The sequence below is a fragment of the Mercenaria mercenaria genome, chromosome 10 (genome assembly GCF_021730395.1).
Source record: "Mercenaria mercenaria strain notata chromosome 10, MADL_Memer_1, whole genome shotgun sequence".
Classification (NCBI taxonomy): domain Eukaryota; kingdom Metazoa; phylum Mollusca; class Bivalvia; order Venerida; family Veneridae; genus Mercenaria; species Mercenaria mercenaria.
Window position 1 is genome coordinate 33,301,613 of NC_069370.1, and position 144,179 is coordinate 33,445,791.

General features: G+C 33.6%; 4 protein-coding genes across 9 annotated transcripts; 3 read left to right on the top strand and 1 right to left on the bottom strand.

The window, feature by feature from the left end:
- Positions 1-3,895: 3,895 nt before the first annotated feature.
- LOC128559864 (uncharacterized) lies at positions 3,896-48,752 on the top strand. Of its 2 annotated transcripts, none has more exons than XM_053552662.1 (9): positions 3,896-4,091; positions 5,659-5,759; positions 30,175-30,287; positions 32,090-32,216; positions 32,973-33,149; positions 33,914-34,048; positions 34,420-34,461; positions 47,253-47,349; positions 47,949-48,752. In XM_053552662.1, the coding sequence occupies exons 2-9, from the start codon at positions 5,696-5,698 to the stop codon at positions 48,193-48,195; spliced, it is 1,002 nt and encodes a 333-aa protein (XP_053408637.1). In that variant the 5' UTR covers positions 3,896-4,091; positions 5,659-5,695; the 3' UTR covers positions 48,196-48,752. The 2 variants fall into 2 exon arrangements, with proteins under 2 accessions (XP_053408637.1, XP_053408636.1); XM_053552661.1 differs by having other exon boundaries at positions 3,898-4,091; positions 5,659-5,838.
- A 9,880-nt stretch (positions 48,753-58,632) lies between these two features.
- Positions 58,633-69,655, top strand: LOC123559457 (uncharacterized). The gene is made up of 9 exons (XM_053552663.1): positions 58,633-58,755; positions 59,785-59,964; positions 62,724-62,836; positions 63,579-63,705; positions 64,461-64,637; positions 65,401-65,535; positions 65,892-65,933; positions 66,875-66,953; positions 67,131-69,655. The coding sequence occupies exons 1-9, from the start codon at positions 58,689-58,691 to the stop codon at positions 68,065-68,067; spliced, it is 1,857 nt and encodes a 618-aa protein (XP_053408638.1). The 5' UTR covers positions 58,633-58,688; the 3' UTR covers positions 68,068-69,655.
- A 6,521-nt stretch (positions 69,656-76,176) lies between these two features.
- On the top strand, positions 76,177-92,764 carry LOC123559456 (uncharacterized). Of its 4 annotated transcripts, none has more exons than XM_045351301.2 (11): positions 76,177-76,512; positions 77,828-78,025; positions 78,665-78,789; positions 79,576-79,726; positions 80,394-80,528; positions 80,903-81,106; positions 81,857-81,964; positions 83,707-83,772; positions 87,070-87,135; positions 87,636-87,735; positions 89,879-92,764. In XM_045351301.2, the coding sequence occupies exons 1-11, from the start codon at positions 76,461-76,463 to the stop codon at positions 90,390-90,392; spliced, it is 1,719 nt and encodes a 572-aa protein (XP_045207236.2). In that variant the 5' UTR covers positions 76,177-76,460; the 3' UTR covers positions 90,393-92,764. The 4 variants fall into 4 exon arrangements, with proteins under 4 accessions (XP_045207236.2, XP_045207239.2, XP_045207237.2 ...); XM_045351303.2 differs by lacking the exon at positions 76,177-76,512 and adding an exon at positions 77,293-77,431; XM_045351304.2 differs by lacking the exon at positions 80,394-80,528.
- Positions 92,765-121,223: 28,459 nt separating this feature from the next.
- Positions 121,224-135,591, bottom strand: LOC123559455 (uncharacterized). Of its 2 annotated transcripts, none has more exons than XM_053552665.1 (11): positions 135,434-135,591; positions 134,568-134,599; positions 132,767-132,932; positions 132,145-132,252; positions 130,313-130,460; positions 128,986-129,117; positions 128,276-128,476; positions 127,236-127,349; positions 126,414-126,530; positions 124,707-124,794; positions 121,224-124,286 (listed from the first exon to the last, which is right to left on the bottom strand). In XM_053552665.1, the coding sequence occupies exons 3-11, from the start codon at positions 132,818-132,820 to the stop codon at positions 123,692-123,694; spliced, it is 1,557 nt and encodes a 518-aa protein (XP_053408640.1). In that variant the 5' UTR covers positions 132,821-132,932; positions 134,568-134,599; positions 135,434-135,591; the 3' UTR covers positions 121,224-123,691. The 2 variants fall into 2 exon arrangements, with proteins under 2 accessions (XP_053408640.1, XP_053408639.1); XM_053552664.1 differs by having other exon boundaries at positions 132,145-132,266.
- Positions 135,592-144,179: the final 8,588 nt, after the last annotated feature.

Consider the following 144,179-nt stretch of genomic DNA (forward strand, 5'->3'; position numbering starts at 1 on the left):
ATTCTATTCCACTTTACTCACAAAATCACAGGAAACAAAACGAGGCTATTTAACTGAATTAAATCTTGCTATAATTGGTGTTATAATTAATACGTGCAATATATGTGCATTTCGTATCAATAACATTTTCTACTTCTGATATCTATTAAATGATATACAGTTTAACAAACTGAATATTAAAGAGGAATAAGTAGCTTAAAAGTGCAGAAAAAAAAGTGAATTATTGTTAAAGCTCTTAAAACATTTATACGATGCATAAATATTTGTCAGTAATTTAAAAGTATCAAACAATTAACTGAATTTTCCATACGATCAAATTAACATAGGAGGACATGTTAATATGCTAATACGTTGTTACATAAACTATATATTTGATTACACTCCAAATATTTTATTTGCAGTTCTTTATAAGTGTTCTTTTGCCGGTAAACGATTATGTAATTGGTTATAAATGCCCTCAAGATTCTTGTATCTTGTATGGTTGTACGGGACATTGAAGCTTTTAATCAATTAGGGGCCAACCATTTGATATTCTGTTGGAGGTGGTGGGCCGGGGATATATTTGAAAACAAGTTTCCAAATTTTGTTTGACTTGAAACGAAATATTTTTGCTTCAGCATGTTAAAAATTGTCTTCGTTATTATAAGAACGAGCAGCATTTCCATTAACGTTTAAATATTGAACACTGCTGAAGATTAGCGCGATATTGATTTGTGAGTATTAATGCTGTGTGGAAATATGTTATAATGATAATTTCAGTATATGAAACGTAATCTATACTGTATTTATAGGCGTAAGAGCAGAGAGGTTGGGGAGCGCTATATTTTGAATAAATAAATATAATATATTATCTTCCTATTTATAAGACCATACTGATAATTTTATCCTAAAGCTCACTATAACTCTGCATTTGGCTTTTAAAATTTTCAAAAACATTCACAATACCACTTTCTACAATCATCTTGCATCCTAATAAAGGTTTCTTCTCAAAGGCTTGTTCACATTATATAACTTAATTCTAAAGTAATTGACAACCATAATTTTCGGTATGAAATCCTCTTAGAATTCATGATTTGGCATGCAAAAATTTACGAGCGAGGACCCGCAACAGTTTTAAAGCATAGAATTCAGATCTCAGATCCTTTTAAAATAGAGTTTATGATCGCAACGCTCGCAAGCGTGCGTGGTATCAGAAGTATTATATGAAGCTGAACTCCAGGTGAGCAGAAAACGCCGGATACCAGGTGAGCAGAAAACAGACCCATTGTCTTCTAGTTATACAAGATATTTTGCTTTTTCTGCCTTTCTCTACCCAGCAGACTGCTTGTACCTTGTATTAGGTCAAGACACCTTTGTTTTACCTAAAAGGACTTATTATTCAAACATAATATTATGGGTGAACTTTATCAGACATTTCTGTTTGCATTTACATTAGATAAGCCACACAGATCCAGATGTCAGGGCATGCTCACGATGTTCACAGGTATAAGTATTACATAAAAGTGTTCCAAAAGTGTTGAGAGATATACTCCAAATATACCATGAAAATACACCGGATATGTTCTGCAATTAAAATTTCCTTCCCTGGGAGCATTCCCCCAATAGTACCCCCCCCCCCCCCCCACCCCCACCCCACACACACACCACCACCACCACAACCACCATCAACATCCAGTCTACTACTGGGATCAAAATAAAGAACTGGGATTTAGATAAAATTGTTTCTTATTTAAAACATTATCACATCAACTTGCGTTTAACTAAGTATATCATGTGTACTTTGGCAAATTATCCAATACAGAATGTCTATATCGCTATTTATATTGTCAGTTTTAAATAACATAAGTATAACAAAAATATTTTGAGGAAAAAATGAAATTATCTTTCGTTTAGTCTGAAAGAAATAAATTCTGGCTTTCAAGCTATGAAAAAAAATCTGACTTTCATAGAAGGCAAATAAAGTTCTTGGCTCCAAGTAAAAACCCACACCCCCAACCTCCTAAAGTTCAAATGGTTCGCCCTTTAACACATTTATAGCAGAAATGATAAAGTGCATGCAGTTGTTTAAATATAACATAGTTTTCATTTTTTGTTTTAGCTCTGTACTGTTTCTGTAGGTCTCACAACGTGTATGTTATAAATCTTATTCTAATATGCTTGTTTCTTTTAAAACACTCTTACGCTGAAATGACGTCACGTTATCGTGCGATGACGTCAATATTTTTGTTGCAACCATGAAAGGACGCTTCTATAAGCAATAGTTATAGTATGTGAGAGAGTGTGTTACCAGGATATATCAGAGCTAGGGGTACATCTCGGTATTTTTCTCTGCACATATCGTCGAGGCCGGTAGGCCTCGACGATATGTGCAGAGAAAAATACCGAGATGTACCCCTAGCTCTGATATATCCTCGTAACACACGAGCATTACATATTATAACTGTTTTATCGCATAGTTTTATCATTAAAATTTATGTATTATTTTTATTTAAATTTGTTTATTATTATTTTTACTCTTTTGATTCCCTTTCTGCGCCTCGCTGACTGAAACACTAAAACTTCTGTTTTAGAAAATGTGTTCCGCAGATAAAGGTATCTAACAGATTTCTGCACTGGCTTTAAATCTTTGCATTTCATTGGCCAAACATATTGTAAAACATGTTGTTTTGTTTGTAAAAAAAGAAAAAAAATCAAAGAAAAAGAAACATATGAGAAATCTCAGAATTTCATATATTTCATGTATTTCTGTATTTGGCGATAACTATCGAGTTTTTTGTAATATTCTAGTTTATTTATTCTTTTACTTTATAAATGTAGGTGTTTGTGATAATTCTCTCTCTGTGAACTGTAAACTGGAACTAAAATCATCTTTTTTTTTTTAAAGGAAAAAAATTATACTCCCTCAATAGGACCTCGATAGAGAAAAAGTGTTGCGATTTATATCGGAACAGTTTTACTGTGCTGATATATATAAAAACAGTTTTTTTTTTCTAATGAAACTCTATACAGTAGAGATTTCTGTGTTGATATATATCGTAACAGTTTTTGTAAAATATCAGCACAGATTTTGTAGTATTAATGTGTGTTACCATGTTTAACATAGTGCAAAGATCAAAGGAAAACTGCCGCACTATGCGATAATATTATTTTGTCTTTGTTTTATCTACTGTCTAATCTTCTTACAGAGTTAATTTACTATCACAAAAGCAATCTTTAAGTGCCATGTGGCGGCCATAAAATGTCTCCTCGTACTTGGATTCAGTGCTGTTATATTTTCTGGTCCTTTGGGATCATGGAGTCCACTCAATGTTTATGGGTAATAGAGTTCCGCTTAAGCCGATGCTAAGGGGCGTGAGGGGCGTTGCACTTACCATTACCTTTTATGAACAGACTCAGTCAAACCGAATCTGCTATTATTTTGCTTCGTTGCGTTATATGCTTTCAGAGGATCTTCTTACATGTTTTAGTTATATTATTATATATAAGAGCATATTAGAATCGAAATAATGTATAGCAATATCGTGTTTTACTTGAGTTGATACACTCAAATCGGTTATACGTCCCTAGAATAATTCACTCGAGCTATACCCTAGTGAAATTATTCCGCGGACGTGTAACCTATTTTGCATTAATAACATTAAAACGTTGTTCTGCACGTTATTTCCAAAATAATACCGTATAAATAATCGTATGTAAGTTAAAACAACAGACGTGCAGTATCGCTTTGATTTAACAAACTTTTTGAATGTTTATCAAAGTCAACTGATATTTTTATCTATAAAGGAAGAATATTTCACCAATATTCGAAACCATGCATGCATATTATATTTAAAATCTCACAAATTTAACCTCAGTTTATCGATACGGATAGTGATATATATTCAAAATGTTCTTATCCGAGATTCAAGTATTTTAGGATATTTACTTCCGTTTGTAAACGTGCAATTTAATAAACTAAGATTTATATTCGAACGGTTTCAACTTGTTATCAGTTCTAAATGATATTAAATACAGAAGGTCAAGTATGATTCTTCTAATTTGGGATATTTTGTCGATTTTTTGCCAGTTTCAAGAGCTAAAAGGCTTGCAAGGTAGGCCATTGTTTCTTTAGAATTCAAAACTACTTTGAGTCCAGATATGAAAAGAGCTAGTGTATTTTCCTTTGCCTAAATCATTTTCATTTAGGTTGCCTCCGTATTAAAGGATCACACTGAGTTGTCCTTATTGCTATTGGCGGTTATATTTGATTTTGCTTATTTGATAGAATGATATTTAAACAAGAAAGAGATCAAACATACAAGAATTCATCGCATTATATAATTACTTTAATTACGAAAACATTTTTATGTGAAAAGTATATAAAGATAAAGGCAAGTATTGAAATATATCCAACAGAAGTACTTTAGGGAGGGATATCAATATAATTTTCTTAAAAATAACACCGAACCTGTAATTTGATAAAATAACGCATGATTCAAGTTTATGCGTGGCTTCACCTATACATTATATATATTATTTTGTTTCGTATCAACAATTACATCTACAGACATCATTTTCAATTTTATCAAGTATTTCAATGATGGGAAAATCAGACATAGCAAGTTAGCCAATATGTCTACTTAGGAAATAAAATGATATCTTCAGGCCTTGATCCAGGGCCGGGCCAAAGGTGCTCGTACCCCTTCCAGACCCACCCCTTCCCACCCCACAGCTCGCAATTTCAAAATATTAGAAGAGGAGACATCCCCCCGCCCCCCATTTACATCAGCGGGTGGTCGCCTCGCCGTTGACGCCTTCGTTCTTAACTAGTGCCCTAACCTTCCTGCACAATCAAATAATTCTGGATTCGGGCGTGACGATTACAAATCAAATAGGATAAATAGGATTTCGGCTACATTTACGTTCTCAAAATGTGAGTTTCTAGTTATGTTTTTGTACAGGAAATAAATATATTAATTGTATTTGATGTGCTCGTGGTACCGACTTTATATTAGTTCTCATAGTACAAGTAGTGAAAGATCTATTATACAATTTTCAGTCAACCCTTGCCTTTGTCTAGCCACCTTATGCAATAGAAGAGACACTTCTTCGTTTTGAAATAATTTAATTAAGTGGATTTTAAAGAGAGAAATTCTCTTATTCTAAATCAAATTGTTTCCTACGGTGTCCCGTTAGGGTCATCGCCAAGTAAAATTACACCAAAAGCACAAAAGCACAGTACTACGATGATGAAATGTCAAAACAACGATACCACGATGATGAAAACTCGAAACTGCGATTGTGAAAACTCGAAACAACGAAACTACGAAACTACAAAATGCGATACGAGATGCTCATTCTTGAATTCTAGCTAAATTAAATCTATTTTTTCGGCTTAACGGTAAAGAATTATTAAACACATTTGGCAGTATAATTTTGAAAAGCACCTCCTACACGTTAAAGCAATTATGTAATAACAGCCTCAGTTATTCATAAAGCCTTGATAAACCCTTTTCCATGAATCAATTTTACATCTTCTATAAGAATTCAAAAATCAGCCTCAAAATTCCTTCAATTCTTAAAATTTGAATCAGACAGGATTTCTGTATCGTCTCACTTAAGACTGCGTGAGTGGATTCACAAAATTTATTCTAGATATCCTTACACATTCTGTTTCAGCTACATCACCATACTACACATCACAAAACAGCTTAACATGGATAAATGCGGCGAACAGGTGCACCCTTTGGACGCCATCAGTAGAGTTTTCAACACTCAAAGTAAATATCGCAAAGGAATATATAACTGAAGATTTGTGGGTAGGGTATCACTTAGCGGACGCAACATTTGATTTCCTAGGTATGATAACTGATGTTAAAATTAAAACCTGTCTTTATAGAAAACATTATCGATGTAGTTTATACATTGCATGTTATTGAATCCATTTATTTTGTTAAAAGCACTGATCTCTGGATTTTGGCTTAAACCGTTCTTTCTTTATAATTGAAGTTTGGTAATATTATAAACATTAGTTTTTTGTTTCTGAACTAACTTAACAATGCAAAATCAAGAAAAAAGAAGCTCATGCCTTGCATGGCTATTTAGTTGTGCTCCGGACACGAAATATGATGGCCAATTTTGACCTTTTAGCTGAATTTGTGACGGATGTTCCTTCTTATGTGGCTACTCTTTTGCTCTCTCTATTTTCTTTTGGCCACGTAAAAGAAAACTAGCCACATAAAAGCCTACGGAGTAAATGATATTAAATAAATTGTACAGTTGCCTAATGTTCCTATAGCTACCTGATTATGCAAATGTAAGCTCGGACAGACGCACGCGTTATCACATTATACGTCGAGTATTTTTTTTTCAAAACGGGCGTATAAAAAGCATGTCAGCTTTTCTCGTTTTGAGTTCTGCTCAACCCGGGGAGAGAGGGCGTGAACAGTAGCATGCATTTCCACTACCGTCCATGAACAGGCTCAATCAAACCGAGCCTTCAACATTTTTGTTTTTGTCGTGTTGAGCGACCTGTGGAGTTTCCACTTTTCTATTTTGGTAGGTTTAAGTACAATTGCTCTTTATTACGGATAGTATGTTATTTCTGACCCTCAGCTGTTTAGTGTATTCATTTTAACGTCAATACATGTTACATACATTTTGTTAGATTGAATATGTATCTTCGCTGTGTGTCAGTACATGCGTTACTTCGTTTTGGGCATCTTTGTCTGATGTCCAGTCATATATGGCCCGGCATGCATGGAGCGGTATGTTGTTTAATTTTCGCACTTGATAAAGCCATTGAAATGCTGATAACACATAATACTCTCGGTATTGTTACCAATTTGGCATCAAAATTCTGTTTTCACACTTTTTTCATTTTGTTTGTTCTATTTGGGATGTCAATTTGAGATCATTGCTTGAAAAACGTATCATACATCTAACGTATGTCTTTCATTATTACGCTTCCACACTAAAAAGTACTATTGTATTAAATCCTGTATATATGGATAGTCAGTAGTCCGTGCTATAGATCGATCTATATTCAACACAAGTTTACTTGGCTAATAAGTCAAAATTTGTAACATAAAGCTGTAATTTGAAGTAATGTTATTAAAATACGTATTAAAGGACTTACCGATCAATAGTCAAAACTCAGCTCTCGGTTTTTTGTTAGTTTTTACTGTTGACAGTCATGCTATTCAAATACTGATCTACAAAATTTCTTAATGTTCTCAATATAAGTCTTTAACTGTACATGTAAAAGATATGAAAGAATATTGAAATTAAAATATCGATTATAGCTCTGTTATCGGTGATCCTAATCGTTGTGTTATTATTGTCCTAGATTCGAAGGATGGTCGCATGAGGTCGCATTAATTATAACAAGTATGGTATTGATATCTCACATCTCCGAGCGATCAGTATAGGCAGAAGTTTGTAAGGAGAAATTGAAACTCGATATCTCGTACTCGCTTACTTCGAAATTCCGTTCATATGAAATTCTTTTTCAAAGCTGTTTATAAGAAAGATATGGAGCAAATATGGAAACAATCGAACATACTTTAACAACCGAACATACTTTACTTAAAGGCTCAAATTGCCTTTGTTTAAAATGCGGATGCCACATTTTCTGTTTTGAACATACTATACAGTTATTTCTTGTTAAATCCTATTTCTGATAATTACAGTGGCGCCTGCGAGTTTGTTCCTCGAGTTTGCATGAAAACGCGAGCAACACGCGTGTTGATGGCGAAACGTGTCAAAGTGTTGCACGGTTAAAAACGCGTGCATAAACGTGAAATACTTATTGCGCATGCTCATCGTGCAGCGTGAGCTGCCGCGCAAATAAATGTTCTCCTGCGCATGCCCAGCGTGCCAAACCGTGAAGGTTAAATGCGCATGCTCAGCGTGCGAAACCGAGCATTAAATGCGCATGCTCAGCGTGCAATTGATTTCTGTAAAAAGTATACATGTACTCATCGGTTCTAGTTTGAAAGGCGATATTTCTTGCTAACTGGTATTATTGATTTGAAAATTTACTCTTTCATCATTTAAGTATTTTAAAAGATTTTTTTTTGTAAACGGTATACCCGGAAAGTACCGTGTACTGGGACAGGATCTACGTCAATGTTGTTTACGTCATAAATAAAATGGCGGCAGTTCCACTGCATATCAAAGCGGCGATACTGAAATTACATCGCCAAGGATTGGATTCGCCTTCAATCAGTGAAGTTTTGAAATGTAATTACAGTTACGTGGTTACCGCACGAGGTATCAGGAAATTGATTAAAAAGTGTGCTTCCAGGAATTTACAACAGCCACAGGCGTCAGGATTTCAGCGGGCAACGCGTGTGAAGAAACTGAAAGTGGAAGAGGTTCACTTACAATATATTAACTTTGCACTACAGAAAAATTCAAATTTGACAGCGCCAGAAATAAAGAGGAAACTTTTAGATGTTTTCGGGTTAGACCTGTCAGTTAGTAGGATTAAATTCTACAGAAGAAAATTAGGATGGAGTGCCAATATGACAGGGTACTGTCAAATGATCTCGGACAAAAACAAAAAGTTTCGGAAAAGATGGTCATTGTACATGCTATCGACAAAGGAAGACTTCACTGATGTTATTTTCACTGACGAGTCAACAATTGAAATGTGTTCAGCAGGCAGCTTAACTTTTCACTGTAAAGGTTCAGCTATGGACAAGATTCCCTCAAAGGCTCCAAAACCAAAACATTCATATAAGGTAACATGCAAGTTGTTTTTCTTTAATAAAATTGTAGTCGAATTAATCCGACATATGGTTTGTTTTGTATCGTGATGGTCAAACTTAAACTGCAGTGGCTGCAAAAGTCAAACATTAAACAGGCTGGTAACATTGCCCGATCCGGCTTTCGACATAAAACTAATATTTCTTGAAAAATAGTAAAGATATTTCTTTCAAACTTGGTCCATTTATTAAGCATTTCATATGATACAAATTAAAATAAAAAATAACTTGGTTGCCTTCAGTTTTGGTACAAGTATTTCACCTTTTCAGATTTTTATGACGTATAATATTTGAAGTAAAAAATAATATGTTCTAACGTTAAGTTTAAAACAAAAAAGGGTTCAATGGCTTTCTAATGCTGTAAATTATTGCGCTAGTACATGAATGTATACATTTTACTGTGCTTTCACTAACAACATTATAGAAAAATGTAAGTTGTAAAAAAATGTTTATACATCTGCACTAGAAACAAAGTTTTAACCGTAAATACAAGTATAGAATAAAGGTTTTGGCGCACAAGTTTTGAGCAATAGAAACCCATTGAACCATTTTCTGTTTTAAACATTGCATTAAAACATAATTTTTTGGGACCTCAAAATTTATGCATCATAAAAACCTGAAAAAGGGAAGTAATTCTAACAAAACTGAAGGCAACAAAGTTATTTCTACCTTAGTATGTTATGCTTAATTAATGGACCAAGTTTGAAAGAAATATCTTCATTCTTTTTCAAGAAACATTAGTTTTTATGTCTAAAGCCCTATCGGGCAATGTTACCAGCCTGTTAAAAGCAGCCACACAGCGACATTATGCTTGGCTAAGATAATAATACAGTGGGTAGGCTCTTTATCACAGGAGTCTGAAATTCTGTCAGTCTATCTTTATAAAAATACCCCCTGTACTGGTAAAAAAAACTATGAATATATATAAGTAGTTGATAAACCAGGGATTTTTTAAGGCTGATTTTGGGGCCAAATATGGGCATATTTTCCCAATTCTGAGGTTTAAATTTCCCAAAATTTTACTGACCGTTGAGTGTCTGCGATTTTCTCACTGAAGAAATACCAGAAAATTTAGAAGACGCTTTCAAAAGACAAAAAGTATAATACAAAAGACTTGTAATATGATGACACCAAACGTAACAATGCTGAAATAAAGGTTGTATGATGGTTAAACTTATTTTTTAGCTCGACTTTACGAAGTATATGGAGAGCTATCCTACTCCCCCCGGCGTCGGCGTCTTTTCGCGTCCCCACCTTGGTTAAAGTTTTGGTGCACTTTCTCTTTTTTCAACTTATCTCCGTAATTACTTGATGGATTTGATTCATACTTGAAATACTTATTCCTCATCATCATCCACATCATCTGACATAAGGGCCATAACTCTGGCACCAATATTTCATGAATTATCCCCCCTTTTCACTTAGATTTTCAGGTTAAAGTTTTGATGCACTTTCACTCTATCTCTGTTATTACTGAATGGATTTGATTCAAACTTAAAATAGTTTTTCATATGTTGGCACTGAGTTAGGGTCGCTGAACAGAGTTAAGATTATCCGGGTACATAGTGTATTTTATTAGATATATAGGAAAGATCCTGTTTGTATACAAATCCCTTGTATTTTCTATTTTGAGAACTGTTACCATGGTTAAGATTGAGTGGGCAGACGCCGACTGTCCAAGTTTTTTGTAAACAATGATTTTTTCTAACGGCTTAATTAAGAAATAATAAATATGTGCCTATATTTTATCAGTTAATAGTTAATATTTTTGGATGCATAATAATTAAATCACAAGTGCGTAGCACGAGTGATTTAATATTCGCATCCGAACGACTGCCCATATTTTATTAACTGATTATAGTGATAAAATTATTGGAACCAGTGATTTTTTTACTTTTTTTGGCAACAGCCCATGCCTTTTCAATTGGGAATTTTTAGCGCGATAAACTTCAAAATTGGGAAAAATTAACAAACCAATAAAGAAATCAGTTTGAAAAGTTTTATTTTAAGGTAAATTTATTTCATTTAAATATGCACCGAGGTTGAACAGACAGGACAGACAGGTTATTTTTTAATGTCACAGGATCTGATGGCTCAGATAGCTTAGGGTCACCATGAGCTTCTGTTGATTTCTGAGGGTCATTTTGTGGGGACTAAGATTTCTTGGACAGATCACTTTGCTTTTCTGACATTTGATTTGAATTTAATTTCTCTTTAACTTTACCAAAAGATGTTCGAATGTCCGGAGTACCGAGGGCGTGTTTAAGTTTTATTTTCTTATTATAATATTTGGAATTATGCGACATTTTTCGATAATTTAGGTAATTTTCTAACAATTTTTTTCCGACTCATTTTGACGCATGAAAAAGCGTTTAGCGACCGTGATGAAAGTCATACTAAATGCCGTACTATGCCGTGACCCGTTTTATGTAAACAACGTGCTTCGAGTTGGCAACAAAATTCTGCGAATAAACCATAATTAGAGTCGGAATTTTTATGATTATTTGCATCGTTTTAGTTCAACTTTCACAAGATATCAATCTAATTGGGAAAAATCATCTCGTTTTGGGGAATTTTTAAGCATTTTTTGGGAATTTTGACCATTTTTGTCAGTTGGGAAGACGCCGAATTTCGGAGTCAAATCGGCGCAAAAAAAATCACTGGGAACATATTTATTATTTCGATTCTAACCACGCAAATTCGTCGCATTTAACAGCACTACATTTTAGCACGATATGTCATTCGGCTGGCCATATGCTATTATAGAAACCTCCCCACGAATGGAAAGCGTTGCATAAAACGGAATTTTCCGATATTCAGCTAATTTTAATTAAAGTATTAGGTAGTTACTGCTGTAAAAATGTTATTTTCAATAACATCTTAGGTCGGATATAGAGATCAGAAGTAAATACTTCATTCAAAGTTTATATATGCAGTTTCTAAAAATAGTGCACGTCACCTACATGATGGCACTGAAACATACACGCCAGAACATTGTGGCGGCATATAAACATGTAAACACTTGAGTCTGGAAGATTGGAACATGAATTATAATTTATTTACTGACAAAGTAGAATCTAGTTGACATTTGTGGTGCCTACAACGCAGAAATTGTAAACTACACACACGGCCAGACATAGATGCACTGGTTGTGAAGTTGAAACTTACAGGGCTGAAACATTTTCTTGCGGTAAAAATATAAACAGATAAATTCATCAGTTAGAAATTGTTTGTTTCAGAAAATTTGATGATTGTACTTTTTATTACTACCTCATAGAACTGAAAAAGTCGAGTATTTAGTCGGTATATAACAGAAGCAAAGTAGAATCTCACAGTCATGTTACAATTGTAGAGTGGAATGGAAGTGCTATATTTTATCGTAGATTCATGTATAGGCGATTTCGCCATATGTTTAGCAACTGCTGCGGATCGTGTTAGAAACTTCCTTAAAACACAAATGATATCAATAATTTTTTAATCAATGGAAAGGATATGAAGCAAGCAATTTATTAATTACTTTTAATGATTATTTCGAAATAAAATTGATTAATTATGAACGGTTAAATTGCTACGCCATTAATAAAATCATGTCATTCAAAATGGTTATTCATTTTAAAAAGAGATTTTAATGAGAAAATATGAAAATTGTAAGCATTTCAAAACTTTTTGAATTTCTAAAATCCATAAATGAGGGGATAAGTTGTTTCAATCCCCGGTGATTAACTTTAATGTTATTTTCATTGGCAAACTACTTTATGTTATTATTGTAGTTGATGTCTTCAACTTTAATAACCCCTTTTGATACTTGATTTGTGTTTTGACTAGAACGTGAGATCAGCGGTTCTAAAGTGAAGTCGTATTTATCTTATGTAAACCGCTTGAGCCAGGTCCAACTTGTCGTTGCGTATGAAAAAAAATGCTTTTAACTGGTCATTTCATGCTGGAAACAGTTTTAAAAACCGGCAAAAACACAGTTTTTCATAAAAATTGCTGTTTCACTGCAAAAACGAGCAGTTTTTTTTCCTAAGGGTGCCAATCATTCGTAATAAAGGCACCCATCCTATTACAAAATAAAAAATATATATATATTTAAATAGTCTTATTTGCTTACTACTCATTGGTGAGCATTAAATTTTACTAGCATAATAATAACTCTTGTTTGAAGTATCTCGAATACTTGGCAGGCAGTGTATAATGCTGACGTTTCTTTTCCCTTTCAGGTGCACATATGGGGAGGAATTTCATACCGAGGCAGGACAAACATCTGTGTCTTCACTGGGATCATGGATTCACTAACATACCAACAGATTCTGAATGACAACCTTCTTCCTTTTGCCAGAAAAAAATTTCCTGATGGCTATCTTCTGTATCAGGTATGCTCTATTATCTATAACAGATAGGTTTTTACCAAAGAAAAAAAAATAGAACAATGGAGATTCAGAGTAAGGCCACATTTAAAGCATGTATGTTTGCTGTCTCACGACCCTACTTTGTAGCTTGCTGTACGAAGTAAAATGACAGCTATCCTACTCGACTATCCTACTCGACCCTTCATCGTGTCTTTCCACATCCCCACCTTGGTTAAAGTTTTTTTTTACACTTCCTCTTTTTTCTGCTTTTCTCTGTTATTATTTGATGGATAATGCTTAAAATACTTTTTCCTCCTTATCACCCACATCACCTTGACATTTTAGGGCCATTAATTTGACACTAATATTTAATGATTTAGTTTAGTTTAATCATATTTTATTGTTATTATCACCCAAGACATTATGTTAAATGTACATCAAAACGATAATATACAGATACATATATAAATATATATATACAACAGCAATTTATTATTACATCAAGACATAATACTGCTGTACATTAAGATAAATTCGGTATCTTTCAGTTTGTACATGTTGTAAATGTGCGATAATACGAAAGGGTTGGACCACAAGTTTTCCAACATTAGAAATCGGTCTGTCCCTTGCTGTCAAATTCATGTTGGATTAATTTAAACTAAATGACGGATTTTTGTTTGGACTAGAATGGAAAAATATATATTTATATGCTTAACAGAAAATTAATATAATTTTCAGATTTAAATTTACTTACAATTGAGCCTTACCATGAGAAAACTTACATAGTGCGCTTGCGACCAGCATGGATCCAGGCTGCAATTAGAGAAACCATTAGCAAACAGCATGGATCCTGACCAGACTGCATGGACACGCGGGCCGGTCTTGATCCCACTTTGCTGGTTTTCTCATGGCGCGGCTCATACTGTATGAGAGTTAAAATAATAAACTAAATAGAAAAAATAATCAAAAAAGGATCACAAAACAAACATAGTCAAGCATAAAATTTATCAGTACACCTTCGTCGCACCTGCTGCCGAATCCCCATGCCCAGCCCTAGCAAGTTTTGAGATCAAATAATTAGTCAAACGATCAGGAAGCTCTGCTAGAGAAATGATGTGTATTTTTTTTTCATATATATATGTTTTTACTTCTCAGATTTTGTTCATTATTGCATGACTTGTCTCCAGTTTTCACTTTAAAGTTCAGGTCTGTTATTCCTTAATGGAGTTGATCATCAACCACATTTCATGACACAACGTGCATAACTCTAGCACATATTTTTAGCTCACCTGTCACAAAGTGACAAGGTGAGCTTTTGTGATCGCGCAGTGTCCGTCGTCCGTCCGTCCGTGCGTCCGTGCGTCCGTAAACTTTTTGCTTGTGACCACTCTAGAGGTCACATTTTTCATGGGATCTTTATGAAAATTGGTCAGAATGTTCATCTTGATGATATCTAGGTCAAGTTCGAAACTGGGTCACGTGCGGTCAAAAACTAGGTCAGTAGGTCTAAAAATAGAAAAACCTTGTGACCACTCTAGAGGTCACATTTTTCATGTGATCTTCATGAAAATTGGTCAGAATGTTCATCTTGATGATATCTAGGTCAAGTTCGAAACTGGGTCACGTGCAGTCAAAAACTAGGTCAGTAGGTCTAAAAATAGAAAAACCTTGTGACCACTCTAGAGGTCACATTTTTCATGGGATCTTTATGAAAGTTGGTCAGAATGTTCATCTTGATGATATCTAGGTCAAGTTCGAAACTGGGTCACGTGCAGTCAAAAACTAGGTCAGTAGGTCTAAAAATAGAAAAACCTTGTGACCACTCTAGAGGTCACATTTTTCATGGGATCTTCATGAAAGTTGGTCAGAATGTTCGTCTTGATGATATCTAGGTCAAATTCGAAACTGGGTCACGTGCGTTCAAAAACTAGGTCAGTAGGTCTAAAAATAGAAAAACCTTGTGACCACTCTAGAGGTCACATTTTTCATGGGATCTTCATGAAAGTTGGTCAGATTGTTCATCTTGATGATATCTAGGTCAAATTCGAAACTGGGTCACGTGTGGTCAAAAACTAGGTCAGTAGGTCTAAAAATAGAAAAACCTTGTGACCACTCTATAGGTCACATTTTTCATGGGATCTTCATGAAAGTTGGTCAGAATGTTCATCTTGATGATATCTAGGTCAAGTTCGAAACTGGGTCACGTGGATTAAAAAATAGGTCAGTAGGTCTAAAAATAGAAAAACCTTGTGACCACTCTAGAGGTCACATTTTTCATGGGATCTTTATGAAAGTTGGTCAGAATGTTCATCTTGATGATATCTAGGTCAAATTGGAAACTGGGTCACGTGCCTTCAAAAACTAGGTCAGTAGGTCTAAAAATAGAAAAACCTTGTGACCACTCTAGAGGTCACATTTTTCATGGGATCTTCATGAAAGTTGGTCAGAATGTTCATCTTGATGATATCTAGGTCAAGTTCGAAACTGGGTCACGTGCGGTCAAAAACTAGGTCAGTAGGTCTAAAAATAGAAAAACCTTGTGACCACTCTAGAGGTCACATTTTTCATGGGATCTTCATGAAAGTTGGTCAGAATGTTCATCTTGATGATATCTAGGTCAAGTTCGAAACTGGGTGACGTGCGGTCAAAAACTAGGTCAGTAGGTCTAAAAATAGAAAAACCTTGTGACCACTCTAGAGGTCACATTTTTCATGGGATCTTCATGAAAAATGGTCAGAATGTTCATCTTTATGATATCTAGGTCAAGTGCGAAACTGGGTTACGTGCCTTCAAAAACTAGGTCAGTAGGTCTAAAAATAGAAAAACCTTGTGACCACTCTAGAGGTCACATTTTTCATGGGATCTTCATGAAAGTTGGTCAGAATGTTCATCTTGATGATATCTAGGTCAAGTTCGAAACTGGGTGACGTGCGGTCAAAAACTAGGTCAGTAGGTCTAAAAATAGAAAAACCTTGTGACCACTCTAGAGGTCGCATTTTTCATGGGATCTTTATGAAAGTTGGTCAGAATGTTCATCTTGATGATATCTAGGTCAAGTTCGAAACTGGGTCACGTGCCTTCAAAAACTAGGTCAGTAGGTCTAAAAATAGAAAAACCTTGTGACCACTCTAGAGGTCGCATTTTTCATGGGATCTTTATGAAAGTTGGTCAGAATGTTCATCTTGATGATATCTAGGTCAAGTTCGAAACTGGGTCACGTGCCTTCAAAAACTAGGTCAGTAGGTCTAAAAATAGAAAAACCTTGTGACCACTCTAGAGGTCACATTTTTCATGGGATCTTCATGAAAGTTGGTCAAAAACGATGTCATACTCAAAACTGGGTCATGTGGGAAGAGGTGAGCGATTCAGGACCATCATGGTCCTCTTGTTATAAATTATTCCCCAGTTTGACTTAGTATTTCCGGTAAAAGGTTTAATGTACTTGCACTCTATCTCTGTTATTACAGAATGGATTTGATTCAAACTTGGAATAGTTGTTCCGCATCATCACCCACATGACACAATCTACATAACTCTGACACAATTTTTTTTTTCATTAATTATTCCCCCTTTTCCATCTTTTTACTAAGAATTTCATTTTAAAGTTTTGATGCAATTTCACTCTAAATCTGTTATTACTGAATGGATTTCATTGAAACTTATAATGGTTGTTCTACACCTACATCTGATAATCATGACACTCAGTGCATCCCCCACTGGCAAGTTTTTTTAGTGTTTTTTTCATGAATTATTCCCCCTTTTTATTTAGAAATTCAGGTTTAAATTTTAAACTCTATCTCTGTTTTTACCAAACAGATTTGAATCAAACTTAAAATAGTTGTTCAACTTGATCACCCACACTATATGCACACTAGTTGCATGACCTGGCACATCTTGTCATGAATTATTCCCCTTTTTTGCTCAGAGTTACAGGTTAATTTTTATGCATTTTCACTGAATCTCAGTTGTTTCTTTTTTAAACATTTCAGCATTAGACTCAAACTTTGAAGTAGTATTTCCACATCATATGACACAAGATGCATAACTCACCAATATTTTATGAATTTTGCTTTGGATATACTTATATTATGTTTTTATACACTATATCTTTACCTCTCTTATTACTTGATATTTTTGACACAGACTCAGTGCAGTATCTTCATCCACCACCATTGGAGTCATTAAACACTCCAGTGACAGCTCCAGTTTCCTCAGATGTTTTTTTTACAATCCAGCATCACAATAGTCGAGTATGCTGACTGCTGTAACAGCTCTTGTTAAAGTTTTTTTTTTTCTGGTGGTGGTTATGCTTTAACCAGTTGATACATGATCTTTAAGAATATTTCATTTTTAAAAATAAGATGAAATTGTATTCTTTGTATATTAAATAGATGAAATTGAATAATCCAGTTTAATCTTTCTTACTCATTATTTTGCTTACTTGAAATATGGCACTTGACATAATTATGGCAATTAAAAAAAAAATGACCTGCATTGTACATTTTGTACAATAAAAACTTTGGGCTCAGCATTTTAAGTGGGTAGAAAAGGAAGGCAGCAAACAAAAAATTTTAAATTGGCCTAACTCCCTCTGTGGTCTTAGACCATATTTTCTACCCAAGTAAATTCAAGTTCTACTTTAACACTTACCATGAAGGTCATGGTTAGTTCTGCCGTTGGGACCAGTGTATATCTTTATCAGCCTGCTCATCCGAACAGTCTGATATGATCTGTTTAGCAATATAGATCCTTTTAGCAACAACCTGTTCAAATTAGCAGTGAATTGTGCTTTCCAAACTGAAATATGGGCAAGTCTATTATAGAAATTAAGAGGGTAAGAATTAATAGTTACTGTTAGTATGTTTGTATTCTTGAAATCTAGGTTGGATTTTCAGTCTGATCTGGGATCGAAATATAGTTCACTGCCAGGGTTACGTTGAAGAAAACACATTTAAATAATTACTCTTAATTTCTGTCTGATCATGCTAATACTGTGAAACTAAGAGATCCTAGGAGAAGCCATTAGGAGGTAATATGGTCTGTGATTGTGTGTCTTTACAGAGTGGTTTCTCTTATTGTTTTAGTGCAACATGATGCTTATGTAATGCAAAGATTTTTACACAATGACTTGCAGTGTGCTGAAACACATTAATTGTATATAGAACAATATTTTAATCTAATGTGGCCAAGAATGGATTTCAGGATTTTACTTTAAAGCTTTTCCCAATTTCAGGACAATGATAGCAAACACAGAAGCAGGACAACCACTGAATGGCTAAACACTAACAATGTGGATACGTTTACAACGCCTGCCTCATCTCCTGACATCAATCCCATTGAGAATGTTTGGGCAGCATTGAAAGACTACCTAAAAAGAGTAGAAAAACCTAAAACAAAAGAGGGACTTGTTACTGGCATAAAGAACTTTTGGAAAACATTGACACCTGATAAGTGTGGCAAGTACATTGACCACATTCACAAAGTTCTACCAGTGGCAATACTGAACAATGGGTATGCAACCGGATATTGAAACTGAGCTCTGCAATTATTTGAGCAAGTTACTGGTTTCAGTGAATTATATTTGAAATCATTGTTTCAGCTTTAAATTACTTTGCAACCACCTTCTGTATTAAAAAAAAAATACATATTTCTTTATGCTGAAGTGTAATGTGTTGGTTACTGATTTAAGCAAAATTTTAGAAAATATTAATTAAATTATTCTTTGTCAGAGTCACAGAGGTCAAATGCTTAATTCGAGAATAACTTTTTCAGGAGCATTTCTTCTTTATGCATGGAGGGATTTTAATGTAACTTGGCACAAATGCTTACCACCATTAGGCACTCTTGTTTTTAGAATTGTGTCTTTTTGTTGTTACATGTACTATAAATAGCTTATAATAATTTGTAACTTATTTGTTACCGGCCTTAAGGAAAAATCGAGACATTTTCTGTGGTACAACTTGCATGTTACATCCAATTTTTAGCTCACCTGAGCACAAAGTGCTCAAAGGTGAGCTTTTGTGATCGCCCTGTGTCTGTCGTCATCAGTCGTCCGTCCGTTCGTCGTCAATAATTTGACTGTTAACACTCTAGTGGTCACAATTTTGGCCCAATCTTAATGAAATTTGGTCAGAATGTTACCCTCAATAAAATCTTGGACGAGTTCGATATTGGGTCATCTGGGGTCAAAAACTAGGTCACCAGGTCAAATCAAAGGAAAAGCTTATTGACACTCTAGAGGTCACAATTTTGGCCCAGTCTTAATGAAACTTGGTCAGAATATTACCCGCAATAAAATCTTGGGACGAGTTTGATATTGGATCATCTGGGGTCAGAAACTAGGTCACCAGGTCAAATCAAAGAAAAAGCTTGTTAACACTGTAGAGGTCACAATTTTGGCCCAATCTTAATGAAACTTGGTCAGAATGTTACCCTCTATAAAATCTTGGACAAGCTTGATATTGGGTCATCTGGGGACAAAAACTAGGTCACCAGGTCAAATCAAAGGAAAAGCTTGTTATTGTCCAATTTATTTGACCTGTCAAAAAATGGACCCGGCTTTCATTATATTCTGTTCGAGCCTATATAAGATTAACATGAAAGCCGGGAACATGTTTTGACAGGTCAATTAAATAGTACAATAACAGTCTAGAGGTCACAATTCTGGCCTAGTCTTAATGAAACTTTGTCAGAATGTTACTCACAATAAAATCTTGAAAAAATTCGATACTGGGTCATATGGGGTCAAAAAACTAGGTCACCAGGTCAAATCAAAGGAAAAGCTTATTAACGCTGTAGAGGTCACATTTATGACTGTATCCTCATGAATATTGGTCAGAATGCAGGCCTTTTTTTTTCATCAATTTGGGAATGCCACCGACACCAGTGGAATTGGGAAAATGCTCTCGGAAATGGTCTTAATTGGGAGTTTGCAAATTACCAAAATCTACATAAATGTGTTTTTGTGTGAAATATTAATGAACTGCATTTCAGTAATTGTTCAACAGTTTTATAATTTACCTAAATATACATACAAATTAGGAAAACTATCTTAAAACAGCAAAAACCCTAAAAGGTGTAATCATTTGGGAATTTTAAAATTAAATTCAACTTTGGGAAAAAACGTACTTTTTTGCATTGGGATTACCTCCTTTTACAGGAGGTAGATTTATAGGGGAAAAAGCCCTGGAATGTTAATCTTGATGATCTGTAGGTCAAGTTCAAATCTTGACCAGGTGGGGTCAAAAACTAGGTTACTAGGTCAAGTCAAAGAAAAAGCTTGTTAACACTCTTAGAGGCCACATTTATTACTGTATCTTCATGAAACTTGGTCAAAATGTTAATCTTGATGATCTCAAGGTCAAGTTCGAATCTTGGTCATGTAGGTTCAAAAACTAGGGCACTGGGTCAAACCAAAGGAAAAGCCAGTTAACACTTCAGAGATCACATTTATGACCATATCTTTATGAAACTTGGTCAGAATGTTAATCTTGATGATCTTTAGGTCAGTAGGTCAGGTGAGCGATACAGGGCCTTCATGGCCCTCTTGTTTGTGTATTTTGTCCTATCTGTATGTGGTAAAGAGTGTTATTTTGGACTTATACAGATTTTTATACATGTATAAATAACTACACCTTTTTGTTAATTGGCCAAAAAATGCTATGTCAAAACAACAATAGATTTTTTATACAAATTTTAATCCAAGTGTTTTGTTATAACATATTGTATATTTTTTTTTATAGTACAGTATTGTTTACACATTATTGACAAGTATCAGTTCATTATGTTATACTGCAGTACTTAGAAAAAATTAGGTGCCTTCCAGTTGGGGACTTTGTATTGCACGCAAAATTTCTTTCATTTCACTTGTTTCTTCATGCATAGTGGGATTTTCTTATTACTTTGCATGACTGTTCACATTTTCGAGACGGAGTGTCATGCACAAGAACCAAATCACTAGGTTAAAGGTCAAGGTCACACAGGCTAAAGGTCAGATACAAGAATGACATTGTCTGGAGCATGTTTCTTCATGCTTAAGGGGGATTTTGATGTAACTTGGCACATGTATTCAACACCATGAGGCAACTTTGTTTTCTAGAATTACTTCCCTTTGTTGTTACCTACTATAGGTAGCTTATATAGTATTTTTAGATCTTTTGTGATCGCCCTGTGTCCGTCATCCGTCTGTCATTGTCAAAAATTTGACTGTTAACACTCTAGGTCACAATTTTGGCCCAATCTGAATGAAACTTGGTCAGAATGTTACCCTCAATAAAATCTTGGACAAGCTTGATATTGGGTCATCTGGGTCACCAGGTCAAATCAAAGGAAAAGCTTTTTAACATTAGAAGTTTGAAACTCATGGGAATTTATCAGAATGTTTGTCCTGATGAGGTCTAGGTCAGGTTCTAATCTGGGTCATATGAGGTCCAAAACTAGGTCACCAGGTCAAATCAAAGGTAAAGCTTGTTAGCAATCTAGAGGTTAAATTAATGACTGTATCTTCATGAAACTTGGTCAGAATGTTAATCTTGATGATTTTAAGGTCAAATTGGAATCTGGGGTCGAACACTAGGTCACCAGGTCAATCAAAAGAAAAGCTAGTGAACACACTAGACCACATTCATTACCATACCTTTATGAAACTTGGTCAGAATGTTAATCTTAAATTGTGTAAGGTGAGGTCAAAATTAGGTCACCAGGTCAAATCAAAAGTAAAGCTTGTTAACAATCTAGAAGCCACATTTATGAGTGTATCTTCATGAAAGCTGGTCAGACTGTTAAATCTTGATGATCTTGGGGTCAAGTTCGAATCTAGGTCATGTGGGGTCAAAAACTAGGTCACTAAATCAAATTAAAGGAAAAAGGTAGTTAACACTCTAGAGAAAACATTTATGACCATATTTTAATGAAACTTTGTCAGAATGTTTATCTTGATGAATCTTTGGTTCAGTAGGTAAGGTGAGCGATACAGGACCTTCATGGCCCTCTTGTTTTTTATTACTGGCTGAGGGAAAAATGGAGACCACTTTTCTATGGTACAACATAAATTTTACATCCAATTTTTAAGTGTATTCTGACCTATTTCTACCTGGTAAGAATTTATTCGAGGAATTATATTCTATAGACTTTTTTTTAATTGGTCGAAAGAATTACATATGCAAATACAGATACTAGTATAGATCAGTTCTGACACTGCCAAATGGTAATAAATTTAACGTTTTTAGACAGCTGGCAGGCTCCATATTCTACCAGTGGGCATGCAGAAAGTATTTCTCCTTATTTTGTTGATACAAAGATGATGTCAGAATAGCTAGTTTTGTAAAGTTATGTAATGTATACTGTATTCCTTGTTCTGCAGTACAGAATGTATTAGTTTAGAAGTTCTGGTTTCCACATTTTCTCCTTATTCTGAACATAATTGTACCCCCCGACAACAAAGTTGTAAGGGGGGGTGTATACTGGTTTCAGGTTGTCTGTCTGTCTGTCTGTCCGTAGACGCAATCTTGTGCGCACCATCTCTCCTTATCCCCTTGACAGAATTTAATGAAACTTCACACAAGTGATCAGTACCAACAGTAGTTGAGCATGGGGCATGTTAGGTTCTTTTAGAAAAAAATTGCAGAGTTATGGGACTTCCTCATTGTCAAAAAAAAAAAAACCAACACAATTCACAAGTTATATCTTTGTTTTTTTTGTTACTATACTATATACATAGACACAATCTTGTGCACTTTGTTTTTTTTGTTACTATAATATGTACATAAACACAATCTTGTGCTCACCATCTCTCCTCATCCCTTTGACACAATTTACTGAAACTTCACACAAGTGATCAGTACCAACAGTAGTTGTGCATGGGGCATGTTAGGTTCTTTTAGAAAAAAAAAATTGCAGAGTTATGGGACTTCCTCATTGTCCAAAAAAAAAACCCAACACAATTCACTACATGTTGCTCTGAATTTGTCTAGTGTGGTTTATTTGGCTGACTTTATTACTTCCTCAATCAAAAGTTCTATATGTTCATTGACAATTATCTAAGGTACAGTAAAACATTTTTATACGCCCGTTTGAAAAACGGGACAAATTATGGGAACACCCAGCCGGCGGGCGGCGTCCGCAGACATTGTCCGGAGCATATCGTCTAAAGGCATGGAGGGATATTGATGAAACTTGGCACAATTGTTCAACATCATGAACGGAGTGTCATGCGCAAGAACCAGGTCCCTATGTCTAAGGTCAATGACACACTTCGAGGTTAAATGAGAACAAGAATTACTTTGTACCGAGCATATATCTTCTTCATGCATGAAGGGATTTTGATTTAACTTGGCACAAATGTTCACCATCATGAGATGGAGTGTCATGCGCAAGAACCAGGTCCTATGTCTAAGGTCAAGGTCACACTTGGAGGTCAAAGGATGCAAGAATGAAATATTTGTCCACAGCATTTCTTCTTTATGCATGGAGGGATTTTGATAAAACTTTGCACATCTGTTTACCATCATGTGACGGAGTGTCATGTGCAAGAACCAGGTCCCTAGATCTAAGGTCAAGGTCACACATTTAAAGAAGACAGTAATTTTAAGCTCACCTGAACCAAAGGTTCATGGTGAGCTTATGTGACCGCTCGATGTCCGCCGTTGGTTGTCCCCCTTATAAAATTGTTCAAAGAATCGAATTCTGAAAGGAAAAACTTTAAAAATCTTCTTGTTGGTCCAAAACCGCAAGGCATAGAACCTTGATATTTGGCATGTTATATTATCTAATGGTCATCTATGAAAAATGTTCAAATTATGTCCCTGGGGTAAAGGAGGCCCCAGCCCGGGGGTCAAGTTTTACAAATATAGGAAAAAACTTTAAAAATCTTCTTGTCTGAAATAACAAGAACTAGGCCTTTGATAATTCGCATGTAGCATTACCTTGCGGTTCTCTACCAAGATTGTTCAAATTATTACCCTGGGGTGAAGAGAGGTCCCACCCCGGGGGACAAGTTTTATTTAGACTTGCATGTATAGGAAAATCTTGCATGAAACTGCAAGGCTTAGGCTTTTGGTATGTAGCATTGCCTTGTGGTCCTCTACAGAATTGTTGAAATTATGCTCCTGGGGTGAAACGGCCCTGTGTTGGGTGTCCCCAGTTTTACATAGACTTATGAATTATGGGATTTTTAAAAAAAAAATCTTGTCTGAAAGTTCAAGGCCTAGGTCTTTGATATTTGGTATATAACATTGTGTGGTGGACCTCTAACAAGATTATTCAATTTATTCCCCTGGGATGAAAAAAGGCCCCGCCCTGGGGGATACTTGTTATATAGGAATAAGTACTTAAAAGATTTATCAGAATTCAACGGGTTATCAAACTTCAATTAACATTTGAACAATCTTAACAGAGGACCATTAGATGATGTCACATGTCAAATATCAAGGCCCTATCCCTTGGGGTTTTAAACAAGAATGATTTTAAAGCGTTTCCTTTTGGTAACCATGGTTCTGCATCTTATTCAATCGAACAATTTTAAAAGGTGATCACCTAAAGATCATTTCTGTAAAGTTTGTTGTAATTCTGCCCTGTTGTTTATAAGTTGTTCATGAATGCAAGTTTTCATCCATTAATATTAAATACTTTTTGAGCTAGGTGCGTCACAAGGTGAAAATGTGCAGTATTTCAAGGGCGTTAACTCTAAAACTAGGGGATGGACCCAAATGAAAAGTAGGAGGTGCTCAAGTTCATATCCTACTGACCTCAAAGTCAAACCTGACCTGTATTTCATGATGTTACACCTGTGTACCATTATGATCCTAAGCCCAAGCATTCTTAAGATATCATCCGGAAACCGTTTTACTGGTCAGTGTCACTGTGACCTTTGACCGACTGACCCCAAAATCGAACTTGACCTGTATTTTATCATGTTACACATGTGTACAAAAAATTATTATCCTAGACCCAAGCGTTCTCAAGTTATCATCCGGAAACCGTTTAAATATTTCGAGTAACTGTGACCTTGACCTCTGACCTATTGACTCCAAAGTCAAACTTGACCTGTATTTCCTGATGTTACACCTGTGTACCAAATATTATTTAAATTGGTCAAGCCTTTCATGAGGTATCATCCGGAAACCATGAAAACCAACGGACCAACATTAATCACATGAACAGAAATGTTATTTGACATGACTTTGTGCTGCATAAGGCATATACCAGAAGATAAACAGCTATCAAATATATGCATGAGCATACAGTACACTGACGAGATATAAAAAAACCCAACATACCCATGATAGTGCTCAAATTTAATTAGCACAACGGACCATAAAATGGACATAATGGATATAGAGTATCGAGATGTGTTTGTGTTGACAATTTCAAGGCGAAACTTTTTGTCTAAGAACAAAATATATTCAAGCCTTATGTTGATTGCGTTTTCATTTCTCCTCAGTGTACATGAACATACCGCAATTGTTCATAAAACTATATTCCAGGTGTTATTATTAATGAAGGAAAAAGCACACAAGAACATATCACCCAACCCGGATCTGTTTTGTTTTCAAATGATGTTACATATAATTCAACAATTTAACTTTAAAACCATGTAAATCTATAACTGATATTCAGCTTGTACATTTATTACGATTAGCCTGAGAGTCATTGTCCTCCCCATTATCTGCTATCCATTACCAGTACATAATCATTGATGGTGAAAGAAATGCGTTCATAGTGACATAATAAAGCTGTGTCGTAACTAATGGCTAAAAACAAATTATAAATATAGGTCAGTGGGTGATTTTTTTCAGGTACTGCGAAGTACTCATGACCCGAACTTCTTCCATGCAATTAATACTACAGACAACTGAGACAAGAAAAAGCTGAGGTGCAGTCTTTAGTGAAAAAATAAACATCATAGTTTGATGCCAATCTAAGAAATATTGAGATAATTTTTTCATATGGGTAATATCCCCACTCGCATCAAACACTGGAAAGTCCAAATTAGTTGAAGCAGTTTCTAATGAAATTTTCATTGCTGCCGACACTGGGTTTATGACCATTTGTCGAAAGATAAATGAAAAAATAAGACAATTAGTCAAATGGACAAACTAAAGAATGGAAGAATTGTCGAATACGACAAATGGTCGAAACATATTTTAAAATACGACACTTAACCAAATAATTGTTTGTGATATTTTCGATGTTGTGTCGCACTGCATCCTGATCTTTGGTCTATTTGATTACCTAAAACACATTCAAGAATATGTTACGCATGATTTGACCAATTAACTAGGTGAGCGAAAATCAGAATTACTCTGCGCGCATGTATACTAGCCTTCCAATATGTATATCCAGAAGCTACCGTAGAAGCCTGTTTCTTTCACCTGGCACAGGCTCATTGGGTAATGTTGGGGAGCTGGGCATGAGACAACAGTATCTGGAGGATAAGGAATTCACAATTTCATTGCGCATGTTTACGGCACTTGCATTTGTGCCACCTACGGAAGTCACAGACGTATTTTCAGAGCTATGCTAAATAAATAAATAGCACTACATACTACCTATTATGCAGTTACTCAGTCATAACTCTTTGCTTTTGATGTTTTGGACAAGTAATTCCGACAAATTTAAAAGACTTTTTGACGAAATAATTCGACACGTATATCATTTCTATCAAATATCCATTCTATCACTTGTCATATTTGATCACATGTCCATTCTACCAATTGTCTTATTCCATCATATGTCTTTCGACGTAATGTCGTGCACAGGCCGACATTGTACATGCTACAGGTTAATATGCCTATTATTTCAGGAATCACCAATATTTTAAATAAATCTTACATGTATCAAAAAGGAACTCAATTCCTCTTTGGTTTATGCAAACATATTCAAATAATATCAAAAATTACGAAATTTCTAGTGATTTAAACCTATGTTTGTACTGTAAATGATTAACGTTCACCATGTACACATGCAAATATGTGCAAGCAAGTAACTTTACACGACTGTGTACTCTGATTCATCCTCCACTATATTTGACGCGATCCTAGGAAATATTGAGATATTTTTTTCATATGGGAAATATTTCCCCACTCATGACAAACACTCAAAAGACCAAAATAGTTGAAGCAACTTCAGTGTTTTCCCTTGACTTTTGAAAATGAGGGTCATTGTGACCCCCAGTATTTCACATCTGGGGGTCATTTCTAAATTTTAGGGGTCATACAGATATACTTTTAGGATTTTGAATAAAACTTTGTTTTACTTATACTAGTGATTATACAGACTGAAGTGTTTCCTCATATTTGTCACTGTATAAAATGATAAAAACAGCTGATGTTTGACTTTTTATTTATATATGTGCTAAAATAGGTTTTAGTACTTTTAATTACCAGACAGTGTTATAGTAGAAACAGGTGATTTGAACGGCTGGGTCCTACTGTACTTGCTGCCGTCATAAACATCGTCAGCTTGCTTTGTTTTTGAGCCATTTTAATATTTTTAGTAAACAGCAGACTGATACTACTGGTACAAGTAGCGAGCAGCGATAACAACTGTTACAAAGTGTTAATCAGTCAAAGTATTGGACTGGGTATTAAATTTGTGAAATTTGAATTGACGCAAATAGACAAAATCAGTGACGCAGTCTGCATATAATTATGAAACTGAAAGTACTTTTTCAGAAAATCACTCTTTGTTTAGATTTTCAAGAAATTGCGTCCACTGTGACGCACAGAATTTACTTTTACGGGTCATTTTTCAGAAAAGTGCAACTATGACGCAGGATTTGTGCGTTAGGGAAAACCCTGCAACTTCTGATGAAATTTTAATTGCTGCCAACACTTTACATGATATTAGTTTTAATATCATTCATTTCACAAATTGATCATATATTAAAATAAAACATACATGTTTCCAAAGGCGATTCATTTCCTCATTAATCTGTGTAAAAATTATCAAATAATCGATATCCAAAATTTCGAATTTATTGGTTATTTATGTACTGTACACGATCAACGCTTACCGTGTGTTTACACAATATAAAACCAGTAACTTTACATGACTGCACATGTGTACTGTTATTAAACGTCCATTATTTTGGGATGTTTAGATTGCCAGTCCCAAATATAAACAATCTGAATGTTGAATTATTTTGACTAATATACATCAGTGACATATGCTTCTGAAAACAATACCTTAAATGTATTTATTCTGAAATTTCCATCAATATATACGGTATATATAAATTTAATGATCTAATATAAACCACTGCCTGGCCGGTGCCTCGTATCCGAAGACTACTGCACATTCAAACCATGTATTTGAAATAATACATTTACTAGAATGACGATTACACCTGATCTCCACAATCTGGTGTACTTTAAAAAGGTGAAAGTAAATGACATAACATTTATTATTTAATTATTAATAAACTTACCATGACCAAAACTTTTGCCAAATGTTGTTCTTTTTGCGCCTTTTGACTCGCGTACGAATTAATTGATATCACTGTCATCCTCTCTACTGCGGCCGTGTAGGCTACTCTTTACATGACAGGGAAGAGGCAACCATCAAACAAACATTTTTATTTTTCTGATAGATCTATTGGTAAGTCGCCTGGTGAAGTTGTCCGAATCCCTCAGACTGTTTTGATTGGATTCACGTTTAGTACACTGTTCTGATTGGCTACACGAAGACCAAAAACGGTTTTGCACGATACACGTTTCAGACGATTTTGATTGGCTGCACGTTTAGTCAATCGTGAAACGTGAAAACGTGAACCAGCCGAGCCACGAGCGAGCTTAAACGTGTACACGGGGAACAAACACGCAGGCGCCACTGTACTTTCATTAACATTTGTCAAATGTTTAAATATTAATGAATTTGAATCTATTTTCAATTACCTCCCTTAGTGGCTCTAACTATAACAGTATTAAAATTTGTTCTTTTCTTACATGTACCATGTAAATGCGCATAAGATCAATTTGAAAAGCTGTTTTATCTGTTTCAAGATAAAAAAATTAAAGCAATATGGACCTTTAACACATACATTAAGTCAGCATACATAAATTGTTCACATTGAATAACTTAGAATTATAAAGGCTATATTATTATTACTCTCTTTTTCACCGTCATGGCGATCGTTTTACTAAAGGTATATAGCACAATGTCATATTCAGTAGACAATAATTGATTTTGCTATTGAAAATTTTAATTTGCATATTTGCCCACGGATGAAAACATACAAACATTTACGGCAATTTTAGAACTACCGACTTGAAATAAGTGTTCTTTATCAATATATCATAAACCATTAATCAATATTTTATACGGTCTGAGACCACTAAACGTCACGTTACCAGGAAGGATTCACAAACGTGTTTTCGTTGCCAAGAGACAGGAAAATGTTGTTGCAATGTTATGAACTTGCCATCCACCTGGAACAAACGGAAACAATACATGCAAATAATGCAAGTTATATCAATTTATGCTATGTATTGAATGAACAACATAGTATTATATACACAAAACTTGCAAAGCACATAGATAATATATATTGTAATACCATTAGCGGAAGACATAAATCTCTGGTACATGTATCTATTAATAGCTTATTGTTTAAATTAAATTATATAAATATATACATGTAGTAGGTTATACAGCACAAAAAAAAGGAATATTTATGTACATGCATGATAATTTTCCGATACACATTCAATATTTAATATCAATACTTAATTTAATGCAATGTTTTAAAATGTAAGATTTGTTAAAATATCTTTGACAAAATTGATCTTTAGTCAAAGAAAACCATGCAGTCCATTGCGCTATTGTGTACTGGGAAAAAAATCTACTTTCTACAAGCATATACAGTTCGCTTAATACGTCAACAATTATTGTTAAAATCGTCAGCATTGTATATCCAGTTGCAGCTTTAAAGTAACTTAACTTCGTTTATGACACGACAATATAGACTCCACTTTGACAAGTTAGATTATTAAAATAGTACAGTCACGTGATTTATGACATTTTGAAAGGTTCTGATAAGAAAAATCAAAATGTTTTGGTGGTGAATCTTTTTGCAGGTTGCTGGTACATAGGAAAACACAAAGCAGTGCTTGCATACAACGTTAGTTTTCTTGGACGGTGCTATGCAGCATGTGGAAGTACTGTATACATTGGTTTAAGCAAATCAGGCGTAAGTAACGAATTGTATGAAAACTATGTTTTAGTTGCCATTTTATTATTGCTTTAGATTTCTACTTCAATTATACGAACTCTATCATATTAATGTAATTGCATAAAAGAAATTTAATAATTGAGGTTAGGATTCACGAGTCTAGAACATTGAACTGGTAGCATTTATTTGCTTCAACTTTCAAGCCGAATTTCATTATTTCATTAAATCTAAGTACATTCGATTTGATTCTAAATCCAATTTTACAGGTATGAAGGGCATCAGGCGCTGCATCAGAATAAAATTCACCATAATAACCTGAATAAATCAAGATGCAATATTCAGGGTTTCAGAAATCCCATGTCCGGAGCTCCGGGGGCTACCAAAAATTCAGTCGGGCTACTACCTTGAAACTCCGTATCGAGTAGCCCGGAAATCAATAATTTAGTCTTCAAATATAAATTTGATAGTTGTCTATAATCCCCTTGTTTATCAAGAGATACATGCCCGAGGCTTTAATTAACACCTTCTGTCACAATCTGCAAACAATAAACCATTTAATCGTACCCGCAGGCAAATGTTTGCAAAAACGTGTGCAAGATTGATTTTAGACTGATCCAATAATATCAAAGTCGCTGATAGGTATTGTTTAAAACATTATGTAAACCAGTCGTAAAATTACGTCATTTTAGCGCCACCTGCCAAAGTGAACTTTCAGTTTCGCTGACCTCAAAATTTATCAAGCGATCAGAAAGAACAGATATTTGATTTTGAGGCAGTTTAGTGCTTACAATGATTGTTTATGCTTTTCAATTTAAATACTTGCCTAACATGCAAAAAATCGACCATGATTTTGCAAAATATCAGAAAGTATACAGAATTTTGGACAAACATAAATTCGGATAAGTGAATACACAGTGTCAAGAAACTGAGAGACGTTATATACGCGGTTCATGTCTGTTTATTAAACCAGGCAGATGTTTAGAATCAGACAGGATCAACTTTAAATAATTTTTAGATAAATTACAATTCACAGAGCGCTAAGTTAGTAAGTTCTAAGGAATTTGCAAGTTTATAAAATTGATTTGCATTCCTTTTTTTTATTGTCATGTTGCAGTAACTATCCGGAGTACTCCTGATGATATTTCTCAGTTTAAAAACATGTAGTTTTATCTTTTAAAATGAGAAAAAGGATTAATGATAATTGCTATTTAAGAGAACAAAATTATCCACTGTAGTATTGAAGCACAGTAAATAAACCGAAATGGCCATTGCCAAATAAACTTAAATGTTCGGCCTACCAGATTAAAATTTTGGTAAATAAATTTGCAGATTTCTGAAACCCTGAATATTGCAAACTGTATTACAACAAAGAGCTTGTAATGTATAATGCATAATCAATGCCTATTTGACAGTTTAACATCCAGCTTAAAGGCTAAAACTGTGGCTGCCACTTTTTCCGTTTCTTGTTAAACCCTATTTAACATAATTGTTTTCTCTAGTATTTATCTAAACATTGAAAATTGATAGGCATATTAGAAAGTGTTATTGAACCTATTGCTTTTATTACCTCATTTAAAAGTTCCTGTGCAGTATCAAAAGTAGCGCTTTTCTAACCATATATATACGCATATAACTTCTACTTAGATAGCTGTTTCATCTGTTTTAACATAAAATTAAAAGCCTTATAGAACTTTAAATGTTTGATTCAACCCTTACCTTCTGTTGCAGTTAATCGTACTACTATGCCCTTAAAAACATTTGTGCACGATATATATGAAGTTTGAAATATAAATCATATGTAAATACGATTACAATTTCAGTGTTTTTGTACTGACACGATAACTACGAAAGGTAATCAAGTATCAAACTGTAAAGCACGTTGTGGTGAGCAGTATACACCGTGTGGAAGATATGACTACATGGCATTGTACAAAGTTCATTTGAATGGTGACAATATGCATTTTGCCTTGTTTTAATATTCTCTATTCAAGCATTTTGAAATATGCTATCAAAATAACAGCCATACAAACGAATGAGTGATTGAATAAAACACAGAAAGACTGAATCGGATGTTGATATAGCTTATTTTAAGTTTGTTGAACTAAAAACCATCAAACCGAGGGCACTGTTTCACATTTAGAGAAGAATAAACATAATGGAAATATTTTGTTGAGCACTGGGTAAACTAGCCTTGGAGGGCGTTTAAAATGATTACGTTGTCCAAGAAAAACATGTCTCTATTAAAAAACCCTCTTAATTGGAACTGATTAATACTTGGTCTAATGAAACTGGATGAATTTCTAATATTGACTATTTTCCAATTGAAAAGAAAGATAAACTTGTAAGACTGGTTGTCTGGACTACATGCAAACATCATATGACCATTTGGAATTCAAATATGTAAATATACTGGCTTGCATTCCGATTTGTATTTCTGGTCCTTTTTTACCATGGTGTCGGTGTTTTGTTATCTAATAATAATATTCCACTTGAGAATGTGCCAAACGGCAAGTGTAACCGAGTTTACTTTAAACTTGTTGGATTGCGTTCTGTGCTTCGAAAAGATCTTCTTGTAGAATTGTTTCTTTTGCATCATCATAATAATATTATTATTAAATCGTATAAATGAATCCTTTAATATTTCAAAGTCGTTACCAGCAACTGAAATGGGAAATAATATGTATATTAACCTTTTAATTAAAGATAATGGTATTGATCGGCTCGACGATGAGAACGAACTTCCATTGAACATATCTGTACATAAATGTCTGGGACGCAAAGGTCAAATTACATCTTCAGAAAAATTGATATCAACACGAAATGGTACTGCTCTTTGTTGGACATGGAACACTATACGCAGAGTCATTTTAAAATATAATGGTATGAATACTGTTATAACTAATGAGACAATGATCAGTTAGACCAGTAAAACGTAGTGTTCAGTCTATCTCTAAATGAATTATTTTTAACATGTGATTTACTTTTATTACTTACTAAATTGCCTGCAAAAATGTAGCATGAATACATATATCCCTTTTATACTATAACGTCCTATGGCGAACAGAGATTGATAGCAAGGCCCACGAAAGACAAACCGACTCCAACGTACGGCCTACTACCTCCTATCTACGATTTTATAACTCCTACTTAGATCATAGTAACTCATGCTTACGACCTAATCCTATGTAGGGCGTTATTACTTATAAATATACTTTCTATGACAGAAGCTATGACCGAATTTATGTAACAGAATTCCACTAAAGCCGGTGGTAGTGGGCATGTGAGATTTCGCAGTGCCAAATACCTCTCATGAACAGACTCGATCAAACCGAGTTTGCTATTATTTTGCTTATCTGCATTCTATGCTTCTTAAAGATTTTATTTACGAACTCCTGCGTACGACTAACTAACTCTTTTGTAGAATTGGTAAATTTATGCGGCTATCTGAAGTTCTTCACACCTCGTACTCGTAACAAATCAATGCACACATTGCTATACTCTTACACCTTGGCAGGAAATGCTCTCAGAATGTTGCTTATTGGATACTTGTTCTTTTTGTCTTAAAATATAGGTGAACATTTTGAATTATATGTATACATTTAGTTATTTAATTGTTATTAATATGTTGTCTTTTGTTTACACAGCATCTTCTTTTGACGCGAGAACCTTTAATAAACTAATACAGGTACCATTCGGATATATTTACAAAGTTACAGATGGTCAAGTACTGCTTAGATTCGCAACGAATGCGCAACGAAAGAGAGCACTATGCACGGGAGGTACGAGTTTTTATATTTCTTCAACAATTTTTAAGATATGCAGCAGAAAATTCTGAAGCTTTATATTCCAGTCAACGTCCGTATTTAGATAACAATAAAAGCTTATATTTAATGTTCTCAAATATTAAAATCAATGCTAGCAAAATATTACTTCTTACAAAGGACAAAACATTCGGGGCAAGTAAAACGTCATTTCACATGCCTTTTAAAATCGCTTTTAAATTAGGAGGTTCGTTCTACCTATGTCAAACTGCAATTCCAAATGAATGCATTTCAAACATCTATCTCTGAGTTGACTGTAAAACCAAAGGAATTTACTTTATTATTCATATAAAGCACATTGTCTCACTGAGTACTTAATCTTTCTACAGATCCATTTACGCCAACAGATCATTCTGCAGACGGGAACCCAGGTTCGACTTAGTTATTATTGCCTGAAACCATTAGTTGGCATGTGTTTTACAAATAAAATAGACAATGGTTTTCGATATTTTGTCTCGTGTTTAAGATTTTTCTGAAATGCCGTTTCTATATTTAAGGAACCTCTCGATAATTGCAAATATTACATATATCTTACAAAGAAATAAATCTTATTTGCTTCCGAATATGGCATATACAGTAACTTTAATTAAGTTGTCTTGATGCTTAATTTGTGCAAGTAATTATTTACTTCAGTAAATGACCATATGCTTTCGTCAATGCAAGAAGTATTCCCCAAATATAAACAAACTTATACAGCGAAAATGATTAGAATCTGTATCAATCCACTGTAAATAAAACCGAACAGCTCTTCACATATGTTATATCAATAGACGAATTTAAGTAATGAAAAAACACAATTTCTGTACAAATACGTGTCAGTATCAAAACAATTCAAACACGTGCCAATAGTAAACCAACTCAAATTAGGGTCCCGCCTATTCAGAGGTTATTAAAGTTTCCCGCAAGAACAAGGTCATCCTATCACCAAACTTAAACGAATATAATTAATTATACTAACTGCATGTTTATAGCAACAAAACGCAGTTCGACTAATGTATCAATTCGCACATTAGAGAGTTTGCTATTTCAACCTTCGCCTTCCCCTTCAACGTCTCTTGTGAAGTTAACGTATGATGTTGAAGTTCGATTAAAATTCCTTGAGATTTCAAACTTTAGAATGAGCCTTACTTCTTTTAATCCGCCCATTCAATTCATCCGTAATTATGAACGTTTTTTTTTCGTGCATTTTGGTATCAATTGTCCGAAAGGGCGGGAATTTTAAAAAGAAAATTAAATAAAACATTTCAATTAATATAATCATCGCATGGATATTAGTGCGATTACGATAAAAAAAACAACAACGAAACAATGTGAACAATGTAAAAACTCACTGGTGTTGGTTTTATGTAAAATGATGTCAGTATACAATGCACGATTGTAAACCATACATGAGAGGAAATGAAAATGACAAGAGCTGTCCGTAAGACAGCGCGCTAGACTTTTCTCAGTGCTTGACTGAATTAGAGCTTTGCCTGTAAAAAATCAAAGTTAGAATGGGACATAACTTTGTCAATATTCAAATCAGAGTTATGGGAATTTTGTCTCCTGGTGTAGACTTTGATAGTCAATAACTATTTATGAGTTTCAAGTCAAAAGCTTTAATAGAAACAGAGATATTTGACTTTATCAAAAAATTTAACAAAATATTCTAAGTTAATAAGGGGCATAATTCTGTCAAAATTCAAATCAGAGTTATGGAGATCATTTGATAGTTAATAACTATTTTAAGTTTCAAGTCAATAGCTTTGATAGTAACAGAGATATTTGACTTTATCAAAAACTTTAACCAACGGCGACGCCGACGCCGACGCCGACGCCGACGCCGACATAGGGGCGAGTGCAATAGCTCTCCTTTTTCTTCGAAAAATCGTGCTAATAATCATATCAACGTATTCTATTGTTGATGGTGTTCTTGAAAGATAATACAGTTAATATTTTTTAAACAAGAACAGAAAATATAAAAGGCAGATTCATCCGTCATGCTGTTGGCTAGTATTTCATAGTTTTTCTTAAAGGGATTTTTTTTTACTTTGAATTGGTACTTTGTACATCGAATTCCTTAAAAGACGCGTTTTACTTGTAGACTCTCATAAACAATGTACCTGATGAAAATCTAACCTTTTAAAATGTTTAAAAATGTTTATAACATGAGCCAATATAAACAATTTATTAATACATTTAACAAGCGATTTGAAACAAATGTAAGATACTCTCGGGATATCATACGTTTTGGCATCATGACACTGTATGACTCTGTATAATGCCAAACTCTCAGACAGCACAACATATTCGTGCCAAGTCACCAAATGTGTAGCGAAACAGTCAAGAAATAAATGTTAGGTGGAGACGAAAATTATCGCACAAAATAACATGGCATATGTGACACGTATTTGTCTGAATATACTATTTCATAAGTAAAGTATGTGCAGATCCAGGAATTTTGGTTGGAGGGACATCACATTTAAAGAGGAGATCACTCATTTCATGGATAGGGGTAGGGGGTGTCACACCGAGTTTCAAGACCGATTTTCTTTGTAAAATGTAAGAATCAAAGAGGGAATTGACCCACAATTCCTCTCTGCCAGGCTCTTGGTCCGTACATGTAAAGAATGGAGTTATCCCATACGGCTAACAGGAAACTTCTCGCATCATGATATCATAGATCTGAAATTGTCATACTTCTGGTGAATTTTCCGTCTTACTAATACCATTTTATGTTTATAAAATAATTAAAACGCAATTGTCGTATTAAGTGTCCGACAGAAAGGATTGATTTTATTTGAAAGTGAAATAAAATGTTCCGCCAGATGATAATCGCGCGGTATTATTCATTTTTCAAGTAAAATGACTGTCATGCCATGTGCCTCCAAGCAGAATTCAGTCTTTGATGGCGAGTATGTGGACAGAGTAGATGTAAAAAGACTGAAGTTTTGACTTTCGTGATATCACATCTTCGGACGTTCAAAACTTCACTTCATACGACAAAAAGGCCCATCTGGTATAATCGATACCGCCTGGAGACACAAATATGCCGTAGAAGTTACAGTTTGAACAAAATCTCAAAGTTTCTCAAAATCAGTTGATAACTTCATACTTCCAGGTTCAATTCAATGTATTTAGTTAAAATCATTAGCCATACAAAGCTTCATTATTCTTATACTTATTGATAGCGTTTCGCATCGAATTTAGTCTAATTATACATATGGATAATCGAATAACTTAATAAGCAGAAATCCTGAAACTAAGCTTTTTATTTCACATAGTAATATAGAGAAGTCTTAGGTTTACTTGATATTACATGGAAAACTTTAGTAGCAACGTCTGATATAAATAAAATACGCGCATATCGGTGACGTTTTACCCCAAATATATATGAGAGACGTTGAAGGGGAAGACGAAGGTTGAAATCTCAAACTCTCTATTGTCAGAAAAGTCATAAAACTGCATGCATGGATAAAGAGGAAACATACGAGGGTTGTCCCAATATAGCGTGACAAATTTTATTTGAATAATTTATCAACGTCCAAACTTAATGAATTTACAGAAATTGTTAATAATTTATTTTCAAAGATTTTGATCAAGAGCTTATGCGGAAAAACGCTATCTTTAAAAAGCATTGGACTTTTCTTATGGTCAAAGTGGTATAATGTAACCGGCGCAGCCCAAAAAATGGTCCGTTTTAATAGGCTGTCTTCCGTGATGCTTGTCTCAGTTTCCGAACAACCCGTTGCGTTAGGCACTAAAAGCCCGTACACATCAACGTCATATGTAAAAGTTTTAAAGATCTGACGTTGCGTATGCATGTGCAGTGACAGTTCTCACAGGTTAATCTGCTTCTAGATTTACGCGAAAACGGCGACGTCAACGGACAAGGCGGCGCACAGAACCGTCATAGAGTTTTGTGTCGGCCTCGGAATGACACCAGTTGAAACTTACAAGAAGATGAAGACTGTAGACAAGGATAAAAATGTGTCGAGAGCTTTAGTATACAAATAGCATCACAGATTTTCAGACGGGACGACCGATGATAAGGACAAAGTGAATGTTGGTAGACAGTTAGACTTTGTATATTTCCCGCAGTTAAAAGACCATTTACGGGGCCACAGATTTGATGATCTGCATGATCTTATGTTAGAGACACAGAGGTTCAACCATAGTTGAGTAGAGACTGGTATCAACGTGCGTATACGGCATGGGTAAAGAGTCACAGACTTTGACGGCGTTTTAACGTTATTTTGGCGCCGAGACCTGCGCCAGTCAGGGATATGTGATTGTGTTTGAAGTTCTCTGTATATCTCGTTTTTAGAGATACTGATATGAAAATATATGTATTAACTCATTAAAGGTTATATTATATGATGGTAAAATTTTGTTCATATAGTTTGTACAGTTTCCAAAACACGCAGTTTGTCACGTTATTTTAGGACAACCCTCATATATGGGCGAAGTCTACATACTCAGTCTTTATTTTGTCAAGGACTTAAATTTATTCCTTTGCGTCATCACTGATTTTTTGCTGCCTTTTTTATTAGTTTATGCATTAAAATCACAACCCTGCAATCACGTGAAGTGATTATAAGTATCAACGAAACTAGACCAAAAACAGTCATATGTTTTACTGATGATCTGAATACAGACAAAGGGCTTTAATATATATAGATAATATGTCGTGCGCTCGAGATAAGATGTCGTGCGCTCGAAATAAGATGTCATACGCACGAGATAAGATGTCGTGTGCACAAGATTAGATGTCGAGCGCTCGAGATAAGATGTGGTGCGCTCGAGATAAGATGTCGTGCGCACTATATAAGAAGTCGAGCACTCGAGAGAAGATGTCGTGCGCTCGAGATGATTTAATATTGAAAAAATAAATGCATGTCCTTAACATACCGCCGTACTTACTTGTATACAACGTTATCCCGTCGTTTATATGAATGAAAAATGGTTGAAAAAGACGTTAAAGCCGAACACACACACACAAGTTATCATAAAAATGACATTTTAAATCGTTTAGAATTGTAAATGCTAGTCAAATATGCTTAGCCGTTTGATAAAAAGAACAGAAAGAATTTAACACCTTTGGATTTATTTGTAAAATGTTCTACAATTGGCCTCTTGACAAAAAGCACAGCTAGCAATAACAGAGGATAAACTTAAATGCATTTTACAAAACATTAGATCCGGCGTTTTATTGTTTATGCAAAGTCCCCATACATCAAGGTTGTGCCACTGACATATGCTACTTTTTATAACTGATATTGATGTTGATTTAAATTTTAAAAAACGATGAAACTGACGTTAAAATTTGGCACTGTGACTTATTCAACAGACAATATGTACAAAAATAGATATGGCTAAAAAATGCAAAGGGTTGCTTTCGGTATTTCCATCGGTTTTCTCATTTGTTACCATGTAACTTTTTTTAAAGGCTGTAAAATATTGCAAAGTTTGAAAATCAAGTTCAAAGTCTGAGACTATTTGAAACATATTCAAGATGGTTTCTGTCATCGTGACCTTCACTTTTTCTTATTGCAAAATAAAAATGGATATAATTAAAAAGTGTTTAGATTGATTTATGGTCCATGTTCAATGCAAGTCAACTCTATGCCTCTTAAGGTATTGAACCCCTAATGGTAATGTTTAAAAAATGGCATTTGCTTGGTATATTCTTAAAGTTGACCATGTTTCGCACTGTGTTGTAAATTTTAAACAATTTTTACCGTGCCGCTTTTTGTAAATTTTGTATAATTTATGGTATTTCCTCAAGCTCAAGTAGAGACAAAGGACTTCGGACACTATCATATGCTTCTAGCCTACATTTTAAATGCAAATTTCTCCTTAAGTATTTAAAAAATACCCAAAGCGTTTCGAGTCAGTGATAAACCAATGTATTAGTTAATTTATTACAGCAGAAACTGATTTGTATCTGTTCCTATCAAGATGTTTTTCTTATTTTATCTGGGCCAGGGTATATTTTCTTGAAAAAATAAAATGTTTAATTTCCGTGAAAATATAATGTCATCAATTTACGGAAGTTTTAAATATTTGAATTCCAGTCGAAAAAAGTGACAAAATCTGTTTATTTAAGGAAAAAATAACATTTTAAGATTAAAATCCTATAAATAAATAAAAAAGGGAACGATATTTTAGCAAACAACCTGTACTTGATTTATCTATACACTGTTATAATGTAAAGTAATTGACGCATTACATGTGTGAATAGGTATACATGTATAAGTGACCGGTCAGTTTTATTACAGTGGTTCAGGTAGTTATTTAAGTACATGTACATGTCTGTATAGCTCTGTTTTAAGTGATGGCAGATATTTGTGTGATGTATAACATTAATACTAAGAAAAGGCAGTAATCTTATCAAGGCCGTAGGGTGGGTTCTTGCTTAGGATAAGTACCAGTGGCACACATCATAATTGAGCCGCGCCATGAGAAAACCAACATAGTGCAATTGCCACCGGCATGGATCCTGACCAGCCTGCACATCTCCGCAGTCTAGTCAGGATCCATGCCGATCGCTAACGGTTTGTCTTATTCCAATAGGCTTTGAAAGCAAACAGCATGGATCCTGACCATACTGCGCAGATGCTCAGGCTGGTCTGGATCCATGCTGGTCGCAAAGCCACTATGTTGGTTTTCTCATAGCACGGCTCATTTCGCTTAAACATGAAATAAAAATGTATCCGAAATGACAGTTCTTTCTGAGGCTTGCCTAAGGAAGTTGGATCGGAAAAAGTTAAATCGGAATAAGTCTGACAACAACCAATCTATAGATAATGTTGTCTATTCAGGGCTGAAGTTGTGGGCAAACATATTCGAAATGTGTCATTTGTAGGGCTAAAGTTGAAGCAGGTCGTTGTATAAAAATTCCACCTGAAACTCGGCTGGACCGTTTAGTTCGTTTTCGCGTCTAGCCGTATTTGTATATGCCATCTGAATGGAAAGCGACTTGACACATCACTTTCGTGGCATCACAATGAATGTGAAACCGTCACTGATATGACCTGCCAAGAAGCTACTGTTCTTGACCTATGCATCACAGGCATAGCAATGCCAAGCTTTATTTCTGTTGGATAGACTAAAGTCAGAATCAGATTAACTGCTGTGCACATATTGCACCCTTTTTGTTGTGTTTAGGCCTAGTCCGCCGCAAAGAACAATCTTCAATTCAGTTTTTACTGAAGGAAGAACATGAAGTAATGAATGCGTGTCATATGTAGTATGTGTCTAAAAGAAATAAATATAAATGCACAGGAAAAGATGAAGAAATTAAGAAATGAAAAATATATAAAAAATACAAAAAAAAAATAATAAAAACAAAATGGAAAACAAATTACATCCTCATCGCTAGCGGTGTGCGCGTCGCGAGGAAGGCATGCAGAAGATTACCTGGTGTGTTGCTAGTATTTTACAGCACACATTTGCCAATCTACTACACAAACAAACAGGATATGCCAATGAAAATTTAACCCAATGAATAATAATGAATTAAAAGTATTTGCTTCTCTCACTACTCTACATGTATAACATGCCTATATGTGCCCATTCAAACATTTGTATAGTATTTTAGTTACAAACAGATGTAAAAATATGTGACTATCAAATTATTAAAAATGAATATAAAAAGTATTGGTTACTTTACATTTGGGAACACCCTGTAGTTATATTTTTTGTTTAAAAGTACTGCTCCACCCCTTGCATCAACACAATAGTCACAGAAAATGTGTATAATTAATATCTACATATGCTGGCCAAATATGGTTTTGATGCACGGGGGGGAACAATGTTCTTTAAAGCAAAATAGCTTTTATATGTATATAACAGGGTACGTAATTCTATTTAGAGCAAAAATTACCATTTTATGAAACAAATATTGAAAAATTTGATTTTAAGAAATAATCTCAAATATGTATTTTGATGGTATATGTAATTAGATACTTATTTCTTAGTGGTTTATTTTTCACTCTTGGAGTAGGCAAATTCATATAGAAAGTGTCCGAAGTCCTTTCAATGTGATGACCACTATCTGAAACACTTACAGAGAATTTATTACAGCATTAATTTTGATAAAAGAAAAAACAAACTATTGTTAAACAATTATAAAACACAAAATAAAACTGTAAATAACATTTTTTCTAAGGTGCCTTAAGTAAGCAGATTTAATGCGACAGAGTTCTAACTCCAACATTGAAAAATTAAGGTCGAATCCTCTGGGTCAGTTTTGAATTTTGCTCACTTCATTCAAAAATAACCTTGGGGCATAAGTAAAACCTACCTGCATTTCTTCCACAATATGTAATCTAAAGAATGAAGGCAAAATAGAGAACTTTTACCGCATGTAACTCAGTATTTTTAAAGATGTCTAACTCTACCCCTCCTGATTCAGAGGTAAATTCACTTTGATCAGCAAGAAATCGCTTATAAAATGACAATTTTCCTCTGTTGTACAATACATCCATAATAAGTCTTGAAAGAAGTAAAAACTTTCTAGGAAAAAAGGAAAATATGGGAAAAAAATTTTGGTTCCAGTGGGGCTTGAACCTACGCCCCACTGAAATTTGCAGTCAAAGTGTTTTTGAACTTTTTTCTGTCTGTTTCTAACTTCAATACAAATACCTAGGCTATTGTTATCATTATGTATGTACTCACTTGTATCTCACTTTTATTTTTGTGTGAGTGCAACCGTTCAGGTTGCTAAATCCGGGGCCACAATTTGAAAAAAGGCAAAAAATCAGGGATTTTTAGTCAGTAATATTGTTGAGTAGACGTTTAGACAGGGTCAACACCTGGTCCCGGTACAAATTCAAATGCACTGGAAAGTGTTTTGGCCGAAGCGATGAATTGTATTAATCTAGAAGAAACAAGTGGTTAAGAAAAGTATGCCTTGAACTCCGGATAGAAACTGAAGGAACTCGCAACAAATACCTTCTATTATGGTAACGATATTGAAAATGAATCTCCAGCAGAATCCCGTTTTTTTGTATGAACCATGGTTAGGTTGTCTCATTAGTTTGTTTCTATTGTATAGATGTGGTTAATAAAAATGAAACTTATGTCCACATTATTCTGAAGGTATTAGACCCGTAATAGAGAACCTCCTTTTGAAGAGTATTCAATTCCTACCATAAATCTACTTTGACTTAATATTTTCGGGGTGGTCTTCGGGGCGTAGGTTCATGCCCCACTTAGACCTATTATTTTCCTCTTATTTTCCAGTTTTCTAATAAGTTTGCACTTTTTTCAAGACTTATTATTGATTTATTGTACACAATGGAAATTTTTCACTTGTTAAGCGAGTTCTTGCTGTTCGAAGTGAATTTACCTCTGAAACAGAAGGGGCAGAGTAAAACATATTTAAAAATACTGAGTTACATGCGGTAAAAGTTCTCTATTTCGCCTATACTCTTTCGTTGAAAGAAATGTAGGTAGGTTTTATTTCTGCCCAAGGTTATTTTGAATAAGGGGAGCAAAGTCTAATACAGTCCCACAGAACTCGACACTAATTTGTCAATGTTGGAATTAGAATTCTGTCTCATTAAATCCGTTTACTTGAGGCACTTTAAGAAAAAATGATATTGACAGTTTTATTCTGTGTCTTATAATTGTTTACCAAACGCTTGATGTTTCTTTTATCAAAAGAGCTTGAAATAATATTATAAATTATATAAAATATATAAAAATCGGCACGGTGTAGCTGCTTAAAAATTGCAACACAGTGCAAAACATGGTCAACTTTAAGAATATACCAACCAAATGACATTGTTTAAACATTACTTTTAAAACATACCTTAAAGGTGGTCAATCACATTTAAGCAAAATTTAGTGACATTTTTTACTTTTTATATATTCTGTTAGAGATTTATTTAAGAAACAAAAATACCCATTACTTAGAGTTAGATCCCTGTTAGAAATGTATACTTTATTGATTTTCATAAAAATTTGTAATTACTCCCCTTTAATATGAAAATATTTAAAATGCTTGGTATTTCTTTTTATTTCCATATAATTCTGAGTTTTACATTCGCATTGGATAGATATACCAAATATTTAACAATCTGAATCAAAAGGTAGGTTTTAAAATGCATGTAGCTTCTGAATTTCATTTTTTTCCATTCTATCTTGGTTGCGCAACCAAGATAGGCAAAGGGAGGTAATAATAATTTTTCAAACTTGCATTTCTAATGAATTCAATCTATATATGTAATTGTTAATGTAATTATTTTACGAATATAATACAATATATCGGTTAGTTATACATTTTCTTAGGTAAAGTATGTTTATCACATTTATACTTATGATAAAATAACTCGATCTTGGTTGGGCAACTGCAATAGGAAAACCAATTATTAAAAATATCTCCAGTGAACACCTAACTGAACATAAATGAGTGTAAATGATCAGATGTTAAATTTTAAAACAAATCCGTTACTTAGCCAAAATCTGATTATCCACCTTTAAAGCTGGGGAAAAATATTCAGGTGCCAGCTGAAGACAAAGAAAATTAAACATGGACAAACATACATCTGGACATGTTAAATAGTGGAGAGCGGTCAAAATAAATATAAATTACATTAAGTTCAGTACTAGAGAAGAACAATACAATTGTTGAAGATGGTATTTCCGACTGCCCGATAAAGAAAGAAAGCAGTCCAGTTAACAATACTTTATACAGGGACAAGTAATCGAAACACTTGTCAATCAGCAGTTCTTCACATTTTCATTTGTATCATATTTGTATGATATTTAATAATTGGAGAAACAAGTTGCACTTTCATATAATGTAGCACTTAGATACACTCACAATAATTGCGGATTCGTTTGTATCTTATATCGTTGATTCAGTAAATCTTTCCGCTTCGGGAGCATTTTGTTTCCTAGAAGTAATGATAGCAATTTCAAACATACATATAAATTAAACACAACAACTGCATAAAGTAAATCGCCATCTTGTTTAACCCTTACCCTGATACATTTCTATAATGAACTTGTCCATCTTTCAGTTTGGACAGAACCAGTAACTGTTAAAAGAGGTGCATACCAAAAGATACTGACCGAATGGCAAACAGTGCAAATCATGATCAGACTGCACGTATGTGCAAGCTGATCATGATCTGCACTGGTCGCAAATGCAGTATCAATTGTGTCCAGCATAAGGGTTAATGTTAAAGGTAAAGAAACATGCGTTACAATATATATATATATATATATATATATATATATATATATATATATATATATATATATATATAAATCAAATAAATAAAATGACTTCACATGCCTTTCCAACAGTATTTAATTATAAAAATACAAACTAGTTTCGCCTATCGGCTCATCAGTGTACATACAATGTAACGTGACGTCACGTTACATTGTATGTACACTGATGAGCCGATAGGCGAAACTAGTTTGTATTTTTATAATTAAATACTGTTGGAAAGGCATGTGAAGTCATTTTATTTATTTGATTTATAGACTTCCATCTTGTGCCGAGTCTTTTCATTGTCAAGTTTATATATATATAAATCATAATGCATAATTTTCCAAATGAGTTATTAGATACGCTTTATGACTTTGTATGTGGTTTAAATTAATCTGAAGTACTTGTGTTTATCTAGACACACATTCGTAAAAGTACAAACTGCAAAGGATGCGATATGTCCTGTTAGATTTAGCATCGTTAATGTACTGTGTATTATTTGTTTAGAAATTATTATAACAGGAACTATTGTTATTGTACATTATGTCAAAGAATGGGTTACTACTGAGCATTTTGTCAATGGTGTGGGATCAAGGTGATTGGTATGTTTCACTAATTGATATCTTTTAAATTTAATTGAAACACACGCACTTAAGACCCTAACCTTAATATCAGTTGCATCAATGATGTGAATGAATATCACACGGAAAATATGTAATGAGATATACATTTGATATTTATAGATTATTTTTATGTTGAAAAATATGCACGAATTCTGCAACAGAAATATTGTGAGCGCAATAGTATTCCACAAAGGAACGAGTGCATATTTCTGGATGAAAATCTAATTATCATTGTATTAGATACGCATCTACACTATAAATAATTCTGTAATTAATATAAATGTGATAATTAGCAAGAGTAAAAATGAAAATATCGCGGTTGAATAATTTTCTAACGAGACGACATACATGAAACTGATATCACAAATGACGCCACGCACTCGATATGAAATTTGAACATCAGTATTGAAAAGTATTGACGTTTCAGTCAGTCGTGAAATCCAAGCGGTGAATGCTACAGATTTATTGTTTCAATAACTGGTTCACGGTCAAAGTTTTGCAAGGCTCCACTTTCTGTTGTCAACATGACACTGTGGCTCAAAAATGTGTATTCACGTCTCACCTCCTGTCAGGAGCTGTGACATTCTGCGATCATTGAAATTTGAGAACCTATTCAGCCTTTCTTAGCACATTTAACTCTATTGGCCTTTCACTCCTCGGTCATATGTGAGGCCCCGATCTGGCACAAATCTTTTTTAAATCCAAGTGCTTTGTGAGAATCTCATAAATGACCTCTACCCGTTGACATGCCAAGAAAAGACGCTATCTCGGACACCGAGTACATAGCATCTTCATCTATCAAACGTCTACTAACAGCAAGGTTCTTTGACGTCACTTCTGTTGAGCCTGCCAGGGCGAGGCCTGTCTTTAAGGACTGCCTTACCATTTTTAGATTACATACCCACCTGTTAACGGATTTTATCTGATGTTGCAGACATTCTATTTGAAGAATGCTGTTCAGCGAGTATCTGCCCTGCAGGTATTTCAAAAGAACAACGTGCATATACATTTGATTTCAGAGTTTTGTCCACTTTTAATAGCTACTTTTAATTTGCTTAATGTATAGGACTACATCTAATACAAAGCTAAATAACTCAAAACGGTACAATTAGTTTTCTTTTATAAAACTTTGCAGGATTATAAAGGAGTCATCCATGTATCATCTATGTTTCTTGCCTGTCATACTTTAACGGAAGCGCGCGATTGTCATTATTTGTAGAACGTTCCTCATAGTATGATGGTGGATGGTTAGAAGTTACTCAACAACAACGATTGAACTGAAAATATTATATCATATAAATTACATGCCGTATTTGCTTTGATTATTCAGGTTTCAGTGTTACAGTCAGCATAATAACAGCAATCATCAGTATAGTTGTTGCGGCCACTATTGTCGCAGTGTTGACAGTATTGCTAAAGAAAAAGCGGTATGTCATTATACTTTAGCTGTAAAAAAGTACAGATTATGTTACCGTTCTTGTAGGAATATCCTGATAACCGCGATATTTAGTATATAGCGATATAATTGAATCACATATTCTATCATAAACATGTAAAAACATACACGTACCCGCTCTCCTTATAACATCAAATACACTCTTAATAACATTTTAAAGACTGTGGTGTCACCGACCTGCTATTGCAAAGTTATGCTATAAGTACACGCATTTTGTTATCATATTGTCTCGGTAGCCACATGTCAAAGGATAATTCATTGCTTGCAACTAATTATTATTAGATGAAGAATTATTTTATCTTGCGTCAATTAGCACAAAATGGCTGAACACTTGCCGTAGGAATTAAAACTATCATGCTTCTTAAATGGCATTACATTCAAAAATACAAGCGTCAACATATACCTTATTTGGATTTATTTAAATAACATTAAACGAAGACAGATTTTTCAGTCTGTTTCACGCGTCAGTTTTAATGCTAAGGTCGATACTAAAACAAATAGTTCATTATTACTGTCATTTTAGGCATCAGACAAGAGTCACTAACTTTTAAATATTCCTTTTACAAACAGGCGAACGAATCAAGGAACACGTCTGGCAAAAGTTAGACACGTATCAGAACATACAAGTTATATAACACCTATTTCTGATGAAGCAGGAGATGGGGCTTACACAACAATACAAGATAACGGCCCAGGAGGAGCCAGTGAAGAAGTCGGAATACAAAATCCACAAAAGATTGTTTATGAATCATTGGGTGAAAGAAACGACGAGGAGAAACAGCTATGGAACAGCAAATACACAAAGAAGTGCTTATGAGTCATTAGGTGAAAGACATGATGAAGAACACAACTATGGAACACCAAATACACATAGTAATGCTTATGAGTCTTTGGGTGACAGACATGAAGAGGAACACGTCTATGGGACACCAAACACACAAAGGTTAGCTTATGAGTCGTTAGATGAAAGGCATGATGAGGAACACAGCTATGAAGAATCTGTCCAAGCAACAAGCGGATTTAATGAGCCATTAGAAGAAGAAAAGATGGACACACACAACTATGAAATAGCTGTGCAGCCCAGAGAATTAGCATATGACTCACTAGGAGATAAAGAAAAAGAAACCCACTGCGACGGAACATCACACCAAATAGCTAATGTTGAAACTTATGAATGGGTTGAGTAAACCTACTAATGTACGCATGAACGGAATACAATACACTTTTACAAAATATATATGAAATTAAAGCAACTCTATATAGATATCTGTAACAAGAATTTTTTAAATTGTTTGTCATGTGTCATACCTGCAAGTACTTGTAAAATTTACGAATATAGACCAATCAGAAATAAATCTTTACTCCTAAAAACCACAGCATGTTCCTTTTGATAGCACTAGAGTGGTAGGGTATGCATCGGTTGACTGATGATAGTGAGATCATTGTGTATCCAACGATTGATGTAGACTTAATCCCAGTACCTTGATCAGAAAGTTAAAGCAGCTACACTGTCGGAACGGATGATTTATTTTAAAGAAAACATTTGTCCTTCATAGACGAAAGAAGAGTTGCAGTATTTTAACTAGGTCTCAATCTTTCGGACTACCTTTATCGTGTAGTAGAATGCTATAGACTATAGCAAATACAGGCTGAACATCGGAAGGCCGAGACAGAGACACATAGTTTGGATTTAATTGATTTAGAAATGAAGCAACTAACGCAGAAAGTGAAAAATTGACATTGCAAAGTTTGAAACGAATCAATTGCTCGAATCAGTTGCTCCTACCAATAGGCTAATCAGGCTAGCCTTAAAAAGGGCCTAACCTTGAAGTACATGCAAAAGAAATGTTTCAAGTAGTTTTGAGATAGGAAATATCTCTTTTTCCACCAACTAAAAGTTGCAGTCATGGCAAGTGCCCAAATCTTGTAAATGGTCATTATTCTGAAGTAGTTGAGCATTGCTGTTCTACACTTTCGTTTTACATGCTCTTTTAGATTCAAGTTTCCATCCAGGTATGCACCTAGATATCGAATAAAGCTCACTGATTTCACTTCATCACCTACAATGCATATTTTGTCAGTTGAACACTTAGACAGCTGTTGCCTACTACCAAACATGATGATCCAGTTGTTGATTGTTTTAGCACATTGTTCAAGTTCTTGTATTGCCTAGGATTCTACTGTTGGAGATGATGGTTTAAAGCGTTTATTAGCAGTGTGGTCATCCGCAAAGCCGTAAACTGAAATCGACGGCGGAATAACATCAAACAGTGTCCCCGCATATGTCAAATACTAGTATAGCCACGGTCCTAAGCAGCTCCCTTGTGAAACGCTACAATTTAATTGGCGTGGAAATGACATGGCTGAATTGACACTTACACGGCAACTTCTGGGGCGCAGATAGGAATCAACCCAGCTCAGTGCTGTTCCACGAACGTCATACTGCTTGTTTAACACATCAACAAGAATGTCATGATCTACAGTATCAAAGGCGGCACTGAGATCGATGGCAATTAGCGAGATCGATGGCAATTAGCGTATTGAACTTGATATTATTGTGTTTATAGAACTAAGGAAGTTTACAAATAAGTTATTATTGTGTAACATAAATAAAGTCTTAAATCGATTTCCCAAACTCCTTGAAGGGGGACGGGTGTTAAATATTTCCTCGGGTACAGGCTTGCAGTCAAAAAGGAAACGGGCATTCATCCATCTAGATTAAGCACATGTTTCTGGAATGAGACACTTTTCATAACACCGTTATTTACAGAAACGTCTACGTCTCATGCAATCTAATTATATATACGTTATAGGTCATTCAGATGCAGGTAATTCGGATTAGGTATCAATGGTAGTGCAATATGGGTCATTTATGCTTCAAATTTTAGTGTCCTGAAACCGATACTTTATTAGATTTTATCTAAACAATTAAATAAAATTGAATTTGTGTAATTGATACATAATTTTACATTTTTATATTTGGATTTGTTATATTTTTCCCGACAATGGTGTCAACGCATTTTGTGTAATTTTCAAATTTGCAATATTTTGTCCTAAAACGACTAACCCACTCATTGTGAGTTGTAAGTTTTAAAATAATTTATTACCGAAAGGCAAAATTCCGTCATGGCTGTTTATATATACATAAAATTTAATGGTTCATCAGTTTCTAGTTTCCAGAATTACTGGAACATTCGAGTTCACACAGTTTTTCTCATGCACTTTTGTAAACATTGATAAATAAAGAACGAGTTTATACACTAGCAACAGATGGGCACCAATAGAGCGCGTATACGTAGCTGGCACACAGTAACAAAATGGCTACCCACAGTAAGAATTCTGGGTACGAAATTTGGTATTTAACGGCGAATTTTCAAATATACGGTCTTCAATGAGATGTAACACATTGTTAAGGTATTTTAACAGCTTACAGACAAACTGTCAGGGAATGTAAAAACATTTATTATACATTTTAATGTATTTTAAATGCATGTAATTCAAAGTGCGTACTTTGAGGATGAACTGTGGTGTAATACACAACTGTGTACGTATGGTATCAAGAGAAAAATGCCGGTAACGATCATGATAAACAACACACACATCTTATGCCAGAAAATATGACACCACTTATTGTACATCATGTTAAAGGTGTTTATATTGAAATATTTAACGTTTTCATCCCATAGATAGAATCATGTACTTAATATATTTGAAAGACAGCATTTGTACCTTCAAAATGATGTATAACAAGTGTCGTCATATTCCTTGAAAGATGGTCTTTATGCTGTTCAATAGCGCTCCTAATCGCGTTTTCCAAGAAGACTTAAGACGAAAGATTGAATGAAATACACATTTTATCCCCAAGATAAAAGCATGAGCCTAAATTCGATCGAAAGGCAATGTAAATACCTCTGAAATGATGTATGGTAAGCGGTGTCACATTCCCTGAAAGAGGGTATGTTGGATCTTCAAAAGTGCAACGACCGACAATCTCCAAGAGCCTCAATGCATCTGAAAGACAATATAAGTACCTGTAAAATGATGTATGACAAGCGGTGTCACATTCCTTGAAAGAGGGTCTGTCGGCTACTCAAAATACTCCGAACGACGTTTTTCAAATAATGATTAAGGTACAAGATTTATTCTAACACGACCAGTAAATAACCTACATACATGTAGAGCAAAATCTATCTCGGGTTATTCTGCAATAAACCACTCGCGTGCAATGACGTCATCTTATCCAGGTGCGTAGTACGGTCGTAAAAAGTAGTTACCATTTTTTCTAAAACTGTTGATACTAGTATACCGTGTTGGAATCGAAATAATAAGTTCCCAAGTGTGATTTATCATATAATAACCCAAGTTTTTCGTTCTTACGCGAAATAATACATCACTCAGGCCTACGTCCTTCGTGATATATTCTTACGCATAAGAACTCAAAACTCGGGTTATTCTACAATTAACCACGTTTGGGAACTTATTATTTCTTATATTATACACCCTATCCTAGAGGTAGAAATTTCCACGTAAATTCGTTTGAAAGAAAATATAAATACCGTCATGATGATTATGAAAAGTGATGTCACATTCCCTGACAGAGGGTCTGTAGGATGTTAAAAATGCTTTGAACGGATTTTTTTCTCCATAATACTAACGGTAAAAGACTGCATGATCTACCTAATTCATCCCAAGAATAGGAACCTGATCCTTAATGTATTTCAAAGACAGTATAAATACCTTTCAAATGATGCATAACAAGTGGTGTCACCTTCCCTGGAAGATGGTTTGTGGGCTATTTTAAAGGGTTCCGAACAGCGTTCTCCGATAAGATTTATTGTGGAAGATTTAATGATTATGCTAAATTCATCTCCAAGAAATTTAGCACTTTGAACATAAACGCATTTGAAAGGAGATATTTATACCTTTAAAATGATGACTGGCTAGTGGTGAAACATTCCCTGAAATTGTCTGTGGAATGTTCAAACTACTCAGAACGGCATTCCTAACCCACTACGTACGGTAGAAGGTTGATTGATCTACATAGTTTATCTCCAAGATAGGATCTTGAGCGTTAATGTATTTGAAAGACAGTATAAATACCTTTCAAATGATGTATAACACACGGTGTCACATTACCTAAAAGAGGGTATGTGTGCTGTTAAAAAATGACCCGGCTTTCTGCAAGGTGACTTAAAGAAGAAAATTGAATAATATTATCTCCTATTCATCCCAAAGATATGTATTTGAGCCTAAATGCGTCTGAAAGACAATATGACCTTTAACATGATGCACGATAAGTTGTGTCATATTTCCTGGCATAAGATTTGTGTGTTGTTTATCATGGTCGCCCTTGATACCATTCCTACAAAGTTGTTTATCACACCCCGTCTATCCTCAATGTAAGCACTCTGGAATGCATGCATTAAAAACATTAAAATTATCTTTAAATCCATGTCTTTGTCGTTCTCTTTATTGCAGCGCCAAACAATTGTTTGTCCGTCTAGCATGTTCTATGCTCTTCTCAAAGACACATCAACATTAAAATTGACAGTTGCATTCGTGGACCACATCAGGATAAATAAAGCGAATTTTGACCCAGTGACATTTCTTGATCAGAAGAGACGGATGTTTATTTGTATGCATTTGTACTCAGTTGGTTATTTATTATGTTTATATAACTAAGGAATTTTACCAATTAATAATTATAGTGCGACATAAAGGCGACTTGAATCGATTTCCCCAGCTCCATGTGGACGGGTGTAAAATATTTCCTCAGATATCGGACTGCTGTCAGAAAGGAAACATTTTAGCACATATTACCGATACGAGACACTTTTCTTAACACCATTATTTACAGAAAGGTCTCATGCTTTTTAATCATACATACGTAACAGATGTCAATGGTAGTGCAATATGGGTCATTTATGCTTCAAAGTTAGTCATTAAACCGATACTTTACTCAATAGTATCTATACAATTAACTGAAATTGCCATACAATTAGTGATTAGTATTATGTGATATATTATTTGACATTTTTCAAATTTTGATTTATTTGATAATTTTCCCCTGAATGGTGTCAAAGCATTTTGTGTACTCTTTTTACAGTACTTTGATCTTAAATTTTCCTGTATGTTTGCCTTACAGTGTCCTTGCAATCTAACATTTTGTTAATATTTCAGGCCTGCCTGTTGCGTGTCTGTCAAAAAGGCGTATATAATGATATGAATTGCATAAGGTCTTATTCCATTATTAGAAGAAAGGCATTTTTAGTGCGTTTTTAAAAGGCGTTTTCTATGTACTTCCTTCGCTTAGGCTATCTTCAAGTTGGTCTTTCTGTTTTTTCAGCGCCAAATTAAACAGTTGTCCGTCTAGCTATTTCTTGATCTTTCCCACGACATCTTTAACATTAAGATGCATATTTGCACTGGTGAGCTGCATCATGTTAATCCAGCATAGTTAAACGACAAATGTCTATTTAGATATCGACATAGTATTGCCGTGTTAACATATAATATATTGTTCTTAAGAAGTTTTTAACCTTAAAGTTTGATTTCCTCTTTAGTAACGGTATCTGTTGTGTATTCAAACGTTCTTTTAATAGATTCAGTCTGACCGTGGACTGTCTTTTTAGGCCTTATAAGAGTAGTTTTCCGTAAAGCAAAACTCTTCTATATCTACAAGATTAAAATCTTCAATTTACGGCCATGATTATCAAAGCGTTATACTCATAAGGCTGTCCTGGCCGTTCTCGTGTGCTTAAGAACATTTCAAATGTGTTTCCGTCTAGCATATTCTATGCTCTTTTTCAAAACAACTTTAACATTAAATTGCACTGTTGCATTTGTAGGCCACATTATCATAAATAAAGCGAATTTTGATCCTATTACGTTTCCTAAATAGAATAGATGGATATTTAAATGTATGCATTTGTACTCAACTGGTTATTTATTATGTTTATAGAACTAAAGATGGGTTGAATCGATTTCCCCGGTTCCTTAAAGGCGGACGGTTGTGAAATATTCCCTCAGGTATCGGAATGCATTCAGAAAGGAAACAGTCATCCATTCATCCAAATATAGCATTATGTTACCGGTATGAGACAATTTTCTTAACACCATTATTTACAGAAACGTCTACGTCTCGTGCTATCTAATTACACATATGCTACAGGTCATTCACCAGCAGGTAATTTGGAAAAGGCATCAATGGGTGTACAAAATGGGTCATTTATGCTTCGAAATTTAGTGTTCTGAAACCGATACTTTACTCGATTTTGTCTTAACAATTAACTAAAATTGCCATAAAATCAAGTGATAAGTGTATGTGATCATAGTTTGACATTTTTCAAATTTTGATTTATTTTCTAATTTTTCCCACAATTGTGTCAACGCATTTTGTGTAATTTTTTAAATTTGCAATACTTTGACCATAATTTTTTCTATACAATTTGCTTACAGTGTTCTTGCAATTTAATTTTCTGTAACTATTTCTGGCCTGTCTTTTTGCGTGTCTGTGAAAAAAAGGCCTTATAATCTGTATTCCATAAATTCTAGTTTTTTTATCAGAAGAAGATAACAATCATCTATTTAAAGTGTTTCTTCTCATAAGCTATCCTGGTCTTCTTCTATTTTCAACTCCAAATCTAATATTTATTCTTCTAGCTGTTTTCTTGCTCTTTCCAATGACACCTTTAAAATTGGCATTTATGTTCGCACTGGTGAGCAGCATCGTGTTAATCCAGCATACTGGAACAACAATAATGTTCATTTTGATTTCGACATATTGCCATGTTACCTTGTATTCTTTTATTCGTAAGAAGCTTTCAAGCCTTTAATTTCCACGTCAGAAAGGGTATCCGTCGTGTATTCAAACGTTCTATTAATAGATCCTGTCTGTATTTGGACTGTCTTATTGAAATTAGGCTTTATAAGGGTTTGTTTTCTTTAAAGCCAAAATCCTACGTATTTACAAGATTAGAGTCTTCAAATTACGACCATGAATATGAGAGCGTTTACTCATAAGGCTACCCTGGTCATTCTCTTTTGCGTAGCGACAAATCAAACGTGTCCCTGTCTATGCTCTTTCAAAAGACACCTTTTTCCTTAAAATGTACATTTGTATTCGTGGGCCAAACTATGATAAGTAAAGCAAAGTTTGAACCGGATATGTTTTCTGAATAGAAGAGATGGGTGTTTACATATGCATTTGTATCAACTTATTATTAAGGAATTCTACGAATGAGTAATTGTTGTGTAGCTAAATAAAGGCGGGTAGAATCGATTTCCTCATTTCCTTGGCGGCGGACGGGTGTCAAATATTTCTTCATATATCGGAATGCAGTTAGGAAAGAAACGACTGTCAATTCGTCCAGATTAGGTACTATTATTTACAGAAACTTCTAAATATCATGCTATCTAATTGTATGACAAATTTACGCTACAGATAATTTAGTTGCAGGTAATTCGGCACAGGTCTAAATGGGTGTTTAAATATGGGACATTTTCGTTTCGAAATAAGTGTCCTGAAAACCATACTTTACTCTATTTTATTAAACAATTAACTGACATTTCCATATGATCAAATTTAGTGTTTGTGATATACAGGAAGACATGTTAATATGCTAATACGTTGTTTCATAAAATATATATGTGATTGCACTCCAAACATTTTATTTGCAGCTCTTAATTAGACTGTTGCTTTGCCATTTGATATTCTGTTTGGGCCGGGAATGTTTTTGAAAACAAGTTTCCTGCTTGAAAAGGAATATTTTGGCTTCAGCATATTGAAAAGAATCCAACTCCAAGTCAAATTAAAAATACAATTCCCTTACTCTGAAATCCAATCTCAATTCTTTGCTTTGAAATTGCTTTTAGATTTAGCATTCTATAATTACATAAGTTTAGTATATATAACATAACATAGGCCTTTTTCTTCGTTATTAAGAAAAAGCAGCATTTCTATCAATGTTTACATATTTGACACTGCTGAGGAATAGCGCTAGTTTGAATTGAAATATTATATAGCTGTCTGGCGTAATTTTGACTGAAATATGTTATAATGATAATTTCAGTATATGAACCGTATTTCATACTGTATACATAGGCGTAAGAGCAGGGAGGTTGGGGAGCACCATCTTTTGAATATATGAATATATATTAACTTCTTATTTATAACACCATACTGGTAATTTTATTCTTAAAGCTCACTAGAATTCAGCATTTGGCTTTTGAAATATTCAAAATCATTTACAGTATCACTTTCTATAATGACCTTGCACCCCAACAAAAGTTTCTTCACAAAATAACTATTTCCAAGGCTTGTTGACATTATATAACTTAAACTTAAAGTAATTTACAACATAATTTCCAGTATGATATCCTCTTAGAATTCAGGATTTGGCATGCAAAAAAGAAATACGTGAAGGACCCCCGTAACCCCTCATAATATTACAACACTTTAAAAGCATAGAGTTTAGGTCTCAGAGCCTTTTAAAATAGTCTCTGCTCGTTACGCTCGCAAGCCTGGTATAAGAAGTATTGTATTAAGCTGTACTCCATTTGAGCAGAAAACGCTGAACTCCAGGTGAGCAGAAAACAGGCCCATTATATTCTAGTTATACAAGATATTTTGCTTTTTCTATCCTTTCTCTACCCAGCAGACTGCTTGTACATTGTATTAGGTCAAGACACCTTTGTTTTACCTAAAAGGACTTATCATTCAAACATATGGGTGGCCTTTATCAGACATTTCTGTTTGCATTTACATCAGATTAGCCACACAGATCCGGAGATCAGGGCATGCTCATGATGTTCATAGGTATTACATAAAAATGTTCCTAAAGTGGTGAGAAATATACTCCAAATATACATTGAAAATGCACCAGATATGTTTCGCAATTCAAATTGTATTCCCTAGGAGCATTCCCCTACTAGCCCCCCATTCCCCCAAACACACACACACACACACACACACACACACGCTAATTTGTCACGTATTACTGGCTCAAGATAAGGAACTGTAATTTAGATAAAATTGTTTCTTATTTAAAACATTATCACATAGACCTGCGTTTCTATTTCATATGTACTTAGCATTATTACTAAATACAGAATGTCTTTATCGCGCTTGTTAGTTTTGAATAACATAAGTTTAACAAAAAATTAGGTGCGTGCAGTTGTTTAAATATAACATAGAGTTTTCATTTTAGTTTTAGCTCTGTACTGTTTTTTTTATAAAGAAATATAAATAATTTTGTTTAGACGTTATTTTCAGAAAACAAAATAAGACAGCAGCATCTGTATGTCTCACAACGTGCATGTTATAAATCTTATACTAATATGCTTGTTTCTTTTAAAACACTCTTACGCTGAAATGACGTCACGTTATCGTGCGATGACGTCAATATTTTTGTTGCGACCAAGAAAGGACGCTACTATAATATTTTTTTATCTTTGTTTTATCTACTGTCTAATCTTCTTACAGATTTTATTTACTATCACAACAGCAATTTCTAAGTGCCGTATGGCGACCGTAAAAAGTCTCCTCGTACTTGGATTCAGTGTTGTTATATTTTCTGGTCCTTTGGAATCATGGAGTCCACTCAATGTTTATTGATAATAGAGTTCCGCTTAAGCCGGTGCTAAGGGGCATGAGGGGCGTTGCACTTACCATTACCTCTTATGAACAGACTCAGTCAAACCAAATCTGCTATTATTTTGCTTGGTTGCGTTATATGCTTCCTACAGGTTTTATTTATATTATTATATAAAAGAACATATTAGAATCGAAATAATGTATAGCAATCTCGTGTTTTACTTTAATTGATACACTCATATCGGTATACGTCCCTGGAATAATTCACTCGAGCTATACCCTCATGAAATTATTCCGCGGACGTTTAACCTATTTTGCATTAATAACGTTAAAACGTTTCTCTGTACGTTGTTTCCAAAATAATGCCGTCTAAATAATCGTATGTAAGTTAAAACAACAGACATGCAGTATCGCTTTAATTTTAACAAATTGTTTGAATGTTTATCAGAGTCAACTGATATTTTTATCTATAAGGGAAGAATGTTTCACCAATATTCGAAACCATGCATGCATATTTTATTTAAAATCTCACAAATTTAACCTCAATTTATCGATACGGATATTGACATGTATTCAAAATGTTCTTATCTAAGATACAAGTATCTTAGGATATTTACTTCCGTTTGTAAACGTGCAATTCAATAAACAAAGATTTATATTCGAACGGTTTCAACTTGTTATCAGTTCTAAATGATATTAAATACAGAAGGTCAAGTATGTTTCTTCTAATTTGGGATATTTTGTCGATTTTTTGCCAGTTTCAAGAGCTAAAAGGCTTGCAAGGTAGGCCATTGTTTCTTCAGAATTCAAAACTACTTTGAGTCCAGTTATGAAAAGAGCTAGTGTATTTTCCTTTGCGTAAATCATTTTCATTTAGGTAGCCTCCGTATTAAAGGATCACACTGAGTTGTCCTTATTGTTAGTGGCGGTTATATTTGATTTTGCCTATGACAGAATGATATTTAAACAAGAAAGATATCAAACATACAATTCATCGCATAATATAATTATTTTAATTACGAAAACATTTTATATGAAAAGTATATAAAGATAAATCCGACAGCTCTGAACCAAAGTAATAAAAAAAACGAGTTTCGAGGCAAGTATTGAAATATATTCAATAGAAGTACTTTAGGGAGGGGTATCAATCTAGTTTTCTTAAAAATAACACCGAACCTGTAATTTGATAAAATAACGCATGATTCAAGATTATGCGTGACTTCTTATATATTATTAGAAGCCAATTCTTCTATATATTATATAGATTAAATATACTACATGTATTTCATTTCCCTTTTTGTTTCATATATACAGTTACATCTACATACATCATTTTCAATTCTTTCTAGTATTTCAATGATGGGAAAACCAGACATAGCAAGTTAGTTAACATGTGCATTTATGGAATATCTAAACTATTAAAATATTATGTTCAGGCCTAGATCCAGGGCCGGGCCAAAGGGGCTCGTACACCTTCCCAACCCACCCCAACAGGCCGCCATTTCAAAAAATTACAAGGGGAGACCCCCTATTTACACCAGCGGAGGGTCCCCTCCAGTACCAACCCTCTTGCCGCTGACGCCTTCGTTCTAAACTAAACCTAACCTTCCCGCACAGTCAAAAACTTCTGGATTCGGGCGTGACGTTTACATAGCTAACTTAATTTTACATTTTCTATATGAATTCAAAAATCAGCCTCAAAATTACTTCATTTCCTGAAATTTGAATCAGACAGGCTTTCTTTATCACTTAAGACTGCGTGAGTGGATTCACAAAATTTATTCTAAATATCCTTACATGTTCTGATTTCAGCTACGTCACCATACTACACATCACAAAACAGCTTAACATGGATAAATGCGGCAAGCAGGTGCACCCTTTGGACGCCATCAATAGAATTTTCTATACGGTCGGTTAATATCGCAAAGGAATATATAACTGAAGATTTGTGGGTAGGGTATTACTTAGCAGACGCAACATTTGAATTCCTAGGTATGATAACTGATGTTAAAATTTAAAACTGTCTTTATAGAAAACATAACCGATGTAGCTTATACATTGCATGCTGTTGAATCCATTCATTATGTTAAAGGCACTGATATCCGGATTTCTGCTAAAAGTGTTTTTTCTTTAGAATTGAAGTTTGATTATATTATAAACATTAAAATATGAGTTTTTGTTTCTAAACTAACTTAAAAATGCCAAATCAAGAAAAAACGATGTCCGAGTTGGAAATCGAACACGGCCCGCCGCGACAATAAAAACCATTCCGTTGTCTAAATATAGCTACATAAGTTTGCAAATGTAAGCTCGGACAGACGAACACGTCATCACTTATACGTCCCGTTATTTGTTAAAACGGGCGTATAAAAAGCATGTCAGCTTCTCTCGTTTTGAGTTCTGCTCAACCCGGGGCTAGGGCCAAAAAGGTAGCATGCATTTCAACTACCTTACAAGCTCAGTCAAACCGAGCCTTCAACATTTTTGTTTTTGTCTTGTTGAGCGACCTGTGGAGTTTCCGCTTTTCTATTTTGGTACGTTAAAGCATATTTGCTCTTTACCACATATAGTATTTATTTCTGACCCTCAGCTATTTAGTGTGTTCATTATAAAGTCAATACATGTTACATATATTTTGTTAGATTGAATATGTATCTGTGCTGTGCGTCAGTACATGCGTTAGTTCGTAATTTTGGGCATCTTTGACTGATGTCGAGTCATATATGGCCCGGGCTGTAAGTCCGGCATGCATGGAGCGGTATGTTGTTTAATTTTCGCACTTGATTAAGCCCTTGAAATGCTAATAACACATAATACTCTCGGCATTGTTGCCCATTTGGCATCAAAATTCTATTTTCACACTGATGTCATTTTGCTGTTCTATTTGGGGTGTCAATTTGAAATCATTGTTTGGAAAACGTATTATACATACCACTGGCACTAAAACCGCAAATTTAGCTTTGAGTGGCGTATTTTCATGAATATATGCCTTTTTTCAATTTATAAAGAAATATCAAAGAAATGGTGGCTTCTTATATATTACGTCCCACCCTCTGTTCTTATATTAATACATGGTAACGCACGGAATCCGACATCCTGCGTTTCGCCGGCCACAACTTTCCATAGAAATAAGCTATCGCTGGTACTCATGTACTGATCGGAAGGTCTTACATTATTTCAACAGCGACAACAAGAAATCCCCACCAAAGAACGCTATTTTTGTAGTAATTAAGCCAAATTTATCGCTTTTGGAATTATTTAAACCTCGATAACCCATCACTTTCCGCTTCTACCCAGTGGTTTTGTATCGAGCGATCTCATTGGACGGAACAAAATGGCGTCAAATGGCGCAATATTTGAATGTAAAAAATGTAAAAAAAAAACAGAACAGAATATTTTTCTGTATGACTCCTTGTATGAAAAAGTCATGTATGAGAAAATATCCAAAAGGATTTGTGCTACAGAAATAGTACAGTGGTATCCTGCTTTTATGTTTAAAATAAGATAGATTTTCAACTTCATTTGCCCGATCAAATACATCTGAGAAGCTGGGCAAAAAATTGAAAATTTATTTTATTCTATACATAACATCAATTTGAAAATCAATCTGTTTCATCTGTTTCAAGATAAAAATTTAAAGCATTATGGACATTTAACACATACATTAAGTCAGTATACACAAATTGTTCACATTTAAAAACTTAGAATTATAAAGGTTACATTATTATTACTTTCTTTTTCACCGTCATGGCGATCGTTTTACTAATGGTATTTAGCACAATGTCATATTCAACAGACAATAGTTGATTTAGCTTTTGAAAAAAATTTTAATGTGCGTATTTGCCCACGAATGACAACATACAAACACTCAAAATCCTTGATTTGCGCACGTCAATCACTTTTTACTGACTTGAAAATAAGTGTGCTTTATCAATATATAAATAAACCTTTAATCAATATTTTACATGGTCTGAGTCCACCAAACGTCAAACGTCACGTTAACAGGAAGGATTCACAAACATGTTTTCGTTGCCAGGATAAAGGAAAATGTTGTTGCAATGTTATGAACTTGCCATTCACCTGAATCAAACGGAAAACAATACATCCAATTAATAAAGATATATCAATTTGTGCTATATATTGAATGAACAGCATAGTACATAAAATAAACTAAAAGCTTACAAAGCACATAGATAATAAATATAATATGACACTAGCCGGATATGAACAGATCACCAAAACATTGTATCCATTACCAAAGCGAAACACAAACATCTTTGGTACATGTATCTATTAATAGCTTATTGTTCAAATTAGATTGAATATATAATAGGTTATAAAGAAGAAATGAATATTTATATGCATGCATGAAAATATTCCGATAAACATTCAATATTTAACACCAATACTTAATTTAATGCAATGTTTTAAAATGTAAGATTTGTTCAAATATCTTTGACAAAATTGAACTTCAGTCAAAGAAAACTATGCAGTCCTTTGCGCTATTGTGTACTGGAAAAATATACTTTCTACATGCATACACAGTTCGCTTAATACGTCAACAATTATTGTTAAAATCGTCAGCATTGCATACCCAGTTGCAGCTTTAAAGTAACTTAACTTCGTTTATGACACGACAACAAACTCTACTTTGACAAGTTGAATTATTAAAATAGTACGTGATTTATTACATTTTAAAAGGTTCTGATTAAAACAATCAAAATTCTTCGGTGGTAAATCTTTTTTTGCAGGTTGCTGGTACATAGGAAAACACAAAGCAGTGCTTGCATACAACAATAGTTCTCTTGGACGGTGCTATAGAGTATGTGAAAGTACTGTATACATTGGTATAGGCAAAACAGGTGTAAGTAACAATTTGACTGAAAATGATGTTATTGTTTCCACGTTATCATTGCATTGGAATCCCACTTAAAATTATACGAATTCTATCATATCAATGTTATTGCATAAAAGAAATTTAATATTTGAGGGTAAGGAGTCACGTGTCTAAAACATTGAACTGGTAGCATTCATTTGCTTTACTTTTCGAGTCGACTTTCATTAAATTTAAGTACATTCGATTTGTTTCTAAATCCTTTTTACAGGTATGAAGAAGGGAATACAATTCACGATAATAGACTGAATAAGTCAAAATGTAATATAGCAAACTGAATTATATTACAATAAAGAGCTGGTAATGTCAATGGCTATTTGACAGTTTATCATCTAGCCTAAAGGCTCAAAATGTTCCTGCCACTTTTTCCGTTATGAAAATAAAATATATCAGTTTCTTGTTCAATCCTATTTAACATAATTAATTTCTATAGTATTTATCAAAACATTGAAAATTGATGGGCATATTAGAAAGTTTTATTGAATCTATTTTTTTTTATTATCTCATTTTATGACATTAACTGTAAAAAACTTTTATTTAAATAGCTGTTTCAACTGTTTTAACATAAAACTGAAAGCCTTATAGAACTTTAAATGTTTGATTCTATCCTTACCTTCTGTTGCAGTTAATCGTACTACCTTGCCCTTTAAAACTTTTATTCACGATATAGTTTGAAAAAATAAATCGTATGTAAATATGATTACAATTTCAGTGTTTTTGTACTGACACGATAACTACGAATGGTATTCAAGTATCAAACTGTAAAGCACATTGTGGTGAGCAATATACACCGTGTGGAAGAAATGGCTACATGGCATTGTACAAAGTTAATTTGAATGGTGATAATATGCATTTTGCCTTGTTTTAATATACTCTATTCAATCATTTTAGAATATGATATTAAAATAACAGCCATACAAACAAATGAGTGATTGAATAAAACACAGAAAGACTGAATCGAATGCTGATATAGCTTATTTTAAGTTTGTTGAATTAAAACCATCAAACCGAGGGCACTGTTTCACATTTACAGAAAAATAAACATAATAGAAATATTTTGTTGAGCACTGGGTAAACTGGCCTTGGAGGACGTTTAAAATTATTACGTTGTCCAAGAAAAAGATGTCTCTATTAAAAAACCCTCTTAATTGGAACTGATTAATACTTGGTCTAATGAAACTGGATGAATTTCTAATATTGACTATTTTCCAATTGAAAAGAAAGATAAACTTGTAAGACTGGTTGTCTGGACTACATGCATACATCATAAGACTATTTGGAATTCAAAGATGTAATTATACTGGGTTGCATTCCGATTTGTACTTCTGGTCCTTTTTTACCGTGGTGTCAGTGTTTTGTTATCTAAGAATAATGTTCCATTTGAGAATGTGCCAAACGGCAAGTGTAACCGAGTTTATTTTAAACTTGTTGGATTGCGTCCTGTGCTTCGAAAAGATCTTCTTGTAGAATTGTTTCTTTTGCAGCATCATAATAATATTATTATTAAATCGTATAAATGAATCCTTTAATATTTCAAAGTCGTTACCAGCAACTGAAATGGGAAATAATATGTATATTAACCTTTTGATTAAAGATAATGGTATTGATCGGCTCGACGATGAGAACGAACTTCCATTGAACATATCTGTACATAAATGTCTGGAACGCAAAGGTCAAATTACATCTTCAGAAAAATTGATATCAACACGAAATGGTACTGCTCTTTGTTGGACATGGAACACTAGACGCAGAGTCATTTTAAAATATAATGGTATGAATACTGTTATAACTAATGAGACAATGATCAGTTAGACCAGTAAAACGTAGTGTTCAGTCTATCTCTAAATGAATTATTTTTAACATGTGATTTACTTTTATTACTTACTAAATTGCCTGCAAAAATGTAGCATGAATACATATATCCCTTTTATACTATAACGTCCTATGGCGAACAGAGATTGATAGCAAGGCCGACGAAAGACAAACCGACTCCAACGTACGACCTACTACCTCCTATCTACGATTTTATAACTCCTACTTAGATCATAGTAACTCATGCTTACGACCTAATCCTATGTAGGGCGTTATTACTTATAAATATACTTTCTATGACAGAAGCTATGACCGAATATATGTAACAGAATTCCACAAAAGCCGGTGGTAGTGGGCATGTGAGATTTCGCAGTGCCAAATACCTCTCATGAACAGACTCGATCAAACCGAATTTGATATTATTTTGCTTATCTGCATTCTATGCTTCTAAAAGATTTTATTTACGAACTCCTACGTACGACTAACTAACTCTTTTGTAGAACTGGTAAATTTATGCAGCTATCTGAAGTTCTTCACACCTCGTACTCGTAACAAATCAATGCACACATTGCTATACTGTTACACCTTGGGAGGAAATGCTCTCAGAATGTTGCTTATTGGATACTTATTATTTTGCCTTAAAATATAGGTGAACATTTTGAATTATATGTTTACATCTAGTTATTTAATTGTTATTAATATGTTGTCTTTTGTTTACACAGCATCTTCTTTTGACGCGAGTACCTTTAATAAACTAATACAGGCAACATTCGGATATATTTACAAAGCTACAGATGGTCAAGTACTGCTTAGATTCGCAACAAATGCGCAACAAAAGAGAGCACTATGCACGGGAGGTACGAGTTTTTATATTTCTAAGATATGCAGCAGAAAATTCTGAAGCTTCATATTCCAATTAACGTCCGTATTTAAATAACAATAAAAACGTATAAAATTTCTCAAATATTAAAATTAATGCTAGCAAAATATTACTTCTTACGATGAACAAAACATCCGGGGCAAGTAAAGCGTCATTTCACATGCCTTTTAAAATCGCCTTTAAATTAGGCGGCTCGTTCTATCCATGTCAAACTACAACTCCAAATGAATGTTCTTCAAACATTTTTCTCGGAGTTGACTGTAAAACCAAAGGAATATACTGTATTATTCATATAAAGCACATTATCTCACTGAGTACTTAATCTTCCTACAGATCCATTTACGTCAACAGATCATTCTACAGACGGGAACCCAGGTTCGACTTAGTTATTATTGCCTTAAACCATTAGTTTTGCATGTGTTTTACAAATAACATAGACAATGGTTTGGATATTTTGTCTCATGTTTAAGATTTTTCTGAAATGTTGTTTGTATATTTAAGACATCTCACCTCACGATAATTGCAAATATTACATATATCTTACATAGAAATAAATCTTTATTGCTTCCGAATATGACATATACAGTAACTTTAATTAAGTTGTCTTAATGCTTAATTTTTGCAAGTAATTATTTATTTCAATAAGTGACCATATAATTTCGTTAATGCAAAAAGTAATTCCCAAATATAAACAAACTTATTCAACGAGAATGATTAGAATCTGCATTAATCCATGTGGTAATAATACCGAACAGCTCATCACATATACTATGCCGTTAGACGATTAAACAATTTCTGTACAAATATGTGTCAATATCAAGACAATTCAAGCACGTGTCAATAATAATTCAATTCAAACACGTGTTATTATCAAAACAATTCAATCATTCGTATATAGAAATCAGTTCAAACTCGTTTCAATGGCAAAACAATTTAAACAAATGTCATTAGCAAAACCTTTCGAAGTACCTGATGTAAATTTCATACAACAACTGAGTACTGTTTACTATCGTGAATGAAATTAATGTTTAAATATATCACTCAATCAAACTGAGTCTGCTAGTACGTCGTTTGGTTGCGTCCTATTCCTTCACAAAAGCTTATTGATAGCGTTTTTAAATATCAAACGTAAAGAAATAACAATCACTTTGTTTGAATTTTATAATTATCTTTAACTTCGAATCTTACAAAACTTGACTTAGATAAGCGTACATTTTTGTGAAAGAAACAACTAAAATGGAAGGCCGCACCATTAAAATGCGAATTATCCAACAAAAGCATTTTCACATTACGATATATTTTGTAATTTGTTTCAGGTGTTGGTATTGGTGTCTCTGTCACTGCAGCAATAGTATTCATCATCCTTGCCAGTGTGTTCATTATTCTTAAAAGACGGTATACAATTCAATTTATTTACTTTTATTTGTAATCTTACTCTTTAAATTTTCTTAGACTTTAGGCACAAGCACACATAAGAGAAAGATATCTGTTAGAACACATAAACATTTTTATACTTTACAAACGTATTACACAATATGTATACTAACAGAAGCTTCTAAATGCATTTTACAGAAAGAAAATACCAAATTTGTGTTCGAAAACGGTGCTGACTAAAGAATCACATATCACGAAGCCAGAGATTGAATTGTCCAATACAACAGTCCATAGCTCACACATAAGCCCGTCTTATGACATTTTCGGTAAAACATGCATACATAGTGTTGGCAATCAAGACAACGCTAATGATTCGGAACCCTATGCAGTGATTGAGGGACATGGAGGTGACTCTGATCAACATATTGATCACCAAGAAAAGGCAAGTAATGATGCGCACAATTACTTTGTTCTTGAGAAATGTGATCTGGAATTGGACCAGGATGTTGCAGATTTAATGAATAACAGTAATGATTCACATAATTACTTTGTGCTAGAGAAACTTGCGAGAGAAGCTTCTAATGAAGCTGTCATTACATGTGACGCAGCAAAACCTGGAAATTATTCGAAGGAAATGGATGGCGGAAATATTTATAATACAATAATGGATACTGGAAATACAAAACAAGATCATGTATATAATACAACGAAGAAAGAATTACAGAAAATTGACGCAACATATGACACTGCAGAGAAGGCGCGTAATAAAATGCGTAATAAAATGAAAGCCAGTGCTGATAAGCGCTCTGATGAGACCGATGAAGACACGTACAACCACACTGACAGGAAGGCACCAAATAGATCAGACAATGTTTACGGCATATTAAATGACTCGAATACAGATATCAATCAGCAGTTTGGCATCGCAGATCAACTCGATTTAGACACGTATAACCACTTAAACAGCAAGTCAACAGACAACATCAAACCAGACAGTCTATATGGCCTACACAATGAAATGAAAGGTAAATACAACATGCGAACGAATCCGGAAGAGGACTACGACATAACGCACAGCGAGAATGTGTTTACAATAACTGATAACACTTACTCAAAAATAGAAACGCAATATTAATATAAGAAAACGTTTATAAAACACACGCGGGTATATCAATGTGATAGTATAGAAAGCGTCGAGAAGTTGGCACTGACATCGAAGATCGAAAATCGAAATTAAATTTCTAGCCAGCTTTAAATTTCGAGCCAGTTCGAAGATCGAAATTCAACATCAAATATCAATTTCGTGCTAGCTTTGAACTTCTAGTCAGCTCGAAGATCGAAATTCATCATTGAATTTCGAGCTGGAATTGAATTTCGAGCCAGCTCGAGGATCGAAATTCAGATTTTTTTCTGAAGTCGCTGACTTCAAATCACTTGCCCCTCATCGATGTGGGTTCGAGCCTCACTCGGGGCGTTGAATTCTTCATGTGAGGAAGCCATCCAGCTGGCTTACGGAAGGTCGGTGGTTCTACCCAGGTGCCCGCTCGTGATGAAATAATGCGCGGAGGGGCACCTGGGGTCTTCCTCCACCATCAAAGCTGGAAAGTCGCCATATGACCTATAATTGTGTCGGTGCGACGTTAAACCCAACAAAATAAAATAAATAAATGAATTTCGAGCTGGGGTTGAATTTCGAGCCAGCTCCAAGATCGAAATTCAGATTTTTTTCACAAAATTGAATTTCGAGCTGGGTTGAATTTCGAGCCAGCTCGAAGATCGAAATTCAGATTGTTTTCACAAAGTTGAATTTCGAGCTGGGGTTGAATTTCGAGCCAGCTCGAAGATCGAAATTCAGATTTTTTTCAAAAAGTTGAATTTCGAGCTGGGGGTGAATTTCGAGCCAGCTCGAAGATCGAAATTCAGATTTTTTCAAAAAGTTGAATTTCGAGCTGGGGTTGAATTTCGAGCTAGCTCGAAGATCGACATTCAGATTTTTTCACAAAGTTGAATTTCGAGCTGGGGTTGAATTTCGAGCCAGCTCGAAGATCGAAATTCAGACTTTTTTCACAAAGTTGAATTTCGAGGTGGGGTTGAATTTCGAGCCAGCTCGAAGATCGAAATTCAGATTTTTTTTTCATAAGGTTGAATTTCGAGCTGGGGTTGAATTTCGAGCCAGCTCCAAGATCGAAATTCAGATTTTTTTCACAAAGTTGAAAAATGAGCTGGGTTGAATTTCGAGCTAGCTCGAAGATCGAAATTCAGATTTTTTCACAAAGTTGAATTTCGAGCTGGGGTTGAATTTCGAGCCAGCTCGAAGATCGAAATTCAGATTTTTTTGTCAAAGTTGAATTTCGAGCTGGGGTTGAATTTCGAGCCAGCTCGAAGATCGAAATTCAGATTTTTTTTCATAAGGTTGAATTTCGAGCTGGGGTTGAATTTCGAGCTAGCTCCAAGATCGAAACTCAGATTTTTTTCACAAAGTTGAATTTCGAGCTGGGTTGAATTTCGAGCCAGCTCGAAGATCGAAATTCAGATTGATTTCACAAAGTTGAATTTCGAGCTGGCGTTGAATTTCGAGCCAGCTCGAAGATCGAAATTCAGATTTTCAAAAAGTTGAATTTCGAGCTGGGGTTGAATTTCTGGCCAGCTCGAAGATCGAAATTCAGATTTTTTCACAAAGTTGAATTTCGAGCTGGCTCGAAATTCAGCCCCAGCTCGAAATTCAACTTTGTGAAAAGATTTTCAAAAAGTTGAATTTCGAGCTGGGGGTGAATTTCGAGCCAGCTCGAAGATCGAAATTCAGATTTTTTCAAAAAGTTGAATTTCGAGCTGGGGTTGAATTTCGAGCTAGCTCGAAGATCGACATTCAGATTTTTTCACAAAGTTGAATTTCGAGCTGGGGTTGAATTTCGAGCCAGCTCGAAGATCGAAATTCAGATTTTTTTTCACGAAGTTGAATTTCGAGGTGGGGTTGAATTTCGAGCCAGCTCGAAGATCGAAATTCAGATTTTTTTTTCACGAAGCTGAATTTCGAGCTGGGGTTGAATTTCGTGCCAACTCGAAGATCGAAATTCAGATTTTCAAAAAGTTGAATTTGGAGGTGGGGTTGAATTTCGAGCCAGCTTGAAGATCGAAATTCAGATTTTCAAAAAGTTGAATTTCGAGCTGGGGTTGAATTTCGAGCCAGCTTGAAGATCGAAATTCAGATTTTTTTCAAAAAGTTGAATTTCGAGCTGGGGTTGAATTTCGAGCCAGCTCGAAGATCGAAATTCAGATTTTTTTCACAAAGTTGAATTTCGAGCTGGGGTTGAATTTCGAGCCAGCTCGAAGATCGAAATTCAAATTTTCAAAAAGTTGAATTTCAAGGTGGGATTGAATTTCGAGCCAGCTCGAAGATCGAAATTCAGATTTTTTTCACGAAGTTGAATTTCGAGCTGGGGTTGAATTTCGAGCCAGCTCGAAGACCGAAATTCAGATTTTCAAAAAGTTGAATTTGGAGGTGGGGTTGAATTTCGAGCCAGCTTGAAGATCGAAATTCAGATTTTCAAAAAGTTGAATTTCGAGGTGGGGTTGAATTTCGAGCCAGCTCGAAGATCGAAATTCAGATTTTTTTTTCATAAGGTTGAATTTCGAGCTGGGGTTGAATTTCGAGCCAGCTCCAAGATCGAAATTCAGATTTTTTTCACAAAGTTGAATTTCAAGCTGGGTTGAATTTCGAGCTAGCTCGAAGATCGAAATTCAGATTTTTTCACAAAATTGAATTTCGAGCTGGGGTTGAATTTCGTGCCAACTCGAAGATCGAAATTCAGATTTTCAAAAAGTTGAATTTCGAGCTGAGGATGAATTTCGAGCCAGCTCGAAGATCGAAATTCAGATTTTTTCACAAAGCTGAATTTCGAGCTGGGGTTGAATTTCGAGCCAGCTCGAAGATCGAGCTGGGGTTGAATTTCGAGCCAGCTCGAAGATCGAAATTCAGATGTTTTCACAAAGTTGAATTTCGAGCTGGGGTTGAATTTCGAGCCAGCTCGAAGATCGAAATTCAGTTTTTTTCCACAAAGTTGAATTTCGAGCTGGGGTTGAATTTCGGGTCAGTTCAAAGATCGAAATTCAAATTTTCAAAAAGTTGAATTTCGAGCCAGCTCGAAGATCGAAATTGATCTTTTTCAAAATCTGAATTTCGATCTTCGAGCTGGCTCGAAATTCAACACAGCTGGAAATTCAACATTTTTAAAATCTGAATTTCGATCTTCGAGGTGGCTCGAAATTCAACCCCTGCTCGAAATTTAACTTTTTCAAAACCAGAATTTCGATCTTCGAGCTGGCTCGAAATTCAACCCCAGCTCGAAATTCAACTTTTTGATAATTTGATTTTCGATTTTCGAGCTGGCTTGAAATTCAACCCCAGCTCGAAATTCAACTTCTAAAAAAACCTGAATTTCGATCTTCGAGCTGGCTCGAAATTCAATCCCAGCTCGAAATTCAACTTTTTGATAATCTGAATATCGATCTTCGAGCTGGCTCGAAATTCAACCCCAGCTCGAAATTCAACTTTTTGATAATTTGAATTTCGATCTTCGAGCTGGCTCGAAATTCAACCCCAGCTCGAAATTCAACTTTTTCAAAACCTGAATTTCGATCTTCGAGCTGGCTCGAAATTCAATCCCAGCTCGAAATTCAACTTTTTGATAACTTGATTTTCGATCTTCGAGCTGGCTCGAAATTCAACCCCAGCTCGAAATTCAACTTTGTGAAAAAAAATCTGAATTTCGATCTTCGAGCTGGCTCGAAATTCAACCCCAGCTCGAAATTCAACTTTTTGAAAAAATCTGAATTTCGATCTTCGAGCTGGCTCGAAATTCAACCCCAGCTCGAAATTCAACTTTGTGAAAACAATCTGAATTTCGATCTTCGAGCTGGCTCGAAATTCAACCCAGCTCGAAATTCAAATGTTGTGAAAAAAATCTGAATTTCGATCTTGGAGCTGGCTCGAAAATCAACCCCAGCTCGGAATTCAACTTTTTGAAAATATATCTGAATTTCGATCTTCGAGCTGGCTCGAAATTCAACCCCAGCTCGAAATTCAACTTTGTGAAAAAAATCTGAATTTCGATCTTCGAGCTGGCTCGAAATTCAATTCCAGCTCGAAATTCAATGATGAATTTCGATCTTCGAGCTGACTAGAAGTTCAAAGCTAGCACGAAATTGATATTTGATGTTGAATTTCGATCTTCGAGCTGGCTCGAAGTTTAAAGCTGGCTAGAAAATTAATTTCGATTTTCGATCTTCGATGTCAGTGCCAACTTCTCGATGCTAGTATAGAAAACATGTTATATTATCATTCAGTAATACCTGAAGTTCCTTTTTAAATCAAACATCCTGAAAAGTGTACTTGAATGTGATTCTTATGTTTTCAGTCAAAATCTGCAAATTTTTCACTCCTTTTCTCCACTGATTATTTTCTTGTCTTTTTTTATATCTAGATATATAATATGTCTAGAAAATATTGGGTTATTGTCTTTTTTCAACTTAAGCTTATCCACAAATGTGGAGAAAAGTGTATCCACATCACCAAGAAAAGGCCAGTTATGATGCACACAATTACTTTGTTCTTGGAAAAAGTGATCTGGAATTGGACCAGGATGTTGCAAATATAAAGAATAACAGTAATACTTCACATAATTACTTTGTACTAGAGAAACATGCGAGAGATTCTAATGAAGCTGTCATTACATATGACGCAGCAGAGGGGAATAAACTTTTCAGAGACGAGGTTCAGAAAGAAAGTAACCTAATATTTGATTTATCCTGCAGTCAATAACATTTGTCAATATTATATGTGTTTACAAAATATTTTTCGATAAAAAATAATCCATTCAGATTTTTATTTATTTGTAAATTCCTATGCTTTTGCATGTTTCTATACAATAAATCATTATACCTTACTTCATAGTTTACTTTCTGTGTTTTATTTTTCGTAGGTGCTAACAGGGCACTCATGTACAAAACAAGCAAAGTGGTAAAATTATGCGAAAACCAATGAAACTCCTTTTGCCGCGAATCGTTTAGATCTTACAATTACAAGACTGCTTAAAATTGGTTATATGTGAAAACAAATACACAAGGTCAAGGTCAACTGACTCACACTTTTTTTAAAAACCGGCCCCGTATCTTTCATATATTGAGATACAATAGGATAGAGTAGTATCTCTTTTATCGCGCCTGTTCTCATGAAACGAAAAAAGCTTCAAACTAAGGAGCCAGTTTACACTACCTACTGTACAAAATACTTCAAACAAAAAAAACACATCTGTTTGTCTAAATTTTGTGTAAATGTGGCTCATTCTGCAAAATGCCAAAAACAAGAAATCAGGTTGAATAGTTTCAGTTTTATTGGAAAGTTCTAAACGAAACAAATGCAAACAACACTCATTACTGCAGTCACGATGCAGTGTAACTGTATACTTACTGTAAGTTTAGTCAATGGGTAAACTTTTACTGTTAAAAATAGGGCAAAAATGCAACATATCATAACGATCCGTACAAAGCAATAACAACGGTTGGCTGATAACCCTTCTGGCAAAAAAGGGAGAACTTGAGTTTAACTCGATTTTTGGCAATTCAATCAAACTTGGACGAGGCAGTCTGAAAGAAAAAGCATTGGAAATCACGACAAAATGTAGATCCCTTTATCTAAAATAATGCACCGTTATAATATGACGAGTATTCCAATTTAGGACTTAACACGATAAAGGACAGTAATAGCTCTGCTAGTCCAGCTTAGGTTGTTCTGCAAGCAGGAAGGTAAACTAATAAATTCTAATCCGAAGGACTCATTCATCAGATAAGTATATCATTCTATCTGATTGGAATGATATATGATGAACATTTTATAGGTTTCGTACATAATTTGTAATATAGAACATTATACTTTCCTTCGTAGTTAAAATCACATCGTAGTCGAATGCTGTAGAGACTGTTTAATTTTTTAATTGTGTTTAGGCTAAGGTTGCATTTGGTTTAAAATAATGATGAACCTTTATAAGATCTAGTAAGATTTTATTTTTCAACTTGGAATAGTTTCCAGTATACATGTGTATATGTTTGATTGTGATTTCTATATTAAGTGCAATGTTAAAATGAGCCGCGCTATGAGAATACCAACATAGTGGCTTTGCGACCGCGCAGTCTGGTCAGAATCCATGCTGTTCGCTTTCAAAGCCTATTGCAATTAGAGAAACCGATAGCGAACAGCATGGATCCTGACCAGACTGCGCGGATGCATGCTGGTCGCAAAGCCACTATGTTGGTTTTCTCATGACGCGGCCCAAATGTTCTTTCTACACTATTCCTAGTAAATAACGTCTTAGTTTATGTGTTAGTACTTGACACAAAGAGACTGCATTCTTTGTTGAATGTAAAATGACCGTTTTTAAACTATTCGCAACACATAATAGTTTAACAGGCACTTAACTATCGGAAGCTTTTTAAGAGTAACTTCAATAAAACTGTCTAAACTTTGATAAAATTTTAATGTTGTATTTTTAAATTAGCGTTTTAAATGAACATACAAATGGTTGCGAAGTTCATCTAAATTAAACAATTATCAAAATTAACTTTTCACAACCAGGCTATTTTATTGTATTGGGTGTTATATGATTATTTGTGAAGAAGCAAATAAGCTTACCTTGTCCGTAGTACAAGTAACATTTAAAAAAGGAAAGTTGAATCTGACATTGTCTGGCATTTTTCAGTTGCAATCCTAGCCTGGCATACGAAGGCCAGATTAGCAATTATGTGGAAATTGTAAAACAATTTCTGCCTTTTGTCACTGGCACCAGATCAGAAAGAAAATGCCTCCGTACGTGTTATACCCTACCCCTAGGTATTCTATAAGAACCATGGTCATGAACGGGAAAGTGCACTAATCCGCTTCAATCGTACACTTCTCAACTTAAACGCTCAGTTCGGTGAATGGGTACCTAGTATATTCAACAAGCGATAATTTATTTTCCATCGTGCACCAGCCACATTGTCTCAATATTCCATATTGCTGAGATTATCGACATATCTTATGCTTTCGTCAACGTTACAGAAAAAACTTGGTTGACCTTCCCTATTGAACATCCGGTCTAGAGGTCACGGCAGTGTGCGCATGTTTGGCGAAATGTAAACAAACAAAAACAGAATTTAAAAAAATCACAATTTTACACTAAAACTCGAAATGATGAATGAAATTCATCTTGTATATGATCTTTAATTTGAAATCGTACATTGGTCTGCATCTGTTCTGTTTATTTTATTCATTTTGCACATTTATGCTGCATTTTCACATTTGAGCGAACACGTGTAGTAAAATGACGATTGACATACATTTCCATTACAGCCAATCAGAATGTTTTTGTAATCTAGAACGGAACTTCTCCAGGGAAGTTCAAGCAAGTTTTTTGTGTAACGTTGAAATAACTATAAACTACGCGTTGTTTTTCTAAGATAAGATGCTCGATTCTAACGGGTTAGTATATTTTCCCGTTCATGACCATGGTTCTTATAGAATACCTAGGGGTAGGGTATAATACGTACGAAGGCATTTTCTTTCTGATCTGGTGCCAGTGCCTTTTGTAAGTAAGCAAGTCTGTAAAGTTTGAGAAATAAATAAAATTTTATTTTTTACTTTTTAGTATATTTCACCAGTGGCTACCTTTCAGCTGTTTTGTTTTGTTTTATTTTTCTTAATGTTAGAACAAACTATTTGAAAATAAAGATTATATTCTTTCTCTTTTATTCCCTCAAGCTCAAATGAGTAGCTTTAAAATCTCAACGTCGCACATTGAGACGTTAAACAAGTTCAGTTGTGGTGAGATATAAGTGCTATTTTCGTTTGAAGTAGTTTTCAATTAAATACGTAAAGTACTTAATTTGATTTCTTACTAATCTTTACACATCAAAGTAATTTGAGCCGCGCCATGAGAAAACCAACATAGTGCGTTTTCGACCAGCATGGATCGAGACCAGCCTGCACATCCGCACAGTCTGGTCAGGATCCATGCTGTTCGCTTTCAAAGCCTATTGCAATTAGAGAAACCATAAGCGAACAGCTAGATCCTGACCAGACTGCGCGGATGCGCAGCCTGGTCTGGATCAATGTTAGTCGCAAAACCACTGTGTTGGTTTTCTCATAGCGCGGCTCATTTCTTTCCGGGAGGAGAGATAGTTTGGCTGAGGCAGGATGTAGATATACTTGCAATAGTTGTGCATTTAGTATCAGTAACATTTTCCACTGTTGATATATATTTAGTAAAATATACATTTAACCTACTGAATATTAAAGAGGAATAAACATTTTTAAAGCGAATAGAACTCCTGAACTGTTGGTAAATCTAACATATCATTTACTTAAAAAGTAAATGGACATTCGTTCTTACAGTAATGATTGTCTAAAATGTTGTATTTTCTGTTTCATTGCACAGCGTAATTCTGCCGCTTATTGTACACAAAGTGATTATTTCAAGAAAGGATTTAAAGGACACTATGTTTTCGATTGTGTTATTACTGGGTTTTATGTCCATAGAGTCTTGTCAAGGTATTTATTAATGTCATATGCTTTTTAAGTTAAATAACGCGCTGTCTTGTTTCGGACTAGTGTGTGATTAAAACTTGACTCGAAATAGAAACTTACGTAAAATAAACGATTAAATTTAAAGGAAGCTATATAGCGTACTCACACGGTTTTAAATTTTAGATTCCCGTAAACCATAGATTGTCTTTTACCATAGAAAATTCTCAGAGTGTTATAGTTCATTTCTATGGATATGAAATCTAAATCTGACTATTTTTGTGACCAAGAGAATAATTAAAAAAAAGAGTTGCATTGTTTATTGCCAAAAGTTTTTTTCATTTTCATTTTCATAAGGTCTATTAGTAAAAGGAAACCATTCTAGAAATTGATGAATGGGCAAATGGTAGATTTGGCAACATTAAAATTAGAAGTTTCTGTACAGCGAAAACAATCACAAAAAAAAATGCAGAAGAATCATTAAAGAATTAATTACTACTCCGTAAGACTAAAACACTCCTACGTATAGGACTTATAAACTCCTATGTATGTCATACGTACTCCTACGTAGAACTTATAAACTCCTGCATATTTCTTGTAGTAATTACTGAACCCCTGCATAGGATTTATAAACTCCTACGTATGACGTATTAACTCCTACGTTTGTCTTACGTACTCTTACGTAGGACTTACTAAACTCTTGCATAGGATTTATAAACTCCTACGTAGGACCTATTAAATCCTACGTATGTCTTACGTACTCTACGTATGTCTTACGTATTCTTATGTAGGATTTACTTACTCCTACGAAGGACTTCTAAACTCCTACAAATGACTAAGAAAACTTATATTAACCAATGAGAAATAATTAATAAGGGTTCCTATTATGCACCCCTGCAGTCTTCAACTAACTACTATTTGCTGGTGGTACTATTTGCTGCATCGGGTAAGGAAATATTTTGTTCTTCGTAATAGTTAGTAAGTTGTAAGTCATACATATGAGTTATCATTTCCTACTTAGAAGTCAGCAAGTCGCACACAGGAGCTACATGTTCTTAGCCTTATGTATGCGTTATAATGACCTATGTAGGATTTAGCAAGTCATATGTAAGCCGTATGTTGGAGAGTTTATGTCCTGGCTTTAGTAAATCGTTTATAGGAGTTACTAAGTCGTATATTAAAGATATCTCTATTGTAAACAGTACACTGCTATGATATCTAACCTGTACATAATTTGTTCTGAATTGTAAAATGCAGATTTGAATCAAATGATTTTATTATGACATAAATAAACTTGACACTAAACTGTTTTTGAAGCAATATATGATTTATATTTTCTAAGCCACATTTTACGTGTCGACAAGGAAATCACTTTGGAACGGCTCTGACAAAGAATGTATGCCGGCTACACCAAAGGTTGGCGCTGCCATTCACTATTCTCCAAATGCTTACACTGTTGACAATCTTGATATAGATTTACCAGATAATGAGGAAATATGGGTAGGATATTACCAGGTAGAAAAAGTATTTGAATATATCGGTAAGTACGTAATATCACTTTTAGTCACATGTATGACGTCGTGGGCGTGACATAAATCCATTATATAATTTTGCTTTTACACTAGTAACTTAGTGCCATCAATGTTTAAAGTACAAAGATGATTGCCAAAATGACTTGTCTATAATAGGTAAAGGAAGAAAAGATTTCGACGTTTCGGCCAAAAAGCTATAACGTGATAAAATTATTAGATTTGTGTCTTTCTCCTTGAATAAAAATGATAAGATTCTCGACTTGGTAGAACATTTTATTTTATTATTTCATTCAACCTGTTTAATAAATTCAAGATCAAAGTCATTTCACTCTTTAACCATTATACACGTAATTTCACCGAAGTAAATTAATTTAATTTGTTTTATATTCCAACTGATGCAATAAGCTGCCACTCACTTGTCTTGAGTTGAAAGTATAAAACAAAACAGAACAAATACCCGATATTAGTCTTATGTTGTCATATCATTTTTATGTAAATTTAAACCAACGTCAGACTCTCACATTGCAATAAAGATATTACAATATAAATGTTACTCTGGTGTGAATTTGAAAATAATATGTGGATTATATACGTATATTATAATTATAGTAGTAAATGATTTGTTTTCGAAAAATATTTCTCTCCAGGATGTGTGCAATACAGTCAAATGTTTCCTAGTACTCAGCCCAGGGCTGTCACAATAAATGGAGATCCAGGGCATTGCTTCCCCGGTTGCGGAGACAATATCATAGTAGGAGTCACCAAAACTAAGGTAAAATGTGTTGTTTGCAAAATACGAGAAGTGGTTCCATTACATGTCATGTATAGACTCAATCAAAGCGAGTCTGTTATAATTTTGGTTGGTTGCGCGCTATGCCTCTCACAGATTTTATTAACTATAACAACAACGGTGTTGAAGTGTCGAGTTGCGGCTGTAAAAGGTCTCCCGTACTTGGACACAGTGTTATTATATTTTCTGTTCCTTTGTGATCATGGAGTACATTCAATTTAACTACAATAGAATTCCACTTAAGCCGGTGCTAGGGGGGCGATCAAACCGAGTCTTTTATTATTTATCTTTTTTGCATTCTATGCTTCCAATGAGGTATTCTTACAGATAATTCAATATCTGCATACGATTGCAAGCTAACGGTGGTATTTGGTAAAATCTTTAATAATAATGTTATGTTAAGATGGTATTAAAATGCCCACAGAAGAGTTTTCTTTGTGTAACATAAGCATAAGTTATCTTATTCAACTGTTTTGAACGTATGTACTGTAGATTAGGAATTTATTTTAAACGGTTTAGATTTCTTTAAAGAAATATGCAAATATTTTTTATGAAATATGTCTATGATTAGTGTATGCAACTTTGCACAAAAGAGCGAAGAGAACAGTCTACTTTATCGAAGTAACAAGTCAAGGTGTTTTATATATATATATCTTAACTTCTCAGAAAAATATTAGAAATTACAATAGCTTCCGGGGATCACTAGTAGACCAATGCTGTGTGTAGGGTATGGGCGGGGCGGAAATATCAGTCTCTGTATTATTTCAGTGTTACTGTCTTGGAGATGAATTCAAATTTCAAAGAAGGAGGACGGAGAAAGAATGCATTCATAAATGTAATCATCCTGTTGTTGCATGCGGCAAAGATAACGATTCAATGAGATATACGTACCTATCAATATACAAAATCAATGATAACGGTAAGTTCAATCATTAGCCTTGGTATGTAGTCTGTGTTCAGACCCTATGTTTTATTCACAGGAGATAACTCCTGAGGCTATACACATTTTGTATCATTATGTCCCTTTTATTCTCAAAACATACATAATCAGAACCAAGACTGATAAAGTCAGAATATATAAAAGAATTATTTCTTCTAAAAAAAGATTATCTAGTCGGTAGACAGACAACTGTGTATGCAGTCTGCATACATTGTTTTCATATGTCTGCATATAAAGAAATTCCATCCACAAAATGAGATTGCGCGGCAAAATCTTAACCTCTCATCCACTCTCCAGTGTCAACGTAAACCTTGAACATCTGCTGCATTAGCTTATCAGAAAATTGCATCACAAGTGTTGGACAAGAGAACAAAAAGTTACTAATTATGATTAATTTAGCATAAAGTATGTCGTTTTTGTCGTTTTCATGTGGGTGTTTTACTGGGAGAGTTAAAGTGTGTTTACATAGTAATCAACAGCTCGAGGACCAATCAATTCCTCTGAATTCGGCAGATGTAACGACATAAAAAAGCATGCGTAATCTCTGCATTACAAATGTTCGATTTAATTCATTTGCAGTTTAAGAATTTTAGTTAGTTTTAGTTTAATAAAATTTGATTGATATCTTTTCTTTCTAATGTTGCAGTTAGCTCTATCTCAGAAACGCCAAATACTAGTAATAAAACACGAGAAATGAACTGCTTGAACGTAATGCCGTCTCCCCCGAATACGTTTTATTGGGATAGGTGTACATTGTCCCACCATTTCATGTGTTATCCTGGTAAGTTCAGCAGATAGTACAATGAATGCTTGAGACAAGTAAAATTTCGTATTCATTCATTTATAGATCCTTACAGTTTGATATCGGTCCTGGGTTTTTAGTATTATACCTATTTGTGCTGCAATTCTACTCATGTACCTCATGTTATATGTAAAACTATCACATTGACTATTCTAATCATTTCAAAATTGCGGAATCGAAATAAATGTACTACTGAATACGTGTAAAGCCCACGGGGTTTTGCTCCAAAATAAGCATAAATGATAACTGTTTGTTCCATTAACAATTAACATCACATTTGAAACCTCAGAACCTTTTTAAATATTAATTTCTTATGATAATGTATTAATATTTAAAGTCATCTCAATTTGCAGATATGTCTGTAGAGGGACAAAGATGCAAGAGACGAAACAAACTTTGCTCGTGGATAGAAGCTGCAAATGCTTGTTTTGAAATGCGTCGTTTCCCAACATTATATAACAATTCAAAAAATATTGCCAATAGAAGAAGTGGTTCCCAGCTGTGGACAGGCATTTTCAAAACAAACGTTACGTACAAACGCAACGAAGATATTATGGGTAAGTAATGAGTTTCACTATAAAAAGATATTAATTTCTTAATATTACGTGTATTTTATTCTTTGCAAAATAACAATGATATTAATCGATGGCATAAATGTTGGCAAAATAAAAATTGATATTAACTGATGGCATAAACTGATCATTTAGGCAACATTTCTGACATGATTAAAGGATTTAGGTATCATTGCCCTATTTAGTCGGTGTAAACGTTTCTTTCTATGTTTACCTTGTTTATTTCATTTTCAATGTAATAAGCGAACTCAAGGGCTCAGCTGGTAGGTTTGCTTTTATATAATCACACGACTATCATAACGCCTGCATTTATCGTTCTTTTCGGACATATGTCAGCAAATATGTTGGTCACCGATGAATCTTTATATTATGATGAGTGATATCTTCCATTTCATTCTGGCTTGTTGTTGCGTTTGCAGGGCGCCAACACGCCAATACGAAAAATTAACGCGCCGATGCGACAAATACGGCTTTCGTCATATTGGCGCGCTAGATTGTCGCGTTGGCGTGCCAGAACAAATTGGCAAAAATTAGCCACCATAATCTATGCCACAGCCCTTCTTATATGATATCAGAATTTTCATTTCTCTATTTCTTTGTTCTCTCCGTCCGCAAAGCGGAGCACTATGGTTTCCAAATTAATTTATATTAAGAATTGAAACTTACTTTTCACATGTGATGAGATGTGTTTTTAAATCTTCTGTTAACGTATAAATTATGCTCTGTACCTTTTAGCTGCACACGCCAAAATACAGTATGGCTATCTGAAAAATATCTCAGACAACGAGGTTCATCTTAAGTTTACAGAGGCAGACTCCAAGAAAAGAAATCTTTGTTTGAAAGGTAACTTTTCTAACATCTTCTCTGAAACAGTAAACACGCTGTAAGCATGCTGCTTCCAAGTAGACCTCAGTTCTTAAGTATATTAACCTCTTAACAGCAGAAACTGTGTGGTGTTACTCGTCAGAGGTCGTACATGTGTACTTGACATTTAGACTGATACTTAGAAATATATGATAGTTCTACATTATTATATAATTCCACCACTTACTATAGGCATCGCATAGAGAAGGTAGTTTTACAAACACAAATACCTCATTATTATAAGTAATTTTCATGTTACAGTGAAAGTCATGTGAACTTAGTAACCCGACAACACATCAAATGGTCATGAAAAATTATTTAAAATACATACTGTTTAAACCAGTTTGGATAAATGATGATTATACAAATTCAAAGTTAACAACTGCGATACCGAAGTACACAAATTAGCTTTAACATATTTATATACAAAAATGTTAAATGCCTTCTGGGTCAATTTAAATAAATATATGGTAGTTCGTACAATATTTAACAAGATGTTTTAAAAAAAAAAGCTATTTCGCTTATTACAGTGACTGTGATCAAATTAAGGAATATATAGTTCGATACATTTTGTAATTGATATGCAAATCTATTTTATTTCTTGTGATGGTTTATGTTCTGACTACTGTTATTCCGGTCCTTCCCGACGACGGGTCGGTATTACGATAGGAACGAAAAGACCAAAGCTTTCGAATCCCATGGAAGCTCGTTTTACCTTGCTTACTGTGTAAGCAATTACAAATGAATTGTCAAGCTGAGAACCAGCAATTGAGACAGTTTTTGATTTAAAGTTGTAACCTTTTTGCGTTAGTGCTTGATGGTCAACAAAGATATGTACTCGAAAGATCTATCAGTCTCATTTACTTTGAATATTTGGTGAGAAAACTGACCAGTTTACAAACAGCTAACCTTTTATGAATCTCATTATTACAGATGAGGACACGACAACGGATTCATCCTCCACTCCTACCGCATCACGGTCAAACACAAGTGACACGTATACGATCTTTCTATAAACTAAGTGAATTATGAAATTTATATCAGAAATAATCTTCGAAGTCAATGCTATTAATATTTTAACCTTTATTTTTTTTAGTATTCATTATGGTTACGTTTTCTAAAGGATGACGATTGTGTTATTCTTGCATGTCGACATGGGAAATGTGTTAGAAATTACCAGAATTACAAAATTTAAGTTAACAACTGCAATACCGAAGTTCATGAATAATTTGATACACAAAAACGATAATAAATACATGATAGTTCTTATAATTTTTTACAAGATGTTTTTAAAAGAAGACAACATTTCACTCATTACAGTGACTGTGGTCAAATTAAAAGAAATATATAGTTCGATACATTGCTATTTTATTTCTTGTGATGACTTACCTTCTAACTAATATTCCGGTACGTCTCGACGGGTTGGTATTACGATAGGAACGAAGAAGACAGTAACCTTCGAATCTCATGGAAGCTTTTTTTACCTTGCTTTCTATGTAAGCAATTGCAAATGAATTGTCAAGCAGACAACCAGCTCTTACAATATTAAGCCAAAGAGACTGTTTCTAACGTTTTTGCGTTACTGCTCGATGGTCAACAAGGGTATATGTACTCAAGATCTTTTATTCTCATTTATTTTGAATATAATCATTAGGATAAAAAAACGTGCAGCTGATAAGATTTTACGAACGGCTAACCTTTAAACCTTAATGATATTACAGCTGAGGACATGACAAAGGATGCTTCCTCCTCCCCTACCACATCGCGGTCAAACACAAATGACACGGGTACGATCTTTCTATAAACTATGTGAATTATGTCGATGATATCAGAACTAATCTACGTTGTCAGTGTTATCATCATATTGGCCTTTTTATTTAAAAAAAATGTTCATTACTGACGATTATGTTATTCTTGCATGTCGACATGATTTTCCTGGGGCTTTTATATGTGTTAATTAGAAATTACCAGAAATACTGTTTTGTCATTGCCCCAAGTCGAAAAGTATAGCATATTAATATTATTTTGGCCAAAATTGTTTCTAATATAATAAACCATCATTTGGATTTAACTGTATGATATACCCTATTCTAAAACGACTCGCATCAAACACAAGTGATACAGGTACGACCTTCATACAAAATATAAGAATTCTACCAGAACTAATCTACGTACTAGTCAATGTTATCATCATTTCACCTTTTTTCAAATTGTTCATTATTTTTACGTTTTCTAAAAGATGACGATTATGTCTTTTGAATGTGTACATGAGCATGAAAAGAGTGCTATATAACTGTTGTATAACAATAATAATTCTTGCGTGTCGACAGGATTTTCCCAGTTTTTTTATCCAGAAAATGTGTTAGAAATTACCCGAATTACTGATGTTTGGATCGCAAAGTTTAGCATCTTCATCTTATTTTGGCCAAAATTGTTTCTAATATACTAACCCATTATTTGGATTTAGCTGTTTAATATACCTTATTCTAACACGACTCGCATCAGTTGCTATATAAAGATATAGTAAACAGCCTATATATGAAACTTCGATTGATTGGCTGATATATTTAACCCCCTACGACTGTAACAAAGAAATTCTACTTTTGTTCCATTACATACCCAAACGATTGCAAACACACTTAAAACACTTTTGGACCAAAAAAAATAGTTAACAACTGTGATACCGAAGTTCATGAAATGGTTGTAATACATGATATACAAAAACGTTAAATGCCTTCTCCGTCATTTGAAATAAATGCATGGTAGTTCTTACACTATTTTACAAGATGTTTTTAAAGGAAGTCAATATTTCACTCATTACATTGATTCTGATCTAAATAAAAGACATATAAAATTCATTCGATACATTTTGTACTTGCTGTGCAAATATATTTTATTTCTTGTGATGGTTTATCTTCTGACTAATATTCCGGTACGTCTCTGCATATTCTGACATTTTCACTCTGTCAATTTGTACATGTACCTTCTATCTAATATCTCCTCTGTTCAATTATACCATTTATTGCAGGTCTTTCACTCAAAAATTCACCACTATTCACCATCAAACAGAGGAACTATTTTCGCGTAACGACTTCCTTATTGTGGTCAACCAAGGGCAAATAACTGTGATCTTGTGCCTAGGAATGAAAATGACCGAAGCTTTCGATCCCGTCGAAGCTTTTTTACCTTGATTTCTGTGTAAGCAATCGCAAATGAATTGTCAAGCTAAGAACCAGTTTTTACAATATATACAGCCAAAGAGATCGTCCTTTTTTGCGTTATGGCTCGATAATCAACAAGGACATATGTACTCCAAAAATCCTTTCAGTTTCATTTTAGTTGAATATTGAGTAAGAAACCGTGCCGCTGACCAGCGTTTACAAATAGCTAATTTTTTATCTGTTATTACAGATGAAGGCATGACAACGGATGCTTTCTCCTCTCCTACCACATCGCGGTCAAACACAAGTGATACAAGTACTACCTTTATATCAAATATGTGAATTATGAAGATAATATCACAACTAATCTGCGTAGCCAATGTTATCATCATTTTGACCTTTTTTAAATGTGTTCATTATTTTTACGTTTTCTAAAGGATGACGATAATGTTATTTTTGTATGTCGGCCTTGGAAATGTGCTAGAAATTACAAAAATTACAAAATTTAAGTCAACAACTGAGATACCGATGTTCATGAATTGGCTGTAATATTTTGAAACACAAAAACGTTAAATGCCTTCTGCATCAGTCGAAATAAATACATGTCAGTTCTTACAATATTTTACAAAATGTTTTTAAAGAAAGACAATATTTCACTCATAACAGTGACTGTGGTCATATTAAAAGACATTTATTTCTTGTGATGGTTTACTTAATGAATAATGTTATTCCGGTACGTCTCGGTGGGTTGGTATTTCGATAGGAACGAAAAAGACCAAAGCTTTCGAATCCCATGGAAGCATTTTTTACCTTGCTTTCTGTGTAAGCAATTGCAAATAAACTGTAAAGCCGAGAACCAGCTCTTACAATATATAAAGTCAAAGAGACTGTTTCTAATTGAAAGTTGTATTGATTTAACCATATTTTATTGCTCATATCTACATGCAAGTAGATATATAGAATTACAAAAATGCAAAAGCAAATGGGTTGGGCAACAAGTTCTAACAACATTACATTAAGCCCTTCCCAGCAGTGAAAATACTAGAATGGCAACACAGAATTATTTACATGTATATGCAGTAATAAATTAAATGTTATTTGTCATTTAATCTTAGTTTGAAAGGTACATATTTGAGAATGTAAACTGTAAAAGAAATGTAATATTTATTAAGTGAAATTTCTGGTATACTGAAAGATAGGTACTGAGATCCCATTCGCCTACCGGTCACTATCCACGGCCTCGTGCCAAATTTATTGAATTCCACCTAGTATTAATAGCGAGCTACAGGGTTTGTTGTTATAAGTACTCGGAACACTTAATTTGTGTTGTATTGAGATAAGGTCTATCATTCTGTATTAAAACGTTTTGTCAGTTTGATAAATTTTTGAACAGCTTCAAAAATAACTAAGTTGTCCTCTTATCGTAGGTTTTCGCGGCCAAATAGTAGAAGCTAATATTCAATGGAAGATATGGTCTTGTTGTGTGGAACAGGGTAATTCTCTGTTCCTTAAAAAGTTTACAGTGGAAAAAATAATGTTCAGCGTTTTCAATATTCGAACCACACTGACAGAAAGAATATTCTCTTAGGTGGTTTCTGAACAAGTCATCATTTAAATTACTGCATTTGTTTCTCAAACGAGCATGTAATACTGATACGTTCCTTTGACCATAGAGAAAATGTTTTGGTACCTCTATCGCTTGATATTTTTGTTCTAATTTTGATTTAAAAATATTAAAAGAAGGAGAATTTCTTATTAACGGTTCGAGATTATTCCATAATTCTGTAGAAGACTGTATTTTTTTGCGTTACTGTTCGATAATTAACAACTCCAAATATCTTTCAGTCTCATTTATGTTGAATATTAAAAACGCGCCTCTGCCCAGCTTTTACAAACAGCTAACATTTTATCTCATTATTACAGATGAGAACATGACAACGGATGCCTCTTCCTCTCCTACCACATCGCGGTCTAACACAAGTGATACAGGTGCGACCTTTATAAATAATATCTGCACTAATCTACGTAGTCAATTTTTTCATGATTTGACCTTTTCTTTTTAAAGTGTTTATTACTGTTTCGTTTTCTAAAGTATCGGGAAAATGTGTTAGAAAAAATTACAAGAATTACTGAAATTATGTTAAGATCCCAAATCAAAAAGTATAGCATCTTCATCTTAGTTTGGTCAGAATTGATACATCTGATTTTCATTTTCAACAATGAAACATTTTTGTAAGATAAACCAACGCGGAAATTTTGACTAATTCTCAACACTGGGTAAAGCTCATCTGATATTAAAGCATACCGCACTGCAGAAGCTTATTTCCTAGTACGAATAATTAAAGCCAATTCAATTTTGAGAAATAGCTATGCATATATTATTTCAAATTCATCGATCTCATTCTTTAACAAGCAAATGTTAAAAACACATATGCTAAATCCTCTCATGGAATAATTTATAATAAACTTAGTAACTGTTTTCATTCCAGATGAAGATGGATCTGGTATTTACATTGGTGTTGGTGTAACCTTGGCCATAATACTACTTGCTGCTGTCATAATTGTGCTGAAACTCTTCTTCAATCGGAGGTAAAAACTTAACAATCGTGTCAAAAGAAAACGCGAAATGGTGCTGGTGCGTTTGTTATTCTAATATCAATAAACCTATCCTTCCCTTAAAATACTAAAAGTTATGTGTCGCGCAAGGTTATTTAAACATAATAAACTTAGGTTTTCATCTTGAACAGTTCTTACAGGTGTCTGCTATTGTGTCTATGCTTCCAAAGGACATTTTAACAAATTTTAATATTTAATTAAACATCAGTCTTTAAGTGCCGTGTGGTGGCTGTAAAACTCTCCAAGTACTCGGACTCGGTGTTAATTATTGTATATTCTAGTCTTTCGGTATCACAGAATAATTCAATGTTACTATAAAAGAGTTCCGTTTTTTAAGTCGGTGCTAAGGGCATGAGGGGTCTTGCACAGTCATTACCTCTCATGAACAGACTCAATCAAACCAAGTCTGCTATTATATTTCTTGGTTGCCTTCTATGCCTTCAAAGGTTTTATTCCATGTTTCCAAAAGATGTTAACAAAATTGATTTAAGATTTGATACAAGGGCCTTCCAACAATTTGTGGTAATGGCGCAGTATCTAAGAAAACAACTAAGGCTTAACTATGGATTTAAAACATTCTGTGGTTGCACTTGCATCGTGTTCAACTACGGCCATACCAAATTTGGTCTTTTGTTAGCGTAATAGGAAGAGTACGTTGTAAGGTGTCTGATAGAAGAAAACATTTCTGAAAATATTTACAGTAAGAGATTTAGAAGAATGGATGTATATTTATTTAGTCACTTTATTTTTCACGTTTGAATTAAGTTCTTCATTATTATGTTTTATTTCCTCTCAACAATTATTTCGTATGCTTAAAACATAGATGGTTTAAACTCGGGCAAAGACTATATGTCTGTAAAAGCTATATCAGGTAGAAAACGTCGAAGGAAGGTTATGAGGAAAACATGAAAAGAAGGATTTCTTCATTACAAATTGATTCAATTACTTTGTAATTTGTTGTATCTTGCTAATTAGTAATTTGTATCTCTCGTATCAAGAAAGATTGATAGATTTCTTATATACAATTTCATTAGCACTTCGTTTGTGTTTTCCTACCTGGTATGTAGGTTTTAAAATATGATGGGAACGCTGAACATAGATCCAATATTGTATGGTTTGATGTCAAAACTTTAACAAATTCTAATAATTTTTGCTATTGAGACATTTGCTCAACTGTTTGATTGACGCGATCTTTACATTATCTTTGATGAGATTTATGATTATGTTAAGAGGTCTGCATACATATGTTAGCTGTTTAGCGCTTATATGGAAGTTTCATTATAGCAACGTTTTTGTATGAATTGTCACCAAAATTATTCTATGCAAGCTTATTTTGTTGTCAAGGTAAAGATGTGTCCAAATTTATTTATCTCTAAGTAAGAAATATAAGAAAACTTTTTGGAGTCATAGAAATTTAAAGCAAGAATGGAGAAAATGAGGTAGTTTATTCACAAATTAGAATGTTTGCAATGATTTAAATATAACATGTAAATACATTTCGATTTAGGCATAAGATTTTCTGGGACAGCCTTAAGAAACACATTTATCAACTGTGTATATATGTTAAACGTTTTAAAGCAGTCCCATTTTCACATGATTCTACCTACTTCACCAAAAACTCAAATTACATGGTACATAAATGTATAAAGTTGATTTATCAATAACATTTCGCAAGATTTTTTTTTTAAAGTCTTACTGTGGATTCAGCTTCTATGGTAAATAAATATTATTACAAACTGAAGTTATTAGTATGTTTGATATTTTAGCTTGGCCCGATTTATTTTTCTATTAAATAAAGAAGACATAAAGTGGGACGTTATTATGTAACACAATCACTAATCATGCGTTACACGTGTTGTGTAGGCAATCTGAAAACGAATACGGCAGAATCCCAGCAAGTATGTGGTGGATGTCGTCAAGGATGTAGATATTATTCCTTGATATTGTATGTGAACTGAAATAATATTTTTCTAAAAGTTTTCTGTGTACTCTTGATATAATTCATTCGCATCTGGACACTAAAATAATTCTTTAACGATACAATCACTGTTTGGGATATATTAATTTTAAGTGTAGTAATCTTGGTGTATATTTATTTTTTTATTTATTTTCCAAGGCGAGAAAATCAAAGCCGCACATGTAAACGTCACGTCAACAATGCAGGTCGCCATGAATACAATTACCCTGAATTCGCAATACCTAGCACAACTCAAGTGGAAAACAAAGCTCCCGGAGATGAAAACGTATCGTACAGTACAATAAAAGAAAGCAATGTCTATGACACAACCGAAACCAGTCACGACTATGAAAAGGTCAAGACGGAAAATGTATATAATTATCCAGATACCGGCAGGAATACAACATACGATCTAGCTTTGGGCGGGAATGGGGGTAAGGCTGCAATTTCCAAAGGCAAGGTACTTGAAGATACGTATGATACAAGCAAAGAAGTCACTAGATGCATTGTTACTGATGGTCACACTGATAACGTTTATAATAAAGTTGGAGATACGGATAATAATGAGTACAGTCATTTAGGAGAGGAAAAAAGGCAGCCTACAACAGATAATCTTTATGGTTACCAAAGGCGGATCAGTGAAAACGGTTCTGTGAATGGTGGAGGTATATAGATCAAAATAAGAACAGATCTAATAATATGTAACAAGTTCTAGGTGTCGAATGTTTATGTTAAATGTAAAGCCAATGAACTGTGACTAAAGCACACTATTTTTGGACTTTATTTTTGTAACAATTAATTGATATTTTGTTCATTGCATTTTAGGTATTCTTTCACGTTAATTTTTTTAAGGTTTTGGAGTATTTCTTCAAAATACAGGAATATTTGATTAACGCACAAAATCTTTACCAACAATCTACCTGACCACTACATGTTCTGTGGTTCTGTCCGGTAGAATGGATACTTGAAATATTCTCAAAAAATTGTCCCTCTTTAAAAACGAATGTCATTTGTAAAGAAATAAAGACTGCTGAAACTAGGGTCCACCTGGTTAGGTGAACTTTTAGCACTGGAACGTTATTACAAATGCAAAGATATGTAACAGTTCTCTAAAAATGGTGAGTTTTTAAAGGCGTTCAACTGCCAAAAACAGGGTTGCCCCTTTATGCAGTTTTTTTCCGAAATTCAATGTACATATCAGTAAACTGACAATTGTTTTGTAGAGATATATACATTTTATATGTTGTTCAAAATCCAATAATTATACAGTGAACACGGTGACGAAATACAACAGTTAACAATAAGTAACCAAAGATTTAAAATGCGGCCCATAACGTTTTATCTCTTTATATAGCTATTTGTTTCATTCTATACATAGAGTGTGACGTCACACATTCCGTCTAACCTCTATACTAGGAACTGATAACCAGCCGATTTTGGATAATTGTACATACACTAAAACATAGTCCCGCGGAGGACGGTAAATTTTCAGAATCTACTTATTTTTTGCATGTTATTACAAGAAATGTGCGTAATTGTGATTACTTAAACTTTTTAAACCGTTATCGTTCTCTGACTCGTGTCATAGAATTATTTTTTGACAAAAAAGAAAATCTACTTTCACTTTCCTATACTGTAGTATTGCAACGCAATTATGGTATATTAAATATGGATCGGGAGACTTAGATATCATAAGATCAATGTCCTAAACGTCTAAATGATGCACAAATAGAGTGCTTAAGTCATGTCATCAAGAAAGAATACTGTGTGGCCTGATATACCAACTGGCACCCCATGTCAATGTACATGTGTATACATGTATATCATATTCTGTTCAAAGTGTTAATAACCAAACACTTACTCTAAATTTACATATTGCAATTCTGATAGTCTAGTCCTTCCCTTGGTGCACCACTGACAGTTAGACCAAAGAGAGAATAATTTCTCTGCTACTACTAACTGGAAATGCTAAAAGTACTTGTTGTTTGTATGAATCATGGACAATGTAATACTGACAGGATTTCAGTTTTCAACACCACTATCATGAGTGAAAAACAACCACCTTTGTAAATTCCAGTTTTATTTGTACATATACTAAAATCCATACACACTATTTTGCAGTCTATTTTTTTTAATTAACAGGCCTACTAAACATGGGGAACATATCAAACAAATACACTTCAGGTAAACATAAGCACAGACAACTTCAATACAATATAATTATTGATTGAAGTATTTGCTGGTCAATAGTAAAAAAAAAGGTTAAGTGACAGGCCTTGACACTAACTTTTTTCTGTGGTGTCCCAGAGGGCCCCCTACCTGTAGATTCTGGTGTCCCTCACCAATACAAGAGATCCCTCAGGTTTGAAAGGATGAAAATGTACTCAGCCAAAACTACTAAATCTTAAATCATATTCATTTCTTTTCTTCTTTCGAATTAAATTCTGCAACAGTCTACATGTATATGCTTTATTGTGTATCAAATGATGTAGGATTAAGCAGCTAGTGTGAGATAAAAACAACATTGGTTTGATATTTTTTAGTTGAATATTCTGTTAGAATTAAGAAATCTTTTAATGTAATTCGGTACTTAATGGGGCTGTTACATTGTCGTTGTTGAAAATAGGTATCCTGGAGGAAACCTAGCTTTGAATAATGGGTGTCAATTTGCTACAATTTGGAATCCTCGGGATCCCAGGACACTGTTAGTGTCGAGCCCTGCTGCTAAGTCATGAATACTGACTGGCAATCCATTCAATAAGTGGTATATAACATGACTTTAGACATTAATATTAACTATTATTCTCAAATATTAGACATGTCATAAAACACAAACTATGGACAAGATATTTATGTAGCTTGTAAGAAGTCATGCAATATTACTAATGATTATTAATATTATTTCTGGTACACACATTAAAGCATTTTATCAGATCAGTAAAAGGTAAAAGGGTAATACACTCGTAACTTAAATGAAAGTAATAACTAGAATGTTAACAACGTGTGTATATATACAGTCATTAAAAGATGTTTAAAATGTTTCTAGATTCTGTTCAATGTTTTAATTTGATAGTATCTCACACAAAAATTCTATTTCCCAGGCTAGTTGTAAAATATTTGGTTCATTCTTCTCTCAGGAAGTAGGTTTAATTTCCAATATTTGACCAAAAATTCTCTCCATCTTTTTTACATCTTCCAACCAAATTTTTTAGTAAATATCATGTCAACCATACCATTTAATACACAAAGCAATATGTTTAAATCAAGTCCCTTTCTTCTGAAATGGATTTTATTCATAATTCATTCTGATACAAAAATAACAATGTGACTTAGTTTCAAAAGATTCCATTATGTCTATCACTACAACTTCCTGACAGCTCATGCAGCAGATTGAGAAATATACAAGGATTATGTATAGTGACCTTTAAAAATAAATGTAATATACTGTTACTAGTATCTTGGTCCGCAGTATTCATCTAAAGTCAATTTTTACTAAATAAAACAAAAATGTCCTAGTTTGTATTACCTATTGACCTGCAGTTATAAAACATGGGACATGCCTGTTTCTCAGTTGAACAAATCTAAATGTTACATTAGTATATACCTACCGTTTCATGTATCTAAACTGTAACATTATATCAAAGTTAATAGGATATTGTGCTCAACAACAAAATTTATAACAATAAATTAAAGCATCAATCTCTTAAGTTTTCCATGGCAAAATGCTTGAAACACTTTCTAATGCTGTGTTATGAAAAATATTATAAGATCAAATGTACATACATGAAGAATTGAAGATTTATGTGTTAAAATTTGGAAGTGTAAATTGACATAATTAAAGGTAATAAGGTGGACAAGTGCCAGGTCAGGATTCGAACCTGAGACCTCTCCATGACATTGTACTTCTATGTCTGGGGTGCTCTAACCAACTGAGCTACCTGTCACTGACTGTCCTCGCCGAGAAATCAATTCTGAGAATTTTTACAATTTTGAAGCAAGCTGAGAAATCTTTATTGAATATGATTTTTACTATTCCGATATCATATAAACTCGTACTAATTATCAACTGTTTATTCAAGAAAAATATCAATTAATAAAACAAGAATACAATACAAGAAAACAAAGTGTGCATCTGGTAATTAGCCTTTTACTTTTAGGTCTGGTATTAGCCTTTTAGGTCTGGACCATTTCTGACAAGACTGTACATTTAGCCTTACTGGACTATATCAAACTGATACTTTGGAAATTAGTCCTGCAAAAAATTTTAAAAAAATGTATGACTGACATTATTTCAATTTATAGTTATACTGAATTTGAAAATAGTGCGTTCAATAATTTTGTACATTCGTTTAATGAAATGATGTACATGTACAGCTCAGTAGGTAGCGCGTAGATCTACAGATCGAGAGTTCGATCCTTGGGCGGGGCTAATGTTCTTTGCGACTATTTGATAAACAATATTTGTAATATTTTGCAATTACTTGTGGAGAACAGGTTTGTACTGGTACAGAAATCAGAAACACTGGTTAGGTTAACTGCCCGCCGTAACATGACTGAAATACTGTTGAAAAACGGCGTTAAACCCAAAACAAACAAACAAAAAACTGTACAAAAATATACATGTACAATTTTGCAGGTAAACAAGCTAAACGATGCCGTTTTTCGTGTATGAATCGATTTGAACAACTGCAGATAACTTATATTCATCATTTCAAATGATACTAGAATGGATACACTAGAATTAATCATATTCTGGAAACAACAATGGTGAATATTCAACTAAAAATGCAAAGCACACTTTCACTTCCTTGTTTACGACTCCGTGTTGAAAATAGTTCTTACCCATAATGCCCCGAGCGAAAGTACACAGGTCAGTGCGACAGTATGAAAGCGCTACCGTAGTGTACACAGTGCTATTTGTTTACTTTTGTTTGGTTAAAAACCGTTTTAATCGGTATATGTAGGTCACTTAACCTAGCCGGTATTATCCTGTAATTTAATACGCGTTCCGTAAAAAATATTTTATCATATTCTACAGCAAAATGGGCATTGTTTTATTCCGATATTGATATCCACGTTTGAAACTACTTTTTCTGTATATCATATAAAAATAAATGCCTTGCAAAGTGAAGATTTCCCCAAGAAAAGAGATTTCTTTGGGGATACATTTAAGAAAATGGGGCTTGGCAATCTTTTTGGAGTTAAAAGTGTCTGAAAATTGATTTGTTTTAAATCGTCAAATTATGGGATATATTTCTGCCAAGTAGTATCAAATCCCCTGAAGGATTGTAGAGTAACAGACCAGACAGGAAAAAAGACCTCCATTTGTAACATTGACCTTTGAACTTTGGGTCCGGGTCTTGCGCATGACACGTTGTCTTATCTAGAGGAATATTTGTGCTAGCTAGTATTTAGCTAATGTTTTGCATGACAAAGTTATTGATCAGACAAGAAACAAAGCATTGACATTTGGTCCCCAGATGTTACCTTGACGTTTGAGCTAGGTTCTTGGTGTTACGCATTACATGTCGACTGATTATGGGGAACATTTATGCCAAGTAATATTGTAATCCCTTGATGGATGGATGACAGAGTTCTGGACCAGACATGAAATAGACCCAGTACGTGCCATGACTGCATTTGACTGCAAAATGTGACCTTGACCAGAAAGTTATCCATGACACATCGTCTTATTATGAGGTTCGTTTGTGCAAAGTAATATTAAAATTTCTTCATGGGATGTTGTGTTACAAACGGGTCAGGCTGAAAGCATGTTGACCTTTTACCACCAAGTGTGACTTTGACCTTTAAGCTATGGATCCGGGTTTTACACATGATACGTTGTCTCTTTTGCCAAGTAATTTTAAAAATCCGTGATGAATGACAGAGATTGTGGACGGACATAAAACTGCGGACGGTCGGACTGATAAGCGCAATCCTGTAGTCTCCGAAACTTGTTGAAGGGGACTAATAATGTAAACGGTAGAAATTAAGATCAAGTATCTAAGATTAAATTGGCAAATTCTATTTAATGACACCATATACACTCTTATGAACCGGGGCTTTTAATCGAAACATGTCAAACAAGAGCTGCCACATGAGACAGCCCGCTCGGCTATTTCGATGCTGGATAGTGAAATTGGGCACATCTGAGAAAGGAGCTTTCACTGTACATATTGGGCAATTATTGCTTAAGTCTCTGTCAAAATGTTATGTAATAAAAGAGATATAAAGAAAAAGTGTATCAAAACATTAAATAAGTATGAAAGGGACATCATTCATGGAAACTTCCTACAAGAGTAATGCACCATGTGTCATATCATATAATGTGAAATAACTACTTAAAGTTTGAATCAAATCTATTTAGTAATAACTGAGAGCAAAAGTGCATCACAATTTGAACCTGAAATTGTAAGTATAAAGAGGGTATTACTCAAAACATATTGGTGTCAGCATTGTTGACCTTGTGTCATATGGTGTAGGCAGGGATGTGAAACAAACATTTTAAGTTTAAATCAAATTTGGTAACAACAGAAATATGGTAAAAAGCATCAAAATTAAACTGAATTTCTAAGTGAAAAGGAGGCATAAGTCATAAAATATTGGTGCAAGAGTTATGACCCTTGTATTGTATGAGAAACATGACGATGTGGAACAACTATTTTACTTTTGAATCAAATCCGCTCAGTAATAACTGAGATAGAGTGAAAGTGCATCAAAACTTTAACCTGAAATTTTAAGGTTTCGATGGAGGCCTTGAGAAACAAAAATCAAACAACACCAAATCATAGAAAGAAAGAGTTGTTTGACATGAAAATTGAACAGCATGTAAAACATGTATATTACTTTACGAAACAAGTGTCAGTATACTGATATAAACATTGAATTCCGGAAAAGGTCTGCCTAAAGGGGCTCCACTTCCGGACAGTTAAACGCCTTTAAAAACTCACCATTTTCAAAGAACTGTTACACATGTTTGTTTTGATGCATTTGCAATAGCGTGCGAGTGGTGAAATTTCACGTAACAAGGTGGAACATAGTTTTCAGCAATTGTTTATCTTTTTTTCTATACAAATGGCATTCGTTTTAGTAGTATAGAAAAGGATGGTGCGAGGACATATCTGACCCCATTTTACCTTTTAACCCTCAGTCCAGACCGATCAATGCTAACCAATTTCAACAAATTTAAAACAAATTTTAACAAATTATTGTTAAAACCTATAGTAAAATATGATTAAAGATAATTTAAACACTTCCACCAAATATTTGCCAAAATCCTGCCAAGTGGCAGCAATGTGACAGTCGCTGCCAACTTGACAAACTTTTGGCAGAACGTTGACAAACATAAATTCAACCAATCAAAAGCCTGCCATTTTTCTGCCAAGTGGCAGCAATGTGACAATGTCTGCCAACTTGACAAAACTTTGGCAAACTTTTGGCAGATTATTTTTATTGATAAAATGTAAAGGTATTTGATCTTATTTTCAATTAGTAAGTATATTATTAGGGTACACATAGTAATTAAAACTTTAATTAAACTTTTAATCCAAAAGTTTGTTTCCATCATAAGATACAGGTTCATCCGATATGTAGAATCTAATGTAACTACCCATCAAAAGCATAAATGTTACTTCTGTAGATGCTGAATCCTCATAAGGATGAATGTCAAACATTGTCCCTTGTTTTAGATAAATTTTAATTTTTTTCTTATACATAGATATTAACTTATCAGTGTCAAAGTCCTCAGCTGCCTCAGCTGTTATATTTACATTATCAAATATATCAAAAAATAAAACATCATCCTGAGGCCTATAATTCCGCCACCTAAATATAAAATTTGATATTGGGCTTTTAGTCGGTTTATACGGTTCACCCGGGGAGCTCGCACCCTTTAATAAAATCTTAATATCTATTATATAAGTTCCGGTTTTTCTGACTATAAACACACCACTCAAAAGCATATCTAGTACATCTATTTTATATTCTTGGTTTGTGTTTATAAAATTTTCATAATCTACGAAAATTCCAGGTCTTACTTCAAATTCATTTAAATAATTTAAACCGGCCATATTTTCATATGTTGAATGTATCCAGGCACCACGACGGTCAAAATACTTTTTCATTTGTATGTAATCAAAAGTATGATTATAATAGTATTCAAAGAGAAACACTTCATGTCTCACTTCCTCTACCCTTTTTTCTATTTTCCTGTCTTTCTTTTTAAGTTTAATAATTATGTTAGCTAAATCATCAATTCGTTTTGTTGTAGCAACTTCAGAAGCAGATGAATTGTCAACAACGCCTTTTGTTCTAGCTAATTGTGTTTCTTGTTTTAAGAAAACATTTTTTACTTTTGTAATTTCTTGGGTATTAGTGGTAATTTCTCCGACATTAGCGGTTATTGCTTTAGTATTAGCGGTAATTACTTGAGTATTAGCAGTGATTGATTCTCCTTGTTTAGCTGATATTTCAACTACAGAGTCCAAATCATTTATTATTTTTTTAATTTTATCATTAATTTGATTATTAAATTTATTAATATCTTCTTGTAATAAACCTGTAAGTTTACTTAACTCTTCGTGCTTTATATTGTGACTTGCATCAACATTATTAATCAGGTCTACAAGTTGTTTCTTCAAATTTTCTAGCTGATTATTAACTGTGTTAATTGCTTTAGTATTAGCAATAATTGCTTCAGTATTAGCAGTAATTAACTCTCCTTGTTTAACTGATTTTTCAACTACAAAGTCCAGTTCATTTTTATGTTCTTCAACTTTAGCATTAAGCTGCGTCATATCTTCTTGTAATTTTTTTGTAATATTACTTAAGTCTGCATACTTTAAATTGTGACGGTTGTCAACAATACTAATCCAATTTCGAATTTGTTTTTTAAAGTCATCTATTTTAGAATTAATTTCTTTTTTAAAGTCCTCTAATGCTGTGTCATGATCATCACCTCTTTGTGAAGCTGCCTTTTCCAGTTCAGCTTTATATTCTGCAAGTTTATTTGAAATTAATTCTAATAAATCTTTATGCTTTTTTCAGTTTCAGTATTTAGTTTATTTATTTCTGTTCTAATTTCTAACTGATACATATTTTGTAACTTTTTCTCAGCTTCAATAATCTTGTCTTTTAGTTCTTCATGTTTAATCATACTATCTTTTAATTCTTGAACTTGAGTGTATAACTTTTCAAAATTGGTTCTAAATACTTTTTTTATATTGTCATCTGTCAAATCAGATTTCTCTTCAAGTTCTTTAATAGAATCAGTCATAGCTTTCATTTCTTCTTCAATTTTACCTTGTAATTCAACTATTAATAATGAATTCTTTTTAAAATCTTTTGTTAATTCTTCAATATTCTTTACTTCTGCTTCTAATGTCTGTTTTATACTTTTAATATCTTCAAGATTATAGTTATCTATTACACTTTGAATTTTTTTATACACAAACCGTCTTGGAACTGCATCAGCGGGTTTATCTGGATTTCCTAGGTTGATTATTTCATTACCTCCCATATCTAATGCTCTGTTCATTGTGTTATCAAGTTCCTTATTTTTATGAAGATATGATTCCATGTCCTTTCTAAGCTTTTTATATTGTTTTTTAGAAGCATAATCACTTAAATCAATATCAAATTTAACTTTACTTACACTTTCAGATTCACTTATTTGTTTTGTATCATTAAAAACTCCCATTATATATTACCAGTAAAGTTTTTTCTTAAAAACTTCCTTGGTTTGTCAATATATAAGAAATCATATTTTTGATTTGTTACATTAGCAAAAGTATCACGATCTATATTTTGTTCATTACAAATCATATCATTTTCTCGTTTACCTGGACTTTCAAATAAAATATAATGTGAACAGTTAATTCGAATATCTTTTGGTGTTTTATAGTAAGACTGACTTAAATAAATAACACAACAGTTTTTGTGACGTCCTTGAATAAAGTATTTTGTTATTTCATTTTGAACTTTTTTATCTTTACATACAAAATCATCAAATATTACTACTTTTTGTTTTTCTGATTCAAGATTCTCACAAGGTTCAATTTGGTTGGGATCAGCTGAATATTCAAGTATTTCATTTGGATCTACTTTAATTTTTTTTGCAATTTGACTTAAGTGGTTAATTAAATCTTGATATTTAGATTGTTCTAGGTTTTTAGCATACAAGTATAATTTATCATAATATATAAGAGGTTTTCGAAGTATATGCATTAATGTATTTGTTTTTCCAGATCCAGAAGATCCACATATTAACATTCTAAAACATGAATCTGGCATAAAAGGATAAAATTGTTTAAAGTTATTGGATTTATCACTTTTTGTATCATAATTTGGAATTTCCATTTATATAATTAAAAACTAAAGTTTTAAAACTTTATATTACATTATTTTACAATATCTTACATTATCTTACATTATTTTACATTATTTTACATTATCTTACATTATTATATAAATGCAATCAAAACTTAATGAAATGATAATAAGAAAAAAATTAGTTGGGCAAAAGATGAGAGCTCTTGGAGAAAAAATAATGAGAGAAAAAATAAGAAAAGCTACAAATCGGGATATGTATACTGAAATTTATAAGCCAATTACTGAAAAAATAGAAAGTCAAAAAGAACAATTATCAAGTCAGTTAAAAGCATTACCTGGAATTAAGGAGCAATTAGCGTTACTTCCAAAAAGTTTTGCTGATAAGATACATGAAATAGAAAATCTAAAAATGGTGTCAGAGTTAATGGAAGAACAACCACCTCCGGGACTAGAACCACCATTACAACCATCACCACAATATCTAAAAGAAGGTGAGCATGATACAACTAAAGAATCAGAAGAAAAATTGGGAGCAAGACCGAAAGAAAAGGAAATACATACAGTAGATTTAGATGCTTTTGTGGATAATGATGTTTTAGAAGAATATGAATATTCCAAACCGTCTGAAGTATTTGGCCTTTTTACTGCAAGTATACTTCATCCAGATAAAATAAATAAAGACAAACTTGAAGTTATAATAAATGATGTTACTGAAGATATTAAAAAATTAAATGGTCCAATATCAAGCAAATCAAGATCAAAAGATCCAAATAAGCAAGAAGAAGCAAAAGAATTAAAACGTAAACAAGGCGAACTGTTAAAGTACAAAGACCGGTTAAATTATATTCTTAATACGGATCTTATATATAAAAAAGGAAAAGGAATAAAACATCATAACCCATATAAAGTTTCACCAAATGGACAATATGGTAATTTAATTATTAACTTAAATAAACTTTATGGTCAAAACAAATTAATTGCTAAGGATAGAATAACTGGAAAAGAAGTAATTAACACTAAAGTTGATGATGATTTAATTGATTTGATTAATAAAAGATATAACAATAATAAAAAACATTCAATTCATTCAATAAAAATATTTAAAGAATTAACAGAAAAATCAGGATTACCTATCAATAAAAGATCTATGAAATTTAAAAAAGTAATTAGAGGACAGGGTTATGACGTTTGTCCATGTAATCCAGAAGAATTGGTTAATGACTTGGAGTTAATTTGTGGTTCAATTGATGCTGGAAATAATAATGAAGAACTAAAAAATGAAGGTATTAGAATAATTGATGAACTATTAAAAATGAAAGAATTGTTACCAGAACAACATGAAATGTTATATAAAGATTATTTTTCTTGAATTTAAACTTTAATTTAAACTTTAATTAAAAAGATATGTTTAATAATTATATAAATGGAACAAAAAATAGTATTAAGTTCTGAAACAGTTAAAGATAATAAAAATAAACCGAGTGATTTTACAATTAGATTTAGTCGTTCTTTAATTTTAGATAAAAATAAAACTTATGTTGTTGGTTTGGATAGTATTAACACTATGACCTATTCTTGGCATAATATTAGTGATGAATATGACAATAAAAGAATTCGTTATCATAATGGTAAGGAATGGAAAGATATTATATTTACAAATGGTTCTTACAGTTACACAGATATTAATAATTATATTAGGGAAACATTAATAAGTAATGATGATTTTGAATTTAATAAATCAGAAATTGCTCCAATAAGTTTGGAATTTGATTTAAGTAGTTTTAAGATTTTGATTTCAATTACAGATAATTTTATGTTGGATTTGGAAGTATCAAATTTTCATACATTGCTTGGATTTGAGAAAAAAAAATTGAGAAATACTGAATGGGGAACTACAACACCAAATATAACTAACTCTGTGGATACAATTTACATTCATTGTGATCTTATTGATAATTCACTTGTTGATGGTAATTTCAGTGATATTATCTATGCTTTAAGTACTGCAGATTTAACAAGAGCTTATCCATTTACAAAAGAACCACAAAGAGTTGGATATTCTGAAATTAATAAATATATTATAAATTCAATTAGAATATATATTACAGATGTATTTGGTAGAATAATTAATTTTAATGAGGTTGAAACAAGTTTTACACTAATTTTAAAAGAAATTAATTAAAACTAAAGTTTTAAAACTTTTATTAAAATTTAGTTTTATATAATGTACAAAAAAGTTTATGACAAAAATAAAGGAATATTTACTTATGTTGATGCTCACACAGGAAAAGAAATCATACATGGAACAGGTATCTTTGACACTTTAACGAAATTGTTTTCAAGCGGAGTTGCATCTTCAATTGGCACAGCTGGAAAAAAAGCTTTGGAAACAGCAGGAAAAGCAGCACTTGAAAGTGGAACAAAAAAGGTTGGAACTGAAGTTGGAAATTTAGCTGCTGATAAAATTGTTGAAAAACTTAAAAAGAAACCTGCTCCGGCAGTTGGTAATTTAATTGCTAAGGAATTACAAGAAAAGAATAATAGTAAAAATAATAAGGAGGAGGATATTAATATGAGAATAAATAGAATATTGTCAGGATCTGGAACTTCAGCTCGACAAAAACGTATTAACAGATTAATTTATAAAAACTAAAAACTAAAATAAAAAATAAAGTTTTAACTTTAATAAAAAATAAAAAATAATATATAATATATACATGTTTAGAACAAAACAATATTGTGAAAGATATGAATTAACTCCTATTCAATTAGATACAGCATTAATATCTGTCCTGGGAAATAATGTTAAGCAACAAAAAAACGGTTATCACTTTACAATTAATGATAGAAGTTCATATTTTGATTGGTTTAATGGTTATTTTGAGGTAAGTTTTAAAGTAAATAAGCTTGCTAATGGTAATAATTATGATGGAGATCAAATTGCTCTAATTAATAATGCAGCTTCATTAATTGATCAGTTAGTTGTTAAACAGAATGGAAAAATTGTTTATGATTGTAATAATTTATACAAAGTAATAAATGTAAAGAGTTTGGTTGAACTATCTGAAGATTATGCAAAATCAACTGGAACAAATGAATTTATCTATTTAGATACTAACGTTGGCACTGAAATCAGACCTGCCCAAGCTAAATATAATAGTGGTTTTGCTTCTAGGAATTTATTAATCGAAGGTGGTAAAGAGGTAAATGCTAAAATTCCATTAAATAATTATTCATTTTTTCAGGGTTTAGAAACTAATATTTTACCTCCAAGTCAAATCCAAATAACACTGCAGCTGACAGATGATGATGAATTAATTTTTAGAGCTAATGCTGCTGATGCTGGTAGAGTAATTGTAACAAAATTAATTCTATGGGTTCCACGTTTGATTTTTAATGAATTTGGGTTTGAACTAATTGCTACTGAAAGATTTACAAAAGCAAGATGGTCATACCTTAGGGAAATGATGACGCAATCAACTGATACACAACAGATTAATACAACTTTTAGAATAACGGCTGGTGTAACAAAACCACAACATGTATTTGTTTATTTACAACGACCCAGCAAAAGTAATAATCAAGAAATGAATCCACATTTATTAGATACATTTAAACTTAATGCAGCAGATGATGATTATAATTCTGTTTTGAGCTCCTGTCGTCTTGAAGTTGGTAATGGTGTTTTTTATCCAGAAACAGAATATACAAGTATATCAAGAATATATGATGATGTAATTAATTATTATTATAAACAAAATAACAAAACTACTGGAAGTCTTTTAAATAGATCAAATTTTCGAAGTTTATTTGGATTTGTTCATTTTAACTTAGAATATAAAAAGGAAGTAATAACAGAAGATCCTAAGCAGATTACATTAACAATTAAGTTAACTGCACTTCCCACTGCAAGATATCGTATTTACGCAATTGTATTGTATGAGGAAACAGTTGAAATAAATACTATTGGAAATGAACTTGTTATTGTTTAAATGAACTTGTCATTGTTTAAATAAAATAAATATAAATTAAAATAAATATAAATATAAATTATATATAATGACATCAAATTATATTGAATATAAAGTTAACCTTACAGATGGACAAAAGAAAAATTTAGCCCGAGCCTACAACAACAAAATTCCACATACTTTTAGATTAAAACATGAACAATTACATGGAAACTTCCCTTTACTTTTAACAAAAACACAAATTAATCAAATTAAAAAAGCTGTTGCAAATAATAAGGGATTAGAAATTACAATTTCAAAAAGCCAAATGTCCAGTCAAGGTCAAAATGGTGGATTTTTAGGAGCTTTAGCTGGTTTGTTAGGAAAAACAATTCTTCCAATGGCAGCAAAAATAGCTCCAAAAATATTAGCCCCTTTAGGCATTGGTGCCCTTTCTGGACTGGCCAGTACTGGTGTTAGTAAAATACTTGGAAATGGTATGATTTCAGTAGCTAATGATAAGAGAAATATGATATCACCATATCTTACACCTAATCAAAGAAAGCAATTAGTAGGATCTGGAGTGATTAAATTAACACAAAAACAAAAACAAGACGGTGGGTTTTTAGGTATGTTGGCTGCTAGTCTAGGAATACCTTTGATTACATCTTTGTTAAGTGGTAAGGGACATGGCCAGGGTATACAGATTGATTCACAACGGAGACCTTACAGACGAATTCCTATAGTAAAAAAAAATAAAATTTAGTAAAAAAAAAATAAAATTTATAAACAAACCTATTTCTAACTTTGAAATTGAACAATGGGTAAAACAATTAAAAATTAAAAACTTTAGGGGTGTATTTAGTAGAAATAATTTACCAAGAGTGAAACTCTCGGAGACCACAGGTCTACCAAAATTAAAATTAAAAGAAAAGGACGAGTGTGGAATTATAAATTTGGACGACTCTGTTGGTCCTGGAACACATTGGGTTTGTTACTTAAATAATATGTATTTCGATCCATTTGGACTTCCTCCGCCGAAAGAAGTAATTAAGTATATACCAAATGTAAAATACAACAATGTTCAATATCAAGACAAAACAAGTATGCTTTGTGGATATTATTGTTTATTTTTCATTAAAATGTTACAAGATAAAGTACCATTGTATGATTTATTGTATAAAATACTAAAAATTAATAATCAAAGAGTAAATGAACAAACTATTATAAATTATTTTAACTAATAAGGACATTTATTTAACTGAAATTTAACTGGAATAATTAATATAATGGGAATATTCAATAATATAAATGAAAAAGTAAATAAAATAGAAAGACAATTAATAAGAAAACCTCCATTGTTTTTAACAAGTTATACCCAAGATACTGATAGTGGATTATTTCAATGGAAAACTGTAAATGCTAGTCCTGGTTTAGTTCAAAATGGTAATAATGTAAGAATTAATTTTAATTGCATTTTAATTATTCTTGTTGATGCAATTAAATTAGATAAAGGAGAAGCTAAATTACAACTAAAAAATAAAGAAAATGTAATTCTTCAAAGTTACAATGTAAAAAATAACAGAAAAAATGAATCTATTTCTATTAATTATGCAAATGAATTTAAAATAAATGATGTTATTTATATTAATTCCTTAAACGTTATGAATATTCAGTTAACAATTTATGGTTCTATAATTTAAGAGTTAATTTAAGTTTTAATTTAAGAGTTAATTTAAGAATTAATTTAAGAATAAGCTAATGTATCAATACCATTATCAAGAATATATCTTTTATCGTCATAACATGATAAAGATGTTTTATTTATAACATAACTGGAAAGATTGTGTTTATTAGAACGAATAACTTTAAAGGTGTGATTACTTTGGGTTGAATTAAACAAAGTATCTTTATAATTTTTATGAACTATTGTTTTCTTAACAACAAGTTTTTTAATTCCTTTACATTTTTTAACATTAACTTCATTTTCTAATAAATATGAATACATTTTACTTCTTAATCCGACAAATTCAACAATGGGAATGCCGGCAGCTTCATCTTTAAATTTTCCAATTACTTTTTTATTATTATCGAAATAAAATTTTGAATTACTATCGTAATCACTATTATCAAATAAATCTTTGTCCTTATAAAAGTCTTTATACGCATCTTTGGTTTTTATTTCATAGCATAATGAATCAGTGTCAGTAAACAATAATTTACAATTACCCTCGTACTTTTCCTTAATGTAATTATAATGAAAATCATACATTAAATATTTTGATAAATCTAGAATGCACATTCCAACATAACAAGGTCTGTTTAATAACAAACTTTCTTTTATTTTATGAATACCAAACAAATTCTTGTTAAACATCGTTGAACTAACAAATGAAGGTTTGGCTATGTATTTTAATAAAATATTTTCATCATGAGTTAATTTAATATTAACCCTCTTGCGTAAATTCTCCATCGTCTTACCGAATACAGAGTTGTTCATTAACTTAAAAAAGTCCTTTTCAAATGAATTTTTTGCTTTAGATCTTTTTTGAGTATTAAAATCAATATACTTTTTTAACCAAGGACTTTCGTCAAAAGTTAATATTTTATGTATTTTTGTTACTTTTAACCCTAATTGTGTATATAGTTCAAGATTTTTATAATGAACTACATAATTTTGTTTTTTCATTAAAGTTGGAACTAACTTTTTTACATTACTTTTTCCTATTTCAAATTCTGTTTTAATATTTTTACTATAATCAGAAAGCCATTGATCTGGTATAATAATTTTTTCAGGAGCTAAAGGATAATCATTATGTACAGTATGTAATTCTTTTGGATATTCAAGATCACATTCAACTATAAAGTTAGTTTTACCTTTTGCAATTAATTTCTTAAATTGTTTTTCGGATATAAATTTAAAGTTTCCAGAGGGTAAAGGTTGACACATAGCCCAACCGTAAAGATTATTGGCGTCGAGGTACATAATGTATTTGCTTTCTTCTTTTGGATTATAATCTTTCATATATTTATTGTTTGCTTTACTGTATCTGTTTGAAATATAACTTATTCCTCCTCTCAGTCCCTTTTCAATAAAAAGATACATATCAATATCAGTTATTAAATCTAACTTAATTCCAGTCATTTTTAACATTGCATCCCAAGCTAAACCAGGACTACTAAAATAATGACAAGGATCTAATTTGTAGTACTCTAAACATAGTTTTCTAAAATTTTCGAATACATCAGCTAAAAGTAATACGTCAGTTTTTAAATATAGATCATGATATTCTCCCATTGTTTTTATTTTAAATTTATTCCAGATGTTTTGGGCATGCTCATATTCGTTGTCAGATATGTGTGTTTCATTTAAAATTGAATAAAACTCTTCTTTAGAAGGTAATTCTGTTTCTTTGAATTTTTTAAATGAATCCATGTAATCATATGGATAAACACCTTTTGTTTTTAATAATTCAACACTTTCACAATTAAATTCTTGAGATAAGTATTTAAATTCTGGAATATTTTTTACTAAGTTATCCAATGATTGAGACATAAATTGGAATGAATCAATAAAGACCAAGTCAGAAATCATAAATGCCATATATCTTTCCATATTGTTAGGAATAACATTAATTTCTTTTTTAAATTTTCCTATTTGTTGCATAATAAAATGACCGTCATAACCTCTTAAATTATGAAAAATAACAGGAATTTTATGTGTTAGTTTAAAATTAATATTACATTCTGAGTGAGCACTTCCTCTAAATTTTCCTGTTATATGACAATGGTCACGGACAGGATTTTCATTTTCCTTATATTCTTTTTAGCTCACCTGAGCACAAAGTGCTCAGGGTGAGGTATTGTGATCGCTCACCGTCCGGCGTCCGTCCGTCCGTCCGTCCGTCCGTCCGTCCGTCCGTCCGTCCGTCTGTCCGTCCGTCCGTCCGTCGTCCGTCCACACTTTCCTTTAAACAACATCTCCTCCTAAACCAACAGGCCAATTTTGATGAAACTTCACAGGGATGTTCCTTGGATGGCCCCCTTTCAAAATTGTTCAAAGAATTGAATTCTATGCAGAACACTGGTTGCCATGGCAACCGAAAGGAAAAACTTTAAAAATCTTCTTCTCAAAAACCAGAAGACCTAGAGCTTAGATATTTGGTGTGAAGCATTGCCTAGTGGACCTCTACCAAGTTTGTTCAAATCATGACCCCGGGGTCAAAATTGACCCCGCCCCAGGGGTCACTTGATTTTACATAAGAAAATCTTAAAAAATCTTCTTATCAAAAACCAGAAGCCTTAGAGCTTAGATATTTGACATGTAGCATTGCCTAGTGGACCTCTACTAAAATTGTTCAAATCATGACCCCGGGGTCAAAATTGACTCTGCCCCAGGGGGCACTTGATTTTACATAGGAAAATCTTCAAAAAATTTCTAAAAATAAACCAGAAGGCCTAAAGCTTAGATATTTCACATGTAGCATTGCCTAGTGGACCTCTACAAAATTTGTTCAAATCATGGCCCCGGGGTCAAAATTGACCCCGCCCCAGGGGTCACTTGATTTTACATAAGAAAATATTTAAAAAATCTTCTTCTCAAAAACCAGAAGCCCTAGAGCTTAGATATTTGACATGTAGCATTGCCTAGTTGACCTCTACTAAAGTTGTTCAAATTATGACCCGGGGGTCAAAATTGACCCCGCCCTAGGGGTCACTTGACTTTCAACGGAAAATCTTCAAAAGTTTTCTAAAAACAAACCAGAAGGCCTAGAGCTTAGATATTTCACATGTAGCATTACCTAGTGGACCTCTACAAAATTTGTTCATATCATGACCCCCTGGGTCAAAATTGACCCCGCCCCAGAGGGTCACTTGATTTTACATAGGAAAATCTTCAAAAATTTTCTAAAAATAAACTAGAAGGCGTAGAGACTAGATATTTGACATGTAGCATTGCCTAGTGGACCTCTACAAAATTTGTTCAAACCTTGTCCCCCGGGGTCAAAATTGACTCCGCCCTAGGGGTCACTTGATTTTACATAGGAAAATCTTAAAAAAAAATTCTAAAAATAAACCAGAAGGCCTAGATCTTAGATATTTGACATGTAGCATTGCCTATTAGACTTTTACAAAGTTTATTCAAATCATGACCCCTGGGGTCAAATTGACCCTGCCCCATGGGGTTACTTGATTGTACATAGAAAAATCTTCAAAATTTTCTAAAAATGAACCAGAAGAGCTTAGATATTTGACATGTAGCATTGCCTAGTGGACCTCTACAAAAAGTTTTCAAATCTTGTTTTTAAAGTTACTTAAAGAAAATTTCAACTATATTTTCTCATAATTCTTTTGATTGATTTCTATTATGATCTTTTGACCTTGAAGACTTGTCCTTAAGTGCAATGATAACAGGTGAGCGATATAGGGCCATCATGGCCCTCTTGTTCACAGATATGACAAAACTTTTGTTTTTTAAATTCGGTTGAATCTTTTTTAGACATTCTTAGTTCTTTGTTAAAATGTTCTTTAAATATTTCTTTACAATATTCCACTTCCTCAAGCATTTTTTCAATAAACTTATAAACTGCATTAGGACCTCTATAAATCTGGGTTGGTTTAGTATATTTATCGTCATAACAACAAACAACTTTATAGCCGTAACCACAATCTATATGATTTTGATATGCTTCAGTAAATGAAGATTCAGTTGATGGTAAAGCAGTTAAAACTTTTTTAGTTATTGATTCAAAATCAGCATAAATTACAAAAGGTACTGCTAAACCTTTATGATAATTTTTAAATTGTACTTTACTTCCCTCTTTTGGCATTTTTACGCCTTGGATACCATTAATAGCTAAACAATTTGGAATATGTTCATTTAATATTCTTTCTTGAGAAAAATGTTGCAGACAGCTTTTACAGAAGTGTTTTTTATTTGCATGTTTTGTTTTGTTAAACATTAATTTATTAAAGTCTTTTATCCAAACATAATGTTGGATTACAGTTCTTGAGGGCTTACAGTCATCATCAGTTATTTTATCATTTATTTTATCATTTATTTTATCATTAGTAATTAGCAACATGTCACAGTGTTCTTCGTATTGATATTTTGATATGTACAATGGATAAATACTATTTTCTTCATAACCAAATATATTAAATGATATTTCATTTAAAACTTCTATTTTAGGTATTTGATTTAATGTAACAGGAAATTTAATTCCAGTATAATCAAGATCGTTTATATGTTTTTTATAATTTGAAACTCTTTCAGAATGTTTTGTTACAGGAAATTTATAAGCTAAATGGCACCATCTAAAACATTCGTTATCATCATTCTTTATATTTATTAATCCTTTCATTGAATTTTGTAATGGTTTTGGTAATTCTAAATAACTTGAAGCAGCCAATGGGCTATACTTATATCTGTTTATATAATGAGCATCAACTGACTCTATTCTCCAGCCACTTCCTTCAGAAATCCAATTACCAATTCTATTTATTATTTCATCAAAAGCTTGATGTAAAGTTTTTTTTATTTCATTTGTATTAATTATTTCTAAAGCCTTTGATTGAAAATAAGCTGATTTATATATTGTATCAGTTTTATCCATTTTTGCAAAAGTTATTTTTAAAACAACGTTTATTTTTATACCTTTTAAAGTTTTAAGTTCAGATTTAAGAATTTCATAAGAGTCGTTTATAGTTAAATATAATTGATTCTTTGGATCTTGTCTATATGTAATTTTAATTTCAAATTTCTTATAATATTGTTTTGTAGATCTCTCGATTTCCATCTATATATTATATTTAGAAAAAAAAATCTTCAAGCAAAAAATAATTAAAAAAATAATTAAAAAATAATAAAATAAATAAAGTTTTAAATTATCTTTAAGAAGAAATAAAATATTTAAATTTATATCTTTTTCCATTAACTTTTGATATTCCACATTTTACTCGGTTTGTCCCTTCACAACACATTTTTATTAACCCAGCATTAATACCAAATTCTTTAGATGCTTTGTAAGTGCTTTTATATGTTTTTTCTTCATTAGTATCACAGTCGGTTACAATAACTTTTTTAGGATTGTTTCGATAATTATTTGGTCTGGGACAATCACATAATCTTTCATCATTTTCTTCTTCAGTTAACAGACAACCACAGTCCCATTCAAATAAAGTTCTTTTACGAAGATAAGGATCTATAACATTTTGTAATTTATCAATGACGTGGTTTTTATATTCATCGCTAACTATTTGATCAAGTTTTGATTTAATAACATTTCTTCTTTTAAGAACTTTCTTATATGAATTTTCATCTGGATTCATTATTTCTCCTAAAGTGCTAGATAATTTTGGCATAATCATTCTATCTACCTTTCTATTAACCATCTATATATAATATACTTATAGAAAAAAATCTTTAAAAACACACGTAAAATTTAATATAACTCTTCTTCTTTTTTACTTTTATATCCGTTAAGTTTAAATTCCTTCATATACGTTTCAAAAGGCATTGAATATTTTTTTTCTTTCTGCATTTCTAATAGTATTGTAAAAATATCCTGAATAACTTGTTTCTCTTCTTCTTTATTTACTTTTCCAATCCGTGCTTTTGTTATAAGTTGTTTTATTTTTTGATGATGTGCTTTTAAAATAAATTTCTTGTCGTCAAGTTTTAGTCTGTTAGTAAATATGGTAATTACTGATGGAACAGCGCCAGCAACTGCTACAAATATAGGAATAGCTGGAACAAGTGCTAATGCAGCTGAACAACCAAAGACACCTGCTGTAATATATAATCCGGTACTTACTCTCCCACAAAATTTATAACTTTTTCTGTAAGCAGCAGCTAGTTTATTTAAGTGAATAATTAATTGATCTATTGTTTCTATTCCATTATTAGAAATTAAATTTTTATGGACCATTTATATAATATATATTTTAAATTAAATTTCTTTCAATTCACTAAATGGTACCCAACTATTAAATTTTTCATTGTAACCTTTCCATTTTACTAAAGCTTGTTTTTTCTTATAGTCTCGTCTAATAACTTTTTCTATTCTAAAAACTTCTTGTGTAGTAGGTAAAAGTTCTTGTTCATAAAATGAACCTTGAATTATTTCATCATTTAAATCTTTAATAGTGTATGTTCTGGGATTTGTATTATTAATTTTATAAATTATAAATATTTCCTCTGTCCAGTTTGGTGTATATCCTTTTTCAAAATGTCTTTTAAGTTTGCTTAAGCGAACTCGATCACCAATTTTAAATTTTGTTTTACTCTTTGGTATCTTTAAATCACCATATAAATTAAAGTAAACAGTACCTTTATTTAAGTTTTTACTAGCTTCGGTTGGTGTCATTTTTATACTAGAATGTTTTGTTTTGTTATATTTATCAACCATATCCTGCAAATTATTTAAATAAGTATAAGTATTATTTGCTGTAAAATATTTCCACATTATTCTTTTTAAACTTCTATTAAATCTTTCTATTACTACAGCCTTTCCTTCATTAAATGTATGGTACATATTAATCTTATTTTTATTCAAAAATGATTCAAACTTTTTATTATAAAATTCTTTTCCTTCATCTACCCATAAATTTGTAGGTGTTCTACCTTCTAAAATTATTTTTTCAAATGCTTCAGTAACAGATTCTCCAGTTTTATTCTTTAATGGAATAACCCAAGCATATTTACTAAATATATCAATAACGGTTAACAAGTACTTTACTCCTTTATTATATTTTGAAAAAGCTTGCATGTCAACTAAATCAGCTGACCAAGTATCATCAATATCATTAACTATCACTCTTCGTTTCCTAAATTTTCTTTTAATTGGTTTGTGTAATTCTTCTGCTAATTCATCGCTCCAATTTATTTCGGGGGTATACTCTACCCCCTTTTCCCGTTTTTTGATTTTTGTCCGAGACCAAGTGTGTATTTCGTTTTGATAGCTGGTTTTACAACTAAATGTTTTGCAATCTTTTCTCCAAATGTTTTTGATTTAGTTTTATTTAAATTGGAAAGCATTTGCTTATCACATGTACCCTTTTTTACACCACTGTCATAGCAAAAGTCATGGTCCATACATACTGCATCCAGTTCATTAACAGGGGGTCCATTATCTAGGGGATTTCCTGGTCCACAATAATTATATCCTGGAAGTGTTAAACCTTTCTTAGGTAATAAAGGTAACATTGCTTTATGGATATCTAAATTACCTCCTGTACTTTTAACAAACTTTGATTTTATTTTTCCACAAGATGAACAAGTAGCCTTTATCATTTTTCTCCCGTTTTTTGTTATAACATAATGAGGATTTATATTATCAGTAAATCTTCTTTCTTTCAAACAATATATTTTATTCTGTAAACTCATCTATATCAAATGTATTTAAAATTATTTAAAGACTAATAATGTAGTTATTAATTCAAAATAAGTTTAAATACCTTTACATTTTATCAATAAAAATAATCTGCCAAAAGTTTGCCAAAGTTTTGTCAAGTTGGCAGACATTGTCACATTGCTGCCACTTGGCAGAAAAATGGCAGGCTTTTGATTGGTTGAATTTATGTTTGTCAACGTTCTGCCAAAAGTTTGTCAAGTTGGCAGCGACTGTCACATTGCTGCCACTTGGCAGGATTTTGGCAAATATTTGGTAGAAGTGTTTAAATTATCTTTAATCATATTTTACTATAGGTTTTAACAATAATTTGTTAAAATTTGTTTTAAATTTGTTGAAATTGGTTAGCATTGATCGGTTTGGACTGAGGGTTAAAAGGTAAAATGGGGTCAGATATGTCCTCGCACCATCCTTTTCTATACTACTCGTTTTCAAAGGGAGACAACTTTTTCTCAGAGATTACTTAAAATAATCGGAAAAAGTTGTTTCCCTTTGAAAATGAATGCCATTTGTACTTAAAATAATCGGGAACAGTTGTCTCCCTTTGAAAATGAATGCCATTTGTAAAGAAATAAAGATAAACAATTGCTGAAAACTGTGTTCCTCCTTGTTGTGTCAAACAACTCTTTCTTTCTATGATTTAGTGTTGTTTGATTTTTGTTTCTCAAGGCCTCCATCGAAACCTTAAGTAACAAGGGGGTCATTGATCATAAAACGCTCACCTGTATACAAGGCTTCAAGTGTGTTCGTATTTTGTAATGGTACGAGTAAAGAGTTAGGTTTTTTCTATGTTAGCCTATATTTTGTGCATAACACACACATGTTTTAACCTAGCGCAAAAATTTGAACAATAACGGTAGAAAGTACAACTCAATTATCAAGGCTCAAGCAATATTGCCAAATAGTCAACGTTTCTAAGACCTAATGGCCATGTACATATTTTGAGTTTCACGAAGACTGTTAGAGGAAGAAGGTTTTTTTCTGTTTTAACAATATGAAACCTAGCAATTTGACATATTATAGCGCAGTAACAGTAACGCTAGTGTTACTGGAGTAATTATACCGCTTATTGAACGCAGATACAGAACTTCCGGCCATATACATTCTTTTTATGTTTCATGAAGATTACTCAAGACATGCTGACAAAGTAAAACCTAGCCATTCCTGCTAGATAAAGGGCCATATTTCTGAGAGTATTACAGCAAGCTTACCAAAGTTAAGTCTAACCGATATCTTGGAGCCATATAGATGCTGTCTAATTTTCACGATGATTACTAATTTAAAAGAAGACTGCGAAAGAAATGTGTTAACAGTAACAAATATGACATTTTTTGTAATTCAACTCTGAAATTACAACAGCAATCTGACCAATGACTGAAAATAAGCATGATCTTACTACCACATAAATTCCATTTGTTAACAAAGTGAAATACCAAAATTTGGTCTATTTCTTGTCCTAAACTCGATCTCGTGGCCTTATAATTCCATGACATAAGGTCCATAACTCTGTTGTAATTGCGTCAGGCTTCATGGCTACAAATATTCTATGTACCGGTGGCTTAGATGTATAGGGAGATCACAGATCGACGGATAATAGTGTCATGTATTTGAATCCCGGGCGAGTTTTTTGTTCTTCGTGACGATTGATAAAGGACAAGGTTTTTGAAACCTAGGTTAACTACCCGCCGTTACATAACTGAAATACTGATGTAAAACAGTGTTAAACCCAGAATAAACAAACAAGCAAAACAATACATTCTATGTAATACATTGTACGTCGGTAATAGCAATGTAACTTACCACTTTCAATTCTTTGACCAAAATCTTGCAACCATATACATTCTGTGGTTTCATGAAGACTGCTCAAGAAATATGCCATCTGTTATGTTTCATGGAGAAATATTACAGTTTTGAGTAAGGATCAATCCTGCCTACCATCAAACATACCCCAGATCTTGTGACCATAATTATACAATAAATGTGTTTTATTAAGTTTGCTGAAAAGTTAGGTCTGTCTTGTGTTAGCAGTCAAACTGTTCTGAGGATGGATGAAGGCTGATCACTATAGCTCAACATTGAACACTATGTGCTCAGATGCTATATATGGTACATTCTTACAATTACAACTGGTGGTCTCTACAAAATGCAAGCTTGTTTTTAATTCTTCATGGAATTACACGCCTCAACACGTGTATCATTGAAGGTTCCATGTTCACCGCCGTTTGAATACATCTGCGGATGTCTCTAAATTGCTTTTTGTACTTTTAGCATGTGTAAATGTTGAGTTCTGCTCAACCCGGGGCTAGAGGGCGTGGACGGTAGCATGCATTTCTACTACCGTCCACGAACAGGCTCAATCAAACCGAGCCTGCAACGTTTTCGTTTTTGTCGTGTTGAGCGACCTGTGAAGTTTTCACTTTTCTCTATTTTGATATAAGCATGCAAAATTTCTTTCTTTTCTAAATTTACAGCTTGACAAACAGATAACAGAATATTTGGAAGGTTTCATTTTCATCACAGCTTTATTTAGCTGTCTGAACAGGCAACAGAATGTTATATGAGTTGCAACACTTTTATGTTAACCCTGCAATTTCTTTCTCCCAAACGACTTTCATGAACTTGTTAATGGCAAACAAAAGTTATTTAAAAAACAAAAAAAAACACACCCTTTTCATGAGCAATCATTGTTTAATCAAGTTCATTTCCATACAAAGCAATACAGGAACGGATCACATCTCTGAAACCAGAACGTATATGGCAGTATTTTCCCATGTTTCTTGAACATTTCCATTCAGCAAGCCTGGTGGAAACTTGTCAAAATTCAAAGCTAAGCAAACACTTAATTTTACTGTCTAATTTGCCTTAAGAAAATATCTTCATAGCCTCACCTTGGAATATAAGAATGTCAAACAAAGGTTTATACATGTATTCTTATGAAGAACAAAATATATAACATATGAAATTGCACACATAAGAAACTGACAAGATCAGCTCACATGTATTTTAACTTTAAGACTTTTCTTCCTCCGTGGCAAAAAATATAGGAAACTAATATGCCTACATATATGTATATATATATAAATTTTGTAAAGACGAAACTTGAGGGTGACACCTACATCAGATTCAGACAAGCCTTATCACATAGAATACAGGAAAATTAAAAGCATTCTGTCCAAAGCAAAAATGACAAACATTCCACCAAGCCTCATGAAAATCAGGTAAAACATATGGCCTTGTTAGTGTTTACATTGCCTTTCTATGATTCAGCTTAATAACCCTGTTTTGGAAAAAGATAATCCAGTTTTGACTTTGACAAAGGTTTCATAGAGACAATATTTCTAACAGTTTTATGACGATAAAGAAGAAAATGTGGTCTCTAGTGTGTAAACAATGCTTTCCTAAAATTTGACCTAGAGACCTAATTCAAGATCTCAGGTAAACCAGTTTTTAAACCTGATTTATAAAACCTATATTTTACGGAGACAAATATTCTTGCAAAAGCTTTATAAGATTAAGTCAACAATGTTGTCTCTGGAGTGTTAAAAAAAGGGTTTTCTATGACCTGACCCAGTAATCTAGTTTAAGCTGGCAGATTACCCAGTTTTATATTAAGTCTAAATTTCATAGAGACAATAGTTCTAAGAACATCAAGTAGAAAATGTTACCTCTAGCGTGTAAACAAGCTTTCAAATGATTTCACCAAGTGATATAGCTTAAAACCTCGGGTAGCCCGGTTTTGTATATTACCTTTTGATTTTTCATGGAGAAAAACATACTGGCAATTTTTATGAAGATCAACTGGAAAATGTGTCCTATACAGTGTAAGCAACGTTATTCTATGATATGACCTAGTGACCTAGTTTTACATATATTATATTAGACAAGAAACTTACCTTTTCGGAATTCTCTGTAAACTTGTGTAGCGCATGTTACATTAGCCAGAGTCAAAATGTATTTTAGCACCCGCAAAATATTTTGATTCGCCGCAAACACCACGCAGGTGGCTAAAACTTCCAATCCTTGAAGGGTTCAAACAGCCTGCAGCTCCCTTTGACATGTTTGAAACGTTCCGGCATTCGTCATTCGCTACAAGAAACCCTGCTTTTTTAACTTCATTTGCCTACAATCAGCCATCAGTACACTAGACTCTCAGTCCAGTGGTTACCAGTTCGTCACCCCTTTCTTCCCTAACATTACTAACAGTCTACAATGAACGAAGTTTCCACTTTTTTCTATTTTAAACGGAGGCCACATGTATCAGTGCTTTACACCAGACACGCAGATAATTTATGGATGTTTTAATACTTGAGCATCGTTTGTCCTAGCCTAAATTTCACTGGAGGCTTCGTTAACATGGGAAATGGTAGGTCAAATGCACTCAAGTTGCCTCACTGTGAAAAAAAAATATCAGGCTCTGTCAGGATCTGTAAGAATAACCTTTTTATTCTGAGTCAAACATTTTCTTTATTTTTCAACAATTGCATACACATAATTCAAAGCTTATCAGTTTAACTTGTGCAATTTCAGAAGTAAATTCAGTGATCGATATTATGATGTACATGTACACAAATTCCATGATTTTAATTTATGTCCAGTTTGCATTTAGACTTGCACGACTTCATAAGCCGTTCAATCTCCATATCATGTTATTTTTACAATTTTTTATTGTTTCCTGTGTCCTTTTATTTGTTCCTTTCTTTCATTTTCCTCTTTCTTTTCGTTATAAAATATCTATACTTGTAAGTATACGATTGGAGGTTAACTTCCTAGAGGATGGTGGTTTAGCTGAGGTTCGATCCGCGGCCGGAAGAATTTGTTTTCAGTAGAAGCACACCAGCATAGATAGGTTCGTTGCTTGTTTCGGGACTTGTCACACGGGCCGCTAAACTGAGTCACTGGTAAAGCTATAAGCAAGTTTCAAGACTCATCCATATTTTAATATGCCATTATAAACAGACGAGGCCATTCCCTTTGGTCACCATATTATTTGGACTGCTCGCCGTGAACTCGGAGCAGCCAGTGGAATACGCCCTGGACAATGGTCAAAAAATGTTTTATCAAGTGGACAAAGCCATTGGGTAGTATGTGGTGGAAATGCCAGCAAAGCAATGTCAATTTGCAAGCAGATATCAATAAATCTAAGTGTTATGTGGGACGAATGTGAATCTAATATAATAATAAGTTGCCACAGAGCCACAGTATTTAAGGAAATGGCCCTGGCGCCAGAACTCGCTGAGTGTATCTTCCATCCATGCCCGTTTCTGATATATGTAAACGCTGCCAGGAACGCCAACCGTGGTATTGTAAGCATTTACACTTTTGTGCGTTTCCACTTTGACATTAACCATGGGTGGTATTTCACATCCAGCAGCGTTCACGCATGCCAAGACGGACACGTTATCTCTGTTATTTCCCATCACACGACCGGGAATATTCTTTGACCCGGTGAGACAAAGCACTTTAGTTGGCTTATGCACTACTGGAACACTCGTTACATCGATACTTTATATTTTCCTTGGCTGGTCGGTTAAGCTAAGTTGTTGCAGCATATCTTCAATGCACGAAAAATATTAAAAAATATTTATCTGACCGTCTTATTTAACATTTTTGCTCGCACGGTTGACAAAGCAGTCGGTGACCTCAGACTGACATCTCTGTGGCGTAAAAGAAACCCAGAGACCCAATCTGTTGCGGAATGGTGTCTTTATGCCGAGACTTTTCACAATCCGGTCAACTCAAACCTTCAGAATTCTCCGAGTAATTAACAAACCACTGAAAAATGATAAGGGTGTACCTATCGAGATCAATGTGTATTTTAAAGGTTAAATTAAACTCAGCACGTTACGCCCAGTAACTAAACTGCCAGTTTGGCCCATTTTATGCAGTTTAATGACGTTACAAATCACTGATTGCTTCCGTGACTGACTGTTCTATATTTCTATTTTTAAAGTATACTCTCATCAGATATCATCAATAGTTTTCGATTTAGGATAATGTCCCGGAGACAACTACCCAAATGATTGTGTTTGCATTGCCACACTGTAAAATTATGTAAAGTTTACCGTAGTCCCAGTAGCTGTTTGCCTTAAGTACGGGTATATACTATTTACAGCCTACCTATTGCTTACGACACAATCCTTAAACATTACGGGTACTTTTAAGGGATATTTTACAATGCATTTCGACTTCATATTACGTAAGTCAAAGGTTAACTTTTTTACGTGTACCTGCTTTGCTGCTCTTTTTAGTTTATCCACAATGTGCCCCTCTACTTCTACAGGCAGGGCAGTTGGTCGTCCAGGAGCCGCCCCTTCGTCTTCTAGTCCTGCAACCCTGTTCTGAATGGTCATTACCGGCACTCCGTGTTTTGCAGCTGCTTTCTGTAGGAAAGCATGCCATGCTTCACGCAATTAACGGCGTCCAATAGGCTTTTCTTAGAGTACTTTGAAAGCTTAACTGATTTAAATAATGACAAAAAAATCTTAAAATTTTATATATATATATACATGTATTTATTGTGTATTTCAACAGAAGACACTAATGGCCACTAATTCTAAAATGAAATTATCTTGATCTCGTCCAGCATTAACAGTAAATGGTAATCCTCACATAGCTGACAAGTTTTACATGCTAGAACAACAATCGACTGGCATTCCCGTTCTATTATTTGTTGCACTTAAGACATGCTAGTATTGGAAAGACTTCCTTCTACGAAACCAACTAAGTGGTGGTAAAGTTAACTAAACGTCCACAATACAAGGGTGTTCATACAGCCATTGCCGGATTAGTAACTGATTGAGCTGCCTTTTAACTTTTAGCAACGATAACGTTATGAAATTAATTTCTCTCCAGTGCAGCGGTTTTGGGAAGGACATAGTGAATAGCCTGAAATTTATATCTATTTTTATTCCTAAATGTTTGGTGGCGTGACCCGGTAACTTATGGCTAAGCAACCTGACCGCAGCACACATTTGTGAAATAGTTTGTGATGAAAGTTCTAGTACGTTGAAATACGGAGATATTATACGTGAAATATGTCTAGATGCAGAACTGTAGAGACCGAATTTGCACAAGATTGGCTAGAAAGCAGGGGTGTAGCCAGACCTACAGACAGGCCCAAATCCAACAATAAGACTGATCAATATACATATATAAGTCTCAAACCCGGTAGTATTGTGATTTCAATGTGTATACAGTATTGAAGAAAATGGCAAGCCATACATAGAACTATAAACGGTAAAATTCTTCGAATTTACTCTAGCTACGCCCCTTAAAATGATTACTAGTATACAGGTTCGAATCGGTGTTTATGAAGTACGTATGTACTGGTAGTAAGTCTGGCCCGTTGAGCCTACTCTCGGACATATGATAAGGAGCTTTTCAGTTCAACATTCGTTCTGTTACACATCTTGGTCATGTACGGAACTACCCGGCACTGTGTTAAATCTGTCGTTAGTCTAATTTCGTACCATGATAGTGGAAAGAAATGCTGTTGTTGTTTTTTTTCACAAAAATGGGTAATTAAATACTTGACAATATGGACAAAGTTTCACATTCTGTTTTACATGTAAGATTTCCCCTTTCACAAGCCAGGCAATTCAAGGTGATTTACTAACCGATGACTGCAGTTGTTTTCTCCCCTGTTTCGCTTAGTAAAGACGTTTGAAGAACCCCGCCTAAAGTATCAGGAACCAATCGGAGAATGCGATAGCGTCATGGGACCCGATTTCATCACACGATATAATATACAAGCGGTAGAAATCTGGAACCAAACGATGTTTTACTCGGAAGTCAGAGAATAACAACAACAAACAGAATTTATGACTTTATTGGCCTGTACGGAATTAGCCGAACCTACTCTACTGGTTACATCCTTATTAGTTAAATGGAAATACAAATTTACATTGTTATTGCATACGGAAGTATACTATACTTCTAACTGTGTTGAAAGAATCTTAATACTACGTATACATAGTTACTGTATCACATCCTAAATCAATTGAACAACCCACTTGCGGTTGTATCACGATAAATCCACATTGATTAATTTTATAATTATATTTGAATATGATCAACAAATAGCAACTTAAATCTTTTAATTAAACCTATTGGACTCGTTGCAAGTTTTTGCAATATATTAGAGACTTTAGAGACATACGCTTTAAGTTTTTGCAAATATTTTATTTGGGGCACTGTTCTATTTCCTGCTTAAGGTAATGGACCCGTGATGACTATCGGCATTTTCCGTCAGATTTCTCCGTAAGGGATTTCGTTATTTTCCGTTTGTTACGAAAAGTAATTTTCTATTATGGCCGAACGATGCCGAAATAGCAAACGAGAATACATAATCTCACGGAAATTGTCGAGTGTCATTATTGAGCCACGCCATGAGAAAACTAACATAGTGCATGTACATCCGTGCAGTCTGGTCAGGATCCATGCTGTTCGCTTTCAAAGCCTATTGCAATTAGAGAAACCGTTAGCGAACAGCATAGATCCTGACCAGACTGTGCGGATGCGCAGGCTGGTCTGGATCCATGCTGGTCGCAAACGCACTATGATGGTTTTCTCATGGTGCGGCTCTTATTAATGTTGGTATGCGATCCAATTTCTCTTTGACAGACGGAATTAAGAATCCAGATAAGGTAATCTGTGTAGTTCACCTGTGAATTGGAATTCTTATCAGTTGGTTTACACGCAGCTGTTTTCCTAACCACACAAGTGTTTTTTTCTATATATATTATATTACCAGCAAATATTTAAATCAATCAGAAGACCTAAGTAAACAAGCTTACAGTAAAATCAGTGGTGATCAGCTTAATGATAATTCAACCCACACAATGACATAGTGTTATCGACAAATATTGTTTGGTATCGAGTCAATCCACACAAATGATATTTGACATCAGGCCAATCCTCTTAAGTAATGCTTGGCATCGGGTCAATCCAACCAAGTAATACTTGGCATTGGATCAATCCACTTAAGTAATACTTTCATTTTGCTCTTTAAAGTTGTGACAGAAATTTCAATCTGCCTGTAGATTTACCAGGCGTTGCCAAGCGTGTCACCATTTACTGATCACAGAGTTTTAGCATCGTCATATGATTTGCTTCGAGACAGAGATGATTGTTCGACAGTATACCTGTGCGGAGATTTTTTTATCTACACAAGCAATGCTAGGCATCAGAAGCAATGCTTGGCAACGGGCCAATCCACACAAGTAATAATAGACATCTGTCTACCACACCGGCAAAATTTTAAAACAAAAATATTAAATAATCGTTAAGAAATGTTTATGAATTTTGATATCAGTACATGTTTTTTTTTAATTTGAATACGATACTATACTTATAATTTTCACTTTGTTCTTTAGTTTCAAAAGTAAATGCGTAACATATGATGAAATGTTTTGTTTCCATGGTTATAAAGACATTTACAGACGATTACAGACTATGTATAGGCACATTTTTATTATAGCTAACTTTACTTTTAGGTCCATAACGCTTTAAAGTTCTACTTAAAAACAGATTAAACATCTATCTATCTATCTATCTACCTACCTACCTATCTATCTGGGGCCTCCGTGGCCGAGTCGTTAAGGTAGCTGACTTCAAATCACTTGCCCCTCGCCAACGTGGGTTCAAGCCTCACTCGGGGTGTTGAATTCTTCATGCTTGGAAGCCATCCAGCTGGCTTACGGAAGGTTAGTGGTTCTACCCAGGTGCCCACTCGTGATGAAATAATGCACGGATTTGCATCGTGGTTCTTCCTAAACCATCAAACCTGGCAAGTCGCCATATTACCTATAATTGTGTCGGTGCTACGTTAAACCAGCAAAAAAACTATTTATCTACCTATCTTTATATAGATCGATTAAACATTGTGAAAGAGAGCATGATTGCATTTTTCTGGTATGCATTACAGAAATAAACGACTGACATTGATCACCACAAATATCAGTCAACCATTTAATCAGTCAATTTGTCAATCTATCAGTCAAGGTTAATTATGATAAGTAATCTGTTAAATAACTTAACTCCTGTCAGTCACAATAAGAGCATAATAAGCTCTGTTACTTTTAAAAACCCTTGCTGCCGATTGTCGTTATTTCATTGACTGCTGCTTATGAATATATTTGAAATGGAACAATAACATATATACTACATTCAACCCTTCATAAGTATAGTCTATATTTAATATTTTTGTATTTTTGTTCCGATGTTAGCAGTAGCAAAGATTTCATATATACACTTTGAAGATTAAAAAACGGCATTTTGTTTCATTTTGCACCAAGACTTGAATACGGATTATTAGTATTTACAGTCTCTGTACAGTCAATTGATATGCAGTTATATGTTGAATGGTCATCAACTAATGATTTGTCTCCACCTTCAGTCCCGTGAATACCATAAATGTTGTCTGTTTTTGATTGTTTTAAGTTACTTCCTATATGGTGGTACTCGCCATCATCTATATTAGATGTATTATAAATGCTACTTGATTGTCCATCAGAACAGACTTGTTTATGTGCAAATGTACAATCTGATGATACAGCCTTACGTCCACCTCTAGAATAGGCTTGATCGTATGTTGTATCTTTAGCCGTATCTAGTTGATTATATACATTTTCTGATTTAGTTTTTACATGATCCTGACGTATATCTGTTCTGTCATAAGCTGTATCTTCACTCGCTGTATTGTACGTTTCGTTTATATTTTCAGGTTCTTTTTCTCTTGGTTCCAGAATAAAGTAGACATGTCTGCTTTGAGATGTAGTTGGCATTGCAAGCTCAGGGCAGTCGTTGTCATTTTCAATTGTTTGTTTAGCTGTATTGTTGTGTGGATTGAGAAATCCTTGGTTTGTCTCCTTTCGTCTAATAGATTGAATAGACAGTAAAATATATTTCATGGTTAACTTACGTTAAGTTACGTAATTTAATTCTAAAATATCAATTGAACAAATACCGAAGTAGATTTTGAACAGTTTCAGTTTTAATTTTTATTTAAAAGGTAGTTGTTTTCAGTTGACAGGCCATTTATTTCGAGGTTTTGTTGCATCTGCGGTACAATACAAAATAAATATATATTTTAATTAAGAAATGTTATATCAGCCATAACAGTGCTAATGGAATAATGCAATGAGCGCTACGTAAAATAAAATCTTACAGATATTAGTTCCATTCAAACTTCAAAGGGAAGTAGCAATTAAATTGCAAATAAAGATTTAACATTCGCAACTACACATGTACACATGGCTTTCTTGTTATCTTTTTAACGAATATGAAATACTTTACCTCCTCCTTAAGAAAACTATCAGCAAAACTATGGAAGCAACAGATACACAAACTCCTATAGCAATGTAAATACCAGAGCTACCCTCAGCTGCAATGAAAATAAATGATTTGCATACGTCATTGAAAACTTTCTTTTTAATTAAACCCCTTAAATTACTGTTCCCTTGACTGATGCTCTTGCTGGATGATCATTTTACATATTTTCCAGATAATTAGCTCAAATTCTTAGGGATCACTTTTTTCAAAGTTTTTTTTTTTTCTTTTATTTTCTATTCAAACATTATCTGAATGTTTGTTTCACGAGTTTAAGGTTTATGAAAAGTCTGTATTATGTAGAACAGAGACCAGAGATGAAACATCTGGTAAAAGTGACTTGAATTCTGATTGGTGTGCTTTCGATCTTTTACCTCAATATGATACCTACAATATATGCTTTCTGAAAACTTGTGAAAAATTATTGAAGATAAATATTGTGATGATTACTGATGATTACATATAATGATGATGTTAAATGATGATGACGATGATAAGTGGCGATGATTGCAAATGATTAATAGTAATGGTGATGATGATGATAACGATAACAAATAATGATGAATAATAATGATGACTGAATATGAGTTATGATGATAACGAATTCTAATGATGACGTCGATGATTATTACAACTGATGGATTTTGATGAATAGCAGTGATGATTTATGCATGACAGTGGTGTGTATTGACGACGATGAGTGACGATGATGATGAAATATGACAATGAATGGTGATAATAGATTATGACGAAAATTAACGATAAGATGATTAAAGATGATAATTAATTATGACGATTATGATGATGAAGCATGATGATGAACGATAATGAAGAGGGGTGAAGATAAATGCGGATCAAAGACAAACAAGATTTATGACGATAAATGATAAAGATGAATGAATGGCAATGATAGTGCTAATTTAGAGCAATTAAAATGGATAATGATAATGATGATTCTTGAATAGTAGTGGATGATGATGAGAGGGCAAATAATGATAAGAAGTAATGAATGATGATGGTGAAAAATGATGTTAAATGATAATGAATGACAATGATGCTTAATGATAATAAATGATGATGATGGAGTACCTGCTGATGACTAAATGGTGATGATGATGATTATGATCTGCACCGTATCAATCCCCATATAAGTAGGAATGTTTAATAGTGTTGTTATTAGTACAATATAGGTATAAATGCTAATCTGCAGCTAGTCTATAGTGATATGAATTCGGTTTGTGCGTCAATTCTAAGCCTCCCCTGTAGCGTGAGTCTTCATTGATAAGGCTTGAGGAAACAAACAAGTGGAATTGGAAATTTGTGTCAAAAAATAATTTTATCATCCAAGTTTTCTTTTTCTCTTTCCTCCAATCATACATACTAATAGCAACAACGTTTAAATAAACGACTGCCATGAAGTATATAACATATGTATCTATAACTATCTAACACGACCTTATATATATTTGATTTTCATTAGTGATTCTTTTACACCCAGTTTTATGCCTAACTGCTTTGTAATATGCATTGTCTATTATATATTGTAACTTTAATAGACGTCTGCTTCTGTCAAACATATTAAACAAACACTGAGTTATTTCGTCTAAAAACTAGGTAGTTCCGGTGAGAACTAAATCATAAATGATATGTTTTATACATCTTAACAATTCGCACCTGTTTCGCTTTTGTCCGACAATGTTGTGGTAGGAAAGCTGGAAAATTCTGTTATATTGACGGAAGATGACTCAGTTTTGGGTACATGGGTCGTTAGCGTGTTTTTCTTTTTTCTGTCTGAAAAGAAATATGAACAAATACAGTCAAAAACTATTCTATGACATTTATTCTGTACATGGGAAACAAGAATGACTGCTGATATTAATGCCGCATGCTTAGCCTCATGTTACTTAGAATAACCCTTAATCCGCTAAATTTTTAAAATGGACTGGTCCATCATTCAATCTGGGCAATACCATTTATGAAACGAAGAGATGTTCATTGAAAATTGACTGACCGAATAGCGGATAATGCAGACCATGATCATCTATGTCCGCAGACCATGATTATCTATGTCATCTGGCCGCAAAGGCAGAATCACTTGCCGCCAGCAAACTAAAGGTTAAGTAAGCTACATCTTAATGTCATTTGTGCATGAAAACATACATTTATCAAACATCTGATTTATCTTAAGAGAAGATGAACACATTTTGTTATAACTGTCTAGTTTTCTATCAAGTTTCAACAGTTTCTGTACTCTATGTAAAAGAAATCTAGTTTAATATTTTCAAATACAATGTACTGCATTCCTACCTTCTTCCTCTTTTCTTCTTAAGAAAAGAGATATGTTCCATGCTAAGAGGAGTACGAGTTTTAGTCAGCCAACCTGACCTACATGTAAATTTAAGTATATAAATTGGAAACCTAAACATTTATTGATAATGTTAAGTGTTTGTTTACAAATCACCTTGATGCATGTATCATTGTACTCGAATAAACTACCTTTCATGCACAGTATTCGTTTCATCGAATCGTTCGTTGTAAACATAAGTTTCACATTGGTTTCTGATTCCTTTTTTAGAAAGCCAAATTGCTTCTGATCGTGTCTCCTGTCCTCTGGAATTTAAAGATAAAAGATCAGAGTTAAATATTGCATACTTTAGATGTCTTAATCAAGAAGTACATACATATTGTCTTGCAATGGTGTGGACATAAAACAAACTCCGGGAATAAATACAGTGTTGTTGTATTAAAAGACTACAAGGCTCACCAATAAGTGGTAACGGATTAGAATGATATTTTAATATATTTGGTGACTTTGGAAACAGAAGAAATATTTTGATATACCACGAGCATCAAAGTTTGACACTTTGGTAAATATTGTTCAAGATATATGTTTGTAGTCCACTGACTGCGGCAAAAGTGTTTAAAAGACAAATGGTATGTGTCGTAGGCCAAATTGGAATCTAGGCAGATCACGAATCGGTCTAGACCAAACTAGAATTCTATGTGTAGTTTCATGCAGAAGCTGGTACAAAGTGAGAAATCGTTTAATGCAAAATAGTAGAGGGAAATTTAAATGGCAGCCTGATAAAAACGTCTCTTTGTGCAGGTGGTCATATAGACGATGTCGGTTTATCTTTTTCGTCTGAATAGATGATCCAAAATACTTTGTGCTTTTGCATTACCGATGTCGTTTAGAGTACATATAACGTATAGCATTTTCAGATTTTCAGCTTTTTCAGCGTAATATATAGCAACTTAAGACGATTTGATTAAAAGAAAATTAATCCTTAAATACACATAGAAAGGTTAGGAATACATTTAGTTGGCAATTAGAAGTGCTATAAACTTATAGAATAACTGAAAAATGTAATGTTCCGCATCGCATTCGGAAACTTCTGGAATAACATTATACATAACATATTTGGGAAAGATGTTATTCTTTTACATTGATTGCATTGCAAAAGTAATGCTACATAAAAATATTTTAAGTTTTATAAAGAACCATGCGATTTTATATGTAAAGCGTCTGCTTTTACCTGGAAAATTTGAATTATGCTGGTAAACAACATTGGATTTGAAAAGTCCAGTCCATATCGGTGAACCATCATCTTTCTTTACATCAAATGAATTTGAGTATAATGTTGGAAAATATCCGTTACTAAAGCACGTATTTGCAGCATCTACCCATGTACAAAAGTCCGACCCGCTTGCGCACTGCATGTTTTCAACACGACCTTCTACAACAAGAAAGGTACACGCAATACGACTATATAAAATAAAAGAGTGATCCAATCTAGAACAAAATAAAAACAATGTAACGTTCATCTTCTGCTTTGGGAAATAGCTATGAATAGCTTCATCTCTCCAATATGACTTGAACATATGATAAAGTGTTATACAGCAATGGAAGAAAATTGAAACTTCTCTTGTCGGCGTAAGGATTGCTGTGCAACCTTGAACTTAGAAACTCCGCGATTTTTCAATTTTAACGAAACTGTCTAAATACTGCATCAAAAAGATGACACAATAAAATGATAATAACATAACATTTACTGATACATAGATCATCTTTTGGATGATACAAAAGATGACACTATAAAATGATAATAACATAACTCATTCTGATACACAGAACATCTTTTGGATGATACAAAAGATGACACTATAAAAGGATAATAACATAACTCACACTGATACATAGAACATAATTTGGATGATATAAATAAGTTAAAACATCTATACTCACTGTTGAAGCACATGGCTTGGAGATATGACTGACATCTATCCCAATACAAGGTTTTTTGATCACTTGGGTCTATTTTTAGGCAGTTTGTTTCCCGTGGGGATGGTGGCTTTTTGGAAATAGAACTCGCTGTAACTATATTTATTGGAAAGCAATAAGACAGTACAATGTAATCACTAAACACTTTGCATTGAGGTTTTACCAAAACTAATGGTATTTGTAAAGAAAAAGCAAGATAAATGATGATACAAATCATTTGCTTTGTTATTAGTGATATGCATAACTAGGCCAGATACTGAACGATTTTATCAAAATTTGTTGAAATCTGTACATAATGTGCGAGAAGACAAGATTTACTGCCTTGATCATTCAAGGGCCTTTATTTCCGCCAAAGACATAATTTGACTTTTCCATTTTCTATTTTTCAAAAGGTTTCAATTATAAAACATCCGATTTATTTTATCTAAATGAACATTCTTATGAAGAGTATAAACGAGTACTTCCAAAGTTTGTTTTGCTATTTTTGTCAGCCGTATCCCAGTATTCCTTTTTAATTTCAACGTGTTCAAACCTTTTGTAGAAAACAAGCATTTTACTCGAAGAGTGATCAGATAATTTTTAAATTGAAAGCTGTATGCAGACAACAGTATTGTACATGTTGTATAACTAGAGTATAACATTTCCGCATCGATTTTGATCAACACTTTTTAAACAAATGGCTCAAATTCATAATATAGTTTAAATTTTTCTATACGTTTTGTTAACAACTGAAATTTACCCCCTGACCTGCCGGTACATGACTGTTGTCTTGTCTCTTATGAATAGACCGCGTATCTCGTAGTTAAAAGTTATAACTGTTATGAATAATCTATAGGGCGTGGCAGTGTGCTTACATTATGCCATGAAGACTAATAACGAATTGATTTTCATATTCTTCTCGTGTTCCGAGATTACTTCCGTTTATGTTATAGTTACACTGTAATATCTCTTTGTTTTTTCTTTCTTTTTTTTCCTGAAGTTGCTGAAATTACTAGTGAGTGTGAGGTATGTTACATACTCCAATAGCTCGCATGAACAGACTCAGTCAAACTTAGCCTAAGAAGAATATTATATTTGTGTCTTTCTACATTTAATTTATTAAACTCATTAAATAAAATTGACAAAATGCTCGGCAAAATTTCAAATTTTATTATCTTATTAAACTCGTTTAATAAGTTCACTAACACACTCGTGTAATATGTTCTATATATATGTACAATCTTATAACAACTGTGAATTAACAAATTGAAAATGCTCATTTTGTTGTAAGATAAACAAAGCAATAACATACCATTTGGATTGATTTTGTATATTGATAAGTAGCTGTACTTTGTTGGACTATAATCTTGACCACATGCAACTGTAGGATGGTTACATTTATCCGTGCATCCAGTCTCTGTATCCTTTGTAATGCTGAATGCATCTCCTAGACAGTAACACTGAAATGACGGATTGAGATTTCATTTGAGCCGCGCCATGAGAAAACCAACATAGTGGCTTTGCGACCAGCATGGATCCAAACCAGCCTGCGCATCCGCGCAGTCTGGTCAGGATCCATGCTGTTCGCTGATGGTTTCTCTGATTGCAATAGGCTTTGAAATCGAACAGCATGGATCCTGACAAGACTGCGCGGATGCGCAGGCTGGTCTGGATCCATGCTGGTCGCAAAGCCACTATATTGGTTTTCTCACGGCGTGGCTCATTAGTGTTAGTGAAATTGTACTCAAAGCATTCCTTCCTCTTGCTTACAGTACGTTCTTATTACAGCAGTATATTCTATACCTAAAACCAGATTATTATTATTGAACTTAAACACTATTCGCAAGACAGACACATCATTTTTAATAACTTTCAAATAAGGTTTCCTTTTTCAAAATCATGTATACTGTCTTATACAAGTAGGAACTATATTTTCTTCCATTATCTTAAAACAACAAGGGTGAATATCCAACAGGGACAGCCATGCACGTTCTAAAAACGCAGCCTGCCCAAACGTTAACACAAGTAACACTAACATACTCTCTCGGTTTGATAATCGGGGATCCAGTCTCACAATTTCTTAAACTAAAACATCAACACTCGCAGGATCTCACCGAATCTGGCTTTGTCAAGTGGTCTTAAGCATTACGTCCCATGATTACTTGTAAAATGCACCAAATGAGAATTAATACCGTATTAAATTAAAGAAATGTAAAACTATTTGCATGATGTACTTCTTCTAATTGCTATTTATTATCATTTTGACAAGTTTCTTGAATTCGCTGATACCAAGGAAGGAAAAAGCACATATTTGTATAATTCTCTGAGCACTGCACTCTGTTTCATTGGTATTCATTTGTAATTCAATCTTCTTTAAAATATTTTTAGTACATTTGGAAGTTATGCTCCAGACAAGGAAAAACTAAATATAAATGGGTAGTAATATGAGAAAGTATCTAAAACTCATCTATTGTTCTTGTGCATTGCAGTCCCTCTATTTATTATCTATCTATAGTTCAAGAGTGTTTTCAGCAGTTTTGGAATTATGCATTGGACAAAAGGAAAACTAATTGCAAAAAAGGAGACCATTTGAATTTGTTCAAAACCATTATGGTTCTTGTACACTGTGCTTTCCGCACAGTTTAATAAAATTGCTTTCAGTCCTTTTAAGAGACATGGCCAGGACAAGTTAATTCAACAAAGGGAGATTATTCAAAAACTAAACACGGTAGCGTTATTACTTTATACAATGAAGTAAGCAAGATACAGTCATTTTACAGACACTGCACTTTAATGTTCTTTTTCTTTGTGCGCAGTTTAAATAATATCCCTTCAGTAGTTTTCAAGTTATGGTCCGGAAAGATAAAGTAAATAATGGACGATTGTTTAAAAAGTAAGCAAGCTACAGACAGTGTTATCTTTTGTAAATTTGGGATTAGTCGGTAGACAAAGCGTTATGGATAAGTTTAATACGGAGAAAAACTATAGGGAGAAAAAAAAAATAAAACATACATTTGTGATAATGACCTAACACCATGTAATAGGTCTTTTTTTGCTCCTAAATGAAATCTCTTGCAGAATATACGTGAAAAAATGTCATAAAATGTTGTGCAAATGTGATTGACCATTAAAATTGCTCTTTACCCGAGATTTAGTCACACCGATGACGGTACTTTCTCCGCATCCTGGAAAGCAATGTCCTGGATCTCCATTTATAGTGACAAACCTGGATTCACTACTGAAAAGGTTATCCTGCAATACGCAGCCTGTAAATGTAAGCCATTTCACTCGGGCAAAATAAATGTTGACATGAAATGAGCAATAAAGAAATATGATATTACGGGTTTTTGACACAGTTGCTTTTTAATACCCATAAACTATCTCAATACCATATTCGCTGTGTTGTGAACGACGAATGCTTCCGTAAATGTTCCTATGTTCCTAGGAAATGTTGGAAGTGTTACAACGTTATTTAGCTTATTTTTGATTCTGTCTGACTAATACTCTAGATACTGCTATCATACTCCACATGAAAATGTATACTAAATCTTGTATAAACGGACTGTACATATATACACATATAAAACATAAATCGAATGTGTAAATACACAGCTGAAACAAACAAACAGATACATACACACGAAGAAACCACAGAGCAGGGCATCGCCTCGGAACGGTCAGTGGCAAAAATCACCACTAGGTAGTTTAAAATGGTTAACTGGCGCTAACCATTACCTTTTTACGTATATGAATAATTTGTACTTACCAATATATTCAAATACTCGCACTGCCTGATAATATCCCACCCATATATCTTCATTATCCGATAGATCTATACCCAGGTTGTCAACACTGTACACAGTTGGAGAATGGCTAATGGCAGCGTCAACCTTTGGTGTCGCCGGTAAACATTTGTCTGCTGACCTCGACCATAAGGCCATACCAAATTGATTAATAGTTCTTCGGAAAATTTTCAAAAAATATAGGAGCGGGCGAGCGAAATTTTTATTTTATTTTTTTTTTCTCAATTTTGATTTTTTCAGAGGCGGGTAGATTTTACATGGAGCGAGCGGGCTTTTTTTATTTTTTTTCCCAGCTTGAACCCTTGAGGAGGCGGTTATGATTATATATAAAGTTAACATTTCTTTAGAAATAACACAGACATCAAATATTTACAGTGTGGGTAACACAGTATATAGCTTTTCTATATGTTTTAAAGACTACATGAATGATTTTGCAAATAAATTCTTGCCAGAACTCACTGAATCACTTTTTTTATTTTGTAATTTTAATTACTAAGGAATGAGTGTCTTATTTTTAATTTTGATTTTTCTACATTAATCTGAAGACGTGCCATTTTAATGGCACAGGATGAGGAATATTTAAGACAAAACAGGCACATGATTGTGTGGAATAACATTTTTTCTGAAACACAGTTAGATGGCTTTGACACATGAACAAATTTGTGCCCCTAGTGGAACTCCAACCCATAGAGGTGACAGGGAAGTAATAAACCACTTGACCAGTGAGACCTGACAGAATTGGGCATACAGATGCTTAGACATTGCTCGAATCCCTTTGGAATAATTTTTTAACAGATCATGATCAGGCTAGCTTAAGCTTTTGTGGTAGAGATTCATTTCAGGCAAAAATAATAACAGACGGACAAAGAACGATCCCAATATGACCACCCTTAAAAGTGTTGTTTGTTGTGCTTTGACTGAACTAGAAATTTAGAGTTGGGGAAGTCTGTTTTTTTTCAGTTTCTTTCGTTCAATCAATTTACAGCCAATTTTAAATATATCCTGGCATCATGTGTACAAACAGACAAAACTGTGGTTACTAAAGGACAGATTTTGTTAGAAATTATTTTCATATCAACACTACTTATTTGAAAAGCTAAACAATTTTTAAATTGACTATTTGCTTTTTGATAGAATATCTGACTGATGTACTATTTAAAGGAGTTACGTTCAAAAAGATTTGGGTCGAGACAATGTGATAGGTCGGTCAGGATATGTGAAGAAATATTTTTTTAAGATCATAGTTGGCCTCAGCTTTGGGCTCTAGATCTAACATGCTGAATTAAACAACTGATAACAAATGGTTTGAAAACTTTATATCTGAACAATATTTCCAAATATTTTAACTGCATCCCCGTGCACGTCTTACAAGTCGGGCTTCGTTCTTTTCACTGTATTGAACAAAAGTAGAATGTGCCTATTTCATTACCTACCGGCACATCGAAGGCCATGTGTGTCACTAGCACAGACACTCCAGATTTAAAACAGATGATGAACAACACCATAATTCCTGACTTTTTTGAGTTTGGATCATCAGCTACATGTATTACGGACGCATGAAATCCGATCAATATCACTTTGACGCATTAAAACAGCTATAAAACCTGTTTTGCCGTTATTATTCCGGACCGCGTAATCGGAAAAAAAAATTTTTTTTCGGAGATTTTTATGTACGTGCGGGCGGGTAATTTTTATTTTTTTTTCTCGGGAATGGAATTATCGATGCGGTAGTTCCGACGAACGACATATCAATTTGGTATGGCCTAATGACATCTCCGTCGATATATAGAAATTGTCTTAAGAAAATGAAAACAAAATCCATTTACTATAACCTAAATTATCTTATGGGTTTTGTTTTGTGATGATACTGTACCTCAATATTTTAATGCAGCCTCGTATCAAGACAGTAGTCACGAATTGCAAGTTTAAGTAAGTTAAAACGTGATATTTCAGTGAAAAGCATGTGAAAAGAAATCGGCCAAACCTGATTCAGGGTCAATTAATTTGTTTAAGTTGGACGCAGAAAAATATATCAAAAATGTTCACCAACAGGTGTCGCTCATGATAATCTCCTTGTTTATACAAGTTTTCTCCTGAATGTGCATTCCCAAACTCATAAAAAAACAACAGTTTTTATGCAAGAATTATAAACTTAATGATTTGATCTAACATTGTATACAATCGACAACAGAATGGGAACCGCATTAAGTTCAGAAATAAATCGCATTTTACATTTTGGTGCGCGTTTATTTAAACATTTTGATGCGCGTTTAAAGTGTATGAAGGCAAAATGCATACATTGGTATTTCTTATCGAAATTGAAATAACCAAGTCTCGATTTATATCTTATTTCTTCCTTCTTTCACTTTATCTAAATTGATCAACTGTTGCCTACGTTTGGAGTTTAGATTTTTGAGTCAACAATATTGTCACTTTACGGTAGCTATTAGAATAGCAAAACCTCAAAGGGACCACAAGGTAGAAATTATGAAAAACGCATCAACTATTAATTAGCAGTACTGGTTTTTCTAGGACGCGGACTCGAGAGTGGTTCAAAAAGGCTTGAAGCTTTCATTACAATCGAGCTAAATAAAATAGTATAAAATAAACTAAAACTTTAAATCAATTACCTTGACATGACACCGTTGACAAAATGCAAAATAGAAACATATTCTTCGCCATAACGTTATGAACAATTTCTTTCCACTGAAATTTCACAAAATAATTTACTTCTGTATAAAGGCTCATTTATATACAATGTAAAATCTAACAGGATGTGTGTCTTATCCTTGTCTCAATAAACTATCGAAAGTCATAGGATGTAATTACTCATTATCCCTTAACTTATTTCTCTTTTTTATATTTACTGCGCATCTTAAACAATGTAACAGTGTTAAACTTTGTAATGCAAGTAGTTTTTATTTAAATATATGAATACGTGTATCTTTTTTTTAAATAAAGTTTTAAAATATATCTTTTAAAAAGTCTGTCATATTTTAAAGGCATATTGGTATTAAAAGAAACGAGAGTGCTAATACTGTAGAAAAGAAATCCATTTCATCACCACAATCTAATTTGAAATGACCATCTACTGGATTTAAACATTTATCGTTCAATCTTTGAATAAGATGTTTGAAACAGTTTCTGTCGACAATATCTTGTCATTTTTAAAGCAAACGGTATCTAACATTAAATCTGAGCATGGATTATCTTAATACAACAGTTGATATATTTAATACTACATGTATATAAATGAATATATAAAATGTATTTGGAGATATATTTCCATTTTCATTTCCAATATAACTTTTTTTCATTTTTAGTGTCAATTGGCCGTAAAATACCACTCACTCACTATATGTCTTAATACAACAACATTTTGTACATGTATTTACTTTCTTCATTAAGTGTTAGCGTTACTAGGTTTTCCACAGGAAACAAAGTACTTTTGATGCGGAAAGATTATTTGGATATTGAACCAAGTATAGTTGGTACAAATTCATCCTTATTTAGTTGGAAAAATAGCTAAGTGCTACGTTAGATAAACGAAACACTTTGATTTACAAATGTAGGTTTTACAAAATTAATATAGGTTTCCCAGCCATAGAGAGAATCAAATTGAGCTTTTCTGTTTCCATATTAACAACGGATCACAGCCTATGAAATTTTACTCCCTCTCTCTCTCTCTCTCTCTCTCTCTCTCTCTCTCTCTCTCTCTCTGTATGTATGTGTGTGTGTGTGTGTGTGTGTGTGTGTGTGTGTGTGTGTGTTTTACTCTCTCTGACATACCAGCTACTAAATCGGTATAATTCTTGTGGAATAATTCACAAATATTATATCATTTTGGTACAATTAAAATCTATAAAGTATTTTTGACATATAATATTTTAGTACAGTGTAGTCATTGACTATATGTTTTGCAATACAAATGATATAAAGGATATTTGACGATATTTTTAAATGTTACAACATGATGACTGTATACTTTCTTCATTTTATATCCATCAAGTTGATACATATTTGAGCCGCGCCATGAGAAAACCAACATAGTGGGTTCGCGACCAGCATGGTTCCAGACCAGCCTGCGCATCCGAGCAGTCTGGTCAGGATCCATGCTGTTAGTTTTCAAAGCCTATTGCAATTAGAGAAACTGTTAGCGAACAGCATGGATCCTGACCAGACTGCGAGGACGCATGCTGGTCGCCAACCCACTATGTTGGTTTTCTCATGGCGCGGCTCATTTCTCATATCTTGGTTTTTCTACCACTTACTTAGTTCACATTCTTGACAGACTTTTAAAATTTCGTGAGTTCAAAAGTGAAACTCTTACTTAAAATTCTTGAGAATTTCCTTCTGTTTCTTAGTCTCTGTTTAGTATCAATTTTCACGAGTTTACATTTTATTAATGTGTTTCTGAAATTAAAAAGAAAGAACAATATAATTTAGTATGCCCGTTAAAGACGGCATTTTAAGGTCTAGCAAAATGGAAGGATTAATATTCATTAGGAAAACCCATGCCTATAAAGGTAGCCCTAAACAGCTTAAGAGAATACGAAATCACATGAAAATTGTCGAGTGTCATTATTGAGCCGCGCCATGAGAAAACCAACATAGTGCGTTTGTGACCAGCATGGATCCAGACTGTTCGCTTTCAAAGCCTATTGAAATGACAATAGAGAAACTATTAGCGAACAGCATGGATCCTGACCAGACTGCGCGGATGCGCAGGCTGTTCTGGATCCATATTAATCGCAAAGCCACTATGTTAGTTTTCTCATGGTGCGGCTCATATTATTGTTAGCATGCAGTCCTATCTCTCTTTGACACACAGAACTAAGAATCCAGATAAGGAAATGTGTGTAGTTCAACTGTGAATTTGATTTTTTTCAGTTGATCTACAAACAGCTGTTGTTCTAACCACCAAAGTGTTTTTATACGCCCGAAGGTATTATGTTATGATGCTGGTATCCGTCCGTCCGTCTGTCCGTTAGCAATTTCGTGTCCGCTCTGTAACTCTTGAACCCCTAGAAGGTTTCAAGGAAACTTGAAACAAATGTTAACCACACAGAGACGACGTGCAGAGCGCATGCTTTGGATGTCTCACTTCAAGGTCAAGGTCACACTTAAGAGTCAAAGGTCAAATCAGTTTGTTTCGTGTCCGCTCTGTAACTCTTGAACCCCTTGAAGGATTTCAAGGAAACTTGATACAAATGTTCACCACACCAAGACGATGTGCAGTGAGCATGTTCTGGATGCTTGCTTTAAGGTTAAGGTCACACTTAGGGGTCAAAAGTCATATCACTTTGTTTTGTGTCCACTCTGTAACTCTTGAACTGCTGGAAGGATTTCAAAGAAACTTGGCAGAAATGTTCACCACACTGAGACGATGTGCAGAGTGCATGTTTTGGATGGCTCGCTTCAAGATCAAGGTCACTTAAGGGTCAAAGGTCATATATGACTTTGCTTTGTGTATATTGCTCTGCATTGCAGTGCTCTTGTTTTATCCCCCACCCCCACCCCCATGAGTGGTGGGGGCATATAGATTTGGTCTTGTCCGTGCATCTGTGCGTCCGTCCGTCCGAAGTTTCGTGACTCACCTAGCTCAAAAAGTATTTGATATAAATTGATGAAACCTTGCATGAGTCTTTATCATAATATGACCTTGCGCACCTCCTATTTTTCGTCTGGCTCCGCTCCCTATTTTTAGAGTTATGGCCTCTAAAATAGTCAAAACTGCACATTTTTACCTTGTGACACGCCTAGCTCAAAAAGTATTTGATACAGATTCATGAAAACTTGCATGAGTCTTAATCATGATATAAACTTGCACACCTTCTATTTTTCATTGGGTCCGCCCCCTCTTTTCAGAGTTATGGACCCTGAAATAGTCACAAATGCACTTTTTCACCTTGTGACATGCCTATCTCAAAAAGTATTTGATATAGATTCATGAAACCTTGCATGAGTCTTAATCATGATATGAACTTGCGCATCTCCTATTTTTTATTCGAGTCCGCTCACTATTTTTAGAGTTATGACCCCTAAAATAGTCAAAAATGTACATTTTCACCTTGTGACACACCTAGCTCAAAAAGTATGTAATATAAATGGTTGAAAATTTGCATAAGTCTTTATCATGATATAAACACCTCTGATTTTTTGGCTAGCTCTACCCCCTATTTTAAAAGTTATGACCCCTGAAATAGTAAAAAAATGCACTTTTTTCACCTAATTATGTGTGTAGCTCAAAAAGTATTAGATGTAAATTCTGGAAACCTTGCTGGAGTCTTTATCGTGATGTGACCTTGCACACTTGGCATTCTTCTCAAGAATCTTAGCTCTTATTACAGAGTTATGGCCCTTAAAATAGCCAAAATAGTGGATTTTTGTTTGTGATGCTCATAGCTCAAAAAGTATAGGGCCTAGAATAATGAATCCTTTTCATAAAATGTTTCTAAAGGCTATGCCCCATTAAGACTGCAAACATTTGAATTATTGCCCCATATTTTGACAAATGTACAAGTGGGGGGGGGGGGGGCACACCCTGTGTCCTACAGACACATTCTAGTTATTTGGCAGATCTCTTTTTTTTTTTTCACTTACAATATTTTTTTTAATTACTTCCCTTTCATGTTACTATAAATAGCTTATTTTGAAACGTTTTTATTATTGGCCGTAGGGAAAAACCGAGACAACATGGATGGTACCTCCAATTTTTAGGTGTATTTTTACAAACCTGTTCCTGATAAGGATTTTTTTGTGGACTTAAATTTGTTTTTTGAAGTTTTCCTTTTGTTGTTCCAGTCCTTTGGGCTACTACAGTCAAGTTCTTTAAATTTTGCTCCCACCCTATGATGTAACCCTTCGGGCGTATATTGCCCCGATTGGCGGAGCTCTTTTTTTATATTTTATTGCCAGGAAATATTTAAATCAATCAGGATACATGACAAGCTTACAGTAAAATCAGTGGTGATCAGCTTAATAACAAGCCAACCCACACAAGTAATGCTTGGCATAGTGTTAATCCACACAAATAATTTTTGGTATTGAGTCTATCCACACAAATGATGACTGGCATCGGGCCAATCTACACAAGTAATGCTTGACATGGTGTTTATCCACACAAGTAATGTTTTGTATCCAGTCAATCTACTCAAATGTTGATTGGCATCAGGCCAATCCCCTTGAGTAATGCTTGGCAGCGGATCAATCCACACAAGTAATGCTTGGCATCAGGTCTATCCACAAACTCAAACATAGTTATCGGTACAGTCGACACTGACATCACGTATCAATTTGGCTGGATTTCAGTCGTGTCTTTAATTTTGTCATACAAAGTTTGTATCTCAATAGTAAAATATTATACATTTTGCTTGTAAAACGAGAAAAAAAAAGCTAAAAAACTGTATTAACAAGTAAGTAAGTAAGTAAGTAAGTAAATTCTTTATTTATAGAGAGTAACACATTTAGTTGACGCTAATCTTCCATGAAGCCCTCTTATAACACAGATATATACAAATATAGTTCAACAACAACAAATATTACCATAAGTACCACATGAAATAAAAATACAAACAGACATCAAAACATCTGAATTTCGAAATCACTTTAACATTTTTATGACATAGTCATCCATTTGCTACACTTTGATATAAAACATTGTAGTGAGCTAGACGATTTTACATCGATAGGTAAAATACTCCAAATAAATGGACCTGAATAAAGTAAACTATTTTTGAAAAGTTCTGATTGTGTTTTAGGTATATAAAAAATTTTGTTCGTGTTTGACCGTAATGTCAAAGACGTATCATTTGTACTTTCTTCTTGTTTGTACATTTCACATAGGTAGTTTGGTAATAGACTATTGCGATTTTAAACATAAAACATGCTTTCTGATAAAAGAGACACTGATCAAAACGTTGTATGTTGAGGAAATTGAGAACTTGATTGAAGTCCGAGTAATTTAATCCTAATATTATCCTACATGCACGTTTTTGCAATCTTATAATTTTCTGTATATTTTTATTAACTGTGCTTCCCCATACTATTGAGCAATAATCTATATGTGGTTGAATATAAGCTTTATAAAATAAGATTCTATATTCTATATTTAAAAATTCCTTTATCCTAGAGAGAAACCATATAAGTGAATGAAGTATTGCCATGCAATACAAAGTCCCCTACTGGAAGGCACCTAATTTTCTCTACTGCAGTATAACATAATGAACTGATATCTGTCAATGATGTATAAACAATATTGTACTATATATACAATATGTTATAACAACACACTTGGATTAAAATGTGCATATATAAAACCCGCAGTTGTTTTCATATTGAATTTTGGCTGATTATAAAAATGTTTTCATGTAAGTTATTTATAGTTACAACAAAGGGAAACTAATCTTAAAAAAATCTATATAATATAAGTCCACACGAAACTCTTTACCAGGCAGAGATAGGTCAAAATACACATAAAAATTGGATGTAACATGCATGCTGTACTACAGAAAAGTGGTCTCGATTTTTCTCTACCACCAGTAATAAAAAAGTTACAATAAAATCTATTTATAGTAATAACAAAGGGACGTAATTCTAAAAAACAAGGGTGCCTCATGGTGGTGAAGATTTGGTCCAAGTTACATCAAATTCCCTCCATGCATGAAGAAGAAATGTTCCGTACAAAGTCATTCTTGAATTTGACCTTTGACCTCTAAATATGACCTTGACCTAGGGACCTGGTTCTTGCGCATGACATGTTGTCTCATTCAGGGGAATATGTGTGCCAACTGATATCTAAATTCTGCTTTGCATGACAAAGTTATAGACCGGAAAAGAAAAAAATCATCCTGACATTTGATCTCAAAGTGTGACCTTGACCTTTAAGCTAGGGTACTGGGTGTTGCACATGACAAGTCGTCTCATCATGGGGAACATTTATGTCAAGTAATATTGTAATCCCTTGATGCATGAGAGAGTTCTGGATCGGACAGGGAAAAAATCTTATTGACATTTGACCTCCAATTGTGACCTTGACCTTTGAGCTAAGGGTCTGGGCTCTCCGCATGACATGTTTTCTCATCATGGAGAACATTTGTGCCAAGTAATATTAAAATCCCTTCATGGATGGCAGAGTTACGGACGGGACAGGAAAAAACTCTGTTGACCTTTGAGCTAGGGGTCCGGGATTTGCGCATTACACGTCGTCTCATCATGGGGGACAATTGTGCTAAGTGATATTAAAATCCCTTAATGAGTGTCAGAGTTATGAACCGGACACGAAACTGACCCTGTTCATGCTATGTTAACATTTGACTGCTAAGTGTGACCTTGAACTTTGAGCTAGGGGTCTGAAAGTTGTGCATGACTCATCGTCTTATTATGAGGTACACTTGTGCCAAGTAATATTAAAATCCCTTCATGGATGGAGAGTTATGGATCGGATAGGAAAAAAGCCATGTTGACCTTTGACCTCCAATTGTGACCTTGACCTTTAAGCTAGGGGTCCAGGTTTTGCGCATGACACGTCATCTCATCATGGGGAACATTTGTGCCAAGTAATACTAAAATCGCTTCAAGGATGGGAGAGTTGTGGACCGGACAGGATAAAAGCCCTGTTGACCTTTGACCTCCAATTGTGACCTTGACCTTTGAGCTAGGGGTCCGGGTTTTGCGCACGACACGTCGTCTCATCATGGGGAACATTTGTGCCAAGTAATATTAAAATCCCTTCATGGATGACAGAGTTATGGGCCGGACACGAAATTGCGGACGGACGGACACACGGACGGACGGACGGAATGACGGAAAAGTGCATTCGTATAGTCCCCGAAACTGGTTTTCAACCAGTAGGTGACTAATAATGCATCAATACTAGAATTAATTCTTTTTTCTGGTGTTGTGACGCGCACTTGTTAAAATGTAAACAATGAAACTATTTGACAGTATTTTGAGTATTGTCAGAGATTTGACGAATCGCATACTGCAAAACATGGAAACATTTAATAATTTTATTATGAGCTTAAAGGTTGTGGCAGAAATGTCAATCTGCCTGTAGATTATGGAAAGCATTTAAACACAAGCTATTCTAAGCATCGGGTCGTCCACAAAAGCAATGTTTGGCATCGGAACAGTCTACACAAGTAATGCTAGACATCTGACTGCCACAATGATAAAATGTTGGATACTTTAATGTTAAAATAAAAATATTAAATTATCATAAAGAAAATGTTTATGAATTTGATATCAGTATATGTTTTTGAATTTTAATATGAGTTCAAATACATTTTGTTGTACTAATAATTTTCACTTTTTGCTTTAATTTAAAAAATAAATGCGTATCTTATGATAATGAATTTTGTTTCCATGGCCATGAAGACATTTTTATCCAGGTTTTTTTTTAATTTTATTTTTAAATTTTGGGTTTTTGTTATTATGCAACTTATACATTTCCGATATATTTACCATCGCAATACTATTGTCTTTTCAATTAAAAAAGTTTGCGAGCGTGAATAAATTATCTATCTATCTAACTATCAAACATTGTAAAGTAAGAGCATGGTTGCTTTCTTCTGGTATGCATTACAGAAACAAACGACTGACATTGATTACCACAAATATCAATCAACCATTTTTTCAGTCAATTTGTCAATCTATTAATCTGAGTCAATCATAACTTCAAATGTAGTTATCTTTTAAATAACTTATCTCCTGTCATTGACAATCATAGTATAATCATCTCTGTCCTTCACTTTTGAAATCTCTTGCCGATTGTCGTTATGTCATTGACTCTTCCTTAAGAATATATTTGAAATAGAACTATGGCCAATGAATCACATAAATACTACATTCAGTCCTTGATAAGCGTAGTCTATGTTTAATATTTTTGTTCCGATGTTAGGAGTAGCACACGTTTACTATATATACTTTGAAGATATAAAAGGCATTTGTGTTTCATTTTGCACCAACACTTGAATACGTATTATCAGTCTTTACAGTCTCTGTGCAGTCATTTGATATGCAGTTATATGTTGAATGTTCATCATCTAATGATTTGTCTCCACTTTGTTTAGTCCTATGGAAACCATAAATGTTATCTGTTTTTGGATGTTTTAAGATACTGCCCATACGATGGTACCCGCCATCATCCATATCAGTAGATATATTATAAATGCTACTGGATTGCCCAACAAAACAGACTGGTTTATTTAAAACTGTACTTGAATCATACACGCACACATCGTCAATGACCTTGTCATCGGATGATACAGCCTTACGTCCACCTCCAAAAAAACTAGATCGTTGTATCTGTACCCGTATCAAATTCATTATATATATTATCTGACTTAACTCTTTCATAAACTTGACGTATTTCTG

Bases quoted from the DNA above. Each gene is read 5' to 3' on its own strand.
- LOC123559457 (XM_053552663.1), top strand. From the start codon at position 58,689: ATGTTTCTTCTAATTTGGGATATTTTGTCGATTTTTTGCCAGTTTCAA. The intron at 59,965-62,723 runs GTATGATAACTG...CTTTTTTTGCAG, and splicing joins CGCAACATTTGAATTCCTAG to GTTGCTGGTACATAGGAAAA. The intron at 65,536-65,891 runs GTACGAGTTTTT...ATCTTCCTACAG, and splicing joins GAGAGCACTATGCACGGGAG to ATCCATTTACGTCAACAGAT.
- LOC128559864 (XM_053552661.1), top strand. From the start codon at position 4,025: ATGATTCTTCTAATTTGGGATATTTTGTCGATTTTTTGCCAGTTTCAA. The intron at 33,150-33,913 runs GTATGAATACTG...TTGTTTACACAG, and splicing joins AGTCATTTTAAAATATAATG to CATCTTCTTTTGACGCGAGA. The intron at 47,350-47,948 runs GTATGTCATTAT...TTTTACAAACAG, and splicing joins GTATTGCTAAAGAAAAAGCG to GCGAACGAATCAAGGAACAC.
- LOC123559455 (XM_053552664.1), bottom strand. From the start codon at position 135,551: ATGAGCCTTTATACAGAAGTAAATTATTTTGTGAAATTTCAGTGGAAA. The intron at 132,933-134,567 runs GGCCATACCAAA...GGTATGGCCTTA, and splicing joins TATCGACGGAGATGTCATTA to TGGTCGAGGTCAGCAGACAA. The intron at 132,267-132,766 runs GTAAGTACAAAT...TTACATTTACAG, and splicing joins GCGAGTATTTGAATATATTG to GCTGCGTATTGCAGGATAAC.
- LOC123559456 (XM_045351301.2), top strand. From the start codon at position 76,461: ATGTTTTCGATTGTGTTATTACTGGGTTTTATGTCCATAGAGTCTTGT. The intron at 78,790-79,575 runs GTAAAATGTGTT...GTATTATTTCAG, and splicing joins TAGGAGTCACCAAAACTAAG to TGTTACTGTCTTGGAGATGA. The intron at 79,727-80,393 runs GTAAGTTCAATC...CTAATGTTGCAG, and splicing joins ATACAAAATCAATGATAACG to TTAGCTCTATCTCAGAAACG.